This window comes from Dysidea avara, chromosome 4 (assembly GCF_963678975.1).
Source record: "Dysidea avara chromosome 4, odDysAvar1.4, whole genome shotgun sequence".
Lineage (NCBI taxonomy): Eukaryota > Metazoa > Porifera > Demospongiae > Dictyoceratida > Dysideidae > Dysidea > Dysidea avara.
This window is the reverse complement of record NC_089275.1, coordinates 38,105,409-38,217,706: the sequence shown is the minus strand read 5'-3', so window position 1 is coordinate 38,217,706 and position 112,298 is coordinate 38,105,409. Positions and strand designations below refer to the sequence as shown.

The window sequence follows — 112,298 nt, the reverse complement described above, 5'->3', positions numbered from 1 at the left end:
AGAGCAGTCAAAATACTTCATTTAGTGGTTAGGTGGGCATGGGACATTTTGTACATACAACTGCAGATAGAATTTTCATTTTATATATCTCAAAGGTTGCTGCATAAGCATACTTTCTGTACACTTCTATACAGGGTATACCATAGGTCACAGAAAATCTTTACAATTATTACAAATACACGTAGTGATGTAGATATATGTAATGTAATGAACACTTGAGTATAACACTATGAGAAAGTATGGAATTTTTATACAACCATGCAATCATGAATGTAGGATTAAGTGCAAAGCATGTAAAATGGACAGTGCATCTCTGTAAATACAGAATCGTAAACACATATTCTTACTACATCACTAGTAGCTGTATTTGGTAACTATGTGTGATGTTGACAGCTGGCTGTACATGTAACTTTATTTCATTCATGATTCTCAACCATGTATATAAGTAACCACAGAAAAAGAAATTCATAGACAACAATCAATATACTCTGGCTATAATTGTTCTACCTATTATGCTAGCATTGTACAGGCAACTATTATCCTCAACATTATCTATCTATCAAGACTAATAAGAATAGCTACATAATTAAGGACAGATTTTTACGTTGAGACATGACAACTCTTGCATGTAGATGCTCCAATACTCCCCGACCCTCTTTAATGTATTTTCAAGTAAGTAATTTAAGTGTTGCAAGTAATTTTTTTTCTTTTAATGGCTGCTAACCCAAAGCTAGCGGACCTTCAGTGCTGTACCCCAATTACCATATACCTGTATGCATGCAAATCAATTATGTTGATGCCAATTCAAAACTGTGTGATTATAGAAATTTATTTGTTAAAACTGATTTGACTATAACCAGTCGCAGGGATTTCAACAACCCCCCTCTCCCCCACCACCACCCCTTTAGATTTAGCTCAGTCATAGTAACTAGCTATACTTATTGTTGTATTGACAACTGATCTGTCACTACTACAAAGAAGAGAACCATCATTACAAAATTTAATGAGACAACAGTAAACTAATCCACGGTCTGATACAACCACAGTCAGATCACACAAAAAGAAAATCTGTGTGTGCACGTCAAGGAGCGTATACCAAGTGTATACAATAATATTATTATTATATATGTAATAATTATACCATGGTTGCAAGGGATTTTGCTGATATATACACAGGAAGTACAACCGCCGCAGGCCAGAGGGCTAAAGGTATATAAATTAGCAAAACCTGACACAGTCACAGTATTAGAGTGATATATATATCACTCCAGGCACATTCACCTGATGGGTGAAAGATAGTGCAGGTTGCTAGCTGACTTTTAAAACTGCGTAGACCCATCACCACAACTATATACAATAAGCCTTTTTGGCCGTGACTAGATGCTTTGTACAATTAGACTGAATGGTAGAGTATATGACATTTCTAAATGCACGTGAAAGGTCATTGTTACATACTTCTGTTTGAATAGGTTGTGCACTCCTGGCTCTAAATCAAGCTTTGACATTATCATATTATGGTATTGGCAGAACTATCTTATTGTGAATCAAATCCTTTTTACTTGCAGATCCCAATAGGTAGAATCAGACAGTAAAAACAGTTATTCATGACACGGTCTCCTTGGTGTACCTGGCCCAAGGAATTGTACTCGCACCACTATCTCATTTTCATGAGTCACCATTGACCAGAATTTTTTTCCTTACTTTGGTCCCTTTTCTGTTACACCTTTTCAGTCAGTCAGTAAGTCAAGTCATTAGGTCTAAGTCCCTGAAATTAGGTTGGGTAATCCTAAGGCTGCAGCACATGTTGCTGTCAGACCTTCAGTGCTGGTCACTGTAAAGTGCTAATAATAATAATAATCTATATCTTGGATTCGGCATATGTAATATATATATATATATATATATATATATATATATACGTCTAGAATCTGTAGTAAGGAATTTGAAAACCCAAGTTAATGGTGTTTGTACCATAACCAGCTCCATCAATGCCCAAGAACTGATAAGAATAGCTTCTTCGAGGTCGATAATAAAAACTCCAGGAGATAAATGATAGAGAACTTCCGATCCCCTTTAGTAATTCTTAGGTCTTCACATTTCTTAAGTCAGGTTATAATAAATTCCATTACTACCATTAGCCATGCACATTCAGGAAGTTTGTCAAGGCCTTGCTGTAAGGTTATAGCTACAGTCAGATATGTATGAGTGCGTAGGTACAATGGTGTATACAATCTTACAGTACCCAGTGGCGGATCTAGAAATTTTCAGAGGGGGTTTCAGATTCCACTGAACTTCAGCCTAGGTGTAAGTCGAAGACCAAAAAAAAAAAAAGGTCGCAACCTGCTGTACAATGTTATAATTGTGATTTCAAAGGCTAAAGTATGAAGATTTTTGCCAGTAGAGGATCTTTCTATAATGCATGTGACGATTTTATCACTGACACGACGACTCGTCAATAAATTTGGGGCACACGTTATTTTCAGAGGGGGTTTCAGCTGAAACCATTGCAACTCCCCTGTATCCGCCACTGGTACCTTATTGTTGACCCATGTAAGCGGGGAAGTTGTTATATAGTGCATTTTGCATGTGGAATGCAGCCCACTATTGTTGACCGCATTTTCTTCTGTCTACCCAACTAGATCTAATCTAGAACAGTTAGATTTTGCCAATGATATTTCTAGAAACCGAACAGTAGTAGCTATTAGTAGAAGCAAGAGTTCATAATATATATACTAAGGAGAGTATCCTACTCTCATATACCCCTGTAGAAAGGCGCATCGTGAAGTTATGACGTAACGACAAGATGTTGTGGTTTGTGACGTACAGGAAGCCGTAAAAGCGCAAGAATCGTTAGCACCGTTTCACACTTGCGACGCTCAGGATAGCCTTATTCGCGAATGGCCTAGTAAGAAACGCCTACGAAGCGGTCTTAACCCATGAAGGAATTGATTATTATTAAATACCAAATCACTACAGTAGTATAGGCTGGCTACGTACCTGTTGCGGCTCCAAGCATGTTATTATTCAGATTTTACCTCACATATAGCAGCAAAGGATGTTTTCTATACTGTAAGCGATAGCTAGTCAGTCTTTACATCAAAACCATCTCACATGATTGCAATAATCAAATCTGAGGCAATGGGGTGAGTGAAATGTGATGTGGGTGGGGATTTAATTTTTGTTGTGTTCTTCCTTGTGGTTTATGTGTGTGTTAGTTTTGTAGGTTAGCTATCTATTTTTGTATTTCCGTACACTACATATTTTGCGCATGTATAGTCACATATTTCCAAGGTACGTTGCCATTTATAATTGTGTGTTTTTAAACATCATCTTGTTCATGATGGGTTTATTTTGGCCTTATAATTCCCTTTTTCCACTCGTCAATCAGACTTTGGACCTAGTCTCGCGTGGCCAGACCACTATTTTCTTCGGGGTGGCGCTTATCGATTAGAGATTATAAGCGCTCTCTAATCGATAAGCGCCACCCCGAAGAAAATAGTGGTCTGGCCACGCGAGACTACTTTGGACCTCCCTCGGTCCCTCCTTCTTTAATTTGTAACTAACTTCCTCACTTTAGATAAGTACTTATCAACCTGAACGATCACTATGCACAAGTGGTTACTGAGGCAACGGTCATGATGCGTCTGCGCGGAGACTAGACGTGCGCGATGGCCACGCCCCAATTAACTGACGCACATTCCTGTGTCGCCGATGAATTCATAACGTAACTAAAAAACGTCGCAAGAACGGATGGAACTACTTTGGAGTAAGGTTTGGGTAGACCCATGTAAGAGTTCACCGGATCATTCATCATCTTCGTCTATCGACGAGCCGGATTACTCAGAGCAATACGCAATGATCTCCTCACCACACGATGTGCTGAAGTTCGACCACAACAAAGGCGTTGCTCTCTGCATTGGAATAGATAAACAGTTTAATAAGTTTTATGAGGATAAATCACTCGGGAGTATTGTTACTAAGGATGCTGAAGATATGGGAAAGGCATTTGTCACTAACTTGGGATTGAGTGAAGAACGTGTTAAGGTATGCACCCCATCTGCTCAACCAGACCAGTGCAGCAGAGCTGGTATCTGTAGCTTGTTCATGGAAGTCGCCAGAAAAGCTGAACAAAACAGCATTTTTATATTTTATTTTGCTGGTCATGGATATTCAATTGATAGAAAATGTGTTTTAGCTCCGTCAGATTTTGTTGGAACCAACAAACCTAATTCGGGTATTTCTGGAAATGATCTAGTGAAATGGCTACATGAAGCACAATGCCAAGCTAGTTATTCATTATTCATTTTTGACTGCTGCTATGCAGGAGATCTCGGCATCAGTTTAACATCATCCCCCAGTAATTTTCAAGCAACATCAGATGTGTTTGTAATGTGTGGTTGTGCACCTAGAGAAAGGTGCATGTCAATTGATGCATTAGGTCATTCAATTTTTACCTTCTTCTTGCTACATTATCTAGCACAGCATAACTGTAAGGGACAGTTTGCTATCCAACAAGCAATGGAAGAAATTAAAGACTATTGTTTTAGCTTCTCAACACTGATTGTAACATACAACCAAAAGAAACACAGACTGCAATTTGGTAAAATGAATCCAACACTGCATATGGTCAATGTCTCTAAAACAGATGTGACAGATTCCAATAGGCATGGGCTACTGTGGAGTCTTTATAACCATGGTTCTAAGCCTTTACCACATCCAGAAATTGACAGATGGCTTAAATCACAGACAGTGCTATTTATACTACAAAACCTAATGTTGAATATTAAGGTACACCTGTTCAGTGAGCACTTAAATGATGGTGTCTTGTGTGCAATGCTTTACTCTGCAGCTTCCATGCAAGTAGCTTATGATAAAACACATTTAAAGGAAAGAAACTTTTTCATCACAATAGCTCTCCATGTAATAGAAGCTGTTTGTTTAATTTTTCCAAAAGGAGAAGTATCAGTTCTCCAGCTTATTAGAGGCTTGCGACACTACCTTCAGCCACTAAAAGAAGCAGGGATAGATGTTCAATTCCTTGAGAAGTTGTTATCGGAGTTATATGACATGGCCAGTGAACCTTACCCACATGTTAGCAGACATACGTAGTTAGATTACCATCATGCAAGTGCACTTTATTTTTAGTAAAATATTTGCCTTTATTTATTTGTTAACAGAAACCATAGCTAGTGAAAAGAATACTGCAGCTACATACTTTGTTGACCCAAACTTTTTGTCCTTTTCTTCAGGCTCTTTCACTCTATATGTAACTGGAAAATTGTTTGGGTATCAAAATAAAAATGATCTACTTTTAAAGTTTACGAGTGTACAGTTAGTTATTATTACTGATCACAAAGTCTGTATAGTTATAACTATACACAATGACGCTGCAAGTAACTTGTAGCTATGCACACAGTAACTATAATTTATACACGTAACACCCAAAGGTTAAAAACTCATGGCATAATTCTGGATTGTATACAGCACAAGTTACCATGATATCCAAACTAATTTGATGTACACTGATTTTATTACATTGGTCTTCTCACACTGAAATGAAGCAGTAAGTAGATTCAGTGAATTTCTATAGTGGTATAAATGCAGTTAATATACTAACGTGTCTAATGATATTAAACTATTTCATCCATGAATGGGCTTAATATGTAGCTATGCACGCCTTCCTTTACAGTGTTAATTGCCACCATTAATTCTCAAGCAGCAACCACAGGTTTCTACAAATAATTTAGATTTAGATTGTGTAGCTAATCTGTATCCAACACCATGTGATGTGCTTATTACATGAAGATGCATAATGGCTTCAACATCTTATTACTATATTTGGACATGACAAATTCGAATACCTTATAGTACTAGCATTGCATAATTATAAAAGGAACGCATGCTTCCATGACTTAAGTCTACATGCTTTATGACATCGTGTCACTGAGCGTTGCACTATATGGTGACTAAAATACTGTTTTGACAAGTGTTTTTCTAGTACGCTAGGACTAGAACTAAAAGTAGCTTTAGTACAGCCGCCTTTTCTTTTTAAGAACTAGAACTAAACTATAATTCCATTACAATCTAATTGGAAAACTGGAACTATATTAGAAAAGTGTTGCTTTTAAGTTTTTGAAGAAGAACAATTAATAGCTTTATAGTAACAATACAAAAACTAAACTAAAACTTTAACTACATAGCTACTACTGCAACTGTTTGGAAGGAACCTGATTGGTGAACTGACTGTCTGGCACATTAAAGCCTCACTTTGAAGTACTCATTAAACTATAAAATGATATTTGTAAGAACAAAGGCAACCAGGCAACACTCCATTACTATCTCAAGTGGCTTGTAATATTATTTTAGCAACCACCGCTCTGGTCGAAAGAATATTTTCTTCTGGTGGAAAGGTGACAAGGGGAAAACAAAACCACGCGACAAACAAAAACAGTGAAATAGAAAGAGGGATCTTCTTACATAGAAACAAGAAGTATTGTAATAGGATGTTTTTTTTAAATCTTTGATTAAGTTCTACTTCTCAAAGTGGTAGAGTATGATAATTCTAATACACCTAGTTAGTGATCAATCTTTTAAAAGTAATGATCATGAATAGGTATTCTAGCATCAGTACCGTCAAGAGTTAATAATAGTTATTAACTCTTGGTACTGTACTATAACTAATACTTACTAAATTGTAGGTACTATAATACTAACTTATATTGTTTCAGCCATGGATACCAAAATTAATACAAACTATTATTGTTTCTAACGACGAATACTAGAACTAATACTAACTAAAATTGTTCTAAACAATGAATACTAGAACTAATACTAACTTTAAATATTTCTGGCAACTGAACTAGAACTAGAACTGTACTAGAACGTTATACCTTTACTATTTGACAACTAGCTAACTCTAAATTTATATACCGTACGTTCTGCTCTATCATGTCATAAGTCAGAGAAGAAGCTAAAAGAAAATTTGTTAATTTGCAGTCAAATATTCTGCAGTCAAGCATGGATGCATGTACTTGATACAAACATATAGGTAGCCGAAAATCACAAACATCTCCCAAACCACTCTATGCAGAAATACTGACCACACATACAGGTTAACCTTTGCGCACAAAAACTGATTGGTCAAATTTATAATAACTGTAAGTACAGTACAAATCTGATACTAGTGATCATGTGAAGCACAATATGAATTACATATGCGGTTTTATTTATATAACTATTTGCTTTAATATACAACATGCTGAATTACAAAGTCTATGCACTGCATGTGCCAATGGCCTAACTGAAATTGCAGTTAGTTATAAAGTGATCAGTTAATGATATATTCCAAAATCATTGTTGCATGCACATACAACAGTTCAAACTTTTCCTACAACGTGCACCCAATTGGGTAGTTTGGGGGTGGTTTTGTGACAAAACTGAGGAAGTAATTTATGCTGGAGGCATGATCACTTTGCATTATAGCTATAATAAGTAGACCATTAATAAATTGATAACTTCATACGCTAAACTTTTCATTGATTCAGCCAAACGTGGTCAAAGTCTTTCCCAAAGGTTGGAGAGGGGGAAGTTCTGTGAAACCCTTGGAACCCCATTAGTTCACCACTGATTTGAAATAGCAGCCGTATTGCATGTGATTGCTTAAACATTTATAAGTTTTATTGTTGAGTTTCTGTAGTGCTATATATAGCATTATTCTTAGCATGTTCTGTTGAACATGTGTAGCTAAACTGGTTGTCCTTTGTTGAGCTACTTCCATGTAGAACTAAGTGACATGAAAGTTATGAAATGCAACCACTCATATAGCCTTGGCATGACTTTCCAACTCAATTACTGCCTTAATTGTGAATAAGTTTAGCACAATTCAAAATTTGGTAGGTGCACAGCTGTTTGCACGGCACAATAATATTTCAGGTATCAAACTTGGATATCAGGCAGTTATATAAAATAAGACAGACTGGATCACATAATTATTTTTACAACTTCTTTTACTCTAAAAGCTAAGTTGTGACTTGTAGTATTGCTATTAGCACTGTAATAGAATTATTTTTAATTTTTATTTAATTTTTCTTCCTGGGCTAGATGGACTGCTCTTGCCACCACCCCCAGCACTAGGTGTTAAAGTGCTGCATGGACAGCAATTTCAGGATAAGGTATAGCTATAACTTTTTGTAGCAAAGATACAGTGTACAATCTTGAAAAACAGAAACCATAGTTGTTTATTCAGTCAGGCAGCTACACAATTTAATAAACTGTTAGGAACCCAACATTGTATATTGCTAGCTATACTGAGATAGTACTTCCATCCATAGATATGTAGCTAGTGCATAGGTAGCTATAGCTAGTCTAATTATGTTTAACTTTTTGAATATAAGATTTTTTGATTGAAAATGCTATCCCACAATCGAGAACAAGCAGTGCAGGGAGTCAAGATCTCGACAATAAAACACTTTTGAATGATGAATGCTGGCAAGCACATGAGTTTGGTCACTTGATTTTGCAACTGATTGTGGTATGTATATGAGCTAATAAAATCACTTAATTCTTCTGCAAAACATAATGCAATATCAATAAATAAAAGTTAAAAATTACTGGAGATGGAGGACTGACTTTATGAATTATGGTCTGTCATGGTTTGTGTATATGCATAAATATATACATTTAGCTATAACTTATACTCATGCACACGTGTATATAAACCTACTAAACATTCATGGCTAATATGTATATAGCTATAGCTAACCATCACAAAATATAATTGTATTATGGCTATCTTTAGCATCACAATTAAAAGTTCAGCCTCCTTCAACTGATGGTGGTTGCTTTGGTAGATGCAGCCAGCCTAGCTGCATAGCTTTCTTTGTGAACTAATGGCTTTCATTCTATCATTGTTAGCTATTTAGCTATATACACTTAGACGCACTAGCTAGGTCTAAAGGCTTTGAGTTAAAGTAAACTAGATTTTTCAGTTGTCCTGTAAAAATTGTGCATGCATGGGGCTCTTTACTATATACACACTATACCATGTGATATCATAGAATCATAGATCCTCTACAGGATCCATAATAGCTATGCTCAGATTTTTATTTTTTAGTGTGCCAGGGGTGTGTCAGCCAGCCAACTGCAGTGACTAAGCAACACTCATGAAATTAGACACAGCGATACTGGTTTACCTGGCCTTATGAGTGCCTGCAGCCATATGCATGGCCACCCGTTCATCGATTCAGTTAGCTAGCCAAAAATATTATTAACACCATCATAATTATGAGCAAAATGTAATACAATTAATTAGGTGCATGCATGTGAGTCCTTAGGCAGCATGTGTCCAAACATATAGCTAACCGACTTGGGTCAGTTGTGGCAGAAAAATATGAATTTAAAATTTGGTAGCTACGTATATTAAAAGCAGTCTAGGTTGATTGTCAGTTCTGGCCATTTCATTCAAAATCCCTCTAGCACGTGCACTTGCTTTAGAAAATGGACAAACTTTGATCACTGAGCCGGACAGCTGATCACGCAATTAGTACTTCGTTACTAATGACAACCAACAAGAACCCACAATCGATCCTTTAATTGTTTTTATCTTACCTTTAATCACCCGCTGGAGGTGCCACTGATAACTTGTAAGGGAAGTTTCAGCAATGGTAAGTTGCAAGGTTCCATTTGAGAGAGCGTTCCGTTCCGTAGAATAGACCCCACCTAATTAATTCTGTGGTTTCAGGGAGTTTTGGTTTCAGTTTTTATAGCAAAAAGGTTGTCGATGTCTTCTGAAAACGGGAGCCTAGACCAAAAGCGGCCCACGCGTTTTGAAGGAAAGGTCGCGTTGATCACTGGCGCGGCTGGAGCACTTGGGAGCACTACAGCACGATTGTTTTCCCAAGAAGGAGCTTTACTTATACTTTGTGACCTTCCTAGCACTGAACCAAAACTACAGCAGCTAGTCACAGAACTGTTATCACTGGGTAGTCCAGCTGTGATCTGTATTTGTGGTGACCTCACTAATGTTGAAGATGTGAAGAAATCAGTACAACGATCGAGGCGTGGACGAGTTCGGAGGGATTGACATATTGTTTAACAATGCCGGTATTTGTCCGACAGCTCCACTGCAGCTGACAGACGAGGAAATGTTTAAGAAAGTACAAGATGTGAATGTGTATACTGTATTTCTGATGATGAAGTACGTGGCCAATAAGATGGTTGAGTTAGGCAAAGGAGGTGTTATTGTAAATACATCTAGTCTTGCTGCAATAAATAGTAATGAGGTTTTGTTTGCTTACTGTGCTTCAAAATTTGCGGTGAGTGGAATGACAAGAGCTGCAGCAAAGAGCCTTGCTAAAAACAACATTCGTGTTTGTGCCATTGCTCCGCACGCACTTGAAGGTAGTAAAATGGCTGATGACGCCCTTGATGGCATAGCAGACTTAAGTAAGTGATGTATACTTTAATAGTACTAGTGCACTTTATAACATTCATGTAACTAACTGAGTAAAACCCTCACCATTCTTGTTAATGTTAAACCAGGCGTTTGCAGCCAACTTAAGCCTGTGCCAGCATAATAAAAAGCATAATAGGCTAGAGTGCTATGCCAGTATAGTGCTAGCACATTAGGTGGATATTTCAACTGTGGAGCTTAAATCCATGAAAATAGATCGATACTCCCTAATAAAGCAGTCAGTAGAACTCTCAAATGCATCGATACTCTATAATAGAACAGTCACTTTGTAGTGAAATACTCTAATAGAGCATTCACTGATTAAAATGTTCCAATGAATTTTGCTAACCTGGAGCATAATAGGTTTTAAAAATTGGGGAAATTCCTGAAAGTATTTTGGGCAAAATTTGGAGTATATTTGACTTGGGCGGCTGAGAACTAAGCAATGACTCTACAGATTAACAATGACTCTAGATCTAACAATGAAAACTACAAGGTGTTGGTTTTAACCTTACTGAACAGAATAACCTGGCTGCTTTTGCCAGTTTATTACAAGGGTGCTTTTGGAGAATTGTGTAGCAACTATCCTGCTTATCAGTCAGACACATTTCAGGCTTCATCACAGTTTTAAGTGTCTATAAAACCTGTATGTTTACAGCACTGGTATATTGCACTAGCACCGGTATGTTAATCACTGCTAAAGCCATGATTAACATACTCTAATAGAACAGTCATCGGGTCATGGAATATAAATGCATGTTTGACTGATCAAGCATTTGAAAATCAGACTTGGAGATATGTAATTGCTTACACTATCAATATGCTGATTTGTTACTGGGATAGGCAGCTTATGCTGATATTATCCCAGGGAGCTGTGGAACATTACAGGTCCAGAGCATACATACAATTTACATTTTATATACATACAACAAACTTAAGGTATCATTAGTCCAGCCATTAAAATCATGATAATCTATTAGAAAAGAAGTTAATTGAGTCAGATTCTATGATTTGGTGGGGTAAATTGTTCCAGTCACGAATGTTCTTAGGAAAGAAACTCATCTGGTAATATCAAATAGTGGTAATATCGGGTGTTATAAGCAGGGCTGCCCAGAGAAATTAAGGGGCCCAGGGCAAAGAGTTAAAGTGGGGCCCTAGGGGCAAGGAGGGTTCCACTCTGAATCACAACTTCAGCCTAACTGTAAGTCGAAGACCAAAAACCCAATTATTAGACCTGACCACAGTCACAAAGCTAGAGGCTAAATAAAGCAGTACATGGCCACCATTTCACACCACCATGACAAACACTTGTTTTCTGGTTCCAACAGGTGTCTGCCTTCTGTGCTTTGCCTTTCCTTTTCTCTTTATATGGTCTACTTCCTGCAAGGAAACCATGCCAGAGAGTTCATTTTCTGTATCACCACTTTCCTTAGAGGAGCATATTTTGATATTACCACAAATCATTTGAAGTGCTTACACTACAGTAAGAGGAAGTAAATGCCTGTAGCTGTAGCTACTTATAAAACGATTAGATTGCTACTGAAAACAGAGTATGACAACCATGTCTTTAGACAATCAGAGCAGAGACAATGCCCACAATGTAGCTAGGGTTAAGTGGTTGTGAAATTTTGCTACTTTTACAATTCATTGTATGGTGCAACATATCATGATTATTATACAGTACAATAGTACTGTTTAGTAGGTGACCACAAAGATGTGGGCGTGGCCCATGGAAAAACATTACCCAAAAACCAGGCTCACTTTTCCTAGACAACGATGAGCAGTATAGGTTAGGTAAAACTAAGGCCGAACAAGCCTTTGAAATGCTTTCAACAAATTACTACAGAATTTTAATTACTTAATAGAATTTTCTAGTGACTGACTGACTGACTGAGTAACTGACTGACTGATGCCTTCAGACAAGTGTAACTTGCCTACAGACAAGTGTAACTTAATAGCGGCTAAGGCTATACTGGCTTGAATTTTTCACTGCTTTGGCCAGAGAGGTTCCTTTTGGCATACCACAGTATGTACATACAATGCATTCTTCATGGACTTATCAGAGTCCTCCATTTTGTCCCATTCATCTTTGCTGACAGCGAAAAGTGTCAATTTGGCGGTAGCACGTGATGGCTTCCCTTCATAACAGAAATCGTCTGTATTTTTCATAGTGGCTACTTTGATTGTAGAGGTGTATTTCAAACAGTTCTTGATTCGTACTGCTGTGAAACGGGTTGAACATAGCCGAAAACAAAGTGCAATGGCCGGATACTTCACATTTCAAACGATAATTGGTAGCTGGGGCACGCCGCTTTCTTTTGATGCAGTATGCGTGGATTGCAGAGGTGCTTTTCGAACAGTCCTTGTTTCGTAATGTTGTGTAACAGGTTGAACACAGCTGACAACGAAGTGTAATGGATACTTCATATTTTATATACTTCACTTTTCAGACGATATTGATATAGCTGGGACGTGAGGTGCCATTTCTTTCTTTTGATGCGGTATACGTGGGTTCACCAGTCATAATAATTATTACAAAAAAAAATTAACAAACAATTACACAAAAAATTGGAATTTCAACTAGAGTAGGGACTATAGCACACTGATAAAAAGTACTGAAACAAGTTGGAGTAGTCCATGATTACTAGTAAATCACAGTAAAACAATAAGAAGTGTCATATCCCTACTGTGCATTTCTGTTATGGTATCTTGAACACAGTAGGGATATAGCACTTCTTATCGGTTTTACTGTGATTTAATATCGTGCACTATATACTCCAGCTTGTTTCAGTACTTTTATGAATGTGTTATGGTCCCTACTGTAGTTGAAAATTCCAGTGATAACTATCACGATGTTATAACTCAGTAGCATTGTATATGCAAAACATTGTATGAATTATTTATTTTAACAAAACAAGGTAAAATACTGTGTACAACTGTTCAAAACAACATCACGCTTATTTATAATACACATCTTAACATCACGATGTTCAGAAACAGTCCCAATTACTCCCAGAACCAATATAATATCACAGCTATATAAAGTTCACAAACTAGTTCATTATCAAGTTAAGAGTAAAGTATGGGTTCCAGTGATAAAAAGTACAATGAAACAAGATTGAATGATGGAAATGGGGAACTGTAGCAAGAACAATACCAACCAAAAGAAAATGTCTGATAGAGATCATCATGTCCTACATTTGAACCATTGAAATACTCTATTAGAGCAGTCATTATGTAAGAACATTATGAACAGTCAGTCATATAGGGGATTTTCACATTCCTCTAGTTTGTAAGACTAATTAAGTTCAAAATCATAATCAGTTTATTTTTTGGATATAGGAGATAGATGTTTGTTAATAGCAATGTAATGTCATGATGTATGCTTACATGTAGCTATTGTTAGTCGTTTGCTTTGACGAAGTGTTAATTGTAATGAAGAAGTGTCATGTGTAAAATAGAAAACAGGCACATAAAATGACACTGGCCAGGACCATCAAATTGTTGCCACTGGACTTCTACACATAGGCGGCGGAAAGGGGGGGGCTAGGGGGCTGAAGCCCCCCCTCAGAATGATCTTGGAGTGGGGCTGAAAACCGTCATAAAGATCGAGATACTCTAATAGAGCAGTCACTCTAATAAAGTAGTCAGTGTGTAGCGAGCTATGTAAGGATTTTTATGTAGTTTATCAGCTAGAAATGGTAGCTGGTGAGGTGAAAAGCTCTTGTCAGTTGGTTGTGACCTTTTTTTTTTTTTTTTTTTGGTCTCGCCTTACCAAACTATAGAAATAAGTGTGGGTCAGCCCAGCCCCCCCCCTCATATCAACTACTTGCTTCGCCACTGCTTCTACATGCAATCAATTGGTTCCAAAGAAGTTATAATTCATGAATCAACTACAGGTTGACCATTCTCTCAAATTCTTGATTGTTCTATTAGAGTAATTAGTAGGGCTGTACCGATACTATATTAGTATAATTGGTAATGATATCATGGATATCAGTATAGGTGATTTATATCCCAGTGCATGGGAGTATAAAAGTGCTGCGCTGAATGATAACTGCCATACAGAGTGACTCTGCTATATGCTGTGTGATAAGTTAGTTCTCACCCAGTAACTTATCATCCTACTTGGACTAGTTTGTGACATCATAACAGGTATTGTTTACCAATGGGCCAAATTACCAAATATGGTACCAAGAAACATGACAACAACACGGTTAATCCTTTACACAGTCACACTATACTATTGTGATGGTCCAAAGCAAAATAATGTCAAGAAACAGTCTGTAATGATATTCAGTCCAGCCATCAGACTGGTCAGTCCCAGCAGTGTAAAGGACCAACCTTTGCTGGTGGTTATTGGAGAAGGTTGGAGTAATGAACTAACCTTCTCCAATAGCCTCCGGCTCCATTCTGTCTCAGAGTAATCGTTGTCACATGTTGAGTCTTTTTAGCCCTTGTATGCCACATGTTGCCATTCCACAAACCCCAGACAAAGGAGAATCTTACCTGGACACTGCTACCTAGTAAAGTCATCCATCTCCATAGTTATAGCCTGTATGTAGTGTCTCTCTAGTAGCTGTAAATTAAATCTCCACACATTCAATACAAATGATATCTTGTGCACATTCACTAACAGGAGCTTATTTTAATATCCATCATATCCCATGCACTGGGATGTAAAATAGTTATATCCTGTGTACTATTGTTGTGGTGAACTCTAATGTAGCACACATGGTTGGAGAAAATGGTGCAGCTGTTCATGATCCATGGGTCAAATCCCAGAGTAGGCAGTTCTGTTGTCACTGGATATTTTTGGTACCACATTTTTGTAGTTTCTTTTTTGACAGTTGATATGTACTTTTTGTGTATTGCAAATCAGACCAGTTTGTTACTGCAACACTTTACAAACAATTACTGGTAACAGTATAGCACATGGTATTGTATTTACCATAATTACAGTAGTCATTTGTTAATACTTGTATCTCAAAATATATGGGATATCAGTTACACTTTTGAAGTATTGGCTCCTTCTGCATTATTGGTTCATCAGAAAACCTGTATCAGTACTAGGAATAAATATCAGATCAGATGTAAAAATGTGGTGTCTGTACGGTCCTAATTATTACGTAGTGCAAACCGACTGCTTTATTAGAGTGTTTCAATCATTACATTTTTAGTGGAAAGATCCACCAACGCTGCTAAGAAACCGGCATTTTTTGTTGTAGAAGTAAAATGGCCCTTGAATAATTGACATGATGGCTTTTATAAGGTATTTTCTATTGATCGTTCTCAGTTCCTATCCCATTCCCAGTTCCCTACCAAAATAGATTTTTAGAATCGAGTGAAATTTGGACCTTCTTGGTACATTGTATGTAAGAAATTGAAATGTGCATTAATTTTGCATATTTTATGGTTTGCACAAAGAATCTGAAGCTCTCAAAATAAATGATATGAAAACTTAGCTGAACTTCAAAGGGTTGCATGTGACCTTTTCAGCAAACAAATTGCCTACTTTAGTTCACACAATTTCTGAATTGCCTAACTGTCCAGAGAATGAGTCAGGGCCGCCCAGAGAAATTAAGGGGCCCAGGGCAAAGAGTTAAAGTGGGGCCCCTTGACCCAAGTTATAAGGTGAAGACCAAAAAAAAAAAAAAAAGGTCACAACCTGCTGGCAATAACAATAACTACCCAGCACCAACCATATCTCCTTATCTATAAGCTTGCTACACTGCTCCTCTGAAGAATACTGTGACTGCTCTATTAGAGTATTTATATCTGACTGCTCTATTACTAGAGTATATCGATTTTTAAACAGGTATTCAGGGGGCCCTTCATGGGGCCTCCTGGGGCCCCTTTCAGGCTGGGGCCCGGAGCAAAATTCCCCAGTTGCCCCCCCCCTGTGGGCGGCCCTGGAATGAGTTACCAAAGTTTCATACTATTATGGTGAGTAGTTTTGGAATTATATCACTAGACAGTCGGAAGAATAAAGAAATCGATTTGTACAGTGACTACAGAAATTAAATTACAGGTGCTTACATTCACAGCTATAACTTTTGTTTCCATTGATCTAAAGAGTTGGGATTTTATTTAAAATGCTCACCATGAATTGGGGGTATAGTGAACCTGGCTTGGGCATACAAATAATAATGAAGGCTTAAATGAAGAACAGCCGCATATGTTTGGAAAATGTAAGGTGATTTGCTCAAATTTGGTATAAATGTGCTACTGCATGCACCACTAAAAATAAAAGTGTTTGCTATCCCGTTTCAAGAAGGAGGTGCATGATGTTGTCCTGTCCTGCAATAACACACTGGTGAGGTGTGCCAGTTTTATTCTTGACCACATGCAAGGCACACTATCATGTGTCTTAATTCATGTATCTGTTGTGTGTAGATGATTATTTTTTTTGCCTACATAGTGATGAGAGCTGATCCTAACCAAGATAAAGAAAAGGTGAAAGCTAGTGTACTTACAGCAGTACTACAAGTGAGTGTCTAATATTGTACTATAAGGTTATGTGTACCAAATTTTACAGCGATTCCTTGCCTTCAATGGCGTCCACTGTATGAGTAATTAACAGCTCAGTATAAATAGTCCTTTTAGCATGTATAACATGATAGATGGTGGGTGGGGATGACAAAGAGGTTAATGAGGAAGGTTTATGTACAGGCCCTGAGTGATGGGTTACAAGGGCTTATATCGGGTGAAATATTTCAATATAAAAGTTTTCAACCAATACCATCAAACAGCCTAACTGTCTTTGATCATCTCCACATTAGCTAAAGGCATCAGACCACTTGTATAATTCCAGGTATTAGATATCAACAAGCAAGTTTGGTCAGTTTCGACAATAACAGCATATTGTCGTGTGTGATTAAAGTAAGTCTCCAGCCATGGGCAGAATCTGGTCTTGTGTAGTACACCAAAGTGAGAATTTGAACTTTCAAGTATGTAATGAAAATCCCCACCTATTAATTTGTCAAATAAAAGGGTACACCAAAGGCTAAGTGCCTGTACAAGGTGGTCCCCAGCAAATGCAAAACTAAAACTCACACAGTGACAGTACAAAGCAATACAATTACAAAAAAACAAAGGACATAGACATACAAAAAGAAGTTAGACAAAAACAAAATGAACAAAGTTTTGATTTAAAAGTGTTGGACAAGGATAGGGACAAGATGTTCATAAGGTATGCGGTTCCAGAGGAATGGTGTATTGACAAAGAATGAGTACCTGTAAGCATTTACTATTGAGGTCCTAGTTGTCAGAGTCAGCAGATGGGATCGAGTAGGAAGTTTGTTAAACTGAAAATAACTGTTAAATGCAATTAGAGATGAATGGAGTATAACATTAATACTGTATAGTATTGTCGACAAAGTGGTAGTTATTTTGTTGAAGGAATGAGTTTTCACTACCTGGAAGTCATATCATAGATGTGTAGCCGTCGACCTGTAGTAATCACAATTTGTTCTTTTATAGACAACTCCATTGGGACGTCTCTGCCACCTAAAAGAGGCAGCTGAAGTTGTGTTATTTCTGTGCAGTAAAGAAGCATCTTACATCACTGGTGTTGTGTTACCTATTGATGGAGGAGCCAGTGCTTAGTGTACACCAATCCACCAGTGTAGTTAAATATTTTACTAGTTTCATGACATGTGCACGTGTGTGTGTGTGTGTGTGTGTGTGTGTGTGTGTGTGTGTGTGTGTGTGTGTGTGTGTGTGTGTGTGTGTGTGTGTGTGTGTGTGTGTGTGTGTGTGCTAAACAAAATGTATGTACCACAGTTAACTATAGTGCATGTATGTATTTACTGTATATCCTCAAAATAATGTAAAATCATTAAATATACTTATGACCCAGGTTTAGATAATTGACCAGGTCAGCCTGAAACATATAGGCACACTGATTATACTGTATGTGTGTTATAATTATTGCCACATTACAGAAAAGATTAACAAACTATATAAGGAGTGAATGTCTTGAAACTAAAACTGTGTGGAAAACATTAAGTGAATATTATACTAATCTGACAAATGGGAATTTAGTATAGCCGGGAAATTGGAGAGGTATCTAATGTTTTAGGTATCTAGTGCGGTGACACTCATGGATGATATTTTATATATCCCACTAGACACCTGTAGTGAGCAATCTACAGTAGTAGGCACCATTCTATTATGCTTTTAATTTTATGTAATATTATGCTACTGCAGCAACAGCAGCAGTACACAGTCTATTATGCTCAATACTATTTATCCTGAAGCCTACAGGCTTATTGAATGGATGATTTACTTTTTTGCTTGTGAACAACTGTTTAAAGGTGTACTGAAGTACTGTTGCCCATTAACTACTTAATATATATGTGGTCATCTTACCTATTATACTGTATCAACTCAGTCAGTGGGTGTCACTTGGGATTCAACCACAGCACAACTTCTTGTACATCACATTGTTAATTTCTATCATAAATTATATATCAAGACACACAATAGTGTGTCGTGCGGCCCAAGAACCCGGCGCGCCACACTGTGGGTATATTACAGGACGTATACAAATACAAAAAGAAGTGATATCTAATCAAAACAGCCAAGCTGTAAAAAAAGGTGCGGCCCCTAAAAAGGCCATGGTGAAAAAAGATGTGAAATCCAAGGTGGCGGCCAAGAGATGGCTGTAATGGTAGGTTAACGGTAAAAATTTTAATAGCAACAATTCATGTGAATTTGTGTTTCGGCACCAAATTCACTTGAATTGTTGTTATTAAAATTTTTACCATTAACCTACCATCACAGCCATTTCTTGGCTGCCACCTTGGATTTTACATCTTTTTTCACCATGGCCTTTTTAGGGCCGCACCTTTTTTACAGCTTGGCTGTTTTTGATTAGATACGTATATATATAAAGAGAACATTTCAGTGCTATTAATTAGAGCTAATATAGAATAGCTTAATCTAATTTAGTGCTGTCTATCCCATATAGTCTCCTTCACAGATCTTCTTGTGACACAGTTGCAAGTGTGGCCGATTTGTGAAAACCTGCCCATCTATTCAGCTATGTTGATGTTCATGTCTGACCATATTTCAAGTCCTCAGAATAGGCCAGATCGATACTGGCAGATGTAGGACGATGTGCAGTAGAACGATGACCCCTCAAACACATAATGGCTGATCTTAATAGAGAGAAGCAAAGTCTGCATCTCATCCAGTGCAAACACCAACTATAATTCATTTCCTGCTTGTCAGCCAACATGGAAGCAAGTTTCTTATACACTGTGGTTGCAGTCAGTCCCATACCTCCACAAGCAGAAAAGTCCAGAGGAGAGAAGCAAGCTCTCTCAACCTCTCTCACCCTCTCATCATAAGCACATCAGTCACCCTCTGTTCTATATCCACTGTAGTGAGCTTGTTCCTTGGGCTTGGCTAGGTCTATGCCAAAAAAACTGCTCATTATTGTAATTTGCTGCTGATGCACTTCTGCATTTTAATATGTACAGTTAAAAGCTTTGTTACAATGTCTTTAACTTAAATCTAGAGGCATACACTGGTTAAACTATTTTAAAAACCAGCTAGACCTGATTATAGATGCATGAGTTTGAGGGTTTCACTAGCTGTGATGAATAGATTTGAATGCTGTCAGTATTATACATATTATATTTAGCTATAGTAAATATTATAAAAGCATCAGTATAGCTAGTCCAGACAAACACACACACAAGTAAGCTTTAAAAAGTATTTGTCAGTATGTCAGTACTGACATAATACTATGCATATTTTTGTGGTAGCTATCGGGTGACCAAGGAACATGGTGATATTACTGAATTGTTATTTCTCTATCATCATCATCTGTGCACTATGCGTATCATGTGGCTAAATCGCTCATGACGTGTAGCTGTAACTGCATGCACTGAGAACCTTTACATCAAAGCAGTTATTCCTTTATTATTTTGCATGGATCATCCATGCAGATAAATTATGTCAAATTTGTTGAATATTTGGACTCCTTATAGTTAGCTGGCCCGATGATCCAAAATTATCGGACTACACTTTATCCCACCGTGCATGCATGGGGCAACTGATATTTAAGAATATTATAGCTATACTGAAATATTGTCTCACCCCATATACTGTAGATTCATCACTTGAAAATTAAATTCCAATAGCTATAACTAAAGATTATGGTATAAGATTCAACGTGTAGTTAGTTATATATACGGTGAGGTATGTTGAGCTGTGTAGCCAAATAGTTTCCTAGGATGAAGATATATATAGCTACTATGCACTGTGTCTGGTAGCTGTTTTTCTGTGTTTTAGATATGCCACTGTTCTCTGTGATTCCCTGAGGCTACATCACGAAACTAACCACAGTATATACTACAGTGGTTAGTACTACAGTTTTTACCTACCTCACTTATCATGGTCCATGCATGAATCAGGGCTTAGCCTAGCTCACTTCAATAAATTGGGCTGGCCAGTCTTACTAGTTAATATTTTATGTTATGTTTAGGAAGCTGTAAATCCAGGAATCTGGTGGTACCAGCAAATTTATCTCTTAAAATAACAAATCTAGTGCACTTTAGGTAAAGTAGCAGTTGAAACATAAAGCTCTTTTATGAGCTCTTTTATGGTAAAAAAAAACTAGTGAAGGTCACTACTAAATGTAGTGAAGATTGCTACTAATGTCTGCCACAATACTCACTATTTTTTGTGTAGTGATCATGATGTTCACTGCTAATTTTGTAGTGATGTTCACTGCTAATTTTGTAGTGATGTTCACTGCTAATTTTGTAGTGATGTTCACTACTATTAACAAAGGGGTATGCATAATTTGGGTAGAACTACACTTGTGGCAAGCTAGGACATACAACATGATAAGTACAGTAATTATTGTCATCAAAAGTTTGAGTGAAGATGGACCAGGAGATATTGTTCAACTGTCTCTTCAGTGTTGCTAAAGATTTAAAGGTGGCAGTACATTCCATAAGCGTGGCAGACGGTTAAAATAAAAGTGGCGAGAGAGTTGTATTTCGATAATTATGAATTAGCTTGGAATGAGATGATGATCTAGCAGAACTGTTGCTGTTTAAATGGACCCACTTGGAGGTGTCAAAGTGATTCTTGATGGATTTAATGAAAAATAACAGGTCATTTAGTTCATAGGTAAACTTATATGAGGGGGAGCATCGACAGCTTTAATAGTCTAGCTCTATAGGATGAAGTATAATCATTAAGAATGTACTTTGCGGCTCTCCGCTGAACCCTGTCCAAAAGCTGGATGTCTTGAACAAAGTAGGGTCACCAGATTTGGGAGCAGTACATAAGTTGAGAGCGCACCAAGGAAATATATAATTGTTTCTTTATCAAGATACAGTTAGTTGTAAAACTACAAGGAATTAAGCCTAGCTGTTTGTAAGCCCTGCAACAATGAGCAAACCAAGAGAGGTCAGTAGTTATCATGATCCCAAGGTCTTTAATCAATTTTCTCGATTCAATGTTGTTGTTGTTGTGGAAGTTCTGAGCTGTACTATTATTGTTGCACCAAAAGTGTAAAACAGCACATTTGGAGCAGTTAAATGACAACACTGACCAGTTGCTGGCTATGTTAAGGTCCTATTTATAATGCTGAAGTCTTCAGTAGTCTTAGCTGCACGTATGCACTTGGTGTCATCAGCAAATAAAAATAGTGAAGGAAAATCAATCATTGATGCAAAGAATGAACAAAAGAGGACCAAGGATATCAATCCCAGCTGCTTTACTGGCATCCAAGCATTCAAAAAACTTCCTTAGGTCACTACACAGTGTCGGATATATTATATTTGTTGGCTAATCCAAAGCTAGCAGACCAGCGCCTGACTGCTTTAATAGAATACATGACTGTTCTAATGGAGCATCTCGATCATAGAAGCATCTCCAGGCTGGTGGGCCATGTCCCATGCTCCTGACCCACCCAGCCGCTGGCCTACTTGGGCCATGGCCCCACGAATCAAGGTAGACACACGGTAGAAAGCTACTGGGATAGCTACTACATCATCAATTTTATCATGATCATCAACGCAATGAATACTTAATACTGTGTAGAAGGAATGGCAGTGGTTAAACATAACGCTCCACACTCAACACAGTATTAGCCAATTCGATTGTGGTATACGCGGCGGTATTAATTTTGCGTGTTGTTTGAGGAGCCATGGTGTTAACGAGGACGTCGGTGGCCTATAACTCTCGTGTGCTACTGCTAAGTTTGTTCATATTAGCTACGATATTTCAAGTGCAAACTGAGTAAGAAGTCGTATGTGCCTGTCGTTTGTACAAATCATTTGTGACGTTGTTTTTGTTTGGGATGGGGGGGGGGGGGGGGGGCGTGCCGTAGGCGCGATATATTGTCCTATTTGTAATGAGATTCGTACACGTCTCGTTCGTAGGCCTTTTACCACTTGGTCCTTACTAATTTATGTAGTGTATTTAGAGATTTATTCAGCTTCTAAGAAATTGACTAAGTAAATTAGACGAAGAGGTGTGGTCATAAGAATGCGCCGCATACGCAAATTACTTATTTATTTATTCATTGGACAACTGTCCCTCTAGGGACCTGCAAGGAGGTTAACAGTAAGTCTGTGAAGCAGAGAGTCAGAAACCTGTAACTGAAAACTATGCTGAATGTAGAAAAAAATCCCAGTCCAGGCGGTGACTTGATCCACAGACAGCTTCCCAGCCATTTTTGTGGGGCAAAAGAAATACAATGTCAATTGGTACTTCTCAACCAAGCAGCGATAAAATGGGTAGTTTGAGGACTAAAACCATTAATAAACTCAGGCACGGTAAACCAAGTTACTTTTCAGATGCTAAAGCAAGTTTTTAGGAGGTAATTTAAATGTTTTATTCATAATCCACCTGTACAGAAAAGTCACCTCGTTATTCTTTTTCAACAAATCCCAAGTATTGCTAAAGTATGACTACAAGGTTTGTATTTCGGGTAGTGATTACTTGATGCAGTACTGCATTGTGCAGAAACAATTTTCCCTACATAAATCTGGATTGCACATGATGTAATATAGTGCCACGCCTTCTTGTTACACCTGTCTTATGTGACCAAATTTTACAAAAACTGATCCAAATCGCACATCAGGCAAAATCAAAGTGATACCACTAGTGGATAGGTACACTATCATGCTACTATAACAGACATCTTTTCTGGTAGTCTGTCGCCGTCTGCCCCTTCACAAAAAAGTAAGGGTCTGGTGAAATATAGATACCAAATCGTTTCTACCGCCCAGATTTGGCAGTAGCCAATTAATGCGTGTCTTGGAAACACAATGATTTTGTTCAAATTTTTTTCTGACAGCATGTGGGGATCTGTCACAATTAAAGTCATTCTCAGGATGCATTCCCAGGGTAAATAGTAATAGTCAGCGCCTATGCTAAGCCATAAAAACTTTCACTTTTTGATAAAAGCACCAAATTTCTTATGGGGTTTGTAGCACATGTACTAAGTGATTTTAGAAGGTGAAAAAGTCCTTTGGAACCCTATTTTTTGATAAAGCTATTTATTTACATGGAAGGCAATCGATATCCTATTAGTTTAAAGGCTGGATCAGACCAGTACAAAGCCTGCAGCTGCAACAAATGGTCCATTAAAAAGTCATATGAAACAAATTGTTTTGTCAGCCTGACAGTAAATAAGGGGTTTTATTAAAGTTTTGCATTTCCATTACACACAGTTCTGTAGTATCATGTACAAGGATCATCCTGATGTGTATCATTATTGAATGATGGAGTTTTACAAAATGATTTAAATCTCTCTGTATATACATAAATCAAGCAATTATCCTTGCTATGTTGATCAAATTGCAGAGGTAACTTGTTGTTTGGTACATTGATACTGATATTCCAATGATTTTATGTTCACCTGTAACCAATTAAAACTTCATTATAACTTTTGCTTTGATAAAGAAATAATGCACATCAGGATGATCCTTGTACATGGTACTACAGAACTGTGTGTAAAAGAATTAATGTAAAACTTCAATAAAACCCTTGAAAATAGCATTTTCACAGTTATTTTGTCTGAAAAAAACAATTTGTTTCATATAGCTTTTTAATGGGTAGGCCATCATGTTGCAGCTGCAGGCTTTGTTTTTAAGTGCATGCATGCTCATTTCTTGTACTTAGTCATGGTTGATAAGTGCATGTGAACAACCACGAAACTCCAACACGAAGTTCAGCTATACTAGGGACTAAATGGCAATTGCTAGAGGTCTGTTAGTGGTACATGGCATAACTTTTGTGGTACATGGCCAGCAATAACCCTTTCACTATGCTTACCAAGCAAAATAGTCTTCTGGAACTTGTGCTCCATACAATGAATTTGTTGACTCCAAAAACATTGATATGTGTGGTGACTGTAAATCACACCAAGGCATAATGCTCACAATGAGGTTCTTTCATTAGGCACATACACTTAAAGTATGTTAATTATTAACTTTCTGTGAAATTGATTTAAGCAGATGCGCCTAACAATTACAAAATTTCGAAAGCAGATAGAGAAAGAACGAGAGAAAGTGACAAACTGCGAGTGCTAGCATTGGTTTTATTTATTGTGTCAGTACCACACAGTGATCAAGTACCAGTGACGTTTATCTTGTCCAGAAAGTAAGTTAACAGTAATGTTTCATTTTTGGCTTTGCTGATTTTTGTTTGATGAATGTGGTAAACAATTACCACAGGCTAGACCACAGATTAATAGGAATTTAGTAACCCTGCCATGTGTTTCTTTTTCATGCAGGCATAAAAGATATATATATATATATATATATGTGGTAAAATTTTCTAATAAACTTTCATCATACTTTTTTCTAAACTTGTGTATATCTGGGATCTCCTATGCTTAAGTCTTGGCTCTGTTAAACACACCAGATAATGTGTGTGTGTGCTTGTGTCCAAGGTAGTCACTGACCATGATGTGATGGAATAGAGGATATGCGCAAATTATTATTATTATTATTGAACAAAAAAATGATCAATATAATATTAGTGGTGTGCCCAAGAATTTTTGATGGTGAATGACTATCGTGAGTCCCATACAAAAGTACGGGTAGCAAATGCAGCTCGGACTATAACTTGCCACATGTACTATGGAAGGGGCTCCTCCTTTCAGTGACGCTGTTATACATGTAAAGGAATCTATCTCTCTGGAGAAACTCTTGTAACTGGTCTACCTTTTGCAATTCACACTTTCTATGCCATACCTACAATTTATTTGTGTACTGTCATGACGTAAGGATTAAACATCATGTTTTTATTTCAATCGTAAGTTAGCACATATCCTCTATAAAGGGGCCCTTGCTATAGTTCAACAACAATGCACACATCATGCTTGCACCCTATGTTATTCTAATGCAATTGCATTTGGACATAACTGAACCAGGTACTTGGCTCGGGTCCCTGCTATTGTCTGTGGACTGTCCGGGACCTATTACCTGACCTAAATTTGAAACTTGTGAATATGGGTTACTCAGTAATAAATAAATGCTCCCATGAAAGGTTGGGATATCTCCAGACAAACGGTGAAGAGGCGTGTGCGGTTGTAAAGTGTGTGTGTGGGTGAGTGCGTGCATGCATGTGTGCATGCATTCATATGACTTATTATTATCTCCTCTATTTGTAGGTGTGTCAATGGTACTCCATCAGGATGTGCTGATATACTGAGGAATACTAAGTTTTTTCCACCGTCATCAAGAGTGCAAGATTTCAAAGACCTAAAAGAGCTTCTGGAAAATGTTTTATTCACTGACGACCGCTGCAGAGCAACATTATCATTTTCTGCATGTTATTTTGCATTTGTTCCTTGTTCTAATTCCCTTCCTGAGCCAGCCTGTATGGACAATTGTGAACTGATTGATGCTATAAGAGAGTATTTTTGTCCAGATGAGTTTCGGCTTGTTTTGAAGATCAATAATTCACTGTCACGAGATCTGGGCAGTCTTGATTGTAGGCATCCATCTGTGTACCTCAGAACAACAAATTTTTCCTCAAATTGTTTTGCACTTGACAAGCTAGGTATGTGTGTGTCGTGTTTGTGCATGCATATGTGTGTGTGTGTGTGTATTAGTTGTCCATAAAATACATCATGCCTGTTAATAGCATGTAAAATTGGTTACTGCATGGTGATGCATTGAATTTAATTAACACATGTTTTACTACCAAGTGTTAGGGTGTACGTGCATAAACAATCTGTGTGTTTGTGTGTGTGTGTGTGTGTTTGTGTGTGTGTGTGCATTTACTCACATGTATGTAAATGTACGGTGTATATGGATACAGAAATTGTGTGAAAGAGGAGCTATGTGTAAGGTACATACTGCATAAGTGGCATACTGTTTCTTTTTTATAGAAGAACTGTTTGCAGAAGACTTTCAAGAATACAGTAAGTATATAATTGATTACTAATACCTAATCCAAAACAGCCAAGCTGTAAAAAAGGAGTGCGGCCCTCAAAAAGGCTATAGTGAAAAAAGATGTGAAATCCAAGGTAGCGGCCAAGAAATGGCTGTGATGGTAAGTTAATGGTAAAAATTTTAGTAACGACAATTCCAGTGAATTTTGGTACTGCTTGGTCTTGGCACAAAATTTACCTGAATTTTCTTTATTAAAATTTTTACCATTAACCTACCATCACAGCCATTTCTTGGCTGCCACCTTGGATTTCACATCTTTTTTCACCATAGCCTTTTTGAGGGCCGCACTCTTTTTTACAGCTTGGCTGTTTTGGATTAGATTTCACTTCGTTTTGTATTTGTATACCCCAAAGCCGGCCTAGGACCAGCTTTGGGACTTTTTAAACCTATATTTTTTCTTTACCACAGAAAGAAGAAAAGATGAAGCAGATGTTAAACACTTTAAATATTTCTAATCAGTAAATGTACAAATTACACATATAATGCGTATATTTATTACAGAATTATCTACATGGTGGTTTCTTTGTAACTGAACACTCTACAAGGTTACTTCTTCTAGCTGATGTCTCTACAGGGTCACTTGTTTGTAGTTGAACTCTCTACATGATAGTTTCTTTGTAGCTGAACTCTCTTGAGGGTAACTTCTTCTAGCTGATGTCTCTACAGGGTCACTAGTTTGTAGCTGAACTCTCTACATGGTGGTTTCTTTGTAACTGAACTCTCTACAAGGTGACTTCTTCTAGCTGATCTTTCTACAGGGTTATTTGTTTGTAGCTGAACTCTCTACAAGGTAACTTCTTCTAGCTGATCTCTGTACAGGGTGAATTGTTTGTAGCTGAACTCTCTACAAGGTGACTTATTCTAGCTGAACTATCTCTTTCTGTAGTTGAACTCCCTACAAGATAACTTCTTCTAGCTGATCTATCTACAGAGTGAATTGTTTGTTACTGAACTCTCTACAGGGTGATTTGTTTCTAGCTGATCTCTATACAGGTTACTTGTTTCTAGCTGATCTCTTAAATTCTCTTCAGGGTTAGTGCTCTATTAGGATGACTGCTCTATTAGAGTATCTCGATCTTGCACTTGCTACGCCAAGTTGGATTTCGTGTTATAACTCCGTGGCTTTAATGATGATGATAACATCTTATTGATCATTAAGACAATATAGTATACAAACAGCGGCCTAGACTCAGGGTTACGTACACTGATAGCCAGAGTGATCAGTGCAGGAGCCCTGGCAAGACTTACATTACTTAACTTACAGTACAAAATTATAACTACAAAGTAACAAGGTTCAGGTCAGGAAGTCCAATAGACCCCACTTAGGGGAAGCTCTAGAAATGAAAATTCTGTAATAGCAGGAGTTGCAATACGAGCAGCCTGCTCAAACAGTGACCAGACAGTTTTCTTTGACACACAACAAGCAGTAGCCACTTGAGCAAGTGTTTCTGGCATAAAGTGACCCAGACATCCTATCTCGATAGAAATGAGACCAACAACTAATCCAGTGCATTGAAGATCATACAGTAAAGAGCCATATCTATCTTCCTTCCAAGCTCTTGCAGCCAATGCAGCCAATAAGTGTTGCTGGGTATTAGTGGGAACGGTCAGCTCAAATAGGTAGATGGAATCCTTAGAAACCAAGACCAAGTCAGGTCTGCTAAGGGAGGTAGAAAGTTCGGTGGGGATAGTGCTAGGAGGGCTGACACTGGCAAGATAACCTGGAAGGTCAGCATAAAGTTTAAAAACTTCTGGTAAATGCTTTTGAAGCCCATGTCTGATTCTTCTACACCACTGAACAGCCTTTCTAAGATGATTACTCCATCTGTACAGCAATTTTCAAAGCATTACCCCAAGCGGTTTTTCTGGTAGGCGTGACAAGTAGTAGTTTTTTATTAGCTAATCTCGATTGCATAATTGTTACACACTGTTGTTTTTTTTTGTTGTATCTTCCTGGTTTTTAGCTCGATTTCTTTCAAACCACAAAAGGTTTGAGGTTCAATAGTTAACCTATTCACCCACCGATTTTCAGCTTCTTCCCATAAGCGGTTTACCCTGTAGGCGTGACAACATATTGATGTTATTTTTCGTGAATAATCGCTAATAACTCTTTGCCTATTTATTGTATTCCAGCCAAAGTTGGTACCGAGATGCACCGTTATACCCCCCTTCTGTGTGCAAAATTTCAAGGCAATCCGATATAGCGTTCGCGTTTTATAGCAGTTTTTGTAAGTGTGCAAAAAGAGGAAGAAAAATAATAAGAAAAAAAGAGAAGAAACTAAGCCAATTTATGAAGTTGCATATCTCGGGAATGCCTGAGGCGATTTTGCTCAAATTTGGTATGTGGGATACTGAAGTTAGCGGGTGTGTCCACAGCAAAAGTGTTGTGTTTCATCAAGGCAGCACAGAGCTACGGAGGTGCGAAAATTGCGTTTTCATTCTTCCTGTCAATATACTCATGGGTGTTGTGCGCCGGCTTCTTGGGCCGCACAACACACTACCATGTGTCTTGATAATTGTATTACTATTGTGATTTCAGTATTGCATAATAGTACTGTATGTATGCATTTCTTATGCCAAAAGCATTTCTCAGTGTAGCATGCATACAAAAAAAAGCTGTTTGGTTTCATATTTATGAGCATGTACATAATTTATATGTTACAGTGCACCTCACTATTGAGTAGACCATTTGGCAAGAAGATTGTTCATTATATTGGTAGTATTCAATCACAACAACATGTACCGTACATGCACATACAGGTACACAGAAGAAAAATTTGGTGATCATTCGACTCACTAGGTTTTAGCTAACAACATTTTGGCAAATGCCAATTGTGTTGATTATAAGCCTTATTAAAATAACAAAACAAAATTGGAACATTTGGTATATAGATTAAGCTGCGTCCAAAAGTAGTTAGCCTTGTACAAGTTAGAGACATGATTTTTACCTCTGTGTGTGTGTGTGTGCATGCGCGCATGCGTGTGTCCGTATGCGTGCGTGCGCGTGTGTGTGATTCATTCAATCATTTTCCAATTAGAAGCAACATTAGCGTCATCATCACCTACCACAGTTCAATTTGGTGATCCTGATGATGGACATGTAGTTGGTATAGTGATAACATCACTCGTTGCAGTCATCTGTATCACCGTGCTCACTCTACTGCTAATACGGTATGGGTGTAAAAGAAGAATTCAAGAACGTTACGAAGCTGTGCTCATTAAACCAGACACTGCTCCATTGAAATTAAACATCTATGATGATTCAGTTACAACGTATGTGTAATACACAGCTTATATTATTTCTCTATGATGTGTAATGGTGTAATGAACCCTATGGGACCAACCAATGTGTTATGCACTAGAGCTACTGTGGAACCTTAACTATGCAACTAAAATATGCTGGCGTCCTTATGTTTTATATATGCACATACGTATCTATGTACACAGGGTTAGCAGCTCATTAACTAACACTTTTAATGCATGTATCTGAACTCTGAATTTTAAAAGTAGCTCATTGAAAATTTGTTCCTTTTTATTAATTGCACACAACTTTACAGACACAACTTTACAGACACAAACATTTCAGGTATCAGGTAAACCCTCAGGAGGTTCAAATGTCTGCATGAGGTCCCATTGTATGTATGTATATATTGTATCAGCTGCTCAGCATAGTGTACGTATAAATATCTTTGATGTTTGTATGTACTTGTATTATTTGTTGGGCATGCATACACCTTTAACTTTTACCATTACCAAATCTTGGATATACACTCAGCAACTACAGAAGACAACTACTGTATAGCCAGAAATTTTTGAGTGATGAAACTTCGTGAAACAGTGTAAAATTCTATATTCAGAATTACTTTAATTCACGAAAGTCTAGTAAACGATTTTGGTTAGGTAATAAATAACCTCAAACATTTCACAATTACAAGCTATCATTGCTCACAAAATTCGTGAAAATTTCATCCCTCAAAAAATTTCTTGCTATATGGCAAAATCAGTGAGTTGTTTTACAAAAAAAAATATTCATTGATTATACAATGATTTCAGAATATTTATACAGTACATAGTACAGTCTATTGGGGTGATTGCTCTGGGACATTGGAAACAGTGAAAATTGAAAACTGAAATTGAAACTGGAAACTGAAAGACCAAAATTGGTCAAAACTACATAAAATTGTACACTTTATTAGCTACAATGGTCATGTGAAGTAGGTCCAAAAATAGCTTTAGAAACAAGCCTCAATAATCAATTCTTGTTTTTTAACCTCAAATTACAAGATAATGAAGTACATCATCATAAACCAATCTGGCTATAAAAGATCATAAAATAAAATAAAATAAAGGTACAGCTATATAGTTAGCTAACCTTAAGCTCAAGGCCACTTCATTGTACAAACTTTGGCCCAGCTCTAGCTATATGGTGTAGCTACTTCAACTTCTCATTAATGCTGAATCATAATTTTGTTACACAGTGGCAGATCCTTTCAAAATCTAACAGACTTTGCCTGTTCCTAGTACAACCTTACTGTTACCCCCATTTAGCAGCCTCATCATGACATCAAGAGTGTAACTCAATCATTTACAACTTATGTATCTACATAATTATGACTTTATGAGATCACCGATGTACTATTTCTAGACTTATCAATCAAAAACATCAAATTGCCATTTTCAGCATTTACCATTTCATATTCTTTTTTTATCCAGTACTTCTCTACTTCAAAAGGCTTTAGTCACATGCTCTCATCTAACAACTACACTAGACATTCTAGTTTCAATAGAGTTCCTTGCTTGTGGAATGCCATACCAATAATATCATTAATAGACAGCTGAAATTCTTCCTGTTATAAATTATTTCTTTACTGATTTTGATCCCAGTAACTCGTGAACTTTACATTCCCTGTTTTAAAATTCCAGTCTAGATACTTTAATAGTATCTTTAAAATTATAATTGTATGTGTATAGGTAAGTACCATAGTTGCAATTACTTCCATGTATTCCGGCTGTGGGTACAGATTTCCCACAGACTTTTAAGGCAAACTTGGCTGCGCCTATTAAATAAAAATTAATAAAACAGAGCTGGAGAGAAGACAGGATTGATTGTGACAGTAATGGAGTAGTGTCATAGCTGAACTTGCACCTTCCCAAAAGTGTTATTTGTCTACAAAGAGTGTCTATATATTTAATGTACATAATATAAACATTAGTAGTACAGTGTGTAATTTGTGACTTAGCACACGCAAAATCCCTTGCTAGAAAAAGATTCTAATTAAACGGTTGTCTGTTACGCATATTTTGTGTGTGTGCACGCGGGTGTTGTGTACATGAATGCATACTGTATGTGTTCAATGGTATGTAAGTTCACTGTTACTCTTTACCAGAATTGTCATACTGTCTGAGTTCTTGTTTCTGAATATGCATTGCATTATCTGCACTAACACCAAAATAATGTTAGTTGTCTTAAACGCAATCTTGTTCAAAACATAGCTACGTACCTGTTGATGTAATAATCAATGTTGTGTCATCTTCTAGCACTACATCGGACTACACAGACGTTGGGACTGAAACTGACAGTATGATGTTGTGAACTCATCTAAATCTTATATGTATAATATGAAATGTGTTTTTGAAGATTTTTATGTATAAGTTATAATATATGTATTGTTTTTAAAATGCTAATTATCAATGAGTGATAAAGTCTTGTAAAATTTTTTTTAAAAAACTGTTAATGTATTTTACTATGTGTACCAGTATTGATTGTGTTGTTATACATTGTTGTATGGATCATTATTTGGTTATTGTGACATTTATGGATTGATTATTTTAGAACACTGCGTCAAGTCTCCAACTGTTAGACTCAAAACATAATAATTTGTGGCTGACAGTTGTATTTGAGGTACACCGTGCAGCATTTTGGTAACTGAATTGGATTGAAACTTCAGCAATCACCAAAATTCATGTTGTGCCATTTTAAAGGCAAGTACTAGTAGCATCATCCGCATTTGCATTCATCTGCATTCAATAAACCTGCAGTATATAGGCTTCCGGATAAACAGTATTAAGCATAATAAACTGTTTACTGCAGCATAATATATTAGAAGCATAATAGACTGGTGCCTATACAAGATTGCACATGCACAGTTGCAGGGATATATAAAATAAGTTGTTCATGAGTGTCACTGCACTATAGAGACCTAGCTAAAAATTAATGTGTTAGCTGCCTCTCCAATCCTTGTCAGATTAGTATGAATGATAATTTATAATAATTATTCCCTTAACATTTTTCTGCATATATGTATTCTGCATGACTCCCTCAGGCTTTATCCTTCTCACAGATCCCTAGAACAAATTAACATAAAACGGTCACTGGGCTACTGATTATTTTATTAGTTTATTGACTGTTTGTTTTTCTTTTCTGTAATGGGGGCAACAATTATAACACATGTACAGTACAATAATTCTGCCTATATGCTTCAGGTACCTAATATCTTAATCGGTGTGGGTTGCCACTTGGGATTCAACCACAGTACAACTTTTTGTACATCACATTGTTAATTTCTATCCTAGATTTGCTTTCATGAAATAAAATAATATATATATAACATTTGCATATAGAATAGCTTCTAGTCCAACAGGGGGATCCAGAGTTTAGAAAGAGGGGGGGGCACCTTGCTGAAAAAAGTTGGAGAGAGAAAAAAGAAGGTCACAGCAATAATGGCTGCCCTTTATCAAATTAAATGTATTTACTATAATAAAGTATATAAAGATCCTTATTCATAGCTTCATAGTTAAGCTATACTGCCTCATGAACACTGTGACTGCTCTATTAGAGTATCTCGATCTTGTATGCTATTTTTTGAAAGGGGGGGGGGGGGGGGACGTACTGTGCCCCCCTTTCCCCAGATCCGCCACTGTCCAAAGTAAGTGCCTAATCCAGTTTAGTACTGTCTATCCGTTTCCTTCACAGATCTTTTTGTGGGACACGAGGGGTCCGCAACGCAACCTGAATCTCGTACACCTTGAGCCTGAATCTTTGTATCTTATCACGAGATTTTCCGGAGATTTTCCGGAGATTTTCGGGAATTTTCCGGATATTGATCACGTGATCTACGAAAAATTTGCGATCGGCTGGAGGTGTTACCTCGTGTCGTTGCACTGACTTGGCTCGCGCAAGAGCTCACCTTTGTCTGTTGCTAACACTGGTACGTTGTGATAGCTGGCAATAGCTCAGGTGTTGACTGTGTTGTACAATAGTTGGTTATTCGATCAGTGCTAGCTCGATGTCTGAAGCTGCAGTGGATTTGGCTCAGGACTTGGACAGATGCGAGGGCAGCTCGGAGCGAGGTGTGGAAGGCAGACTAAATGATGACAGGTACATAGAAAACAAACCACTTCGCGTATGGACGCGTATGGAGGACAAAACTTTGCTGTTAAATCCACGTTTCATCAAGAGGTTTTGTCAAGCTAGGTGACTCTGAAAAGCCTAATCCTTGAATAAAATCAACAGGCTTAATAGTGTTGAGACTAAATTGAGGACTGAATTGCATGCCATGTTGTGCTTTTTCAATAACACCTAGCTAACAGTCAAGGTTGAAGTGCCAATTTCCCTAATATTCATTCTTTGCAAGATACCCTGAAACAAGATTTACAGAAAATGACACCATGCAATTCCCACAGGATTGACATCATTGCAGATACTTTAATCTACTGTATTACGGACCCGACACTCACACAACTTTAAACTACAATGGCGGATCCAGGATGGGGCATTTGGGGCAAATGCCCCCCCCCCCCCCCCCCCCCCCTCTCACCTTGTAGAGAAGCTAGCCATAGCTACTTCCTAATAAAATACTGAACTTTGTCAGGCCAGGATCAGTTTTGCTATTAAACTTGTGAAAATATGGTAGAATTTCACCTGAAATCAAAGCAAACCAGTCAAACTAGTTGTGAAATAGTTACCCAGCACCTTCGTACGTACTAAGCGCCTCTAAAAATAATTATCGTGTTGCTGTTGTTTAAGACATTCGAAACCTTTTGAACAGCTTTTAAGAGTTCACAACCATCTGCAAAGGGAAAAATTCAACAGTGAGACACTACAAAGAGGTGATTGTTTGGTGCTTCAAAAATGCAGCAACTAACTTGTGACAAGAGAATCTACTTCCCCACCACCTACAACTTAGCCTATTTGTGCCCCTCCCCTTGCCAGCTCCTGGATCCGCCCCTGAACTAGTACCTTACCAACCAAGAATTGATGTATATAAATATTCCTTACTCCCAAGAACTGTACCAGAATGGAATAGATTAGATGCTGAGATTATTGAGACTGACTGTGTTGAAGAATTTAAGCAAAAATTAGCCCCTTTTATGTATATGGTTAAGTAACTTATCGTAATTGTATATATTTTTATAGTTTATTATTGTAATTGTACATATGTATATAATTAAGTAACTTGTCGTAATTGTACATACTTATATAGTTAAGTAACTAATTGAAATTGTACACATGTAATTGCACATCAGCATTATACCCCTGGAGGGTCCTGCTGATCAACAATAAATAATAATAAATAAATAACCGTAATCATTGGGTAGTAGCATCGGCTAGTGGAAATGCTGATAGTGCTGATGTTATTCTATATGATTCTAAGTACTCTTTGCTCCATGAGCACACAAGATTACTGCTGTCGCAACTTGTGTTTACCAAGAACAAGTATTTTACCGTTGGAATTGCTAATGTTAACAAACAATCTGGAGACAATGATTGTGGACTGTTAGCAGCCGCTTATATTACCAGTGTTGTCCATGGACAAGATCCATCATCAATTGTGTACAATCAAGGCTTGATGAGAGAACACTTATACTTACTTGCCTTGAGACTAAAAGAATGGCCCTATTTCCGACTATCAGGGAGAAAAGAGTGCTTCAATCAAAGATTGTGAAAACAGAAGTGTACTGTTACTGTAGGTCACCAAATGACAAGAAAAAGGAAATGGTGCAATGTGGCAAAATGACGTGTAAAGAATGGTTTCACTTTGAGTGCATAGGCACTGATAACAATATTGTACCAGGACAAAAATGGTTTTGTAAAAACTGTAAATGAAAAGTGAAATCCTTACAGTTAATATGTTATGTTAGTGTACACATGGCATGATTACTTGTCATGCATGATCTTGATGTTGGTGTATAGATGCATATAGTGCATAGTTTTATTCCGAGTCTCAGTCCAATTAGCCATCTCCATGGCATGTACTAAAACTGGTGAGGTATATTTATATACATGATACATCTGCTACAAGAAATATTACACTTGTACATATATGTATAATACGAGCAGCTACAACTGCAAGTTGCCTAATGACACTAGTGGCAGCCTATATATATATATATATATATAAGCTGGACATTCGGTAGTTAAATTTTGGTACAAGAAATCATCACACTGAGCCAGTATGAAGAGCTAGCTAGCTACTGAGTCCATGCTGCTTGATCAGTGTTGTCCAAGTTACGTAGCTACAATGCCAAACTTATGATATTCACTAGCTGAAGAGAGAGAGAAACCATCATTATTATATGAGACACAAACATTTACACTAACATTAAGGAATCCTCGGTCACATGCGACCACCAGACAGGGTTGGTTAAAAACGCCTGGGTGGGCATGGCAAGGGAGTACAAAACATAAAGTAAGTATACATGCATGTACATTTAACTAACTAAAGAGTCAGTCTGGGGAGGCAGGAAACCACTCACGACAATCCCTAGCCATAAATATTCTTTGAGATGCTGTAATGCACTTCTGCGAAGCAGAATCCAAAACTTCCCTTAGAGCTGCTTTTGACACTAACATATCCTGGTGAACATATTTAGTCGCTAGAAAGCCGACCTCTGAGATTTGGCCGGGTTAAATTTGATTGAATCCTCGAATCTCGGGTGAACCTCACTGCCTGAATTTAGGGTGAATCTCACTGAATATAAACTGAATCTCGGGTGAATCCCACTGAATCTCGAGTGAATCCCACTGAATCTCTAGTGAATCCCACTGAATCTCGAGTGAATCCCACTGAATCTTGGGTGAATCCCACCGAATCTGCATGAATCCCGGAGAATCTCGACTGAATCCCTCGGAATCTCTGAATCTCCGGTGAATCCGTAAAGATTCTGAATCTCGTACGTGATTTTGCTGCGTTGCGGACCCCTCGGTGGGACATCTACATAATTATTAACCATGAAGACATCTCCGTAGGAAAACATTTTTGCTTTATAAGTGATCTTAAGCTTCCGGTACTTGACTGGATCATGCAAAATTAAGGTTAATTACTATACTTGCATGGATGTGACATGTTAGCTAAATCTGATGATGATTGTAATTTAGCTGCTAGTCCGGTCTTTTACACCATATTTTATGATGTGGTGGTCCAAAGCACCAAACTTGGTATAGTGACTCATTAAGATGACTACTGTAAGTAATTTCAGATGGGGTGTCACTTTAAAGTCACTGGGCACCTCCTGGTACTGTAACTCATTAAGATGACTACTGTAAGTAATTTCAGATGGGATGTCACTTTAAAGTCACTGGGCACCTCCTGGTACTTATAATGCTCACAAGGTTGCCTGTATCTTGTATCTTTCTCCAAGTTAGCAAACTGTGAACATATTATGTGACCAAACTTTGGGAAATCACCCATATTGTCATGCATGAAATAATTAGAATTTAATGTTTAGGGTGATGCTGTTTAGTGCAGGGTCGTCTAGTTTTATAGAAAGATTTCAAGTATTTCAAGGAATTGAGAATTCATTAAAATTATTAACAAGTGGATTTACACCAAGAAGTATATTACTAAACCGTTAAATATTTTATGTGGCAAATGCACCCATATGGGAAATTTTCTAAACACAATAACACATAATATCATAATTTAGAAGCTACAAAATTGAGTTTAATACAATGTGTTAATTGTAGTGCTACAAATAGTACCCTATATTGTTACAGCTGCATCAAGTGTTCCCACCCGATCATTTGCAGTGTGCCTCCTATATAGATTCCTGCTTATAGCACCATATAGTCTCCCAATGTCATGCATGGCTGGCACCACTTGATACAGCTATGTACGGTTGATCCACTAGATCATCTTTGAAATTTCATCATCAATAGAGCCAGTAATGCATTAAAAATATGATCACTAAGTCAATTGAGGTATCTCTTTTATAAAGCCACTTTCAGACTTTGAACTGTTCAGTATGCTGCAGCTGAATCTAATGTCCATATTAATGTAAGTAGATAATAAAAAGTACTGAAATAAGTTGAATCGGACATTCTACAATCAAATTGTGACAATTTTAGTAAAAGGTCCACAATTTTAGTGTACAAGTCCAAATAATTATTTTCAGTTGCAAAGTCCATTAGCTACAGTTTATACTAATACCACTAATAAGTAGCAAATCTAAGTGTTCCAAAGTGGCTTATTCAGTGCTTGTAACGGAAGATCAAGATATTCTAACAAAGCCATCAACCACTCTAATAGAACAGTCACTCTAATAAAACAGTTACCTTTACACTGTCTTTTTAAAAGCTGTATCTTAATTTATTTACAATAGATCATCTAAAGTCCATTAAATAATGAAAAAAAAATTGGGGGCAAGCCCTGAATAACATCCATGCATGCAATGCGTAAATTAGATTGACTCAATTCACTCTTTGGTCTGCTCCACTGCCCCTGCTGCTCATGACAGCTTTTTCAGAGATTCCATATAATTACAGTATATACTTTTCCAGATGTCATCCATATAGCTGGTCTTGAGCTGGAATTTGTTGCCTAAAAATTGTGTTATTTTTATTGACTAAAATGTCACCAAATTCAATCATTTAGTATCTATTTTCAAATTATGATTTCCTTAGGGGGATGCCCCCCTAGTTTCAGCATGCTTTGTATGGTGGGTGTGCTCCACATGTGCTGGATGCACCCTGATTTACCTCTGCATCATACCATACAAAACGATCCACTTTTTAAAATAATCAACATTACATGATTTATATGTCTTATATATATGTGGTTCAAGACAAATGCCATACAGGAAATAAATAAGGGACTTAGATGCAGGGGTACCAAGGAGCTTTAAAGCAGCTGGAGCCCTGGCAAGGCAAACACACACACAAACAAAAACAACAAAAACCACACCAATTATTATTAGTTAAATTAATCAGTTTAACAGATCTGTCAGATCCCACATTTCTGAGAAGTGAGCATGCATTGAAGACTCTGTATGAGAAGGATATTGCAATTCTTGCAGCTTGATCAAACCATGGTTTAATAGCTCTGGATGGTAACTTGCATGCACGAGAAAAGTTTGTCAGTGTAGCAGGTGTAAAGTGCCCTAAACAACCAATCTCAATTGTAACAAGCTGGGCATACAGGCCAGTACATTAAAGGTCCATGAGCTATAGCAATTTAGTTTTCTGCTGTTAGCAGCTAACAGATGGTGCTTGGTATTGGTAACAACTGACAGTTCAAACAATGTGATGGCATCATTAGAAACCAATCTGGTCTACTGAGAGATGAAGAGAGGTTAGGTGGAGTACTACTTAATGGACTAACGCTTGCATAATAGCCAGGGAGATCTGCATAAAGCTTCAATTTTGACCAGTAATTGAGGTAAATCATTACTACTGAGGGTAGATGAAAGAATGCAAATATGTTTCAGTTCTAATTGGTGGAATAGCATAATAACATGAGTGACTGGGAGTTACTGTGTAGCATTCCATTCTCTGATTGTCTTCAGGAGAAGGGTTGTCATTTATCAGTGTAGTGGTGCTTGTATCATCAAGTGGAATGGGTGATGTAGTCTAGTATGTGCGAAGTGATAGTGATTGGGTATAGATAACCAATCATGCCATACATTATTTGGCAAAAGAAGTTCTTCGTTGCTTCCTTCTTTTTGCTAATGGCAAAAGTGATATTTACGCAATGTAAGGTCACTCCAATTATTATATCAGTTTCTGGTCCTGTTTACTCTAAAAGGGGCATGCAGGCAGGCGAATTTTGTCATTATGTCATTATTATTATACTGTTGAAATCACTACATTAAAACTCTACTGGATACAGCTACATGACTATAATACATGCACTAGCATGAATTATTTATATACAACAAAGTAAAACCTACAAATGCTGACACATTTAGAAATCAATCACGAAATACAAACTAAATGCTTCTAAAACAAACTTTAAAAAGCCAAACAGCCATATACTAATGCTGTCACTTACAATTAGTAACAATAACACATACCAGCATTAAGTAGAGCATAATAAGCAACAAAAATCGTAATAATATAGCTACACTGTAGCAATATTAAAATGCCTATTAAAACTAGAGATTTTTGATATTTTGGTGCGGCCGGGGGACCAGAAACTGGTATACCAATTGCTAGGGTCTGCAACATAAAATTTCGACCTCCAAGAATCAACTACCAAACCATCCACAAATGCTATGCTAGGCACCACTTAGAAAATGCCAGATTGGTGTTATTTGTCGTTAATGTCGATCACGTCTTGTCGTGCAAATCAGCTAATATGAATATGTTTTGCTATATCTTCAAGGAAATGTCTTTTCAAGCTGCAATATGCACTCTCAACCTTTCTTACTAACTGTACTCTAAACTAAAATCATCAGTGGCTGCATTGTCTGGAGTGATTTCCAGCCACAGCATTGCAAAAACAAAATTTAGGACTCAAAAAAAGTTTCGATGTCAATGGAGCATACAGCAGCGATGCCAAAGTAACCCTCCCAGGTCAAACTGGTCTGGCATGGGTCCAACTACTACCACACCAAATATCAGCAAATTCCAAAATTGTCAATCAGCTGAGCTAAACAGCCATTAAAATTTGTCAAAAATGCCAATTTTATCAACTTGCAGAAACTTTTGTAAGCCAGATGTGCTAGTTCACTTCTCAAAAGCTTTCTAGACCCATAGTCAACAAGTTCACCGAACAATTTGGGATTTTCAACTAGAGTAGGGACCATAGCACATCGATAAAAAGGACTGAAACAAGCTGGAGTAGTGCACGATATTAAAACACAGTAAAACAATAAGAAGTGTTATATCCCTACTGTGCATTTCCATTATGGTATCTTGAGCACAGTAGGGATATAACACTTCTTATTGTTTTACTGTGATTTAATATCGTGCACTACTCCAGCTTGTTTCAGTACGTTTTATCGATGTGCTATGGTCCCTACTCTAGTTGAAAATTCCAAATTTTTCTATGTACTTGTTTGGTAACTTTTTTTTTGTAAATAATTATTATGACTGGTGATCATGAACCCATGCATACCACAAAAGAAATGGCGCCGCATGCCCCAGCTATATCAATTATCGTTTGAAAAGTGAAGTATGCATTACACTTCATTGTCAGCTATGTTCAACCCGTTACACACAGCATTTCGGATCAAGAACCGTTCGAAAAGCACCTCTGCAATCCATGCATACCGAAAGAAAAAAATAGTGCCACACACCGCAGTTATATCAATTATCATCTGAAAAGTGAAATATCCATTACGCTTCCTTGTCAGCTATGTTCAACCTATTACACAGCAGTATGAATCAAGAACTGTTCGAAAAGCACCCCAAAAGTCAAAATAGCCACTATGAAAAATACAGATGATTTCCGTTAGGCCATACCTATTTGAAATGTTACTCAGATTTATTTTACAATAAAATGGGTCGGTTGGTAGGAAAAAAAAAACAGCTAGCTAACTATAATATTATAGAAGTAAAAATTAGGAATTTTAAGCTGGATTAGGGATCAAAGAACAGAATAGCAAGGAAAAAAGGGAAGAGCTGAAAGTTGTGAAACAAGGGAGGTTGCCTATACCTGCAGATATACTAGTGGACATCTAATCCCTACTCTTCAGTCTATAACCATGACTGAATTAGGGATTACATGTCCACTAGTATATCTGCAGGTATAGGCAACCTACCTTGTTTCACAACTTTCAGCTGTTCCCTTGTTTCTCTACTTTTTTGTTCTTTGATCCCTAATCCAGCTTAAAATTCCTAATTTTTACTTCCACTTGTTTGCCTTTTGAATAACACAATTATGACTACTGAATCCATGTGTACCACATTAAAAGAAAGAATGGTACTAGGCATTCAGACCATAAAATAATTTGTGACTGGGCCTGCGAAAATAGGGCATGTGGGCACATAATTTTTGCCTACTTTTGCAAACTTTCTTGACTCATAACTTTTATAGCAATATGCTATGGCAATGAAATTGTTAGCACGTAGTAAGCATTTAATTGGCGTTATGATGCAAGTTACAGAATGCAAATATTCTGTTCCAGTAGCTACTGAGATATGACATTTAGTTTGACAAGGTGTAGTTTGTGCCCACATGCCCTGTTTTCGTAGGCCCGGTCACATTTTGCGTCTAAACGTGCGCCCAGAAAAGTGAGGTGGCCATTACGCTTCATTTGTAGCTATGCTCCGCTCATTACACAGCATTAACAAAGAACAGTACAAGAAACTTCTTTGCTATGAATCCAGTCGCTACGGAAAATGCAAGCGAAAAGCATGGCACAGCCAGAGGGAAGCCATATCACGCTATCGAAAATCGACACCTTGTGTTGTCAACAAAATGAACTGGAACACAAAGGAGGACAAGGGTATGTCCGGCCATGATACGTGCATTGTATGTACTGCGGTTGGAGAAAATGCACGCCTCGGGACAAAGCGACGTCGAACAGTGAAAACATCACTTACCCATTGTCGAGTTATGCTTGGCTGAAGGCATCAGTTAGTTGATTAGTTAGTTAGTCAGAATAAAATTCTGTTATATAGAAAATTTTTAATATTCTGTAGAAACTTGTTGGAAGGGTCCGGGGTCACTCTGAAGGAATTTTTGGGCTTGGCTATGCTTAACCAATACTGCCAAGCTGTTATGAAGGAAATTTGAGGCTGGGTAATATTTTGGGCAAGAAAGCCCAAAACTGCATGATCCCTAATATACAGTACTACCGTACTGTATGATTATTTTTAGATATGTACATGCTTATGATTTCTGATTACAAGCCATATAATAGATCAGTAAGTATAATAGATCAGTAAGTCACATTAAAGCTGTGTGCAGACCTATCAAATCCCTTCTACTATTAAAAACGGATAAACATAGCTAGTAGTTCAATGAGCATCTATATCATACATTTTCCGAGATTTTCTTCAGCAGGGGTGGAGAGCATGCATACGCATAGCTAGTATTATATTTGAGATCAAAATTGTACCAACTGACTGTTCTATTAGAGTATCTCGATCTTTTGCAGCAATATTTAAGGTGTCAGGTGAACTAATTTTTTTTCTTAATTAAAATCTGTGCAAAATTGGGTCGGTCGGGTCCGAGCAACAACTTTTCAAATAGGTATGGCCTTACGAAGGGAAGCCATCACGTGCTACCACCAAATTGACACTTTTTGCTGTCAGCAAAGATGAATGGGACACAAAGGAGGACACTGGTAAGTCCATGAAGAAAGCATTGTACATACTGCAGTATGTCCGCCACCTCTCGGGCCGAAGTGACGTCAAACAGTGAAAAAATCAAGCCCGTAGCCTTAGCCCCATTATCAAGTTACGCTTGTCTGAAGGCTTTTACTCAGCCAGTCAGTAGAAATTCCATTACATAATTGAAAAAATATATAAATCCATAGCAACTTGTTGAAAGCATTTCGAGTTGATCTGAAGGCTTGTTTGGGCTTAGTTTTACCTAATCAATACTGCCTCATCATCATCAAGGAAAATTGAGGCTGGTTTTTGGGTGATATTATTTCGTGGGCCACACCTACTCCTTTGTGGTCTCTATACTATTATAGTACTATCATACTGTTATTGTTATTATTATCTACTTTACCAGTTAGGCACTGGAGGGTGTACACAGAAGGCAGAGCCTGTTCGAGGTGTTTACCCATAGCCTAGGAGCCTAAGCGAAAATCTTACTGTATGATAGCCTTCATTCATAGGGTTGGTTTGACAGCTTTCCAGCAACCTCAAAATCCGCCAAAATCTGATATTGAAGAATTTTGCTGACATCAACCAATTTATACCATGTTAAAGAAATTTTGTAAACCAAACATGATACTTTGCCTCTCTAAAGTCAGCTGCATCCCTGTTGTTATTATCTACTTTACCAGTTAGGCACTGGAGGGTGCGCACAGAAGGCAGAGCCTGTTTGAGGTGTTTATACCCATAGCCTAGGACCCTAAGCGAAAATCTTTGTTTTGCTGTATTCATTCATAGGGCGGCTCTGGTGGCTGTCTTCTCGAGGCCAAAATCTATCCAAAATGCCGATCTCACCAATTGTCACCAGTTTTAGGATTTTTTTATAAGTCAAGCATGCTGGTCTGCTTCTGCACGCCTTCATATGTGTAGGCAGCTTTCTTCAGTCACTTGGAAAAGTCAGAGTGTGCCAATTGCAATTGGGAGCAACCATCGAGGCAACCATAAAACACTTACTGTTTATTTTAGTTCATTGATTCCATGAAAGAAAAACCAGTAGAAATAATTGCAGAACTGCATAACTGAACTAAATTAAATATCCACTTTTAGGCATTCTACATGAATGGAAATTTCAATTGTGGTTTTTGGTAATTATTTGCATCATCTGTGAACATATAGACTACAATATTTGGAGCTAGACTACATTTGATGCTTCCGTTGTTTATTTTCGTCATTCTTGTGTGGAACCAATGAAATACTACTTTTTTTTTTTTACAGGCAATAAGTGGTATTATGGTTGCGCCCAATTGAGGGTGCTCTGAAATAGTTCTAAGAAAGCTGACGAAGACGATTGAAGGATCCAGCAAGAATGTATATAGAGATGCAGACCAGCATGCTTGATTTGTAAAACTCCTAAATCTGGTGACAAGTGGTGAGATCGGCATTTTGATGGATTTTGGCCTTGATAAGACAGCCGCCAGAGCCACACTATGGATGAATACAACTAAACAAGGATGCTGATGATGCTCGGTCATCATCTGGTCACTTTGACAGAACTCCACCTCCAATGGATCTGGAGTCACATTTAATGTACTGATTTACTGCTTGAGCCTAAAGTTTTGTGTACTCGTATGTTGTATATACAATTTTATACTTTGTATCATTCAAAAAAAAAAAAAACTAAACAAGGATGCAGCATGACTTCAGAGAAGCAAAGCATCACGTTTGGTGTGCAAGGTTTCTTTAACTTGGTGTAAATTGGTCCGTGTTGGCAAAATTCTTCGATATAGGGTTTTGGCAGAATTTGAGGTTGCTAGAAGAGCTGCCAGACCAACCCTATGAATGAAGGCTATTGACTATGGGTCTAGCAAGCTTTTGAGAAGTAAACTAGCACATCTGGCTTGCAAAAGTCCTTGCAAGTTGATAAAATCAACATTTTTGACAGCTGTCAAGCTCATCCAGATGGCAAACAATTTTGGAATTCGATGATATTTGGTGTGGTAGTAGTTGGACCCATGCCGGCCAGACCAGCTTGACCTGGCCGCATGGGAGGTTTACTTTGGCATCGCTGCTGTACTGATGCTCTAGCGGTATCGAAACTTTTTTTGAGTCAGAAATTTCGTTTTCGCGATGCTATGGCTGGAACTCACTCCAGACAATGCAGCCATGATGGTTTTAGTTTAGAGTACAGTTAGTAAGAAAGGTTGAGAGTGCATATTGCAGCTTGAAAAGACATTTCCTTGAAGATAAATTATAACAAAAAATCTCGTAATTTGTAAACATATTAGCTAGCTGATTCGCACCACAAGACGTTAACAAAAAATAGCGCCAATCTGGCATTTTCTAAGTGTCACCTAGCCTAGCATTTGTAGGTAGTTATTACCTTACGGTGACTAAATTCAGCGATACACTAAATTTAGCGATTTCGTATATTGGCAAAATTTACGCATACAAAATTTTGTGATTTTATGAATTTGTGATTAATACTAGTAATGAATTAAGCATAAATTTTGCAGGTTTAGTGTGTACTAAATTTAGCGAAAAACTAAAATCGCTGAATTTAGTCACCTTAAGGTAGTTGATTCTTGGAGGTCAGAGAAATTGGACCCTACAATTGCTAATGTGAGCAACCTTGCAGACAACACATGTAGATGTACGATCTGTCTGATTGACCTCGAGCTCAATGTCATTTCAACCGGCCCAGCAATGTTTTTCTCAAGTCACACCTGGGCCGTAGCCAGACTTTTACCTGGGTAGGTTCTTTAGACAAAAAGGTGGACCTTTTGTGTGGTTTACATCATGGCGTGCTAAAGAAGTATCTGAGGTCATGGGAAATTTTTTGAAAATATAAGAAGGCTAAATTTGGTGACATTTCAGACTTTCAGTCACTAAAAAATGATAAAATTTTGGACTTTTATACTAAAATTATGGACCTTTTACTGAAAATGTGGGCCTTTTTACTGAAGAGGGGGTTCTTCAGAACCCCCCTTCCCTATGGGCCTGCATACCTCCACTCATCATCAGATTGGTTCTCAGAGTCCAGCTCCATATCATACTACTCGTGTCACCCGTCGTGTCTCCAACCATAGATAATGTGCTGCAACCTTCAACCCGAGTTAAACAGAATAGCTAACTGCACCGGCTTAGTCTCGGCTCGCGCCTCGCTTTAATTAGAGCAAGGGCCAGGCACTATATAATAGTTAGACATCGAAACACAGGGTTCTACGGAATTTAGAAACCTGAAAGGCCCTGTGTTGTGGCGCATGAGGGACTAACCTAATGATTAATACGCTGGAATTATATATGTAATGCATACCACGAGGCGTACCATCGAATCAGTGGGTGCATTCTTTCAACCACTGAAGAAGCTATTACCAACACTTCCTTCCTGCTTTAACAAGTCGAATGCCCAGTTCTGAGGTGGAGAGAACTTTCACTTCCTTGTTGCTTTGGTGGATTGAACATCTGAACATTACCAACCCTACCTACTGTAGTGATTCCCAGTTTTCATCTCAGCCTGTTTCATCTTCTAGGTTGCTGAGTGCTAGTTTAGTTGCTATGAAAGAACAGCAAACTGAGGATTTTCATATCCCTTGCCTTCAACAGGCTCACTCTACATCCGTCAGTCCAGACAACAAATAATGACTTCTAGCTTAGCCAATATCAAGTCTTGTGTAGTTCCTCAGCTTCAACGACCATTGGCAATGTTAAATGCTCTTCACTTTGGTTAACTGCTCTTCCACTTCAAGAGCAGGGGTTTCACTGAGGTATGGCTGGCAACTAGCAAATATTCCAAGTCACTGTGTGTGTGGAACTTCATAGTGTTGATCATGCCATGATTTGTCAACATGGTTGGTGACTTGACTTTCATCCGCCATAGTGAACTACGAGATTTAACGGCAGAATGGTTACAGGAAGTGTGTCATGATGTTACAGTTGAACCTCCATTACTGCCACTCAATGGGGAACTAATTACACCATCTTCAGCTAACTGCAGTAATACCGCAAGAGCTGACATCCATGCAAGGGGCTTCTGGGGCAGACGACAAGGTGCATTGTTCAACATCAGGGTTTTCCATCCCAACACACCAAGTTATCGTCAGACCTTGGTTACTTCCCTTTTTCGTCGACATGAGCTCGAGAAGAAGCGAGAATATGGGGATCCTATACATAATGTTGACTGTGAATCTTTCACTCCGTTTGTTTTTTCAACTTTTGGTGGTTTGGGCAAGGAGGCTACTATTTTCTACAACCGTCTGGCAGATCTTTTATCACAGAATCACAGTACCTCTTACAACCAGACACTCTCCCGGATGCACTGTGTTTTATAGGGGATTTATTACTTCTTGCAACATTGGAGAGTGAAAAGCGTAGAGCGTGGTATGGTTTCTTACATGTTAACTATAGCCATAATCATGTATAGTTCACTCCCATTATGGTGGTTGTTTACTGTTATCATTCCTAATATGGACTATAGAACAACATTCTTTGGTCAATTAAAGAAGCCATATGACGCTTTACGCTTTTTGAATTTTGCCTTCTGTGTTGCAAAAAGTAATAAATCCCCTGTATCATTTTCTTTATTACGTTCCGCTGTACTCGTGGGAGCAGAAAGCTGCAGTCAACAGAGCTCCCCGCTGTCTCCACTGAGCTTCGTTTAGTGGAGAGCCATATTCTTATTGATTAGAACAATTGTGATTTTGTTTCTATGTGTCGTTAAAACAGATATTAATTTTGTCCATATAGCTATAGGCAAATGTGACTGGGCCTGCGATAATAGGGCATGTGGGCACATGATTTTTGCCTACTTTTTCACACGTTAATCACCCATAACTTTTTGTACCATTATGCTATGGCATTGCAATTTTCAGCTCTTAGTAAGCATTTAATTGGCAGCATGATGCAAGTTACAGAATGCAAGAATACCATTCCAGTACTGAGATATGACCGGTAGAGTGATGGGGTTTACTTTGTGCCCACATGCCCTATTTTCGCAGGCCCGGTCACAAATTTTAATAATAGTATGGTTTGCGAGGTTTGAACCTCGGGTATTTTAAACAAAAAGTCATCGAGCCAAACATGTCTTCGGAGAAGGGGAGCGCAGACCAGAAGCGGTCCAAGCGTTTTGAAGGAAAGGTCGCGTTGATTGCTGGCGGGGCTGGTGCACTTGGGAGCACTACAGCACGATTGTTTTCCCAAGAAGGAGCTCGACTTGTGCTTTGTGACCTTCCTAGTGCAGAACCCAAACTAAAGGAGCTAGTCACAGAACTGTTATCACTGGGTAGTCCAGCTGTGATCTATGTTTGTGGTGACCTCACTAATGTTGAAGATGTGAAGAAATCAGTACAACGAAGCGTGGACGAGTTCGGAGGGATTGACATATTGTTTAACAGTGCCGGAATTTGTCCTACATCTCCGCTACAGCTGACAGACGACGAAAGTACAAGATGTGAATGTGTATGCTGTATTCCTGATGATGAAGTATGTGGCCAATAAGATGACCGAGTTAGGCAAAGGAGGTGTTATTATAAATACATCTAGCCTTGCTGGTGTAAAGGGTAGTGGGCTTTTGTTTGCTTACTGTGCTTCAAAATTTGCGGTGAGTGGAATGACAAGAGCTGCAGCAAAGAGCCTTGCTAAGAGTAACATCCGTGTCTGTGCCATTGCTCCACATGGACTTAACGGTACTAAAATGCACGAGGAAACTGTGGACAGTGTAGCAGACTTAAGTAAGTGTTGTATATACCTGATCACTTCCAATTGTATAACCAAGAGTTCATAATATTTTATTATGAACTCTTGGTATAACCTAAACCCTCACCATTCCCGGCAGTGTTGGGGGTAAATAAGTAACACATTACGTAATAGTTATTACTTTTGTGGTAACGAAGTAATATAACGAAATGCACTATTAAAAACTGGCAATATAACTAAAGTTACTTTACCTACAAATGTAACGCGTTACCTAAGTAATGAAGTTACTGTAACAAACATAGTATTATTACTATAAGTAACAAATTGTTAGTAATGAATAACACCTTGCCACAATGAAGTAACGATGCCTACCGAATGAAGGTTATTCACCAGCTTCTTAAGATTTGCACATTGTCCAACAATGCAATCATGTCACGTGGTTGGTAGTTTTGCGTGTGACAGCTTAAGGCTGTGGACAAAAAGTAATATATGTAATACTGTTATAGTTACTTTATTATATGGATAATATGTAACTAACTAAATAGTTCAGTTGCAAGTAATATGCAACGAGTTAGTAATTGCCCCAACACTGTACCCAGGTGTGTGCAGCAGAACCAGTATGCAAAAAACGGGTTATTAGCTGGTATTGTCTAGGTTAGCCAATTACTGGTTAAGAAGCCTTTATATCAGTTTTGTCCACCCACCTGGTAAACCATAAATTACCCCTGCTGACAAGTGTTAACATAACAGCATGTGTAAGGTAATAAATGTTATTGCAAGACAGGATGTTGGTGATGGTCACTTTGGTACCACCCTAAAGCTTCCAGCAGCCATGTTGAGTATTATTATGTCTGCCAATACTACAGTAACTGTATTACACAGAAGTTAACTGGTTAACTGCCAGTTATTGGTTACCAGTTAACTGGTTTTGAATTTGTTATCAGGTTCACAGCTCTATTACAACATAGTGACTTTAGAGATCTAGTGAATGGCTTTTCCAATGGGCTCTATGGGCATTTATTAATGACAAAAAAAACATATTTTTTACAGATTGTGCACCGTTTTCAACTGTCACACAGAAATTAACCATAAGATGGGCTAGGCTTCTTGCAGGTCCCTAGGATTTAGACTAGAAGTAGTGTAGCATTCTTCTGTCTGAATTATCCAGCCACAATGTCCAGACAACAATAAAATTAACCAGTTATTGTACAATATTGACCAGAAATTGGCTGATTGTTGACCATTATTTTGAGCCCTGAACATACAACAAAGCCACACGCTTTAGCATGCTGCCATCTTAAATGATCATTTTTTTCAGTTGAGGTGATTGTGTAACACATTCTTGAAGTGGGCATTAAATAGAAACTTGGTGCAAATAATTTATATCATGGTTATAGTAAGAGTTAACTCTTGGTTATAGGCTTAAACAAATAACTCTAGTGCGATCATATTTCATTTGTGATAGTCGGAAATGGTACACAATCTGCTAAAAACCATTTTCTACTTGGCCCCTGTCCAGATTGTTTTCGTTCTGTTCAGTGTTTTTGCCCAACCCTTACAAACTTGCAACAGAAAACACTTGGCCTAGTTACTTTGAGTACAGAAGCCTTTAGAATAGCCTTGCAGACAAATACAAGTTTTACAGATAAATTTTATAATTATTGTTTTAACAGAAAATTGTTAGGTTGATCATGCATACCAGTCGATAATCGGTCAGTTACGTAGCTAGTAGGTTACTAAGATTAATAATAGATGGAAATTTTTTAAAAAAATTATCAAGAAGGGATTGCTAGGTTGGCTATGGAAGAGACAAAATTGGGATGTGGTTTACATTACCGCCCTAGCAATTCCTTTTTGCAATCCTTATTCCTCTTTTTAAATTTCTAAAAAAACTTTTGTCTCTAGTTTATAAACTTTTTATAAATGGATTAGATTTTGTTACTTGCTATGTTCTGGTTGCAACGAGGTAGGTAGTTTACAGGAAAGCTAGTTTTTTGCACTGATGTGGATGAATTCATGTTGAGGACAAGATATCAATGTAATAGGTAATGTATCCAGAAATGTGTTATCTTGAATATCTTCTGCAAGCCACTGTATAGCTACGGATTGATCATGGTACAGAAAACCAAAAAGAGAGTAATCATTGCTCTCTCTTATTAACAGTGTTACACTGCTGTATGTTGCTTACATGCACATAGCTAGTAGAGGAATAAGTAGCATAGATAATCACTAAGTAGTGCAGCCATTCATCATTCTGAGCCAAACCCTATCTTTGTAGCTTGTTTCAGTCATGAGCTATGATTGATTAAATAAGCATCTATATTTTATTTGCCGCATTGTTGCTATATGTTTATTCCTGTTCTAACCATAACTCCAAGACTATTCATCACAAACAGCTAAAACTTTGGCTGTCCACTCCTTTGTTACTACTATAGATAACAGAGAAATAATAAAATGGAATTTGAGGAATGCGCAAAAAAATGGCCAGTTTTTTACTGCATTTCACATATAGGTTTAGTGGATTGAGGTGAAGATGAAAGCGTGTGCTCTCCCGTTTCATGAAGGAGATACATGATATTGTACTGTCCCGTTAACACACTAGTGTAGTGTGCCAGTTTTCTTGACTTCAAGGATGTATCTTAATTCATGTATCTATTGTGTGTAGATAATCAGTTGTTTTTTTTGTTTTCATACGTAGTGATGAAACCTAATCCTACCCAAGATAAAGAGAAAGTAAAAGCTAATCTACGTCAATTAGGACTTCAAGTTAGTGTCTTAATATTGTTTTATAAGTGTTACATATGTGTACCAAGGTTTACAGCTATTCCTTACCTTTCATGTTGTCCACTGTATGAATAACTAACAGCTAGGGTTAACCTCTTTGTCATCCCTGCCAATTCTGTATTAGGACTTATATAAAAGGACTATTTATATTTGTAGAAGGCTGGACTTACCCATTAACCTAAAACCTGATATCAAGTGAAAGTTTATTCATTGCGCTACTATACTAAGGGAAGGTTAAATACTACTATAAAAACTAGAGTTGCACCGATAATCGGTTGAATAATCGGTAACAGCCGATATAAGGTGATTTTGCAAGTATCGGTATCGGCTACAAAGAGGAAGTTATTTGCCGATAACCTAAACCCACAATCAATCATTAACGACAGTAATAAACATGTGACAGAATTAAAAGAAAGCAGTGAATGCAGTGGTAAGTGGTAAACATTTATTTGCTGTACTTGTTTATAACTATTTAGGCTTGTTTATGTGTGAATAGTGTGGCTGCAAGGCTATAATAGGCTGTGTATATTTATCGGCCGCCCACGCAATCAACCAATCACTATTTGGAAAGGGTCTGGAATCCCACCAAAACTCCGTTTGAGAAGCTGACTTAGGTGTTTTATAACTACTTGGCTTTCATTTCCATGTAAGGGGTTAGTGGCACACTGGTAGCAAACATTGTAGAATTGGCTGCCCACGCAAGTAATTAAATTATGTTATACACGCACATAAACTTTAGATGATTTTTGCTCCTTCTCCCCTGACAAAGAATATCGGTAAATATCGGCATATCGGCTACAGGAATGAGTGAAACATCGGTATCGGTAAAAGTGAAAATATGCATATCGGTGCAACACTAATAAAAACTTGTTAAATGCAATGAAGATTTGCAACTGGTGTTGTTGCAACTCAGCATTCCGTGCTTCATACACCATATTAATTGTAGTCTAGATCGCACTTATGGCCTTACTCGCCATTGAATGATGAATCAGATAACGGTTGATGGGATCAAATGGCGATGAGTTATGGATCATTTTCTAAAGGTATGTGAAGTGCTAATTTATTTTCATGGCATGGTTTGGTCTTCTTATACTTTGGCTGTAGGGTAAATCCCTAGGTATCATTTTATCCTTATTACATCACGAGTAAAAATGATGTTGATTGCATAGCCATAGGATAAACACTTCAAAACTTACAGTGCTTTGTTTACAACCATGTGTAGCAGCCGATAAATCGGCCTATGCAGCTTTAAGGGTTAATGTATAGAGCTATAGGCCCTGCTACAAGGGTCTGTATTGAGTGGAAACTTTCAGTATAGAAGTCTTCATCCGATACCAAATCATTTCCACATTAGCTAAAGGCATCTGACACTTGTATTAGTCCCCACACGGTTATAGAAAAGCAGTTATTAGATACATAATAGCTAGCAAGTTAAGTTTGATCAGTTTTGGCAATTAAAAATGACAATATAGTAAATTAATGTTATGTCTGATAATATAAGTCTCCAGAATCTGGTCTTGTGTGTAATAAAGATCCCCACCTATTTCACCTATTATGTATTCCACTACCTTTTCTTTTAATAGCTTTGTAAATGACCATGTAAACAGTTTTATTGAAGGAATGAGTTTTCTCTATACTTGGAGGTCATATCATAGATATGTGTGGTAATCACAATTTGCTCTTGTTTTATAGACAACACCAATGGGACGTTTTTGCCAGCTAAATGAGGCAGCTGAAGTTGTGTTATTTCTGTGCAGTAAAGAAGCATCTTACATCACTGGTGTTGTGTTACCTATTGATGGAGGAGACACTGCTTAGTGTACATTAATCCATCAGTGTAGGCATAGTGTAGTTTCAGGACGTCCGTTTGTGTGTACAGGCTATACTGATTGTTTTCTTAGAATTTATTGACTATTTTCAGTAGATCTTTTTTGTAACATGGCAACACAATATTCTGCATGCTACATGTCTATTGTGTTAACGTTATACTTGGTTATACTAATGCTTCAGTTGGGCATCTACTAGCTATATTATAATTGGTGGACGATTCTCATGTCAGTATATGTAAGCTATCAGGTAACTGAGGAATGTGATAAACTGTGTCTCTCTCATCATCATCTTCTAATGAGGATGTGGTTCCCATCCTCCACATCACATCTAAGCACCACATATTATTACCATTGCCATTATTCTTTAATTATGAGAAAAAATATTTACTGTTAGTGCTGCCATGACGCCTTCTGAGTTTAAATGCTTTTAATGTGGGAAGGTGGACAGTTTAGTGAAAGAGTAGCTGAGTGGTTTTCAATTGCTGCATGTATAGGATAGCTAGCTATCCCTTAACTATGTAAAAGCTAAAGTTATGGCCCATACGTTATCACCTACAATTGAGGGCTTAGTTATTTTTTGGGATAGATTTGCCCAATGATTGTGAAGTACGAATCATTGAATCACAATGTGTTGTGATAATAGTTTCCAATCTCACTCTATAGTGCTGCCAAATGTACTGGCAAGTAGCTATGTAAACTACCATAAAACTAGTCTGTAATCCGGAATGTGTGACCTGATTTTGGAAAACATAAATATACCTTTTGGGCACACTGGTCAATTATATTCTCTATTAATATACAGCTAAAATGAGACACTACATGGGTGATTATCTGCTGTGTTAAAATTTTAGCTTGATATGTTGAAGCATTCCAGAGATGACCAATTAATTTTACTAAAAAAAAAATACTGCTGAAAATTTCAATTCACAACTTTTGTATGTGCCCAAAATGTAGGTACTGGTTTTCCAAAATCCAGTAACATAATTATAATATGCTTCTATAATCTGACATTGTTTATGTAACAAAATTAATGACCTTTTCAATGTAGCACTAAATATGACATCCTCACTAGTAATTTGACACAATTTTCTTAATTGTCCTTGGATTATAGCTAGAGGTTTCACTGTACTATACCATTCATGAGAACACATCTAATTAACCATCATCCATGCAACGAGGACTGGCTAGCAAAAACTCCAGTGAATGCACATGATTTCAAATCATGCATGATGACTGTTTCTCAGTAAGAATGCTGCTCGGTAGCCTTTGTAAACAAATGTTTGAAATAGGTGGCAACTGGCCACATGCTCCCAGAACAGCTCAAAAAGGTATAGCAATGAAATTACTAATGAGTGGTGTACAGTACTGTGCACTAAACTGGATTACAGCATAGATTCTAGAGGAGAGTAAGCACTCAAGTCATTACGTGCCTCTAGAGTCTATTGCTTAGAGCCACTCTCTGCAACTACGTTACTAATCCAGCCACAGACTTCCAGTAACTTTTTTCACAGTTCTCCATCACCTGGCAGTGCATCCAGCTGCTGAAACAAGGTGGACAAAGTGCGGGTTGATCACCAAGCCGAAAGCTGCTGGCCATGACATTTATTTTGATTTTGGTTTGCCCTCAGATTTGCTGGATTTCTTATTTATTCTCACGGTAGCTAGTTGGCTGAGCTGTTTTCCCTACTGGAGCACACATACGTATGTATACAACAGTACAACTAACCACATAGCTACAATGGCACACTTGTAGTGGTTCATGATCAAATACAAAATGTTACAGTAATGGCTTCCTTTTCAGAGGATACAAAAGAACTATTCACTAGAACAGTGGTGATTAATGAATTTCACCATGCAGAATCAGATGACCAGAAGGGCTAGTGAGTTGATAGGTGGCAATTTATCAGGTTGGCAAAACTGGCTTTTCTACAGTATGTATTACAGCTGTGACAGGGTCCAAGCATGATGGATATCACATATATCACATAATCAAATGATGGTACTGTGCAGAACATGTAGAAAGAATGACTAGCGGTTAATCATAGTGTGCCACACGTGACCACCTTGCACGTGACTTTGAAACAATTCGATTATGTTACCGTACCATGTTAGCGATGGGCACGGCCTATGACTTTCGCGTGCTACTACTAAGCTCGTTCATATTACCTACGATATTTCGAGTGCAGACTGAGTAAGAGTTCGTGTTTGCCTGTTGTTTGTACCAATCAGTGCGGGATAGATAGGTAGGTGGGCGGGCCGTAAGCATCCTTAACGGGCGATCCATTGTCTTCTTTTGTAATCAGATTCGTACACTCTCTCTAGTAAATCTTTTCCTACTTGGGTCCGAGCTATGAGGATTACTTAGCTTATAATTGACTAAGTAAATATGGGAGGTATTTTTCAATGCATCTCTGCACACTTCTGTATTTTTTTTTAATATACAGTCTTGTTGTTTGATAATTTCCTTGTCTGTTGTGTGTGTGTAGTGAGCGTATGTACTGTGTGTGTTGTATATCACTTCTTAATATCTCCTCTGTTTTGTAGATGTGTTGATGGTACTCCACCAGAATGTGCCAATATACTGAGAACTACTAAGTTTTTTCCACCATCATCAAGACCAGATGATTTAAAGGACCTAGTAGACCTCCTGGAGAATGTTTTATTTACTGATACCCGTTGCAGAACAGCATTATCATTTGCTGCGTGTTATTTTGCATATGTCCCTTGTTCTAATTCTCTTCCTGAGCCATTCTGTATGGATGATTGTATACTGATTGATGCTATAAGAGAGTATTCTTGTCCAGATGAGTTTCAGCTTATCTTAAATTTCAATAATAATTCCTTGTCACAAGATTTGGGTAACGTTAATTGTAGGCAGCCATCTGTTTACCTCAGAACAACAAATTTTTCTTCCAATTGTTTGGAACTCCAGAAACTAGGTGTGTGTGTGTGTGTGTGTGTGTGTGTGTGTGTGTGTGTGTGTGTGTGTGTGTGTGTGTGTGTGTGTGTGTATGCGTATGCGTATGCATGTGGGTGGGTGGGTTGCATTTGTAACGTACATACATACAGTAAGTGTATGTTGTGTCTGTGAATGTGGATAAACGGAAACCATGTCAGAAAAATAGTCAATAATTGTCAGACTATGTAAATGCAACCACAGCACAACCACTTAATATGCTCTCCATTGCCATCATCAGTAGATGACAGCCAATCTGAACCCTCTTTCCGTATCCACAACCTCGCACTACTGTTGTGTAGAGGTTTTGGCAAGGTGTGCATTGGCCAGGGGAGAGACCGTGTCCTGTGTATACAGGGTCCTGTGTCACAAGCAGAAGGGATATCCAGAACTGGGGAAAAACCCCAGCGCGTAGCCCACACTGGTAGCACAATGTGCTTATCCAATGGAAAGGTATTCTCTAAGGTATCAAGTGAAGTGAACTCATGCTGTGATTGCACTTGCACAGCAACTATTTACTAACTGCCATAATATTGTTGTGTTGCTCCTGATTGTACTGATTAGCAACGGGCACCACACCCTGCACTGTCTATCCCATCCCATCCTTGTTATTTACTAGCATTAAAACTTATTTAATGACTGTCCAACTATCATAAACACAATACAACCACATAATTATACTCTGAGTCACCGTTACCATTAGTAGATGACAGCCAATCTGAATCTTCATTCCATGTCCACAGCCTGGATGCTGTGCAAGAGGTTTTGGCAAAGGGGAAGAACCAGGGGAAAATCCCTTGTCCTGCGGACCTGCATACAGCATCCTGTGTCACATATACAAGCAGGAAGGATATCTAGCGCTGGTGAAAAACCCCAGCTCCTAGCCCAGGGAGGCAATGCCACTACCCTTCAAAGTGATACACTCCCCTGCCCTTTACCCAGTGTTCATATAGGCTGATCATAAAAGGTTTAGTTCTACCCACCAGCACAAACAGCAATGAATAAACTGCATTATACAACCTTGATCTAAACTATGTACCAGGTTACTTGCTAACAATAAATTAAAATAGTTACAGTAGAATGCTAATTGTTCCCTTGGAATTTTAGCGTACTGAAGGTAAACAATGCTGATCATCCATCTTGAGATTGAGTTTTCTATTCGCTTCTCTACTGCAGTTGTTGCAGTTCCAATCCTGAAGCTGTGACCGCAATGTTTTTTCTGGTTGTCTGTAGAGCTCCTCTGTGTTTGCACCAGGTGTTGTCTGGTGAGTAATCGGCCATCCTTAAAAATAAATAATGGCCCAGATTTGATACCTCTCACTACCAGATAGTTCATTAAGGAGACTACTGGACACAAGTCTGTTGATGTCCCATATATAGCTTGACACCCTTTCTAAACGGTTCCGTTTTTGACTGTTTGATAGTTATCTGAATTACTTGAGGCTGAGCAGGGTTATCCACTGCAATATCATTGAAGCAGAGATGGACCTCTGAATCAAAAGAATTGTCTGCTGGAACTGTAAAGTCTCTAGTCCTTAAAAGACCAAAGAAGCCCAGCATGCATGTTGTGTTGCTTGGCCAGGACTGAATGATCAGCAACAAAAAAGCTACGGCATAGAATCTACTGAACGGAGGTTTCAGGTCAGACCTGTACTCTAGTGAGCATGCTTCCTGCCCAAATCGAATGGAGTTAGCATGATTACAGGTGTTGTAAGGGGACCAGTATACAAGACCATAACTGCAGATGCTTTTGCCTCATGGGCTGCAAGTGGTTTCAGCTGAAGTGGCTCACACAATGGAATCAGTACCACAATACAGTCAAAGAACTACTTCCAATTTTTTGGCAGTTGCAATGTGGGGCAGAGAATGGCAGGGAAGGTCAATACAATGTTGATGTGATGATGCTGCAGTGGTAGCAGTACTGAGATCAGGATGGTGTAAGTACAAGTATGCAATGCATTTGCTTAGAAATCTGCACTTCTCTCTAGCAGCATACATTAACACATAGTTATAAAATTCAACATTTGGGTGAGATTGTAACTGCTTTGCCCACTCTGAGTACATGCGCCAATGGTGTAGTAATTCTGTAAACCACTGAGGGAGCCACCCTCTCTGACACCGCACCATAACTCTCTAACTGTTTGAGATGTGTCCTGTATACCTCACCTCTACCCATGATATTGTGGAGCAGTGATATAGGAGATATACTGTCACTAGATTACACATACAGTGTACTACTAAATTGCTTAGGTGGTGGGGTAGTGGATGGTTTCTCCATCAGCTCCTTTAAACCCGGTACTTCACTGAAAAGCCCCTCCTTCATCACAGCTTTGGTCATTGTGATTGACCCTGATACCAAGGTGACTGGATCTGGAGGGTCGTGCTGCTGTTGCAGGAAATTCTGCTGCTATTCGTCTGTCGTTGTTTCTCCTCTGAGTTTGACTGCATCTGTGAACTGATACTGTGCTTGTGCCTGCGCAGCAACTTAATTACTAGCTGTCATATGTTGTCATGTGATCTGTGTTTTGCTCATTGTACTGAATAGCAGCAGGCGCCACACCCTGCGCCGTTTATCCCAACCATCCTTGTTATTAGCTACATTAAACCTTATTGTGTATTATACGTGCACACGGTAATAGTTGACCATACATCATGTTGTTTCTTTTTCAATAGGAGCATTGTTTGATGAAGACTTACAAGAATATAGTAAGTAATTGTATTATCATGTTACAAACTTTGTACTCCTTTTGCCAATGGCATTTTCAGTGTAGTTCAATAGCATTTGTAAGCATGTTGACTAGACATGGTTTATATATTTGGTACACAGTTAATTGAGGACTGATTTGCTATGTATAGAAGAAAAAATTTTGTTACTCTAAATCTTGTTACAGTACTTTCATAAATATTGGGTGCTTGCTGTGGCCGTGGATGCTGTGCTATTAACATGGGATTGTAAGCTCTGTTTCATGCACTGGTGTTCCAAAGAATTAATGTGGCTGTTGTGTCATATACATTAGTTGCATTGCTATCACGGTTGCTATACTCTGTAATCACAAGATGGTCATTTGCTAGGAGCTGTAAGTTCACCCGGATGATGCCAAGGTTTGTAATTGCTACACTATAAGCCACTCTAGAATCACTTAGTAATTACAACAGATGTCAGAAGGATGCTTAGAAATATCCAAAACAGGCACACAAACTACATGACTACACACCTGGTTATCACTGGGAAAGCTCTGTAGAAGATGTTGAACTGTACCAACATGTGGCACAAACCATTTGAAATTGTCTCAGATTTATTACAATGCCACTAGTTTACTGTTATGTCTTCAAAGGTGTGGCAAGGTGTTTCCTTGAGTAACTTTGTACTGTGAAACAACTGGGGTTGAGTAGTATAAAAATACTCACTTGTATTTCATCCTAGGTATTTACCGCAATCCTTAGTGAAGTAGGCATTTAAATAACCATCCTTAAAAGCCTTTTGTAGCCCTTCACTAACCAAAAGGCAATCTGTGAAACTATGAGGAGTGCGTACCCATAATGTACACATTCCGTGAACAGAGCTTCCAATCCCATGTTATTGGTATAGTATCTTTGCTATTGGCTTATCAAATAACAAACAAAATTGGATAAGAATTAATTACAAACTTTTGCAAAAAATTGTACCTCCAAAAGTTTGCCTCTGGTAGACATGACTTTTACCAATGTGTCTGTCTGTATGTACAATTGTACATGTAGCCCTTGTGTTTGTAGTTAGTTTGTGTGTAGTGCTCAATTACATGATCTGTCAAAATGACAGACCAACGTGCAACATGGTTGGCCACTGGTACATAAGTTTAATGCCTTTTAAAAATACAGATTGTAACATTGTACCATTTTTAATTTGGGTGGTCATTGTGCCTTTTGGTTCAGAAGATGACAGATGACAGGCTGTTACTTTGAGTTCTGAGTGACTTTGGGTTCCGTGGCCTCTCTCAGTCCTCTTGCAGGTTACTAGTCCTGCCCCAGGAAGTTTTGCCTGCACAAGACTGAGTGGTGTACAGACAACCCAGTGCTGGTTTGCTGGGAGGCAATAGCTCTGTGTTTCACATAGCTGCCAGAGGGTTTGCTTTTTTTCTTGGTGTAGTGTGTACATTCGTTCGTTCATTCATTCATGTATCATTTTCCAATTAGATGCCTCATTAATTTCATCGTCATCATCAACGCCTCAGTTTGGTGATCCTGATGATGGACATGTAGTTGGTATAGTGATAACATCACTCGTCGCAGTCATCTGTGTCACCATACTCACTCTACTACTAATGTGGTATGGGTGTAAAAGAAGGATACAAGAACGTTTCGAAGCTGTGCTCATTAAACCAGACACTGCTCCATTGGGATTAAACATCTATGATGATTCAATGACAACGTATGTGTAACACACAGCATATCTATAATGTGTAATGGTACAATGGAACCTTAGAACATGAAAGAACCAACCATTTTGCCGTATACTAGAGTTACATTAACTATGCATCTGAATTAATTACACTGGCATTCATATGTCCACTTGCATATCTGTGTAAATAGGTTTAGCAGCTCAGGAACAAGCACTTGTCATGTGCATATCTGAACTTTCTGTTAAGTTTTGATGCCAAAATACTAGTATTTTCCCATTATCCTAGTAGCATTGTTGTACTTGTACACAATTTTACAATGCAAACATTAGTTATCCAAATACCACAGGGGGCTCAATTCTGAGGTTCCATGTATGCATGTGTGTGCTGCATTAGTGTATATAATGTACGTATTCTTGTGTATACGTATGATGCTTGTTGTTATTTGGTGGACATGTATGCACACCATTACCAAATCTGGTATATCCAATAGAGCAAGTAGTGAATTAGTCGTGTACTATAGGACTTGCTGGGTTGGATACCATATAGCTGGAAAGTTAGGCAGGGGGGAACTTGGCAAATTTGCCGCAATAGGATTGTTGTGAGAAAAAGTTTGGTGGCGAATTTGTTAGTAATTTGTATTGAACGAAGTGGATTTTAGTTTGGCGAAACACCGCTCACCCGCCAAACTTTCTGCCCACAAGCTTTCTGGCTATAGGTGTATATACATGGTAGTTGACCTTATTGTGTGATGACCTGGGTTAGACATATTTCCCTGTATTCATTTATGAGTCTTGAAATCCATCATCTTCACTAAAGTTGCCATTGTGCCCATCTAAGAATGTCTTCTTCTGGTTGTTCTGGTCTGCCAGGCCTATTTGCAGGCTTTGAGTGATTAATCACCCATTCTGGCCAGTACAACCAGTCAACCAAGCCAGTCTAGGCCGACAGCCTGTACTGCGCTGGCTGACCAGTCAACCCGACCAGTAAGAATAGAACCACTGGATTTAATTTATATACATATATACTTTAAGATTTTGATGATGGTTGCTTGTGGTCAGCAGCAGTAAACGTTCTTACTACATTTTATTCACATAAATGGACAAGTCCCACAGAAATATGCTTATTAAATACCATAATCAAAAACTTTTGTGGTTGAGAAGACGGTCTAGGCTCATCCTCTCACTCATCCTATATAGTCTAATACGGGCACAATGCCTATTCTACCAATGATAAGACTACTCCGTGAGTTTGTAATTGTTTCTTGTGTCTCAAGTTGATGGCTAGTTAAAGCACTACCTAGGCTCATGCTATACATCAAATATAGCACTCAAGGAGTAGTCTCAAGACAAAATATAGCACTCGACTGTGCCCATGCTATATTTATTTCTCGCCCACTTTTTAGCACTATATTTCCCGTAGCAGTGCTTTATTATATAGTTATACAACGGCCACGAGTGCTCTGCCTGATATAAATGCACGAGCCTGAGGGCCGTTAGGCCCGAAGGCAAGTGCGTTTATACAGGCAGAGCACGAGTGCATGTTGTATAACTGTTATGTACCACTCACCTAATAGGTGGGGAGAGTCTCACAAGACAGCTGTAACACTTATAAAGGCCAGGTTTCTAACATCGATTGTGGGTAACCAAGCCGGACGTTGCGATGACGTTCCCCCTGCAGTACTGCAGCCACCTGAGTTATTGAAAGCTAGTACGCTATGGGTTATATCACTAACCTGCATTCGCTGATCGACTCTCATCATGTAGTGCTCAGCATGCCAGCGTGATCACTCAATCGCCATATAGACTAAGCACCAGACTAATCGCCATAGTGATTCTCTCGAGCGAAAAAAAGTAGCTAAATAAACGTTTTAAGTAAACAAAACCTAACTACTAAACGATACTAGTCTAATTCTTGCTATTCACACTGGCTAAACTCGAATCTGGTGGCATGACAAAACTGGTTACCACAATCGAACGTAAAGGTTAGTATTATTTAGAATATATTTGTTTTATTGAGTCATTGTCGAAGTGGGCTACAGTTTAATCTGGGCTAAGATGGCACCAGACTAGTAAGGTGTATAAGTACGTTTATATATATGTAGACTAGAGTTGTGGCCACCCGTGTTGGCTTTTTCGATCGCCATTGGCTGCTTGTAAACATTATACGTATTGGTGACGTTATGGCCCACAATCGACCTTTACATGTCAGGCTATAAAAGAATTCGAGTGATCTGTGAAGTGTCTTTCCACCTATTAGGTGAGGTGTCGTAGTGGTCTTCGCCACCGGCACTTGTGCTATGCTGCACATGCAAAACCGCAGCCAGTGCAATATCTGTATATTGCACTGCGGTCGGTACATTATAACTTATAATGCACTCGTTGTGGTCTAAAAAACCGCAACCAGTGCGTTATAAATTATAATGCACTCGCTGCAGTCTGCAGCAGTGCAATATACAAATTATGGCACTGGCGGTGCCTTTGAACTGCCCACGCAGAGTGGTACATATATCACATATAGAACTGCAGTTGCATGAACTGTTCTATATGGTAAATATAGGACTGTTTTTAATTTTGATCTTCCCACACACGGTTCTTATACATACATGCATGTGTATATCAATACAAGACTACTATGTTTTATCAAATGCATCCATAGACAGGGGCGTACGCAGGAATTTTGAAAAGGGGTTTCCACTACAGCTAAGTGACTGTTATATTAGAGTAGTTTATATTGCCTGACTGCTTTATTAGAGTATCTCGATCTTTTCACCAAAATCATAATAATTCTATAAGTGTTACTATCGTGTTAGAAACTATTAGATAAATGTGTCCTGTTCCATGATAGATTCCAGATTCTGGAAACCTGAAGTTTCAATTCTTAATGTGTCAAGTAGTGTGTAAAATCTAATGGGGTTTCCTGAAACCCCTGGAAACCCCTTTTGGTATGCCCCTGATAGACAACTGCCAGTTTCTTCATTAAAAATTTATATTTAAACAGATTTCCTAACCTACTAATTATCAATCTTAATCATTCAATGCATATCATCAAAAGACATCCCATGGACTCATAAATGTTATGTTTCTATGTCTCTGGTCATAACATTTCCAATAAGTTTTAATTCACAACTTTGTGTCTGTCTAATTTCCCTGTAAATATTTGTTAGTAGTACGATATGTAGTTTTGTGCACTTAGCACACATCACACCCTCACTCTGAATTGACCGTCTGTGCTCTTGTTTCTACAGGTATTTCAAAATACATTTGCATCTTCACTAACATTGCAACACAGTCTTGTTCAAAGCATACCCATTCATGTAATAATCAATGTTGTGTCATTTTCTAGTGCTGCATCGGACTATACAGACGTTGGGACTGAGACCGATAGTGTGATGTTGTGAACTCATCTGAATTATTTATGTATATATGCAATGTGTGTTTGAAGATTTTTATATATACCAGTAAGTCATCATAATCCACAAATTACCAATCAGTGATAAAGATTTGTAAAGAATTTTAAATATATTTTGCTATGTGTACAATTCAGTATTGTGTTGTATCAATGTTGTTGTACAATTAAATGTGTGAAATCCATGGGGTGATTATTTTAAAACACTGTGTCAAGTCTACAAAGGTTACATACACTGATTCATGGCTGACAATAACAACGATGTTGTATCTGACAAGTGACACGTACATGATTTTGGCAACTGACATTTCATGTTATGCTATTCTAAGGGCATATGGCTCATATTTTTTTAGGTACGCATGGAATATTATGTTTATTAATTTGTGTACACTATAATATACAATCTCTAGGTCTCATGCTAATGTAATGGTTAAACATTAGCCTATCCATGATTTTTTAATTTCAACTGTACTATGCTACATTTGGCAAAAATCTGCTTGTAGTTTTCCTCAATTATGCCTCAATTCCGTAATGAATTAGCATCGTCACTTTCTGAATCAATAATAATCTTTTGAACAAGTCTGAAGAAATGGTCTACTTAGCAGCTACCTGGAGACTTATTGACTGTTCTATTAGAGTAAATCTTGTGTCACAAGTATTTCTGTATAGCTCTTCTACCATAGTTCTACTAAGGATCTGTGAGAAAGGCATGGAACACGTTTTTCTGTCTACTATGTTAGCATTATGCTTATTATGTCTCAGACAACTCAAAATTCAGTGGTAAAGTAGCTGGATAACAGCATGGTGCTGAAAAGTCATTACCAATCAATACAGATATATAATAGCTTGATTATTACCTTGCCGCAAGCACTCGATCCCTGACAGCTTGCAAGCCAAGCAACTACCTAAGGTGTCCCCTTTGCATTCAACTGCTATTTAATTAAACTTGCAACTGCTATATTATAATATAGTAGTTCAAGGAACTTGTAATCAGTGTGTACACTTTAATGCATTAGCAAAATGTGTATCATTATGTAATTCTGATAATAAAAATACAACATAAATTATAGCACTTTACATCATAATAAAATATTATAAGCAATGTCAATGCTAAGCAAACAGCGAGTATAGCAGTGGAGTATTTCTAGTCCAGTCATTAAAGTGCCCTGTTAGATGGAGCCAGGCAGGACACCAATTGTAGATGACACCTTTGACAACCGAACACCACATGGAAAGAGTCAAGGAACAAAGCGTACAGTAGTGAGTGACTTGCAATCCCACAGTAAACCAGCAGGTTGAACAACACTGACCATATAAATATTGATGCAGCAGTGTTGTTGCACACTTCAGCAATGAGTGATGATATCGGCAAAAGAACCAAATGAAATAACACGTCAGATCCTACCACAAGCAATGCAGCAATCGACGGCTTTTGTGTATACCAGAATAGAGACAGTGCTGCCCTGTATTCTCCTCTAAGATTGTTGGTCCGGTCTTCATTATTAATAGTACCACAACGCTGGAGACCACGAATATGATCAAGTGACATGCGGAATATGTAGATGTTTTGTACCAACACAAACACAACAGACGCAATGAGAAAGATAGATGCTACAGCCCAAAAGATGTATTTATAGAAGCTGGATTTACATATAGCTGTTTTAGTTTTGACATCAAGTTTTGGATCAGCGTAGACTAGCAATGCCACAAAGACAGACACAAGCCACACCAACCCTACAACAATGTAAGCACGCTTCTTAGTAACAATTCTATCATACTTGATAGGATACAAGGCCACTATCATCCGTTCAAAAGCAAGTGCAGCCAGTATTCCAAAACTGGCCAAATAAGGAAACTTACTGGCCATTATTGAAGTGCACTCTATCCCATCAGTGTCTTCATTAATGATGGTGTGTGCTATGACTACCTCAGCTGACACATTGGCAACAATCACTGCAGTAATATCGCTGATCATCAAGTTATTGATGAAGAAGTAGTGCAGAGTGTGCTGATCTCGCCTGCTCTTCTCAACTGTTTGGAGAACAATGGTAGCCAGGAAAATAACTACAAATGACATCAGTAGTCTAGTTGGCAGGGCCACATAGAGCTGTAGTGTTGGGTAGTCCACCTCTTCTATATCAGATCCATTCATTATCTTGAGGAGAAACTATTTCAGCTACTACTCACAACAAAATAACTCTTTTTAAAGTTACAAAAACAATCATGAAAGAATATTACAAGTTTGCACCTTCCAGTGAAGACTGAATATTACCTTGTACAGAAGAGATCACTGGACTACTAGTGAGTAACAAAATGAGTCTTAGCAATAAGTGATAGCTGAGAGAATGCACTAGTTAAAGCATTAAAAACAGTTTGTTGACAGTGGGAATCCTGCAACATCAACTGTAGTAAATGGACAATACAGTGAACACTTGTCCATGGTCATATATGCATGTAGTCCCCTGAAATCCTAATGATCCTAACCACAAGTTGGGACAGCATACCTTCTTTAAAACTTGTGGTCTCTTTTACTACTAGCCTAGAACACTGATTTACAGTTCACATTAATAAATACATTATTTAGCCTGGAACACTGGCACTAACTTACAAACAATACAATTGATTTACATTAGGTAACTTCATTATACCCACAAAAGCTAGTTAGCGATCATTAGTTACAACACCAAGCCAGAATAATTTGTTTGCTCTAAAAGCGTTTCTCCCTTCTCAGCACTTACAAAGGTTATGAATGTGACTCAATATTACAAACATCATACAAAATATACATTCTATCTGATATGTGTGAAAATAAAGTTCTAAATAATGCACTCCTGGTGTTATCTGGTGACCATGCTGTCCAAGAAGGTGGTAATTTGTTGTGCAAATCCTGAGAAGAATCCTGTGTCTTCTTTGGTCTGTGCCTCACGCTGAAATACAGAGAAATCCTGTTAAATAAATACCCGATTACAAATACACTGTGGTGACTGCAAGGACGGCACGAATGTGCACATACATCCACACACACACACACACACACACACACACACACACACACACACACACACACACACACACACACACACACACACACACACACACACACACACACACACACACACACACACACACACACACACACACACACACACACGCACATACACAGTGTGTGTGTGTGTTCGGTCCAGCCCCAGGAGGATTTACCTGCACTGACTAAGTAGTGCACAGTTGTGGTAGATGTGACCAACCGTGCTAGCCTTTGTGGTGTGTGTGCACATGTGAGCCTGGTAATACACCATTTGGTAGTGTGGTGCCGGTTTTGGAGGGTCAGAAGTCCCTTATCACAAGCCAACAACAGGAACTAGTACACAAATAGTGGGGGATGTCTTCGTATAGTGAGAACCAGGACCCTGACTCAGAGATCCCACTATTCCTTTTTTTCTACCTGTACCTGGTCTTCTTTCTCGGCCTAAAAAAGGTTGGTAAATGATCCTTACTTAGCTGGGGGATATCTCCCATGGTAGGGATGAAGATTTATTCTTTAATTGGGATGGACTTTGATCTACTGTACTGAAAAGCAGAAACGTGTGTTTGTACGCACGCACGCACACACACACATACATACAAACAGATCGGTTCTCTATCACAGTGTTTGTATGTGCATTACTTCACCCATATATGGTACTGGCCATAGTAAACACACTATTGAGACAACAAAAATGATTACTTCACTGACCCCACTATGGATGAGTTCTTGCGCTTTCCTGTATACTTCACTGTTGTTCTTCTTGAACTGAATAGAATGGTAGTCGTCTGTGATAGACATGTAACTACATACAAACATACAACAGAATACACACAGAATATCAACTTATCCTAAACTTTGTTATATAGGATCATTATATTTTATAATTTTTGGAAAAGTTATATATTCACTACAGTGGAGCAATGGTTATCTGAACCCCAATGGTCTCAAAGTGCTCAGATAAGCAAATTGTTTGGATAACCGAAGCCCATACAGAGCTTTGTTAAAATACTCTAATACAACATACACCTGTACTCAACATACTCTAGAGTCATTTCCAAATTCGGATAAAGAGGGTGTGAGGGTTGGATAACTGAGGGTCTACTGTACCATGATTATCCCCAGTACTATAAAGAAAATTGCTATGCTCAACTGCTTGGTACCCCATTGACACGGTGTGCTATATATAGAGATAATATACATACCTTCCTCCTCGTCTCCTTTAGTGTACAAGTTTTTACGTGCCTCCATTACACACACTTGGGCATCTTGCATAAACTCCTCATCCTTTGGTTGATCAGCCCTGTAAGAATTACATAGCATAGTGAAATCTCCCCCTCACTGGTTGGTATATCTGACATACTACCATTGTAAAATCTGTGTGTGAAATACTGTACTGTACATATTGTCTGTATTTGTGTCGTACGAGTATGTTTGTGTATTATATGGAAAAGGAAGTACCCACTTCTTAGTTGGTTCAATGTCTAGTCCATCGTCATCCAGTGATAATGGATTCTCCAAACGATCCTTCATGTATGCCAGTATCTGCCTGTGGTGATCATATTAATCGTATGTACTAGTGATGCGCGATATGTGATATATATCGAAACATCTTGATAATTTTTTTAATATCGTGATACAATATAGAATCTTTATATCGTGATATAAGCCGAAGTATAGATTTTAGTTATAATTAGAGAAAACTGTACCCAAGATGTCATTGTGCACTGTAATATTTTTTGATAAAAGAGCTTGTAATGTTGTATGCTAGTGATGTACCATGTTGTATTGTACTTCTAGTACATTAGTGCTACAAGTGTCATTGGTATAAGTACACAAGCTGAGTGATGAGTTTGTATATCGTGATAATTGTGTGTAATAATCATGATATGAAAATATCCTATATCACACACCACTAGTATGTACACAGGAGGCCCTGCTTGATACATTCAATGAATTGTACTATTATGACTTTTACCACTATTAATGAGTGATACTGATGACTTTGAAGCATCACTTCTATCAGAGATAATAGAGTACTTAAAAGGGATAGGAAACGCAAGCGATTTCCGGTTTGATTTCCATTACGCGTGACTTGAAAGGACAAGACAGTTTTGTGCTCAAGCATGGGAATTAATGTTCTAAGCAGCGTAAATAGTAATCCAACAGACTGCAGCAAGTATTCAGGCCTTTGTGAGAGATTTTGGCGAGAGAATTCAGACCGTAGATTTTGTAACAAAGCGTATCGCGTTAACAGTGATTGTTACATGCCGTCATACTTTCGCTCATAGTGCCTTCATGCCTCGTCCATACTGCTTCTTGTATAGCCAGTTCTACTTTCGAATCTTGTGGTAAGCTAGGCATGTCACCAACACAGTCTTTTACCCTTGTGTTGTACTGCAAGGTGGTTTAAACTTTCGGGTAAAAATGGAAGCTACTTAGTCGTTTCTTCAAGCAACAGTTCCTGTTTTGCTCTGATATTCCCTCTGGTTCTCTTTGTTAAATGGTAAAGAATAGGTTTATCACAGTTAAAAGGACAGAATACATTTACGAAGAAAGTTAAGTGGTTTAAAGTAATTTTTGGGGCATTTTTCACTTTCAATCTCCTTTAATTTTGCGTATAACTTCCCTGAGGTTTGGTACCATCCTAGTTCCCTTGATTACTTACTTGAGTTCACTGTAGCGAAGTTTCACAGTCATTGGTTACAAAATTCTGTCGTTACAACAATTTGTTTCTTTTTGATACAAGCACAGCAAGTGTAACGAGTTGTTTGTGACGTAATACACGGAATTCCAATAGAAATGCACGTATTTCGTGACGTCACGTTATTGTGTTTCCTATCCCTTTTAAGTACTCTATTATCTATGCTTCTATCTATAACTTGATACAGCACATGAGATGAAAAATTTCATGGACAACCAAACAACCACCGTAAATCATTGAAGAATTGTACATATACAGTGATGTCTCCCTTATTAGAGGCCTTATCTTTAATAAGATTGACAACTCACTTAGTGGCCACATATCTAATAAGATACCACCCCATTGTAGTGCCCATGTCAAGTAGGTACCCAGGTTTCATTGCGCCAATGCACACACATACACGCCTCACTCCTATACACATGTATACGTATGTAGGGGTGGGTAATATTTCAATAATATCGAGAAATTCAATATTAATTTTTTACTGATATCGATGTGCGAAAATAATATCGAGATACACTATAACAAGCACAATGTGATATAGTTGCTATTACCTTGGTAAGTACGATGCACATCTTGTACAAAAAAACATCATGGGTATAGCTCAGGCATACTTGACAACCAGTTACTATGTAATAAAATAGCATTCTTGGAAATTGAAAACAAATTGGACAAGCAGGTCAGTTGATATGACTAGTTATGAGTTATTCAAGAGACATATTATAATATTACTAGTTATTGAGATAATGTGCCAAAAATTATCGATATTTGTTTTTGAAGACATCACCCACCCCTATACATATGTCATATACTTTATAACGTAGCACCTGAAATTTCATTCAAAACATAAATACATGTAATAGAAGCACAAAATCTAGCAATAGAAGGCCACCACTAAAATTAAACCATCACTTTGAATTAAGATATTCACAAAAATTGATGTGGTAATAAGCACGGAACAGTTGTTGTATTCCAACTAGCAGAGTGAAATATTGACATGCAACTGTTGCTTTATTTAGTCTGCTGTCTTTTGTATCCCAAGTCATAACTACTGTATTAGCCTAGCTGCATGGGCTCAGGGGAGAAGGCTCAAAGAAAGAGTTGCACCCTTGCTAGCAAGCCTGCAGACTACATTGCAATCACTTGGCATCAGCATAGATTGCTAGCTCAATCACACACACACACACACACACACACACACACACACACACACACACACACACACACACACACACACACACACACACACACACACACACACACACACACACACACACACACACACACACACACACGCACACAAATCTTTCTTGTCCGCACTTTTGCATTACAAGACACGTACAGCTTTGACTGGGCAAATATATCTTTCTATATATCCTCGCTATACAGTAGCTCTTCCCTTGTAACAGTACCGTACTTCATAGTGAATATTCAGATATTCACATTATTGTTTGCTTGGCTTTGATTTGCTAATACTTCATTCAAATTCTTTAAAGTGGTATTAAGATACAACCTGAAGCTTCAGAGATAGTAAACAAAGTGAAGAAATAGCAATAATTCTCTTAACAAAAATTAATACGTACCTACCTATATAAGGCATAATCAAATATTCAATCACTCTGGTCACAACTGTTCAAATATTTAGTCACTATTCTCTTTGTTCAGCAAAAGAAAAAACTTGTATTTTTTGTTACAAAAACTATACTGCACTGATTCCTACCATATATGGTCTGTATGTGGCTCCCATACTGGAAACTTCCTCATCAAGTTGAACATGCTAAAAACAGACAAAACACACATCACATTCTAATAAAATGTAATCTTACAACCTAACACACACCTTATGAGTTAAACCTTAGTGGCCACCAGTTTAGCAAAACTGTCTGATCATTTCTAGTATGTGTGCATATACTCATGTACAGTATGTAGGTTAAATAATGTATTATGACCTCATTAATAAAACCACCTTATTACAGTAACCATTTCAAGCAGATATGTCCCAAACATAGATAGTCAAGAGGTCACATAATATTGTACAGTTCATATACTGAGGAGAGTATCCTACTCTCATTACCCTTGTAGAAGGAAGTTACAACATAACAACGTCAAGGTGTTGTGGTTTGTGATGTACAAGTAGCCATATAAGTGCAAGAAGTCGTTAGTACTGTGCCACACTCATGACGCTTGGGACAGCCGTATTTGTGAATGGCCTAGTAAGAAGTGTCTACATTAATTCCCATAGGTTTCTGCAAAGGCTATACACAAATGGAGACTGAAAGTAGTCAAATTACTAGTTTTAGTAAACCACACAAAGTTTGCATTGGTACTCTTACCCATTGGCTTGATGAACAAGAGGATGGGAGAGCTTGGATTTGAATTTTAGCATCGGTCTTGTTTGAGGAAATCTAAAAAAAGGTTACAAATCAATGATAATGCATTTCATGTACACAATGCACACACACGCACGCACGCACGCACGCACGCACGCACGCACGCACGCACGCACGCACGCACGCACGCACGCAAAATAGATATAAGCTAAAAGCACACATACTTATCAGGGATATAGATGATAAATTTAAATATTCCTTTCCTGAAAGGACCACCACGAACAAACACAACTCCATGCCACTCTGTAAGGAACAGTATAAACACCAGTTACTCAATACCCTATACATACCATGTAGACTCTTGAATGATGGCAACACATATACTCCAGGAGAATGATGATCTTGTAACAGCTTGCTATAGAAGAAAATAGTGGATTTTCAATAGTGAGCTTCAATACAATGACTGAAATGTCTTGAATGTGTACATGGGACAATTTACACACCTTAGGGTCCCAAACTGTTCCTTTACAACATTATTGTAATATGTTCTATAGGACCCAATAAGGATGGACCATCAGGGCACCCCGAGATGTCCATATTACACTACATAATACATACTATTCTGTTAGAATGTCATAGTCTCGGAAATATGGAGAGAACTCCTCTACAGGATTAATGGTGACCTCTTTCTTCTTTCTAGCTGGGGAGGAGTTGGCTGGTGGAGTCTGTCGTACAGCAGCCCCCGGCAGTATCTTTAGTTTTACTGGACTTTTGAAGTTCATGATGTACATATACCTGAAAAAAACCGTATACTAAAACGAACGCCAGTAAACTACTTGGTATAAAATCCGTATTCTGATATGCTCTTAAACAACTACTTATTTGAACAATTCTTGTACAAAAAAACAGTGCGAACTTCACCTTAAGACAGTATTTCGTGAGTTTCCTTCATCCTAGAGGACAGAGGCTATGCTATCACCCTTACGCATTCAAGGTGTCCGTGAAAGTGTCACCACTAAATATTTTCCGTAATCTGTCACGTGCGTAATCACATGATACAAAAGGACAGTTAAAATGGCAGCAAATTTCGTGACTTTTGCGTTAGTCCTTCTGGCAATCACTACATCTAGTATTAACGCCTCATCTCAAGAAAACGTACCGTTAATAGCATGGTCCAACAGGTTTGTGTGTTCTTATATAGTAGCGATATGTAATGATTCATATTTGTACTTGTAGTGAGTCCTTGGCTAGTGTCACATCGCTTGCAGCTGTTCCCTTGTCATCATCTCTTAATAATATATTGTACATCAAGGAGAAGATTATCGTCTTTGTGCAAAACAAGGTATGTATTCTAATATTTTAGGACGAATCGTTCACATTTCGGGGAGTGTTGTGTAAAACGCACAAGCTACAGCCTGGATGTATATGTGAAGTTCACAATGTTGTTTTAAGATCTAACGTAATTTAGTTTGCTAGTTGGTAATTCCAGCTCTACCAGAGGTCATGAGTATTAGCTAAATTGATGCTTGCAAATGCAGCTCTTTTTTGTCACCATTTCAGTGTTACCAGCCTCAGTTGCAACAGCAGAGACTGTTGACACGTTCACAAAGTTGTTATGAAGTTACACAAACTTGAGTATGGCACTTTCATTAAATTGTTTTCTACCTTTAATCCAGATGTATTAGCACACCTGAGGGTGGTCCATTTCTATTAATAGATTATTTTTATTAACCAGGCGCATACCCTGCGGCAAAAGGCAGTGGGGGTTCCTGTGATTGTATTTTAGAAAGTCATTCCACCCACATGAGCAAACAGTTTTTAAGCCAGGCGCACGGGCGTGCACCTGGTTTACTGAAATTGTTTTCGTAAAAGTGTGTGTGTGTACCTATCTATCTACCTATGTTTGTCCGTACGCACCCACGTGAGCAAAATCATTTAATAACGGTAAAAGCAGCTTTTACGTAAGAAGTAAAAGTGACGTATTAAACTTCTGCACAGGTGAACTTTGCTCTGAGGTGGTTTCTTTTCGGCGGACTGAAATACGGGTGTGGTGACTTTCCTCAGACTACCTTCCCCTTGAGGTTTTCAGGCATTTAGCAACTGAAAAACAACGGTGCAGGCCTCGTACACTGCCAGGAATATCCTATCGCTTCGAGTTGAAAGGGGGCATATCCCTTACGTACGCGAACGAAAATGAAGAACAGCTTTGAGACTTTGTCGAGAGAATTTGTAGGAAAAAACACGTTAGTCACACTATAAAACAGTTTAGAAGATAGTTTTGTGCATAATATGTTGGTAAAAGCGGTTTACTTAACAAACGCTTCCTTAGCAGTGCATAGCAACGTAATTGAACGAATTACGAAATACGAGAAATAGCTAATTATATTATTGCACAACCCAAACTACCCTATTGTAAAGTAGTAATACATAGTTGGTTAATTCATAGTAGTATATACTGTCTATAGTTATTCCAGATGAGTTAGCTAGCTGCATGGCGCCTGGTTTTTAGAAGTAGCACAACATCAACTTGTTTTATATTAAAAGGAGCCAACGCTTAAGAAATGAAGGTTATATATTAGACTTTCTGGCAGGTTAGCTATACACCGAAACAATTTCTTTAAACTAATTTGAAGCACGAGACAGAGTGAAGTGGGTTTAAGAACACATGCAGCTTGATGAGTATCGTAGCAACTGAAAAACAATTTGATAGGCCTTATATCTTGATGAGTTGAAAGGGGAATGTATCTTCCTTATGTGTATGAAAATAAAGAGCTAACTATTAGTGAATTCTCATTAGAAGATATGATAGACAGATTTGAACCATACATGTGTTGATAGTAAAGATATATTCTACTGAAACATTTGCATGTTATTTATGTTGTACAGCTGTCATTTGATGATTTGGCAAAATATGGTGGAATATATGGCAGTGATAGTGGCTCCTTGAAAAACATTGAGGTACACGTTTGTGTCTAGTGTGTTTACTGTCAGTGTTATTTGTAGTTGTGTACCATTTTCATACATGCTGTTTGACCTTAAAAATCAGAACAGTGCTGTAATAAGAACACTTAGTATAAGATGTCCGGAATTCAGGGGTCCCACTGTATTTATTTGTAGTGTATTGTTGTGTATAATCAGCTTGATTTGATGTGTTCTTGATAGCAACTTGTCAGATACTCCACCAGTTCAGCGACATTGTCAGTACCCTATCAACCCAATCTGGTTGACTTCCTTGTCAAAGAATTGTCTTTCATGTTTATGATGGGTGATGGGGTTTACTTCTTCTCTGCTGAAGGTGAGGTCATATTTGTTTTGTTGTAAACATGGACCATGTGTGTATAGTGTAGTAGCTAATGTGTGTAATGAATATCTGAAATAATTCCTGCCTAAATTGTGTGTGTAAATATGCATATATGTACATAAGAATGGACATGACTAAAACATAGAACGACTGGGAAGTGGACTTGCAAATTGCAGAAGCCTTTGAACGTGATTATGAAGTACCATATGAGCAGAAATTTTGGCAAGCAGAATATCTGGTTTTTGCTTAACAATTTGTATTAAGCGAGAATTTAATTTGACGAAATGCAACATGGAGTCCCACGTGGTAGCAAAGTGTATAGCTGGCTTCTCGTTTACTTCATTGGCTTGCATACTGGAGAGACTTTCATGTGAGACGGAGGACGGAGAAGTTCCATGACAGTGTAGCAAAAGGAAATGAAATGATTGGGAACATTATCCATGCTAAGCAGCTAGTTATGATCTCCGCTGTGTGTGTATCTTCCTCAAACAGTATCTTTGCTTCACTATACTTCCACAAAATAACAGACATTCATAGAATTGTTTGATTATAACTGCAGGCTGACCTTCAGTACATCTAGATACACCACCTTGCTTCTTACTTGATCTTACACCTGTTCAATTGGTTAAAATATTAGAAACACTAGTGGCGAGATTTTAATTTTGGTAATTTTGTGAGCTGTATGAATCATTTTTCTGTTGTTGCTACTTATAGGGCTGTAACTCTGAAAGTTATTGGCATATGAGGCTGAAACGTTGCCAGAAGGTACACTTAGCTAAGTAGATTATAAATGTTTAATAAACAGGAATTCGAAAACGTGCTATTGTGTCGGGTTTTTACAGATCCGGTCACATATTGCAAGCAGACTCTTATGTGGATATGACTAAACCACGGAACGAATGGACTCACAAACGGACTCACAAATGGACTGAAAAAAACTTTTCTAAAACATCTATTTAGCATAATCAGCCGCTTGGTAACACTATCAAATGCCACAGTGACAATGAATAAACCTCTGAACACCATCTTGATGCTTACTTGAGCCAATATTAAGCTCTGTCCTTACAGCTGTTCCTTAATTTCTTTCTTTTTGCTCTCAATTAAAAGTGCACTACTTACATTACGACTGTCCACAAGCCAAGGCACAAGCTCCAAGACTTGCTGAAGAAATGCTGTTACTTGGATTTGTGTTTTAGCTGAAATTAGTTTCGTAGCTGGTTGCTTTGTTGTTTAACACATACTATATTGTAGTTCATTGTCTGGCAAAGGCTGGCTGCTACAATATAGAATTCATGTTTATTATACAAGTATACCAAAAAAATTTGGAATTTTCAACTAGAGTAGGGACCATATCACATCGATAAAAAGTACTGAAACAAGTCTGAGTAGTCCATGATATTAAATTACAGTAAAACAATAAGAAGTGTTATATCCCTACTGTGCTCAAGATACCGTGACGGAAATGCTTCGAAAGTTACAGTGCTTTGTGCAAGGAATGCACATTAACTTAAGTTTAAATCCAGTTTCTGGATTGTGTGGGTTTAAGGGTTACAGCACTAGTAAACAGCGACCACTTTGCTTGTCACTCACATTAATTTGAGTAAATGAAAGACTAGTTTTAAGTGCAGAGCTTGATATCAGCTTGAGCATACCATATGAGCAAAAATTTTGGCGTGGAATTAAAAATTACAGGTGCTTACTAAAACAGTTGTAACTTACGAATGGATTGACTTACTGGGCTAAACTTTTCACCATCGTGTTCGTTGTGGATAGGGGAATCATTTACTTGTCTTTCTATCACCTTTCTTCACTGCATGCAAGGGCAAAATTTGTGAAGAAAAATTGATCGCATATGATCACTTCAACGTGACGTAAACAAACACTCATAACTTCTGTATTCTTGGGTCTACTGCAACAAAACAAAGGTTTTCCAACTCCTCATAAGTAGGTGAATAAGACAATATCCAGGTTTTTATTTTGTTAGTCCCTTCTTTCACTAAGAAAAAGGCATTCAAAAAATTTACAGAATTTTTTCAATAATACGCAAATATTTCACACATTTTTTTCAACGCTTTGTACTTGAAATTTAGGTTTGCGCTATCGTGTCTGGTTTTTGCAGATCCAGTTACATTTTAAGATGAGTAATGTGCTGTAGTTCAAAATCATTGAGTTAATATAGCAAGAATCCCATATGTTAGCACAAGCCTAATTTTACAGTAGAATGTAATAAATACAGTGGGTGAAATGTTTACAAAATTGAAAGAATTCTGTAAAATGTTTTAGCGTTTGTTTCACAATGAAGGAAGGTGATAACAGCAAAAACTATGGTAGCATCGTGATTCCCCAAACAAGAGGAGTTCGATCTTTGTTTCGTGTCAGTACTCCTAAAGGAGAGAGAAGATATGAGCGTTAGATTGCCTTATGTTGGACAAACGGTTTGTCTTATCTTCTCACATTTTTGCCTTCGCTCAGCTTCTGAAAGGCCTGAAAGACGAAACTTACCCAGCAATGGATTTACCTGTTAATGGAGAATCCGATAGTGTAAATTGCATCTCAGTAGAGGACTGTATTAGAAAATTATGACCGTTTCTTTAAGCACCTGTGGTTTATTTCCATATTGTCACTGTACAAATCAATTTCTCTGTTGTTGCCACTTTTTAGCACTGTAACTTCAAAAGTTCTTGGCTTCTAGTGCTGAACTTCAGTTGGCCATTCCTTTAGTTATGTAATAGTTATACCATGGCTGCGAGGGATTTTGCTGATATATACACCCAAAGCACGAGGGCCGCAGGCCTGAGGGCTGCGGGTGTATATGTCAGCAAAATCCCAAGCAGCCATGGTACAAGTGATATATGTCACTTGGGGCGCACTCACCTAATAGACGAAAGAACTAACGAGAACTCATCCCATTTGTTTTATACAGTAGCATCTGAAGATCGATTGTGGTTTTAATAGTGTGGGCTAATAGCCATCAAAACGTTGTCCATACATTAAAACGTCATTAGTACGTTACTATGCTTCAACACGCAATGTTAGAAACCTTGCGATTGTGGGATGGAGTTTATATTGTTATCATTTTTGTACTAAGTTAAGCCAACTAACTTCGCTATTGGGACAGTAAGTAAGTTATTATATTAAGTTAAGTACTTAGAACTGTAAGTTACTAACCTATTTCAACGTAGCAGTAGTAGCTTTGCTGTTCCATGGTCTGTTCAAGGTTGATACGCGGTGGGTAGAAATACGCATCCACAATCGCCCAAACAATTATTTTGTGCCTTCATTATCCTTTAGTAACAACCAACTACTCTATCTTAGCCTATGTACTAAACTTAGCAACCTCTACAAAACCGAGTCCCACAATACAAAGCTCTATGTCGCTCAATATAACGAGTCAAAGCGCATCGATTCTTTGAACTGGCTGGGTATCAAAGTCATTGGCAAACTGCTTTCCCATGATATTGCCCGGGCAATATCTTGATATTGCCCGGGCAATATGCGAGTTAAACACCGAGCGGCGCCTTTGAACGCCCACGCTAAAGTGGTATATATCTAGATAAAGAAAATGGAATTCAAAAATGCACTAACTTGCAGATCTGGTCACATTTTTGTGTCATTTCAATTAGTATTGTTCTACTCAGAGGTATGGTATACTTCCACTATCATTTATACATATCTTTACAGATTTGCAGTCTAGTGATGCTCAATTTGTGAACAGCCAGTGTAAACTGTGTGTCATTAGTCTCCCAGAATCATCGTCCAGGTAACTAAATAAAAGGACATCCTTGTTGTTGCGTGTGTTATTTACGCAACTGTTATTGAATACTTGTCTTTGTGAAATCCGATTGTTAGGAGCTGAAATTGCTTGTGTATTTTACCGTTTGGTGCCAGTGTAGTATGCTGTATTCTTCCTGTACTGTATGTGTAGTCCTTTCACTATTTTTACTTGTCCTGTAGTTTCTCTTCAGAACGAGCTTCACAGTTAACTAAAATTGGTTAGTGTATAAAGTGTGTATATATGTCTTTCCATCTGCCTTCTTGTATGCCTTTCTGCGTATTATACTTAGGTGTGATTTGTGTGCATGCATGAGCGCATGCGTGCATGAGAGTAACTGTGCGTGCACATGTTTTGTTCGTGTGTGTGTGTGTGTTGGTGTTGGTGTTGGTGTTGGTTTATGTGAAATGGTATGTACAGAAAAGATTTTCTGAATTTTATAGGTACAGTAGTGCCTTCATCTGTTTATAACCAAGCATATTATTCTTTACTAAGAATGGTAACTACAAAAAGATTTTAACATACAATTAATTGTTGGCCACCAAGTATGAACATGTTCTTTACTAATGTAGCTGAGATTTTTAGGTTATCATTAAGTACAGAAATAGCAAATCAATTAATTATTTTTGCTATAGCACTTTTTTTGGAACCAGACTACAATATTTGTGCGTGCGTGCGTGCGTGCGTGTGTGTGTGTGATATTAGAGCACCTAAATGCAACATTGTTTACTTTTGGGTTGTGTTTGTAATTAGACGAGTTTGTTAATATGGTGATGAGCAAGAATGTAGTGAAGAAGGAGAACTACATTGCTATGTTGGCAGCGAAGTCTTCACAAGAATATCATGATGATAAGGTGCTGTTTGTGTAACCTTCTTTCCTGTTTTGTAATTTTGTCGTTCCAGTTGTTTTGATCTTTGATTACCTGTGTTCCATGTCATGTGTTTTCCGGTATGTACTTCACTAGTAAGATAGTGATACACATACCACACGCAATCACACGTGCACACATGTACGCATGCATACACACGCACTCACATAGATGAATTGGTAACTATCATTTGTGACCGTCTCAGCAAAAACCGACTTGTTCGCACAATTTAAAAAAAATTTTTTGTATTCACTCAGCATTATTAGCAGTGTCCAAGGAATGGATAACCAAGATTTCAGCCTTCTGTGGTGTGTAGTTTTGAAATTATAACACTAGACAGTAGGAAGAGCAAGATAATTGATTTGTACAGCGACTATACTGAAAATAAACTACAGGCGCTTACATTCGCAGTCATAACTTCCGTTTGGATTAGTCTACAACGTTGCAATTTGGCTCACAATGTTCACCATGGATCAGCACATCAGCCAAGGTATAGTGTTCGCCCTGTAGACACTTGCGTATATGGATATGAAAGCGGTTTAGTAGACGAAACGATGACAATCTTGTTTACGTTTACCGCATCGTAAACAAACGCACGTGTCACGCATACCGTTGAAGCTACAGAAACGAAATAAAGATTTTCGAACTCTCCATGAGCAGGCGAATAAGATGGTATATAGGTTTAATCGACTTGAGTCTTCCTTCTTCGAATACTGGCCCAAGGAAAACTTGCGTATTTTTCTTTGTAGCATGCGTAATTTTACGAATTATTTTTAAACTTCATTTTTCTCAATACGCATGCTTGTGCGAACAAGTCGGGTTTTTGCTGAGATGGTCATATTTACCATACATCAGGTGTATATGTTGATAGAATTGAAGTTGGTTGTGAGCAGGGATTTTTCTAGAAAATAAATACAGGGGGGGGGGGGGGAGCAATCCGAGTTTTTCAGAAATTCAGGAGGGGGGGGGGGGGGGGGGCAGAACTTAAATTAGGCTATTATTGTAGCTAGCTAGCCATCGACTAAATTTTATGATTTCAAATCAATTTATCATTGTTTCATCATTGGGCTGATTGAGGCAGAGTTCGGGGGGGGGGGGGGGGGGCAAAATGCCCCCCTTGCCCCCCCTCCCCCTAGAAAAATCCCTGGTTGTGAGGAGTTACAGCATGAGTAGCCCCACTTGGCACTTATAAAGGTTTTAAGATATGAAAAATATCAGTATAATTCATTCTTAAGGGTGCTCGCGGATATTTGAAGCCATACAATGCGTGATTTTGTACTGCCTCTTATAACCAGACAACGTGTAAAATGAATCCATGTGGTACTTATATTGGTAGTGGTTCCCCTAGCCTTTACCGTTCTATAGCTACGTGAAATTCTTTCCAGAGCGCTTAAATCGAAACTAGTCCTTCATCTTTACCACTAGAGCGCTGGAAATTGTGCTAAATATACTAAAGGTTACAACTCACATATCTATGAAAAGTATTAATCCATAGCTTACATTGATAATACGTAAGCCCTGAAAGTGTGTTTTACTAACCAAACCCTCGTGTTTCCATCGCCATTGCTCGCGAAGCCATAGTGCTACAGACAAAATCTTTTCATAGTCCTATAGAGAATTTATCTGCCTATCTCCGTGCAAAATTTGAAGCTTTTACAGCTATCACTCAAAAACTAGTTTTATTTTTAGTAAACATGTGCAAAGATTGCGTGCGCCCAACATTATTGATATAATAACCACACAAATTCCTATTAACTGCAATCACCAACTTTTCAAAATAACATGTCATAAATACTGTTCAAAACACAAAGAAGCTCTGTTTTCTCTTCTTCACACACCGGAACAGCTTCTTGCTACGCCTGGAGTCTCCAGCAAGCTGCTCTTCATTAGGTACGCTAGGCACAGCAGCTTGTAATGCCTTGTGATTCCAGCTGGTAACATAGTCCCCTACATAAGCAGCTTACAATTACAATACAAACTACCAGCATGCCCTATCACTCGAGAAAACAAGGCACGAACGCATGTTAGCTACAAGCGAAACATGCGTTCACACTTGTTGCCTTATAATAACACTTACTTTTAGACTAATTCACCCTAGTGTAACTCTTGATCCATCAGACAATCATTTGCTAACACTTCAGCAAGATTTAAAGTAAAAAAAATGCTGCTCTTCCTCCTGTTCTCTGGTGCAAAACACAGGCGCTTAACATGGATACTACAAGTATTCATAGTAATGCCAATTATGATGCAACAGCTGCATGTGGTTTCTGGGCTGGCACTTAAACGGCTTCAAATATCAGTGAGCACCCTTAATGTAATGTAATAGTGTATGAAAGCAAGTTAAAGCCTGGTAGTAGCCAGACACCACAAAATATGTTGGAATGCATGTTCTGTTCCATGCAGGTTGTGTTGAGCAGAATGGCCAGGCAGGCAGATTACAATACTAATGGGACTTGTGCAAATGATACCCGCAACCCGTCGATACATTACTGTAGAAACGTCAACCATACTGATGATAGTAATACCAACAATAATACATGTTTCTTTAACATGAGATTTGAGCACATCATGGTCAACGTGGGCAATAGCACTCATTATATTATAGAGTTTAATTCTACACAAGATCCCCAACCAGATTCCATTCCATGTAATAACATTTCTGTTGGAAAGTGAGTTGGTGATTTGTGTATTGAAATGTTCCACTCGTTTAAAATCTGTACATCTGGTATTGTTTTTATATGCTTATAGTGAGTGGGACTTTTGGTCCCTGAAATTTAATTTTTTGCTCATTTAAATGCTTTTTTGCCTTCTACTATAGTATGTACATGTTGAGCTGAATCCTCAAAAACATTTAATTAACCCATTATTACCGAATGGCTAGTATATTGACAAAAAAATGTGTGTTACAGGTGCCCTTTATAAATGGACCCATAACTCCTTCATCCTAAGGGCTGTGAAGTTGAAATAACCACCATTTTGTTGAGTAGGCCCAGGGGGCGTTTCTAATAAAGTTTAATGCAAAGCGATAAGAACGAGTATGGGGAACTATCAACACTTATAAACACACAAAAACGCATCAAAAACAATTGTATCTGTTTAAATTTTGATAACTTTTGCTCTGAGCATCATGGCATCATGGTGTGTTCTACTAAGAATAAAACAGTTCCTCACGTGATAAAGATTCTAAAAATATATAGTATGATGTAACCCGGGGTTATAACAAGATGGCGGCACCCATCTTTCGCTGCTATGGTGAAGAATAACAACGCGCCTTTCTTTACTTCAAAGCGCACGAGTTATGTGTTTTCTTGTAAGGTTTTTAGATGTTTGGGTAGAAGGGAAAGAGGGCTTTCATATGGTATATAGCCGTTCCGTGCTAATTACTGGGTGGGGTCCTCACGTTTCGCGCAAAGATCACACAAGCAATGAAATATCATTTCCTGAGGTTTTACTGTGGTTTTACGAATAAACTTCGGTAAGAAAGGGTTAATAATTCATGTATGCAATTACACACGATCTTAAAATTTGGTTCATTTATAGTACTACTTGGCCCGCTAAAAGTATTTCGAAATCTTTGCGTTCAAATGCCCAACACAATATATACAGCCTACGGTACTTGTGCGAATGGAATTCAAATTGTGCGTGACGTAATAAATTACATGTTTATGCTGTTGTAACTCAACAAAGAAAGCACAAAACTTCCTACTTCTCAATGTAAGTCTTTACGGCATGTGTATCTTGCAGTCTCGCTCGGAGAGTATCATCTGCTTTCCAACTATTCTGCATTTGGTTGCCATGGTTATTGTGTTACTCATGGCACAAACTACACGTTTTACGTCACAAATACTTATTTAAACTGGATACTGCAATTTGATTGGCTCTGCCACTCTATAGTGGTAGTAGCACAAGTACCATACACTACGGTCACCAGACCCTTACTCCAAAAGCGAAGGGGAGGGCACAGCTAGACTAGGTGAAGCCATAAAAGTGTGGTTTCCATTACAACCCTTTACCAAACTTGTAATAGAGCCAAAATTCACATATCTGTTGTTGACACTTTTATAGTCACCACTAATCTGGTTGGCTGAAATGTTAATTTTCTTGAGAGAAAAATTCACTTTTTATTCTTACCGGTGTTTCAGGATCCAGCTCAACTTGTACATACTATGAAGGTCTTAGTGCACCCATATCAATGGAATTTGAGTATTTAGTAGATCTAGACAGTTGTTATGCGAGTCCTTCATTGGATTTAACTCACTCAGAATAGGACCTACACCAGTCATTCGATGGTTTCGGATAACTGAATTATTTGCTGTAGTGTATTTGCCATTGTTTACCTCTGTGAGTAATATTCACATTGTTTTGTCATTTTAGTGCTACTGGTATTGGGTTTAGTGTAAAGTACACTGCAAATACTTCTACTGATATTACCATTACGTGAGTTGTTTTATTGTTTTCATGTGTATGTGTAGTACAGCCTGTTTGTTGTAGTATAGTGTGTGAGTGGTTTAGTTGTAGTATTTGGTATGTTTGTATCGGTATGTTATAATATGTAGCAGCCCACCCCGTGCTGTAACATAATGGGTACCTGGCGTTTACTGGGGAAGCAAATGCCCAACTGTCCTTGTTTCGTTTAGTGGTGCTGGGGGGGGGGGGGGGGGGGGGGGGGTTGTTGTAGAACTTTGGGTTCCGTGACCTCTCTATTGACAGTCCTCCTGCGGGTTACTAGTCCTATCCCAGGATGATTTTCCTAAAGTGCTGAGTGGTGCACAGACATCCCATTGCTAGATACCAGTAGATGTGTTTCGCATGGCTGCCGTAGGCTTTGTGTGTGAGTGTGTGTACTGTGGGTGTCATCTCTGTTGAAAAAGAATGCATATGCCAGTCTAGTGGGCATGGCCCTTAGATGTCGTGCAAGCACTCCAGGGGTGTGTGTTCGTGTGTCATTACTACTATTGGTGTGCATGTGATCTCCTGTTATCTCATGCTCCAGCTTCTTCTTTGTTAAGAAGACTCGTACATTACCTAATGGGTTTTGGAGGCTTAATCTTGGAGTTGAAGCTGATTCATTATCATTATCACGGACAAACTTGACCTACAAGAAAGAACTTCTTCCACCTTATCCATTAGACGTCCCCTATCGAGCATCGTTCCACTGCAGTGATGCTACGTACTGTGTGGAACGTGATCCGATTACTGACAGGTGTGATCGTAACTATCCTGTTGTGAAAATTTATGGACTACAGGTAAATTGTGTTAAAGATGAAATTCTTAGTACACAGATTGTGGGATGATATTGACATTATCACCAACTTGTGGACAATAGGATTGAGACATTACCCAGATATTTTGATTGCCTATTTAAAATGCTTGCCTCATTATTTGAGCCTTGGGACCAATTAAATAGGGCGGGGTAATGGAGCACACCTTAGCTGTGTTTGGGACCTCCTTGACATGGTCACTATAATGAGGTGGTCTTATTAATGAGGTCATGAAGTGTGCCTTAGCTATGTTTGAAACCTATTTGACGTCACATGATAAGAAAAGGTGTTGGCCACTAGTAAGATGTCACATATGCATTATATATTATACCCATGCAAATTTACACAAGTTGTTTTTTATTTCTATGTCTCAAGGCAGAGCTGTTCACTGATAAATTCCATTCCGAGTTCAGTATAGCATTTGATTGTGAACCATACTTCTCAGCAACAACCTGGATGGGCATACTAACACTATCTGTATTACTACCAATCCTGATCATCGGGTTATACGCTGTGTTCCAGACACAAACTATGGACAGATTTGATGACCCTAGGGAACCACAGTTGGTGACCACTGTCACTGAATAATGTTGTGTGCATACTATAGACTATAAATTGTAATGCTTTTTGCTTCCTTTCATAAATAATTTTAATTGAAATGTTTTATGATGTGCTATTACAAGTGAAGTGTTGTGGGACACTGTTAATGTACACAGTGGTTGTTTTGATAAGTGATGTTGGGAAAACCCAGTAATGAGCAATAACAGTAATGTACTACTGTATGGCCAGAAATAGTTATGTAGAAGGTGTGATTGAAATTGTATGTGGATTACATTCAGTGCAACTTCATTTATGGATATGAGGTGCTTGCCTACTTTCATTATGCATGTAAAGAACATAGCCTTGTGTTGCTGCATTTATGCTGTAAAGTACGGCAGTTGCTTTGTTGTAGTGCAAAAATCTTGGGTTGGGTTTCACAATTTGAGGAAGCATGAAGGATTCAGAACAAAGCTCATGATCATTTTGAATAAAATGTAGAACAACACTACAGTAGTGTGTCTAGTACATCAAGGCAGGTATGACTCTAGCGTCATCTGTTTCTGGAAACCAGCTAATCAGCTTTTTAATGTAGTCCGGCTTAGAATTGGGACCCGCCGATTATGCTGATATAATTATGAGGATAATAGGTGCCTGAAAGCATTGAGCACAATGCCAGCATAATAGGAAGAATATTTGAGCTATACTACAAATCCTTGATGAATAGATCGATATACTCTAATAGAGCAGTCAATAACTCTAATAGAGTATACCGATCTTTTCTATCACATGCATTTTGAAGAGCAAAGATGTGCTTCAGCCACTTACTATGTGCCCATAACTGCAAATTTATTAGCAAAACATGAGAAATAAGGCATAAAGCTTTGAGCATAATAGGTAAAATTTTTGAGCAGTGCAGCATAGCATAATAGATAAAAATTTGAACATAATAGGCGGGTCCCTACTTAGAATATTCACCATGTGTGGAACCACTCCTTCGTGTTGATTCACAGTACTCCATCATACATCTCTGTTACTTGAGATGAAGATGTGCGTGAGAAAAAAATATAAGGAAAAATTAGGAATTTGAGTTCAATTAGGGATCATAGAGAAGTATGGAAGCAAGGGAGGTTGCCTATACACCTGCAGATATACACTAGTGAACGTTTAGTAGCCATATTATACATTTTGTGAAATACACGAAGTTCTGACATTTATACTTCAATTTTAATTTCAACACTGGACATGCATGAATGGAGCATTTGACCATTTCCAACTGCTTTTTTTTTGCCTTGTGGAGTGCAGAACATTACTTGTTTACATTAATAATGGCAGGAAATGAGGTATTTTTCTCAGACCACACCAACGTCTTGCCTGCAATCTTTGCAGTGCAGATTTTGTGTGATGAGAAAGTCCCCAGTGTGGTGACTCCATGTTCCTTGATGATACACCTTTCATAAAAACCTTTGTGATGACAATGTAGTGGGCATTAGCAATTATTCGTAAGTCTACAAGCCACAGCCTTTACAGGCGACCACTACTTGACTATATAGATTGCAGTATTTTTTAATCTTTCTGTACCTGCTGCTGCAGTTCTCTAGCTGAGAGAATCTCCATCTGCAGCTGTACAATTTTCATTTTTAGTTTCTCACCTTCTGGTAAAAATTCTAAAGCCTGCTTCATCAAGTCTTCTTTTTCTTTGTTAAGTTGTTCTATAGGTAGACTTTTGGTGATGACTCTTCCAAAATAGAATAATTAATTATGACTCCTTTCAGCTTGGGCCCAACCTTGAGCTTGAAAATGAGCAATTTCATTGGTAACATAAATTATATAGTTGTACCTCACAACAAGATTACAAGTTGGAATATTTAATCCTTCTTCTAATGCTGAAGTAGACACTAATAAGTTTAATACACCATCTTCAAATTGTTCTTTGACATCTTGTTGTTTCAACACAGTCATCCTGCTAGGCCTGAGTCAATATGCTCAAAAGTTTGCCAAAATGCTTGCAGGAATTCCCCAAAATTTCCACCTATTATGCTCTTACAGTATTTCTATTATGCTTGCATTATGCTCCTAAGTTAGCAACATTAATTTTATTACAATTATCTTGGAACATTTTAATCAGTGAATGCTCTATTAGAGTATTTCACTATAAGAAGAGTATCAATATAAGGAGCTATGTACAATGCATTTGAGTGTTCTATTGCAGTTTGTAGTTTCTCTGTTAGGGAGTATTGATCTATTTTCATGGAATTAAGCTCCATACTTTGAAATATCTACCTAATATGCCAGAATTATGCTGGCACAGCACTCTAGCCTATTATGCTTTTTTAATTCTATTATACTGGCATATTTGATGCAGGCCTACATCCTGCCTTGTTCATTGCTTCCATGGCCAGTCACAATATCTGGTCGAACCAAGTCTTTCACTTTCCTTGAGCCACTGATACATGTATCTTGTACTATCCTTGATGGTAACAAAGATGATCCAATGCAGGTGTGGATGGTGATATTTGAAAATGGCTAATAAGCAGTTGCTTTGATCTAGGAATTTAGATTTTCACTGTTTTCGGTGTTAAAAATTCCCTGAGCTTGTTGACAAAACTGGTGTATAATTGTTGTTCAAATTGAGTGGAGTTTCTGCAATTTTTATCCTTTTTTGTAGTAGAGAAACATTGGTAGCACTATACATTGGCAAGGCTTTGTAATAACATTGAAATGTGTGCATATATCTCCATTGGTCCAGTGCAATCAGCTCAGAATCATGTAGAAGTTGTGTAATCCAACTTTCATAGACATGGATGCATCTAGAAAATGGACATCTGTACAAATCAACTATATCTAGTTATATTATTGAGTCCTCCATCGACTTAATTGCAAATCACTGTGAGATCTAGTCTTCAGTAGATCAAAGTCTGGCTGGTTTGTGTAATTGACTAGCCAATTCAATGATGTTATCCTTTATAAAGATAGAGATACTCTAATAGAGTACTAATAAAACAGAAGCACAATTTGCATTTTTATTTTGATTTGCCAGGTTCACTACTAAAGGGTATAAAAAGCCCATGAAGCGTGTGATTAATTTGGTATAATTATTATACAAAATAGATAACATGACAGATACATTGGCACATAAAGGATAAACTGTAAAAGGACAACATAGCATTCCCATCATTCCTTCTACAGAGACTCTCTACAAATTATGAACTCATCTTGCCTGTGAAGTCGTTTACTCTGGCATGTGAGATAGTAAGAGTCTATTAAAGGAAAAATATGTACATAAATGATCACCAGACACTGTGTCATGTTATTACTAGATTCAATACGTACCAGTATATAGATACAAGCTGGTAATTGAACAACATGATAATACACATATAATTATACAGGTATATATGGGACTATGTAGTATCATTAATTTTTAAGGATGATGTTTTCTGTAGGCCAATTACAATTGCATAAAAAATTATAAGTTTGATACTACACGTACCTATTAACTATACTGCATTTAGCTACAGTGTACATGTTCCATATATCTAAACAACATGTACTTCTACATGTGTAGTATGTGTCTAAGCTATGTAACTCAATACCTATCTAACTAGTTAGTTATCTGCACTGAGAGAATACTTCCTTACACTGAAAGGAGCATTTGACCACTTTGTGACTGGTATTTTACCAAGTGGCCACGGAGTACAGAACATAACTTGTTTACATTTTATTGCAGGAAATTCAACACCTTTCTCAGGCCACTTGATGGTCACACCGACATCTTGGTCACATCTTTTGCAATGCACCTTTTGTACAATGACAAAGTCGCCGGTTTCACGGCTACGGTCATGCTTCTTCAGGTAACATCTTTCATAGATATCTTCAGTGATGACTACACGGTGGCTATCACCAAGTATGCGTAAATCTCCACCCCAGCATAACCCAAGGTCACAACTTTTACAGACAACAGCTATTTGGTTACAGTCTAATGTTTTTGACTCATTCTGTGCTTTTTGCTGGAGATCTCTTGCTGAAAGAATCTCTTTCTGCAGCTTTACAATTTCTTTTTCCAACCTCTCACCTTCTGGTAAGTACTCTAAAGCTTTCAACATCAGATCTTCCCTTATTTTGTTTAGCTGTTCCTGATAAACTTTTGGTGACGATTCTTCCAAGATGGCATAACAACGACTTCCTTTAGCACGGGCTCGACCTTGTGCTTGAAGACGCGCAATCTCATTTGTAACGTAGTTGTACCTCACAATAAGATTACAGGCTGGGACATCTAGTCCTTCTTCTAGTGCTGATGTAGACACCAATAAGTTTAGAATACCCTTATCAAATTGCTGTATGAGATCCTGTTGTCTTAACACTGTCATCCCTCCATGTTCATTGCTCCCACGGCCAGTCACAATGCCTGGTTTTACCAACCCTTTTAGTTCAACACATTCTTTGAGCCACTCACACATGCAGTAAGCACTTTCCTTAGTAGTAACAAAGATAATCCCACGTGTTTTTGGTAAAATTTGAAAATGGTCAAACAGTAATTGTTTTAGTCTCACCAACTTTGGATTTTCTATAGGAACAATTTTTTGAGCTTGTTGACAAAACTGGTTAAATATATGATACAAAGCTTGTTCATGTGCAGTTGGTTGTTGTGCCAAAGTCATCTTCCTCTTTAATAGAGCAACAGCATCAGCTTGGGTGAGGTCCTGATATACATTCAAGGCTTTGTAATAATACTGCAATTGTTTTAAATGCGCACGTATATCTCTCTCAATTTCTCCGTCACGACGCTCAGAAGCATGAAGCAGCTGCACAACCCAACTCTCATAAGAGCGGGTGTATCGTGAAAATGGACATCTGTAGATGTCAACATTCGTATTAGTCAGGTTTTGCACTGATTCCTCCACTGATTTCATGGTAGAATGTAAAAGGGATAAAAAGGGATCTGAATTGCTATGAGATTTAGTCTTCAGGAGATCAAAGTCAGGCTGATTTGTATAATTGACTAATTCAATAATGTTATCCCTGTCCCTTACAATTTTTATGCCTCCAAATGCATCCAACAAAGCGCACAATCCTTGTAAATGCTCCAAAGTTTTTTCAACTTCTCCTGATGGATTATCCCCTGCACCTGGTGATGCTGTTAGTCCCACAATTTGTGGAAGATTTCCTGAACCTTCTAGCTTACTTCTGATGTAGTTCTCCATGATGATGGCATATGGGGTGTTCTTCCTTGTATTGTGACACTCATCAATTACAAGCAAACTCACATCATTTAAACAAACCCTCTTTGCACTGCTAAGAGAGTGCATGATCATTTCATTGAGTAGGATACCAGCCGTGCAAACAATCATTTGATTCTCTTGCAGCAAAAGAGAAAGAGGTAACTTGATCCCGCTGTTACCAGTAATGTGATCTGCCTTCAGTCCAGGAATATATTGTTTTATTTCGTTACACTGTTGTGCTGCTAAAGCTATTTTGTTGACTAGGAAAAACACTTTACCATCAGGCTTCTTCTCCAGGTGATTTGATATCACCATTGATGCAATGAGGGTTTTACCAGTTCCAGTAGGAGCACACGCTACATAGTTCTGTCCATCCAAACCAGGTGTTGCTAACTCCTTCTGGTAATTGCGAAGTGTTTTTCCCTCAGGAAGAACAAAGGTAAAAGATGGCTTGTGAACTTCAGGATCTATAGAAGTAGAACACAATTTACTCAGTAACTGTACAAAAAGAATCTACTTACATAACACATCTTCACAGTTCACAGTTCATATAACAGCATTCACATTTTGTGCAAAACATCATGCCAGAAATTTTTACTAAAAAAAATCTACATGATTTATAGCTTGTTTACATGACTACTCTATTAGAGTATCTCAGTCTTTTAAAGCAATGTAGTTTCAGTGGTAAGAAAACGGAAGATTTCCTTTTTTGATGCTAGACGTGTCTTACTAGTTGAAAACCAATAGCTGTAGCATTAGAGGCAGTAAGTTTATTTAATGCTTAGAAATTTTCCAGTTGCTATGTGTCATAAAATATTAAATGTTCACATCACCTGTACATGAACTACTTGATGACATCATAGCCATTTGGAGAGAATTGTTAGTGTGGCAAACACAGAATACCCCATAAAAGGTGCTGTACTTAATTGAGCACACATTAATATAAATAGTGCACAGTTGATTCAAAATAGTTTAATCGTTTTACATTGATAAATGCAGCCAAGAAATTATACGGCACCCCTTCTATCTACAAAGTTTGTTCTAAATATTGTACCGATCTAATGAAAACACAACCGATATAGGGTTTTGCTGATGGCACACCTGATTCTTAGTTACACACTGTAAAAACAACTTTGTGACTGTCACTACATTTTGTAGCAAATCCAAATCAGTGAATCAGTGACCTTCACTGGGATTTGCCACAAAATGTAGTGATGGTTATTAGGTAGTTTTTTAATGTGGCAATAAAGTATCAGGTGTACACATGTAACCTGATTTAACAAAATTGCATGACCTTTTGGAGAAAGTTGGTTTTGTGTCATCGTTCATAAATAATTTCACTTCAGATTGATACCAAATATTCTAAATGGATGAATCGTATATCCATGTTATGTGTCCCTGAACTCTTGCAACTTCCTTGTGTTCACTTGGGAAAAAAGTTAATATTATCAACCTTTGCAGCAGTGTATGCAAGTGAAAATTTTACATTATTGTGGCCTCTTGAAGCATCTATATTCAATGAGCCTTATCCACAATGATGTTTTATGACATAACGAGAATAAAAATGGCCGTGATAGTTGGGGGACTGTTACACAAGCACATATGGAGAAAAAAAATTTAATTGTTCATATTTCAGTCAGGAAAGAAGATATCGAGTTCTAAATGACAGGTACAGTCAAGTTTTATATAAGACATTATGATAAACGAGTTTAGTCGTGTTTCAAATTTTTTTCTAAATAGCATACGTTTACAATAGCTTTTGTTACTTTATAACTGTTAATGGTCAATATCTCCATGCCTCGCAGAAATATGAGCGTTCGAAAATTTATCTCCATAGGCATCTGTATAACAGTCCCCCAACTATAGCGGCCATTTTTATTCTTGTGATGTCATAAAACGTCATTGTGGATAAGGCTCATTGACACCCTAGACAGTTTCCCACCATTTTTATGAGTGTAGCTGTATCATGGGTGCTGGGTGTGGGGTTGAGCATGAGGATGGTAGCTAATTCATTGTGACTTTATTTACAGTGGGATGAAGATACAGGAATCGGAAATTTTGCAATCCTGTCTACCTAGTAAATAAACAAGTCAGAGCATGATTGAGTAAGGCTGGAGGCCAAATGAAGCAGTATACGGCCACTATTTTTATGCCACAAAAACAAACTCACCAGTGGGATGTGCTCTGACGAGTATGTGCCTTCTGCGCCTTGTCTTTCCTTTTATCTTCAACCAGGCTTGTCTTTGTCCTTCTTCATGCAATGAAACCATATTGAGACATTAATTTTCCCTATCAACACTTTTCTTATGCAGCATATTTAGATGCTACAAACTTATTTAAATGCTTGTGCTCTGTAAAATACCTGTAACTTTATGATAGGTTCAATACCACGTGATGCGATCTTGGTTGATTAATCATAATGATTGAGCACTAAGACTACGCCTCTTAACAATCTATACTTGATCACGATGCCACACCCCATTGTTAAATAGTGACAGACCTCTGGTTGGTGAAGGTGACTTGAGATACTCTAATACAGCAGTCACCTAATAAAGCAGTCACACATGTATAGCTGTATACTGTAACAAAAAAAACCAAACAAACTAGTAACTATATTAAAAAAATGAAGTAGGGATCCAAGTGATAAAAAGTAGTGAAACAAGAGATGAATCATGGTAGTACAGCATAGCTTGGTGGAAAAATCCATTAATTTTTCCACCTAGCCATGCTGTAATACTATCATTCATCTCTTGTTTTACTACTATTTATTGCTTGGATCCCTACTTCATTTTAAATTAATATACTATTACCCAGTACTTTTATTTTGATTGTATGTGACTGTGGTCTTGTGTGTTTTGTTCTGTAATTGTGTTGCAGTTACACCTAACTGTCTTACCTAATTGTTTGCTATACCTAAGTTAGTTGTGCCAGCATGAAAAATTGTCTAGTAGTTGTCCTACATGCAGAAAATTACCTAATATACATGAGCCAACTTTGGCACTGAGCAGGGCCGCCCACAGGGGGGGGGGGGGGGGCAACTGGGGCATTTTGCCCCGGGCCCCAGCCTGAAAGGGGCCCCAGGAGGCCCCATGAAGGGCCCTCTGAATACCTGTTTAAAAGATCGATATACTCTAATAAAGCAGTCAGATCTAAATACTCTAATAGAGCAGTCACAGCATTCTTCAGAGGAGCAGTGTAGCAAGCTTATAGATAAGGAGAAATGGTTGGTGATGGGTAGTTATTGTTATTGCCAGCAGGTTGTGACCTTTTTTTTTTTTTTTTTTTTTTTGGTCTACACCTTACAACTTTAACTCTTTGCCCTGGGCCCCTTAATTTCTCTGGGCGGCACTGGCACTGAGCAAAGTGATGGAAATTGTCCGTAAACTCAGAAAATTTACAAAACTGATAGTTTATATACCTTGATGATTATCAGGTGAATCAGAAGTAGAAGTTGCAGATTTGCTAGTGGTTGAACTATTTGCTGCAACCGCATCACTTGTTACAGATACATGTTGATCAGTTGCTGCAGAACAGTCTGAACAGATGATCAAGCAGTAGCTATTTTCACACATCAGACCACAGTGCACTTACCTACAACATTCGAGGCACTGTTATCCTGTACTGATGAAGCTGGCTGAACGACGGGAACAGTTGTTTTAACACTACTGGCTACTGCTACTTTCTGAGGTTGCTCCACGCCCAGGGTTGTTATTCAAGTAACAATAAAACAAGATGATGGTAATAATACTGATTATAATCAATGTGAGCATCTCCATGGTGGTGTTTCGCTTGAAATAGGTTCTGAGCTGACTTTCTGGACCTTCAATAAAGAACTTCAGACTTATGAATATATTGGGCGTGGTAAGGCGGTAAACCTCGTACAAAAAAAATTTCCCCGAGGCAGGTTATCTATGGTCAGACTGAGTGATCGACTACACCCGTTAGAGAATAAAATTTCCGAACAGGGCAGCTATAATGAGCAAGCAGATTGAAACGTGAGAAATAGTGCTGCAAACAGAACGATATGTAAATTGAGATGAGGATGCAGATGTTAAATTAATGTAATAATGATCCGTAAAGTTTCCGTAAACTTTGCCGGATTTGTTTCCTGGTGTTTTTCGCATTGTTGTTTGGTCTAAATTTCTACTGCTGACCCACTGTTCACTACTTCTGTCTAGGCTGGAAGGACCATGCAAGAGATAACTTTGCACTGAGCAAACGTGAGTCAAGCACATAGGTCAAGTGCTTGAAGCACCTGCTTCCTCAAGCACATATATAAAAGGGCTCAAGTAGCTACAAGCAGTGTTGGGAGTAACGCGTTACTTATGTAACGCGTTACGTAATATTATTACTTTTGTGGTAACAAAGTAATATAACGAAATACGCTATAAAAACAGGTAATATAACGCAAGCTACTTTACTTACAAATGTAACGCGTTACCTAAGTAATATAGTTACTGTAACGAGTCTAATATTACGTAATATTATTACAAGTAACGAAGTTACTAATCTCGTTAGTTATCCCTGAGTAACGCCTAGCCACAACAAAGTAACGAAGCCTACTGAATGAAGCTTATTCACCAGCTTCTTACTTATAACCAAAATTTGCATATTGTCCAACAACGCAATCATGTCACGTGGGTAATATGTAACTGTAACTAAATAGTTCAGTTGCATGTAATATGTAACTAGTTACTTTTACAAAGTAACTTGCCCAACACTGGCTACAAGCACATGCAAGCGCAATGCTTAGACTCTAAATGCTAATGAAGCATTCATTATAGGTACTTGAAATCAGGAACGTCAACAGGACTGTGAGCCTATTGCATTTATTGTTACAAGGCACAATGACTGCGTACACTTGAAACAATAATCTGTAGAATGATGTATACTGAGCTAACTGTTTTAACTATACCTCTTGAGCCTGAAGACTTTTCCTGCTACACACCCGCTCTACAGGAGCTGATGATACAGGGATTCTTACTTTTAGGATATGCTTACTGCCAGACAGCTTATAGATAGGTACAGCTGATATATCCATGCAGGAGGATAAGACTGTCAAAAAAAAGAAAACAACAGCAAAACAACAACCAATAAGTTAGCTACATGTAGCAATCTTAGTTAAGTATGCATGTAGCTAATTATCAGTAAAATGTTCTAAAATTTCTGCTTCAATGATGTGATCTGGGAGGTTGTTCATGGCATTTGATAGTGTGGGGAAAGAAACTCTGTATAGGTAAGCTCACGCTGTTGTTTTGATTACTAGTACTGGGATGACATATATCTGTATTGATGGAAAGTCCAGGATATGCCATTGAGATAGGGGTATAATGTAGGGAAAGTTGAATGGATAGCTAGTAAAACAATTATAGTGTAGCTAGCTAGTATACGCACAGGCTTTGCCTCCAGTGTTCGCCCTCCAGTTCCGCATATAACTGGTAAAGCAAATTTTTTAAAAATTTTATACAGTGGTAAAGTTAATTAGGCAACTAAAACTTCTCCTACTTTATAAAGTAAACTCTTCCAGTTTATAACTGCATGGTCTAACAAGTTGGTAACACTAAACATTCAATGACTGGATATACCCATCTTGCATTGCAGCATGTCATTACATAATGATAATACTGTACTTTCACTTTACTTTGATATGGTCACTTGTGGCTAGCTAGCTGTTTCTGTTGATTGCCTGCATCCATATCCATTAATGAAACTCTGGTCAATCCAGTACTCTAAAAAATAAAGTGTGTTTGCACACAAAAATGGTGTCACGTTGTACACTCTTGGCCTTAAAGTGTTAAACAGCTGAGGAGGTGTAAGCAGAGAAACTAGATGTGCTTTCAATCAGTGTGTAAGGCTGTCCACAATCCTTATGTGCATGAATGGTAAGTGGAAAAGGTTCTATAAGTACATTAAATCTTTAAGGTCTCATCACACTGGTATATCCTCCTTAGAAAGAAATGGGCAATCCTATACCACAAGTCAAGAAAAAGCGAAGATCTTGAATGTGTACTTCTGTACCGTCTTTACAACAGACAGAAATGATGAAGACCTGTCAAGCATTGGAGACTCTCCTTTCCCAAGTATTTTTAAAATCAATTTACAGGCCTCTGGAATAACTAAGCTTCTAATCAAAAGCTGCAGGACCCGACCACATCCCTGCTAGCTTTCTGAAGATGTTTGCTGAAGATTTGATTCCGTGCGTGTTTGTTTTCAGCTTCCCTTAAACAAGGTATAATCCCTACAGATTGGAAAACAGCAATAGTATCACCTATTTTCAAAAAAGGATCATGATCCGACCCAGCTAACTACAGGCCCATCTTCTGTATTATGTAAAACTTTAGAGCACATTATTTACTCCTTTATGATGGGTCATTAATTTTAGAACGTAACAATATCCTCTCAGCCAACCAGTTTGGCTTCCACCAAAAATGCTCTGCTGGTCTTCCACTACTATTAACTGTCCATGACTTAGCATCCAGTTTAAATGACAAAGCACAAACTGATTGCGTACTGCTGGATTTCAGCAAGGCATTCGACAAGGTTTCCCATAAACTCTTTCTGTTAAAGTTAAGGTACTATGGAATTACTGGAGAGGCAATTAACTGTATTCAGTCTTTTTTAACCAACCATAAACAGCAAGTTGTTTGTGATGGTTCTATTTCAGAAGCTGTCAACATTACCAGTCGAATACCTCAGGGCTCTGAATTGGGCCCCTTACTGTTCCTTGTTTTTTATAAATGACTTACCCAGCTGTATGAAATCTACTTGTCTCCTATTTGCAGGTGACTGTCTGTTGTATCGCCAAATTCACTCTAAGCATTGACTCCAATATCCTACAGAATGATTTACGTTGTCTGGAACATTGGGCAAACAAATGGTTTATGCAATCTAACCCAATTAAATGTGTTGCTTTAACAATTACTCACAAAGTGCATCCAACTGTCACACACTACACCTGTATGGTCAAATGCTTACCCATGTACAGGAAGCTAAATACTTAGGTCTTACACTGGACAGTAAACTTACTTTCAACAAGCATATTGAGTGTATCTGTAAAAGAGCTAACTCTGCCCTAGCATTCATAAGAAGAAACACTCACTTCTGTCAGAGGAATACCAGAGTGGATGCACATTGTACATAATTATATCAGACCAATTTTGGAGTACGCAGCTTTTGTTTGGTCCCCCTACACCAACATTAATATTAATCAATTGGAATCTGTTCAAAGGGGAGCTGCCTAGATATGTAATGTCCAATTTTAACAGATACAGCAGTGTTAGTGAAAATGTTATCACTTTGCAGTGGGACAGCTTATGTATGATTAATAATTAACTCTCTCATCACTAGAGGTCACAACAAAACATTTGTTACAATATCTTCAACAGTTAATAGCTACAAGTTCAGCTTTTTTCCACGAGAAATCCCTCAGTGGAATGCTTTCCCAAGTGTCACTGTCAATGCACCAACTCTACAACAATTCTCTACACTTGTACACCAGTGATCTCTTCAATTAGTACTTCATTAATTAATTTACTTAGTACTTACAAACATTTTAATTTAATTATACTACGCTCATGCATATGAGTCTTACAATTATAAAATATAATAATAATAATCATGACATCATTTTTATGCACACACTTCATTTTTTAGAGTCGGGGGCAGTGTTTGCATGTGGCCTTAAAAATGCCATCTATGCAATGAGGAAGATCAAATAGGCTTTGTACTGAAGGTGATATTTCAGTCTGTCAATATCTCTGCCTTTAGTACAGTTGAAAATAAATATATAGTTCTTAGTGAAATGATTCCAGCCTGTTAAACCAGAACATTAAAAGAGGTAAAAGTGAGATAAATTATAATTGAAAGTTTCAAGCCGTGCTTTTATAATAAAACTAAGTGCTTATATATAAAAATTTAACAAGACTTCAATACAACGTTTTACTTTTCACAGAGAATTCTTTACTGGGATTCTTTACCATATGGAATTGCCACTTCCCCTAATGTACTAAGTTTAAGAAGACTATTTTTGTATAATCAATGTTGTTCTTATGTATGATTTAATTGAGATTGGTTTTATAAGACTCTGTATTTTTTTAACCAATTATATATGTCATAATAATAATAATAATAATAAATGATAACCACAAGTGCTTGACCATGCCTAGTTTGCATTGGATACCTTCACCGCTTATTAATTCCATTTGTACTTATACTAAATTATCACTGCCAATTAACCATACAATTAACTGCCGGTTGCATGTTGATAGCAAGTTTTGTCAAATTAAGCATCAGCTGTGATCATTGATCAATGTGCATAATCTGATGTACTTTCATCTTTTATCACAATAAAGCAGTTTTGAGGAAGATAGAAGACTGCATGGATGATCCAATCTGCAGCTGAAGCATTAACTATATAGCAAGAGAATGAAGCCCACACATTGAATGGATGGAAATTACAAAGATGTAGGAGTAGTGTTTGCAAAAATAAGGATCTGCAGCAACAGCCAAAGGTTGCCTTTGATGACTTTAATTTAGGCTAGTTATTGTGGATGCTTACAAAAGATGTTGATTAAAATAAAGCATGAAGTCATACACATGCACTGAGGAGTTTCCAGACCTTTCCCTAAGAGGATTCAACTTGAGTTTGACAAGGTATAGGCGATCAACTGAAGTAGGGGTCTGTACCCCTAGATCATATAGCTAGCTAATCATTACAAAAGCATTTTTATGTTCTGCACATGGTGATATCCCTTACTGCACTACACACTCATCAGCTTGCATGATTTGTCCCCTAGGGGAAATACTTTATAATGACTGTCATGTGTTCTGGTGGTGACAAATTGCAATCTGGTTGAGGTTGGAGCTGGTCAATTAATTTTGTCCCTTAACAGGCTTCGAAACCTTATACATGATGTGTACACATACAAGCGAGGGATTTTCCTGGTGGGGAAAGTATCACTTCTGTATTTTGGTGGGGCAAAAAAGTATGGGAATAAAGTGTCATAGCTACTTTTCCCCATGCACCGGGCCAAATACAGAGGGGAAAAAACGGTCATGGCTACTTTTTCCAGCTACAAAAGGGATTATTCCACAGATTAGGATTAGGTTGCTATTGCTAAGCGACTGCATTGAGCCAGTTACCACAACCATAGATAATAGCCACAACATAACATCTACAAATAACGGGAAAGTTTTGGGGGTAATTTTATGCGTCATAGCTACTAAGTGGCTATATTTGTCCATGACCACTGACCATGACAACTTCTTCTCAAATATGACTTCATCGTGATGGCGAGTGGAGCTGCGATGGTGGATCATATAGTGCCTCTACGTACAGAAGTAAGTTTGTTATTAAATGTTGGCATGGATTTAAATCTTGATGTAGTTTCGGCTCCTTGTGACGGGAGTTTACGGCCCAAAGTTTGGGAGTGGTCGGCCTTAGAGTGGTCTTACATGTCTTAACACTCCGGCAGTGGTTGAAGTTGAGTAACAACTCGTCAGTTCCTCTAAAATCACTCTCTACTGATACCGGGGTACGGCTAGCGTGTTTGACACCACAAACCACAGTTGGGTTCTCCACTGCAGCGTACTGGTCCCCGTTTTCAGTCACCACCGGCAAACGCCTATATACTTAGTACTCGACTTATAGTAGCTATATATCCCGAGGATTTGTCCCATTTGTTCATTACCTGCATTGATTATCATTAGATAATTATACACCCATAGGCCTAGGGCATTGTATTTTATGGCTTCCCAATGGGAAATGTATGGTGCAAATTTTGATTGGCCATAAATATTGTCAGGCATTTGAACGAAAAGATTTTGAAATGTTTTTAGTGGGTCAAAAAAAAAAAAAGCAGTAACAAGTGTGCCAAATTTCAAGATTGTGTGCAATTGCATCCATGAGTTATTAAATGTTTTTGAGGATCCAGCTCAATGCGTACATACTATAGTAGTTATCATATATAGATCACATAATTATGTAGAAAGCCACATATGAGCTATCAATAATCAAAACGTAGATAATGCTCTCCCCCTAGGAGGGGCTAAGAGTAAATAACGGAAAAGTCATGCTATCTTGGTGTCAAAATGCGACACACAACATGTAGGTCAATCTACAACTGTGGCTAAAAACAAGGTCATTATGCCACTCCAAATAAATCCTCTGTTTCCCGTCCTGGACTCAGGCATATTTGCATGCAGATGGATGGTCCATTTCATTGTTCCATTATAAGGTTGGCAGATTTTCAAGCCATCGCAACCCATAAAAAGCTGTAATAAAGCATGCTTAATGCTTGTTCCTTCCTTTTTAAGTTGCAAAAATAACACAAATGTGAGACTTGATGGTATACTGACACGTGAGCTGACACTATTGCAAGATCGCTTTTACCGAGCCTGTACAGTATGCAAGAATAACTGGAAAATAATGGAAGAATACGGAATAATGGAATATTTTGAGTTGACAGTATAACCAGATGTGGGCGGTGGATGGGAAACAGAGAATTTGGCCTAATTGAATCCTTTCTAAGTCAAATCAAGGGTGAAATTGAAGATAAGTATTATATTCATTATGCGACTCCCAATTTATACTGATAACTACTGCCATATTCCCTACCTAATCTACGTATGTAACTGCATACAAATCTGAAATATCAAATTTCTTCTGCGCTGCATTATTTGAATAGATAATAAATAAACTTTCATGTTGTTTGACCTAGTCTAGATTTTAAGCACCTAAGCAATTACTGTATTTTCTGCTGGTTTGCCAATAGACAATTCATTTTACATGGCCAGTGTATTTGCCAAAATTTTCCTCCTCCAAAAGTTTCCCATGTAGACTAATATTTTATGATATTTTGTTTTTCATCAGCACACTTTCACTGCTGCACGTATTTCCCCATTATTAAAGATTTAATTATGATTAGTCTGATTAACTAAATATTGAGCATGTGCAGTTCATTCTCAAGATTACTTCACTCATACAGTAGCTACCTTGTACGTTGTAGCCAAAAGATCCTTTCTAAAAGATTTATGCAGTGAACCCTCTGACCAATATTAGCGTTTGCAGAATTTTACAAGTGAGATTTGAAAGCTACATCTGAAGTGGACAAGATAGACTAAGTTTTTCAAGTTATGTTGGTAATTTCCGACAAAGTGTTGAGGTATGGAAGTAAGCCTAGCTAGCTATATTGTGGCTAGTACTACTCACCTGCACTCTGTTTTCTGATGAAAACACCAAATAGTGGTCTGGTGTAAAACATTTGATGCATTTTTGCATGCATGATACCAAGAGTATATAATGGGGAGGATTATATACTCTTGATGATACTGATGGATTTTGTTATAGGACCACCCTACTGTAACACATCAGGGGTTGAATAATGGTATAGCTGCACTGCTTGAAGTAAGAAATACTGTATGACTGTGATTGTGGTGAGCTAGCTATATATCGATCATTTCAGGTTGAGAAACACAACATTTCTGAACTATCATCCAAGGTGATGATAATAAGATACAACACTGATGAGTTGGAGAAGAAGTTGAGATTAATACTTCAAGAACTTGATGAGTACAACACAGAAGTGAAGGTACACTATATTCTCTGCTCAGTTCTCTATCCTACATATCGTAGACTCTGGTTATTGGCTGCATGCTCTTATAACTGACAGTGAAATTATTTTTGTAAAGTTTTCTATGCTTGTTAAGCGCATGTGCTGATGACCACTAGGGGATTCTACATTATACATGCTCAGCACATTTGTAAAGCATTTTGGATACACTATGAAATGCTTTGTTTCAATTGCCAATTCTGAGGGGTCAGGTGCAGTTACCATTATTACAGGAAGTAACATTTGTTAGACGTATGCCTGGAGGCAGTTAGTGTACTGTGGTTGTTGTGCCAGTCTTCTGCTTCCATTCTCAGAGTTAGGGTTGTTACTCTAAAACTGTAACTAGTTACTTCTATGCAATGTAACTTGTTACAGTTCCATATTTCTATTTTTGCTAGAAAACGTAACGTGTTACTTATTACAAGTTACTCTGAGGGCTGTCACTAGTAATGCTACATTTATTTGTTACAAGCTTTAAACTAAGCCCAACCTTCTAAATAAGGCTCCCAACATACAACTACAAGTGACATGAGTTAGACACTCATTTCTGTGGTGTAGTTCAGCCTAATAGTATCTTTCCCACAAGGGCACTCCTTATACACTATCACTCTTTGTTCTTGCCTGTACAGCCATCTTCAGGGCCCAAAGTGCAGCCAATCATTAAGTGCATATTATACTGTATAGTAGGAAACTGGTGATTTTGGTGAATGAGCAGTACTTCACCAAACCAAAATTGTTTGTCCAATACAAATCTGTATTAGCTACTAACAAATTTGCCAAACTTTTAAAGTAACGCGTTACATGACAAAGTAATGAGTAGATGTTACATCCAGAATTGTAGTGCGTTACTTCTATGTGCACTGTGACAGGTGTTTAGTGTGTGGTTCTGCAGGAGTTGACTTTGTCTTGTTCAATAACATTCTGTTCTTGTAAAATTATTTTAGACGGTAGAAGACTAGCAGCACGTGTATGTGTGTGGTTGACAGAGTCTCTCCAATCACCTTACGTATTTGCCTTATAATTCCTTTTAGAGTTTTATCAACAGGAAAAGTTCACTGGAAACTAAAGTAACTCAATTTAAAGCAGGTATGTACTGTGTGTTTATACCTTCGAATGTATTAAAGATTTAGCTCTCTCTATATATGTATTTTCAGGACCACATCTGTCTGTTCACGGCAATAAAGATACTGGTAATATACCAGTAACCATGTCCTCATCTCTACCAATGAATGACTTATGTAAGGATAAAATTAATATGTACATGTGGATCTGTGATGAGTGCATGAATATAATTTACATGTAGCAACTAATAATAATGTTGCCTTGTCAATGACTTCCTCAACCTCAGTAGTGTTCCACCCACCCACCAGTACTAGTCCTCAAGGTACGTATTAACTAACAACAACTCACCATTGTGTGTTACCATGGTAATACTCTATTTAGCTATTGGTGCAACAAGTGGACAAGCTGGTATAAATATACCTCAGCAGTTGATAAACCATAAAGGTACACTATGTTTTTAAACATTTGTAGCTACCTGTTAGCACAGTAACCATGTATGATACAGAGTAGTGGGTAGACCCTTATACAATACATATTCCATATTGTAAAAATGAGCCTATTGCTTTCCCATATCTGGTTAAACAGTTTTTGAATCTAATGCACATAGAGAGCAGCATTGTAAGTGGGTCAGTACTGTTGACCCATTTGACCCACTGACCTGAATAGTAATCCAGATGGGACCGGATCTGACCCACATGTGACCCGGTTTAATTAAAATAGAGGTGTGCCCCAAGAACTAGATTAAGGGTGCTCTGTACAGTCCGCTTATATGGCTTCCCATGAAATTTAATTTGTTCTATAACTTACGAATGGTTTTAGCAAGTGTTCTGTACTTTTTTACTGGATATAAGCTAACACTAGTACACAGTTTAGTCCAAACCCAACTGCTAAATTTGCTTTAGAACATGAGTTACAGTTTTTCCCTTTATACTAGAACTAGTCCTACAGTTTACGCACAAGAGCCTTGATACTTTTATGATACACTATGCTAAACAGCACAAACCATTGTGCATTTTTATTTTTGTCTTTTAGCTTCTCATTCATCACATATTTATCTTTTGGGTTGACACTCCCAGAAATCCTTTTCTTTACTTCCATGTTGTTCATCATCTGAACTTGCTATTTAAAAATGGCAAACGCTCTTCTTTGGCAAAATTACTAAAGTAGCTTGTGTGAAAATTTCATGTCCATTGGATTAAAAATGATGGAGTAGTTCTAAGTTAAGTGAGAGGGTATAGAATAGCAAGATGCGTACGCTTGTTGCTATGGGATACCTAATTTATGGGTACTAAAATGTGTCAACATGTCACAGACTAATTAAGTGACCAAAATATTTATTTTAGTGCAAAACAGACTATGTCTTGGGAAGCTTTGTACGAACTGTACAGAGCACCCTTAAAAGTCCACAAGTTCCACTAGTCAGCCCTACATTTTTTTACACTATAAAAAACTGTCTGCAAGAAGTGAGTAGCTATGTATTATCAAGTGGGAGTGGCTCCACGTAAGTTTACATGCAGCTACAGAATTTCTAAAAGTTAGTTGCCTACATTTCAAGTAGCAACATGGATCTGGTGATGCATGCATGCCCACAGAGCACAGCTGGTACAATTCCGATAAGTAGCTGTGGCTCTACATACCCCGCACAGACGGCAAAGCATATTCCTGAATGGTGGGTGTGGCTCCACTAAAGTTTCTTGAGTGTTTACAACTGCATTTCCATCAACACAATTGAGCTTGTTAACTTATAGCAAGAGTTCATAATATATACTAAGGAGAGTGTCCTACTCTCATATACCCCTGCAGGGGCGGTGGAACAGGCCAAAGAGTGAGGGGGCCAGGCCAACTGTAAGTTGAAGACCAAAAAAAAAAAATCACAGCCTGCTGACAATAGCTGCTCTCCACCAATTATATCTCCTTATTTATAACTACAAATACGTACTAAGTAGCTTGCTACACTGCTCTGAATACTCTGACTGCTCTATTAGAGTATCCAGATCCTGACTGTTCTTATCTCGATCTTTTCTTGCAAACAGTGTTCCATAAAAGTGGGGGGGCCATGTACCCCTGTAGAAGGGTGTATCGTGAAGTTATGTCGTAACGACAAGATGTTGTGGTTTGTGACGTACGGGCAGCTGTAAAAGTGCAATAATCGTTAGCAGCATTTCACACTCGCGACACTTAGGATAGCCGTATTCACAAATGGCCTAGCAAGAAAGTCCTACAAAATGGTCTTAACCCATGAAGGAATGATTGTAGTTCAGTGAGAAACACTTAGAGCTGGAGTTAATTTGGTTGCTTGCGATGTTGTTAGGCACGCGTTCAATCGATACCATGTTCAACTAATGACATCATTAATTATACAAAGAAAAACGGGCAAACTCAGAAGTGCTATGTCATAACTTCACGATATGCCCTTGTACAGGGGTATTTGAGAGTACGACATTCTCCTCAGTATATATATTATGAACTCTTGCTTATAGTCAAACGTGATCTCATCCGCCAGATATTCAGTGAAGGGGATAAGACCCACTTGATCCGGACAAAATGTGACCCAAATGACCCGGATAATCCGTATGACCCGGCCCACTTACAACTGATAGAGAGCACTTCACATTGCAAATTTCACTCTGAAATACAAAACTATTTAAAGAGATTTGGGAGTATGGCCCCACCTCTATGATAGGTTTAAAGATTTGAGATTGAATTTGGCAGCAACAATTAGTTAGTATTATCAGTTTAGCAGGGCTGGAGCCCATGAAATTTTGGGTGATCAAGCTGTTCATGGACTACAGTGAAGGTCATATAGTCATGCATTTTATGTTATGTAAAACTGGTGAATGTTTCCCCAGAGAAAATTTTCAAGATAAATGCTCTAAAATGGCATCTGGAGGCTATTTTACGTACAGAGTCTCTTTCTTTGTTTTTGTTAACATCAAGGATATATTCTGGCAATTTTGTACTACTGTACCGATTTTCAATTTCATGTCTAGTAGTTGAGTAATAGTTAGACTTCAGACCAAAGGGATCTATGTAATCTTAGGCACCTGTGTTGTGGCGTGGAGGTGCTTAGCTTAATGCTGTTCCATGCAGATAATTTGCTGGAACTTTTGAAAAGTGCAAGACAATTCATGTAGCTACTGTATGTACATTTAGAAAAGTGGCAATATTCTCTGTTAGGGTATCAATGACTGTTCTATTAAAGTATAACGTGATGATTGCTCTATTGGAGTATCTTAATTTTTGTTTGTAAAATTCAAGTAGCTGAAAAATGTCTGGCCCTATGCCCACTAACAGAAACTATGCAGCTATGTAACTAGTTATTAAGAAATAACCTGGAGACTGGTCTGTTAGAAAGTTTGACTTATTATAGTATCTTGATCTTTTTTACATTTAGTTATGTACCAAAAAAAAAAGTATATATATAATAATACACACTGACTACAGCACTGGTCATAATTTTTCTCTCTTTGCACACTCATAGAGTATATTTTTAAATGAGGGTGCTCTACTTTCAAACTGAAGGGGTGGGGATGGGGTAAGCCCCTGTGTAGCTAGCTATATCTCCTCTACTGTGATATTACAGTGCTTATACTCACATGTATTACTGTTCACATCCACAGATTTGTCAGAGTTGAGGTCATGTTATGATGATATTATCAAGAACATGCCTGACAACTATTCTGAGACTGTACAACTATTAGAAAGAGAATTGTGCGATATTCACATCTCATCAATATTTGAGTGTTCTCACTTTACTGCTGCTAATCAGATAATAATGGAGTGTCTTATGGAACAAGTGAATAGTAAAGAAGACATTTTAGATCTTTGTGAAAGATTGTTGCAACTGAAAAATGCTCCCCAGCTAACACGGATAATAGAAAACCTCAGGATGGGTGAGTACAGTATGGTTGTGCCAAAGTGTTTTTGTAAATCCATATAAATGTATTTATGTAGTTACCATTAAATAAACATTTCTAGGCCTACAAATACCCGAGACTATAGATAATCATCAGTTACAAGACCAAAATGAGGTGAGGGAATTAATTTTTGCTGTGTACACCTTTGGAGATCATATTTGTCTCATTTCCGGTTATAATAGCTACTCAAGGAACAGGAGCGCACTCACACGGAACAAAGTAATCATGAAGCAATTTCTATTCCAAAATGTGTGTGTGCGTGCGTGTGTGTGTGTGTGTGTGTGTGTGTGTGTGTGTGTGTGTGTGTGTGTGTGTGTGTGTGTGTGTGTGCATGCATGTATAAGCAGTATATTATAAATAGTATTTCTCTTGTGTAATATTGTACCTTTACATAAAATCATATGATAGATTTATTTTAATATTTTGTAGCTCCTGAAGTACACAAACCTTCATTTGCTTTTGTGCCACCAATGGGAAAAAAACTACGAGAGTACCAGAAGGAGTTAGCAGCACCCGGCTTGGATGGACAGAACTATGTAGTGTGTGCTCCTACTGGGACTGGTAAAACCCTCATTGCATCAATGGTGATATCAGATCACCTGAAGAAGAATCCTGATGGTAAAGTGTTTTTCCTGGTTAACAAAATAGCATTGGCAGAGCAGCAGTGCAACGAGGTGAAGTCCTACATTCCTGGACTACAGGCTCAACACATTACTGGTGATTGTGGCATCAATTCTCCTCTTTCTCTTCTGCTTCACGATAACCAGATGATTGTCTGCACAGCTGGTATTCTCTACAATGAAATAATTATGCAGACTCTTAGCAGTACAAAGAGGGTCTCCCTGAATGATCTGAGCTTGCTGGTCATCGATGAGTGCCACAATGCAAAGAAGAATTCCCCATACGCGACGATCATGGAGGGTTACATTAAAACCAAATTGGGTGCTGCAAATTTTGCAAGAAACCTTCCACAAATTGTGGGGCTAACAGCTTCACCAGGGGCAGGTGATAAACCCTCAGGAGAAGTTGAAAAAACTTTAGATCATTTGCTGAGCTTGTGTGCTTTATTAGATGCCTTTGGAGGCATAAAGATTGTGAGGGATAACATCACTGAATTGGTAAATTTTACCAATCAACCAGATTTTGACTTGCTAAAGACTAAATCGCGCAGTAGTTCTGATGCATTTCTCAAGCAGCTAAACTTGGCTATGGATGTAATGGAGCAGCAGCTGCAAACATTTTTTGGTTTGAACAAATGTCCATTTCCACGATACATGCAAGCCTATGAGAGTTGGGTTGTACAGCAACTTCATGATTCTGAATGTCGTACCGGACCAGTGGAGAGAGATCTACGTACACATTTGAAGCAGTTGCAATATTACTACAAAGCCTTGACTGTATATCAAGACCTCACCCAAACTGATGCTGTTGCCCTACTAGAAAGGAAGATGATGGTGGCACTACATCCAACTCCACATGAACAATCTTTACGTCTCCTATTTAGCCAGTTTTGTCAACAAGCCAAGATGATTGCTCCCATAGAAAATCCAAAGTTGGTGAGACTAAAACAGTTGCTGGTTGATCATTTTAAAGCTTCACCACCCACCCGTGGGATCATCTTTGTTACTACTAAGGAAAGTGCTCGTTGCATGTGTAAGTGGCTGAAAGAAAATGCTGGGCTGAAAGGGTTGGTTAGACCAGACATCGTGACTGGCCGTAGCAACAAAGAAACTGGTGGGATGAATGTAACAATGCAGCAAGACATTATCAAGCAGTTTACTGAAGGTAGACTAAACTTGTTAGTGTCTACATCAGCATTAGAGGAAGGATTGAATGTTCCAGCCTGTAACCTTGTTGTGAGGTACAACTATGTTACAAATGAAATTGCACGCAAGCAAGCACAAGGTCGAGCCCGAGCTAAAGATAGTCGTTGCTATGCCATCTTAGATGAGTCATCACCAAAGATATACCAAGAACAACTGAACAAAGAAAAAGAAGATCTGATGATGGAAGCTTTGGAGTATTTACCTGAAGGTGAAAAGTTGAAAAAGGAGATAACAAAGCGACAGAGAGAACTTCTCTCAGCTAGAGAACTCCATCAACAAATGCAGAAAGACTCAAAAACACTACAATCTAGTCAAGTTGCGGTTGTCTGCAGGGGGTGTGACCTAAACCTATTCTGGGGTGGAGATTTACGGATCATTGCTGATACCCACTATGCTGTTATTACTAAAGACATCTATGAAAGATGCACCCGCGGGAGGCACAGCAATAGCCGTCAAACTGGAGACTTTTACATTACACAGAAGATACGATGCAAAAGATGTAACCAAGATCTTGGTGTGATTATCATATGGCCTGAGAAAGGTGCTGAATTTCCTGCTATCAAATGTCAACAAGTAATGTTTGTTACTCCATTTGGCAAAACGGGAACCAAGCAGTGGTCAAAAGCTCCTTTTCACATTCAAAAATATTAACAGTAATAGTAGTATAGTTATTTTGTAATAGCTATCTAGCATGTATGTGTTAATGCGGTGTACTAATGTTGCTATTAATATTCTACGAAGATAATTATTATATTATGCTATACCCACCAAAGTTGTTGCTAGGCATGTCTATGGACAGGGTTTAAAGAAGTGTGGGTGCTTTGATTTTGACTCGGATTTGGATACGTATTTCCCTTTTACTAATTTATAAGTTGTCCGAATAGAACACGGTGACTAGGAACGATATGGTGACTACACTGAAAGAAAAGGAGCCTCCGATGAAGATCGCTATGAAGGAAGTCAAGGAATCAGGTGTCACAGAAAGTGTAAGCCATTTTTTGTATACTTCATGTTTTTGTATTTTAAGGATAAAGGCTTATGCCAGTACATCCATGAGGATAAGGCCACTCCAAATAAATTCTCTGTTTCCCGTCCACTGCCCGCTTCTGGTTACTACCAGCTCTAAATATTCCATTATTCCGTATTCTTCCATTATTTTCCGGTTATTCTTGCATACTGACAGACTCAGTAAAAGCTATCTTGAAACAGTGACAGCTCACGTGTCAGCAGTGCTATCAAGTCGGCACAACTTCACGTTTGTGTTATTTTTGCAATTTACAAAGGAAGGAACAAGGTTAAGCATGTTTGCCTTTTTGGCTGTGCCAGGCAAATAATGGCTTGAAAAGTTATAATGAAATAATGGAAATGGACCGCCCGCCCGCATGCAAATATGCCAGAGTCCAGGACAGGAAACAGAGAATTTATTTGGAGTGGCCTAAAAGGTTTTTGGTTATTATTCAAATGGTCTATAGGCAATAGCTATAGTATAGCTAGCTGGTAGACTCGAGCCCACTGCAGCCGAGATTGCCGGCTACATTCTATTGTGCGCCTTGCCGATGAAAGTGCTATCTTATATATACCATGCACCGCGAGATGCACCGTGGCTATAATGTCGTAAAGTGTCTTAATTTATAAGGAAGGCTATTAATTTTTTGAATTATATCTGATCTTCTCAAGATGCATGCTGAGTAGCCACTTAGTCTGTATGTTTTGTGGTAGTTTAGCTATTTGTTTGTTTAATAACAAAAGCAAAAGGCGAGGTCAAAAGGCTAAAGCCTGTAGGGGTTCACCTACAATAACACAGGATACAGAATACAACAAACTATACATGCACGTCAGTGCAAAACTGTTAAATTACATAAACACTTATACAACAGATGCCTTATTAGTTACAGTAGCTACATCAGTAAAACCTTATAATCAAGCTAGATGCCGGTCTACTGAAAAGGAATGATCGATGCATGGGGAGTATATCATGCTTGCACTGATAAAGAGAGGGAATGCCAGGGATCTTGTGGAAGTCATGACTCCATTAGGGCCCTATTTCAACAGACTGCGGCAATTTGTAGAACTAGCTATAATAATATTATTATACTGGATAATGTTATAATAATAATAATAATAATATTATACTGGATAATGTTATAATAATAATAATAATAATATTATACTGGATAATGTTATAATAATAATAATAATAATAATATTATTATACTGGATAATGTTATAATAATAATAATAATAATATTATACTGGATAATGTTATAATAATAATAATAATAATAATAATATTATACTGGATAATGTTATAATAATAATAATAATAATATTATACTGGATAATGTTATAATAATAATAATAATAATAATATTATACTGGATAATGTTATAATAATAATAATAATATTATTATACTGGATAATGTTATAATAATAATAATAA

General features: G+C 37.9%; 8 protein-coding genes and 1 pseudogene across 11 annotated transcripts; 6 read left to right on the top strand and 3 right to left on the bottom strand.

The window, feature by feature from the left end:
* Positions 1–9,754: 9,754 nt before the first annotated feature.
* Positions 9,755–18,171, top strand: LOC136252047 (3-oxoacyl-[acyl-carrier-protein] reductase FabG-like; annotated as a pseudogene).
* Positions 18,172–22,595: 4,424 nt separating this feature from the next.
* On the top strand, positions 22,596–32,699 carry LOC136253443 (uncharacterized). Its single transcript, XM_066046117.1, has 5 exons — positions 22,596–22,717; positions 26,103–26,494; positions 26,826–26,858; positions 29,928–30,162; positions 32,428–32,699. Exons 1-5 carry the CDS (start codon positions 22,626–22,628, stop codon positions 32,480–32,482), a joined length of 807 nt encoding a protein of 268 aa, XP_065902189.1. The 5' UTR covers positions 22,596–22,625; the 3' UTR covers positions 32,483–32,699.
* Positions 32,700–48,390: 15,691 nt separating this feature from the next.
* LOC136252045 (3-oxoacyl-[acyl-carrier-protein] reductase FabG-like) lies at positions 48,391–53,865 on the top strand. The gene is made up of 4 exons (XM_066044386.1): positions 48,391–48,782; positions 48,820–49,107; positions 51,771–51,838; positions 53,549–53,865. The coding sequence occupies exons 1-4, from the start codon at positions 48,458–48,460 to the stop codon at positions 53,672–53,674; spliced, it is 807 nt and encodes a 268-aa protein (XP_065900458.1). The 5' UTR covers positions 48,391–48,457; the 3' UTR covers positions 53,675–53,865.
* Positions 53,866–55,761: 1,896 nt separating this feature from the next.
* Positions 55,762–64,597, top strand: LOC136252043 (uncharacterized). The gene is made up of 5 exons (XM_066044385.1): positions 55,762–55,876; positions 56,230–56,624; positions 59,315–59,347; positions 60,815–61,049; positions 64,363–64,597. The coding sequence occupies exons 1-5, from the start codon at positions 55,791–55,793 to the stop codon at positions 64,415–64,417; spliced, it is 804 nt and encodes a 267-aa protein (XP_065900457.1). The 5' UTR covers positions 55,762–55,790; the 3' UTR covers positions 64,418–64,597.
* A 984-nt stretch (positions 64,598–65,581) lies between these two features.
* On the bottom strand, positions 65,582–66,577 carry LOC136253837 (alpha-1A adrenergic receptor-like). The gene has a single exon (XM_066046496.1). The coding sequence runs from the start codon at positions 66,575–66,577 to the stop codon at positions 65,582–65,584; it is 996 nt and encodes a 331-aa protein (XP_065902568.1).
* A 579-nt stretch (positions 66,578–67,156) lies between these two features.
* On the bottom strand, positions 67,157–73,537 carry LOC136252042 (protein crossbronx homolog). Of its 2 annotated transcripts, none has more exons than XM_066044383.1 (10): positions 73,403–73,537; positions 73,100–73,276; positions 72,832–72,896; positions 72,706–72,784; positions 72,485–72,556; positions 71,872–71,928; positions 68,913–68,996; positions 68,653–68,750; positions 68,159–68,235; positions 67,157–67,370 (listed from the first exon to the last, which is right to left on the bottom strand). In XM_066044383.1, exons 2-10 carry the CDS (start codon positions 73,270–73,272, stop codon positions 67,263–67,265), a joined length of 813 nt encoding a protein of 270 aa, XP_065900455.1. In that variant the 5' UTR covers positions 73,273–73,276; positions 73,403–73,537; the 3' UTR covers positions 67,157–67,262. The 2 variants fall into 2 exon arrangements, with proteins under 2 accessions (XP_065900455.1, XP_065900456.1); XM_066044384.1 differs by having other exon boundaries at positions 67,157–67,352.
* Positions 73,505–86,343, top strand: LOC136252041 (V-type proton ATPase subunit S1-like). The gene is made up of 11 exons (XM_066044382.1): positions 73,505–73,662; positions 73,718–73,823; positions 75,368–75,439; positions 75,644–75,776; positions 79,464–79,542; positions 79,737–79,774; positions 80,308–80,408; positions 82,827–83,092; positions 84,798–84,860; positions 85,417–85,669; positions 86,060–86,343. Exons 1-11 carry the CDS (start codon positions 73,556–73,558, stop codon positions 86,270–86,272), a joined length of 1,431 nt encoding a protein of 476 aa, XP_065900454.1. The 5' UTR covers positions 73,505–73,555; the 3' UTR covers positions 86,273–86,343.
* Positions 86,344–89,342: 2,999 nt separating this feature from the next.
* On the bottom strand, positions 89,343–98,575 carry LOC136253836 (ATP-dependent RNA helicase DHX58-like). The gene is made up of 5 exons (XM_066046495.1): positions 98,543–98,575; positions 95,035–95,134; positions 94,862–94,978; positions 89,863–91,910; positions 89,343–89,481 (listed from the first exon to the last, which is right to left on the bottom strand). Exons 1-5 carry the CDS (start codon positions 98,573–98,575, stop codon positions 89,425–89,427), a joined length of 2,355 nt encoding a protein of 784 aa, XP_065902567.1. The 3' UTR covers positions 89,343–89,424.
* Positions 98,576–100,661: 2,086 nt separating this feature from the next.
* LOC136252038 (ATP-dependent RNA helicase DHX58-like) lies at positions 100,662–110,618 on the top strand. Of its 3 annotated transcripts, none has more exons than XM_066044377.1 (11): positions 100,662–100,782; positions 102,791–102,847; positions 102,906–103,031; positions 104,084–104,138; positions 104,207–104,290; positions 104,356–104,436; positions 104,496–104,558; positions 107,735–108,007; positions 108,093–108,145; positions 108,214–108,250; positions 108,461–110,618. In XM_066044377.1, the coding sequence occupies exons 1-11, from the start codon at positions 100,732–100,734 to the stop codon at positions 110,506–110,508; spliced, it is 2,928 nt and encodes a 975-aa protein (XP_065900449.1). In that variant the 5' UTR covers positions 100,662–100,731; the 3' UTR covers positions 110,509–110,618. The 3 variants fall into 3 exon arrangements, with proteins under 3 accessions (XP_065900449.1, XP_065900448.1, XP_065900450.1); XM_066044376.1 differs by having other exon boundaries at positions 108,214–108,280; XM_066044378.1 differs by lacking the exon at positions 100,662–100,782 and adding an exon at positions 100,830–100,939 and having other exon boundaries at positions 108,214–108,280.
* The last annotated feature ends 1,680 nt before the right edge of the window (positions 110,619–112,298 follow it).

What these genes read in the sequence shown, in the direction of transcription:
- LOC136253443 (XM_066046117.1), top strand. Translation starts at nt 22,626, where the DNA reads ATGGTGTTAACGAGGACGTCGGTGGCCTATAACTCTCGTGTGCTACTG. An exon ending in AGAAGACTTTCAAGAATACA is followed by an intron (nt 26,859 to 29,927) that starts GTAAGTATATAA and finishes TTTTCCAATTAG; the next exon opens with AAGCAACATTAGCGTCATCA. An exon ending in TATGATGATTCAGTTACAAC is followed by an intron (nt 30,163 to 32,427) that starts GTATGTGTAATA and finishes GTCATCTTCTAG; the next exon opens with CACTACATCGGACTACACAG.
- LOC136252045 (XM_066044386.1), top strand. Translation starts at nt 48,458, where the DNA reads ATGTCTTCGGAGAAGGGGAGCGCAGACCAGAAGCGGTCCAAGCGTTTT. An exon ending in GTTTAACAGTGCCGGAATTT is followed by an intron (nt 48,783 to 48,819) that starts GTCCTACATCTC and finishes AGACGACGAAAG; the next exon opens with TACAAGATGTGAATGTGTAT. An exon ending in TACGTCAATTAGGACTTCAA is followed by an intron (nt 51,839 to 53,548) that starts GTTAGTGTCTTA and finishes CTTGTTTTATAG; the next exon opens with ACAACACCAATGGGACGTTT.
- LOC136252043 (XM_066044385.1), top strand. Translation starts at nt 55,791, where the DNA reads ATGTTAGCGATGGGCACGGCCTATGACTTTCGCGTGCTACTACTAAGC. An exon ending in TGAAGACTTACAAGAATATA is followed by an intron (nt 59,348 to 60,814) that starts GTAAGTAATTGT and finishes TTTTCCAATTAG; the next exon opens with ATGCCTCATTAATTTCATCG. An exon ending in TATGATGATTCAATGACAAC is followed by an intron (nt 61,050 to 64,362) that starts GTATGTGTAACA and finishes GTCATTTTCTAG; the next exon opens with TGCTGCATCGGACTATACAG.
- LOC136253837 (XM_066046496.1), bottom strand. Translation starts at nt 66,577, where the DNA reads ATGAATGGATCTGATATAGAAGAGGTGGACTACCCAACACTACAGCTC.
- LOC136252042 (XM_066044383.1), bottom strand. Translation starts at nt 73,272, where the DNA reads ATGTACATCATGAACTTCAAAAGTCCAGTAAAACTAAAGATACTGCCG. An exon ending in TATGACATTCTAACAGAATA is followed by an intron (nt 72,897 to 73,099) that starts GTATGTATTATG and finishes TTTCTTCTATAG; the next exon opens with CAAGCTGTTACAAGATCATC. An exon ending in CTTGTTCATCAAGCCAATGG is followed by an intron (nt 71,929 to 72,484) that starts GTAAGAGTACCA and finishes GTCTGTTTTTAG; the next exon opens with CATGTTCAACTTGATGAGGA.
- LOC136252041 (XM_066044382.1), top strand. Translation starts at nt 73,556, where the DNA reads ATGGCAGCAAATTTCGTGACTTTTGCGTTAGTCCTTCTGGCAATCACT. An exon ending in TCGTCTTTGTGCAAAACAAG is followed by an intron (nt 73,824 to 75,367) that starts GTATGTATTCTA and finishes TATGTTGTACAG; the next exon opens with CTGTCATTTGATGATTTGGC. An exon ending in TCTACTGATATTACCATTAC is followed by an intron (nt 84,861 to 85,416) that starts GTGAGTTGTTTT and finishes CTCATGCTCCAG; the next exon opens with CTTCTTCTTTGTTAAGAAGA.
- LOC136253836 (XM_066046495.1), bottom strand. Translation starts at nt 98,575, where the DNA reads ATGTGCATCCACTCTGGTATTCCTCTGACAGAA. An exon ending in CTGGTATTCCTCTGACAGAA is followed by an intron (nt 95,135 to 98,542) that starts GTGAGTGTTTCT and finishes CTGGGCGTGGAG; the next exon opens with CAACCTCAGAAAGTAGCAGT. An exon ending in GGTCAAATGCTCCTTTCAGT is followed by an intron (nt 89,482 to 89,862) that starts GTAAGGAAGTAT and finishes TTCCTTTAATAG; the next exon opens with ACTCTTACTATCTCACATGC.
- LOC136252038 (XM_066044376.1), top strand. Translation starts at nt 100,732, where the DNA reads ATGGCGAGTGGAGCTGCGATGGTGGATCATATAGTGCCTCTACGTACA. An exon ending in AGTACAACACAGAAGTGAAG is followed by an intron (nt 103,032 to 104,083) that starts GTACACTATATT and finishes AATTCCTTTTAG; the next exon opens with AGTTTTATCAACAGGAAAAG. An exon ending in GCAGTTGATAAACCATAAAG is followed by an intron (nt 104,559 to 107,734) that starts GTACACTATGTT and finishes TCACATCCACAG; the next exon opens with ATTTGTCAGAGTTGAGGTCA.